Source organism: Euprymna scolopes, chromosome 7, assembly GCF_053919585.1.
Source record: "Euprymna scolopes isolate OS-2025 chromosome 7, ASM5391958v1, whole genome shotgun sequence".
NCBI classification, from domain to species: domain Eukaryota; kingdom Metazoa; phylum Mollusca; class Cephalopoda; order Sepiida; family Sepiolidae; genus Euprymna; species Euprymna scolopes.
In genome coordinates this window covers 22,191,514-22,335,692 of record NC_136488.1, presented here as the reverse complement: position 1 = coordinate 22,335,692, position 144,179 = coordinate 22,191,514, and the positions used below count along the sequence as shown (strand labels likewise).

At 35.1% G+C, this 144,179-nt stretch overlaps 2 protein-coding genes across 5 annotated transcripts in view; one reads left to right on the top strand and one right to left on the bottom strand.

Moving 5' to 3' along the window:
* The window catches only part of LOC145279631 (uncharacterized), a 61,119-nt gene extending 57,169 nt beyond the window's left edge, over window positions 1-3,950 (bottom strand). The window contains exon 1 of the mRNA XM_080130848.1: window positions 3,144-3,950. Within this exon, the coding sequence (XP_079986974.1) occupies window positions 3,144-3,529 (386 nt within the window). The 5' untranslated portion in view covers window positions 3,530-3,950. The remainder of the gene's footprint in view (window positions 1-3,143) is intronic.
* A 43,710-nt stretch (window positions 3,951-47,660) lies between these two features.
* On the top strand, window positions 47,661-137,241 carry LOC145279632 (uncharacterized). 4 transcript variants are annotated; one of them, XM_080130851.1, is made up of 8 exons: window positions 47,661-47,936; window positions 79,936-80,067; window positions 82,695-82,809; window positions 85,385-85,464; window positions 90,908-91,024; window positions 128,280-128,366; window positions 130,082-130,150; window positions 136,992-137,241. In XM_080130851.1, the coding sequence occupies exons 1-8, from the start codon at window positions 47,769-47,771 to the stop codon at window positions 137,004-137,006; spliced, it is 783 nt and encodes a 260-aa protein (XP_079986977.1). In that variant the 5' UTR covers window positions 47,661-47,768; the 3' UTR covers window positions 137,007-137,241. The 4 variants fall into 4 exon arrangements, with proteins under 4 accessions (XP_079986977.1, XP_079986979.1, XP_079986978.1 ...); XM_080130853.1 differs by lacking the exon at window positions 128,280-128,366; XM_080130852.1 differs by lacking the exon at window positions 130,082-130,150.
* Window positions 137,242-144,179: the final 6,938 nt, after the last annotated feature.

Sequence of the window (144,179 nt, the reverse complement as noted above, 5' to 3'; positions counted from 1 at the left end):
AAATAGCGCCGGAGCTGCCGGACTGTTAAACACGGCAAGTTTGGGAAAATTAGTAAAAATAAAAAACTATACAGAATACCGTTAGAAAATCGCTCAATATATGTTACCGTAACATAGGCGGACATATATTCGGTGTGTTTTTAACAGTATTCTGTGTATATATATTTTTTTAAACTCATTTTCCCAAACATACCGTGTTCAGAGAGTCCGGCAGTCCGGCAGTCCGGCACCATTTTAACTTTTCCAATACATCGGTAAACACTGTTTTTCGAGCTGAAACACTAAAAAATCCAGTTGGGTAGAACAGTAACCGATCTTGCTTTTGATAACATTTGTTATATTTCTTTTTCGACAACTTTTTCGAATCTATGTGTATAGTAATACAAACCCATAATTTCTGTTGGCAATTTGTCGTTACTTGATTGATTTGATTCACCTATGGTAGACCAAGCGTGAAAATGCACGGCGCCTAACATTCCCAAAATGGTCACCCATTTAGTACCGGCCACCCTAATCGTTTCTTAGCTTCGGAGATTAAGCAACACTTATCGAAGAAAAGAATTAAACTTTTCACTTAATCGCCAAATAAAACGTTAAAAATACATGGAAATTTATATGGCTGAATGAAGTTTAATCCCATCAAATCCAGTCTCCTTGCAGCCATTTAGAACCTTGATAATCGCTTAATAGAAAATCAAACTAAATATTGATAGAAACACATACAATAACTTATCAACCGTGCACAAATCTTGTGTTACTATCAGTATTTAGTTTTTTTTTTTTTTTTTTTTTTTTTAGCGATTATCGAGGGCCCAAATGGCAATAACAAACTCAAACTTGACGCTACTTTCGTTTCAAAGTAAATAAATGCTTTAAAATAAGTTAAAACAAACGACTTGTTCAGATATGTAACTTATCTTGCTTTTGGTAACATTTGTATATATTTTTTTCAGTTTTTGTTTTGTTGGCGATCTTAAGAAAATACGCAATAATTAATAAAATGCCCTTCAGTATGACGTAAAATAAAATAACGTGACATTTAACGTCAGTAAGAAAAAAAAAAGGCAGTCACTGAATTACAGCGTGTGAGTGGGTTACGAAAAAAAAAAAATCTGTGTCGCCATCAGGGTTTTTTTTTTTTTTATTATTGTGTTAAATATTACATGAGGAATTATTTAAAATCTATTGAAAAATGCACTCTAAATATGTAAACATTAGTTAAAGAATTACAAATTATCCAAATGAGACGACCATACTTGTTATTCTTTACGTAATGTTAATGTTTACATGTTTGTGTATTTCTCAATACAAAATGTGTATTTCTCAGTTTTTCTTAATTAGAAATAATCAAAATGCAGAGGTGTATCAACTAAACACTACTCTTTCAAAAGGGGGTTTTAACGGGTATTCGGGTCGGTTTTGAACGAATCACATTTAAAATTGTTACCGACAAGTAGCTATCACATGATATTAAGACCTTTATTATCCAATGTTTTGCCTAATTGTTTTAAGGTTTCAGATTGCCATTTTAATTTTGTTTTTTTCGCTTGTGCATGTAACATGCATGTTCGCTTCGGTTTGTACCGGTCAGCAGCAGTGGAAACAAAAATGGCGACCACTGAAAACCATAAAGAACACATTGGATAATAAAAGTCTTAATATAAAACTACTTGTCGGCGACAATTTTAAATGTGATATCCGTTTTAAAACAGACCCGAATATTCCTAAAATTCAACTTTTGAAAGGTGATGGTTATTTGGTAAACATCGACATTTTGACCTTTGAAATAATTCGCCGTGTAATAATAATAATAATAATAATAATAATAATAATAAAATGTGTAGTTTAGCGGTTTTATTTCAGCCTTTGGGTCTAATGATGTGACAGATTTGCCGTTTAGTTGTACAAATATTCTCAAACCAGGTAATCACTAAAAGGGACTCTTTAAAGGTCGACACTGGTATCTTAGCAGAAGCTTTTTTTTTTTTTTTTTTTTTTAAACATGTTTCACAAACTTTAAAATTGAAAATGTAATCATGTGATTAAATTTAATTAAAATTAACCACTTTGTTTAACAAATTAAAAAAATAATGCAAGATGAAGTTTTAAAATGATTAAATATATTTTATTTTATAATTTAAAATTAAAAACATTGACCAATAAAAATGAAATTTTGGGTACTTATGTATTTTTGGTGCCGTGCTGAAATAACATTATTTTTACAAACATTCTCAGTGAGGAAGTGAGGGTGTTTTGTAACTATTCTGTACTTCCACCTTAGAATTAAAAAAAAAAAAAAAAAAGGTATTGTGAAACTTGAATTTAAACTGGAAAGAAAAAAAAAATAAATAAATAAATAAAGAAAAAAATAGCGCGCTACCATCTGCCATCGTATGCATCCGAGAATAATATCTACTGTAAAATTAAACAAAAATTTGGTGCTTATGCATTTTCGATACCACGCTATTTTTAAATATTTTTTCAGGTTAAATTAAGTTTCACGATATTTTTTTAATCGTAAGATGGAAGAGCTCCCCATGTTAAGAATGGCTTTCAAAATATTTTAGCACAGTACCAAAAAAAATACATAAGTACTCAAAATTTTATTTTTATTGTTCAATGTTTTTAATGTTAAATTATAAAATAAAATATATTTAATCATTTTAAAACTTCATCTCGCATTATTTGTTAAACAACGTGGTTAATTTAAATTAATTTTTTATAAGATGATGATCGATCACATTTTCAATAATTATGTGATTATATTTTACCCATTAAAGTTTGTGAAACATGTAAAAAAAAAAAAAAAAAAAGCTTCTGCTAAGATACCGGTGTCGACCTTAAAGGGTCTCTTTTAGGGATTCTCTGCTTTGAGGATATTTGTACAACGGCAAATCTGCACTGGCACGGATTGTTCAACCTGCAACGGGTGTTTATTCCGAAAGCCGTTCTTAACATGGGAGGTTGACGGTGTTAATTCCGAAAGGCATTTTCTTATTTTCAACCTCTCCCTAACTTATAATTTTCTGTCTGTTAAATAATTTACTTTGCTAAACTATACATTTACCAAAAAATAAATAAATACAAAAATAATAAATATTAGGAAAAAAATAAAACTTTGGTAATTTTTTTTTTTTTTTTACCTATTTTTCCAATTAGTTGTTGATGAAGCCGCGTGCCTTTCAGATCGTGTTCGGAACTGAGTCGGACATTCCTTGGCCGTTAGACTAGCCATTTCGGCATCTGTCGGAATTGCAAACGTTTCCGGATCTGCGGGCAAATTAACATCCTGAAAATGTTGAATTGTTTGTTCGTAGATGGGATATTCTAGAGGTTTCCAAGTTAATGGCTTCGTCGAAGACGACGATGATGAGGAAGAAGCTGCCCGATTATTCCCACATTCTTCCCCATCATTTCCAACAACATGAAAATTTGCATCTTTTTCTGAATGTTGGACCGGAGAAGTTGTCGAGGGTAATTCTAAAGATCTTTTCGAGGAGTCGGTTCCATTTTCTATATCATCTGACATATTGTTGTGTTTATTTATTTATTTATTTTTTTTTATCCAAACAGGTCAGTTTGGAGACACTTTTTTTTGGTTTCCTGACAAATTAAACAGAAACAGCACTTTACTTTTTTTGTTGGTTTTATACCAAGAAATAATTTTAAAAAACAAAAACAAAAAAAAAAACGTCACTGTTATGAATGTTGCAAAAACAAAAATACGCCGCGGTGTTTGATAAAATTGACAACTTATGTCGGTCAGTTCGACAAGTGCCGCATTAAAACAGATTTTCTTTTTAAGACATTTTTTTGCTGCATCCAACTATTTCTATGCTGTTAAATTATTTAATTAAACGGAATTCTTTCCTCCCTTCAAAGTTTTTGTATCCATTCAACAAGTTAGTGTGTAAACACCCTCTCCTCCCACTCTTTCGAACTCTTTACTCACACTACTACTTTAGTTGAACGCGTGCTCAAAACGGTTGAGTCTATTTTTAACCCTGGGGACAACCTGCTTATCCCGGATAAGCCTTATCCGGTGCTTATTCAGAATTACATCTATGGCAGCAATTAAAAGTAAAGAAATCACAGAAAAGTCTGTATGATGTACGTATTCTTTACAGAACGAACATGTCATATTCCAAAAATTACGTAATTTGATTTTTTTCTTTTCAAGAAAATCAAATTTTACGACTAAGCGAGTTGTTGTCGGCAAGAATGAAATCCGATTAAATAAATAAGGGAGCGCGGGCCGCGGGACAACTCAAATCGAAGTGTTGAGGTAAAAAATTAGCCTTATGTTCATTAGAGTTCAGTAGTAAAATCGCTGAAAATTGTAAATTTTGATTTTCTTAAATATTACGATATACGTTACAACAGAACACCGCGACCACTTTAATTTATTTATTTATTTTTTTTTTTAGAGGTCGATGTCGCTGACAACGAATCTGATAATCAAACCCGTCGCAAATTTACCGTTTGCATGGTATTAACCTCTGAATCCAGGGACTATTTCCCGCCATTCTACAGCTTCCGTTTACACTACGCGCGAGTACGCGGTAACATAAACGACGGCTGTTGAATGTGCCTTCACGTAGCAAACTGCCTTTCACATGGCGTACGAATCTTTTGAAGAACATTAAAAATTATATGTAAAAGAAGAAAAGCAAAGCACTCCAAGTGGGGGAGGGGGGGTAATGTCGGAAGGACTTTTTTTTTCAGAGCATAGAATTTTCAAAATTTTTTTTTCATTGGCGGAAGATTTAAAATTTGAAGAAAAAGTTGTCTAAAAAAAAATACATTATAGTACTTTGGAAGGGGTGGAGATTTTTTTCTTTTTGTCTTATGTAGTTTATAATGCATTTTAAACAAAGTTTTCACGAGCGATTTACAAAAACATAAGCAACAAACATTTTTATGTTTTTCGTTCTTTTCTAGAATTCTAGAACTTGTGTGGCTTAACAGGTATCTCTGCAGTTTAATTAACCGTTATTACGTAAGTAACGCGCCGGCATTTACCGATTAGAATACCATTTAACATTTTTAGGGGATTTTACTGTTTTCTGTTGACATTGGGGGAAGAGGCGGGGGTGTTGGGGCACGCAACTGACTTTCTTTTTTTTTTTTTTTCCATTTGTTGGTTTCTCTGGTAAATCCCTCAATGTTTTTACAGTGTTTCAAGTTTCATTTATATCACTAGATTTTAAACATATTATAAATTTATAAATAAAACTTTTTATTTTAAATAAAATCAGGATTTTTTTTTACAAATTTGCACTCTAAAATAATGCTGTATCTTTTTTTTTAATGAATTGTTTTGAGCGAGACACGTGTTTTGTTTGATAAAAAAAAACAAAAACATTTCAACAAAGAAAAACAAGTGAACTACTACCGACAAGAATCTCAACAAACAACAATGACGAAACCCCTCGTCAGACTCGGCAGAAAAATAAACACGGAGCTGTCGACTTCATACCGAATTTTAAAAAAATCGAGCTCGACAAACATTTTTCACGGTTTCCTGACATTACCCTACAACAAACATGAGGAGCAAAATCACACAGGCCTATACACACTCTCTCCCGCACAGCAGAGGCAACAACAAAGTAACAATAGCAGGACATCCTTATTAACACATAGGGAGAAGTTGAATCAAAAATACGAGTTGAGATGCACCACGCACACGGATAAACTCACAACTTGAAGTTTCATTGACAGCCGGCAACTGGACACCCACTGTTCAACACGAACGAATGCGCAACAAGTGCCTGTACAGGCAATATACACACTACCACAGACTCACTTGCGAAGACTCATGTCAACACGAACAAAATTTTCCTTCCAAACGAACAATTCATTTCACTGTCCAAGCAAATTGTTGCACATGTCAGCACAAAAAAAAACCCAAACAAATGTCACCCTAAAAATAGAGTAAACACCTTTTCCACGCGTAAGTAAATCCTTTTTTTATGAACACACTCCGTTTTTTAAACAACCACACCAACAGCAAAAAAACAGGACGAAAAGTCAATTCCCCAAAACATTACTTATTTAAAGAAAAAAAAAATATACACTGCATATTTTTTTTCCTGGGAAGGGGAGTATTGTGCAAGCCTGTTCTAGTCTCGCACAAAACACGCGTTCACATTTCAAACCACTTTTCTTGTCATACACATACATACACACAAACATACGTGCGCACGTACACACACGTACATATATTCACATTCACGTACATACACTCACATTCATGTTCATACACAGATACGCTAAGGTACACACACATACGCGCACATGTACGCACACATGGGCAACGTCACTTCCCCCTAAAGGAAATCCATACATGCGTGAAGGACACCGGAAACAACTACAAAAGCAAGAGACCTAAGCTGTTTCCGCCCTTTTCGATTCAGCTCCCGACCTAAGCGGTCGAAGGACCCACCGCTCCCTTTCGGGACGTGCGCCTGTTCGCATCACGTCCCCTGCTACTATGTGTGGGGCAAGAGTCAACAGATAGTACGTACACCTTACACGCTTTCTCTCTTCATGGCCTGGATTGACTGTCTCTCTCTCTCTCTCTCTCTCTCTCTCTCTCTCTACAACAATAGACTTTTCCTCTCACCAGCTAACAGCGAAAGACACACGCCAAACTAAACACGTGCTGTATCCTTTCTTTCATTTGTTTTTTCACGAAATAAATTCTAGTTCGTTTATTTCAATAAACGCATTGTTCGTTTCTTTCTCAACTCAATTCATTTTTCCTATTTTGTATGACTGGGGAATATATATATATATAATATACCACCAGTCCGCCACACTCTTTTCAGAATGACAAGATATCTACTTACCAAATCGAAATTAGCCCATAGTTTATGAATGTACGCTTTAATAACGGTGGCATATATCAAAAATAGATTGTTCAATAACAATAGCAAAACTCCATATAAAGCGTTTTGTGGTGTAAAACCCAAATTGAACCGAATGCATATATTTGATCCAAATTGCTTTGCATTCAGAGAAAATACCCGTAAACTAAATATTAAAAACGAAAAAGTTATTTTCATATGTTATGATAAAAGCAGTCCAGCTTATTTAATCTACTTTCCGGACCAAAATGCCATGAAAAAAGTTAGATGTGTAAAATTCAATGATACATTTAATTAAAAAAATGACGAACCAGTGGACAAAAATCATGAGAAAATATTACCTAGTATTTTCATCAATCACAATGAAAATATCAATAATGATGACAATTGCAGTCAAACTACTAACGTAAATATTAACCTGACATGTCGATACCCAATAAGGGATCGAAAAAGGCCAGACTTTTTAAAAATTGAAAAGCTACAAGACTATGCAATGGATTACTGTTACTCGTTGAAAAGCACACCAGAAAATTATAATGAGGTGATTAATTCAAAAAATCACCAAGAATGGGAAAAAGCTATGAAATCCGAATTGAAAGCTTTATTTGAAAATAATACATATGAAATGGTGGCAACTCGGCTTCTAGCAGTGAAACTTTTAAAGCAAGATTTGTTGCAAAATGTTTTTCACAAATTTCTGGAGTCAAATATTTTGCCACATTTTCATCAATGACAAATTTAACGACAATTAGAACTTTATTGTTACTTGCCGCTCAATACAACTTAAAAATGCATCAAATGGATGTAAAAAAAATGCTTATTTAAATGCTCCGATTGACTGTGAGATTTATATTTACCCACCACAGGGTTTTAAAATGAAAAATAAAAATTTTGTATGGAAAATGAATAAATCATTGTACGGTCTAAAACAAAGCGCTCACAATTGGAATTTAACACTTCGCAATTATTTAATAGAACAAGAATTCAGGCAATGTCCCATAGATGCATGCATGTACAACAAATATATAGGTAATAAATTGTTGATTTGGGTTTTTTGGGTTGACGATATATTACTCGTCTCAAATTTTGACAATCTTTTAAAAGATGTTAAAAATAAATTAAATAAAAAATTTAAAATGGCCGATCTTGGACAATTGTCATGGTTCCTCGGTATAAAGTTTATTTGTGAAAATGAGACTATAATCATGGTACATTGCAAAAATCCTGCTGAAGTTTAGAATGCAAGATTGCAAACCACGTATAACTCCTGTTGAGATTGATATAAATAAGAATATAGAGACCAAAACTAAATCAATAGATGATCGATTATAGAGAAATTATTGGAAGTCTAATCTATTTGATGACCGCCACTAGGCCTGATATATGTTGCACTGTAACAAAGCTGTCTCAAAACTTATCAAAACTGACAATTAAGGACTTAACTCACACAAAACAAGTCCTTCATTGTCTAAAAGGAACCAAGAACAATCTTTAGTATTTAAAACTCAACATATCCCCTAAATTTAGAAGGATTTTCAGATTCAGATGAGGGTAACTCTGAGGATAGAAAAAGTATAATGGGATACTGTTTTAGACTGTCAAAGACTGAACCTATGATCTCCTGGAAAACTAAAAATCAACAAATTGTTGCTCTTTCTACATGTGAAACAGAGTTTGTTGCACATGCACTCAACACAGGAGGCAATTTTTTCTAAACACCCTTCTAAAGTCTATTTTAAAACCAGATCTAAGTAAAAAAAAAAACTAGTAGTAATCCATTGTGACAACCAGAGAATTATCTTATTAGTAAATAATTCTATGATTCATCAAAGGTCGAAGCATATTGATATCAAATATCATTTCATAAGTGGTGAAATCAGTAAAAAATATATTACTGTAACATCTGAGAGTAATATAGCCGACATTTTCACTAAACCTATAAAAAAAGATAAGATTAAAACATTTTATCGCTGATCTTTTTGGAATTTAATCATGAATAAACCTATTTTTAGAAACTCAAAATGAGAAGTCGAAACCAAAAAAAAAAACCAACTAATAGTAATAATAATTATAATAGGTTGTAAATTGTCCTTGTTACGACTCTAAACTATGACTATTTTTTCTTGTCTTCCTAACCAAATTAACAAACTAAAAAACAGAATGTTTCTAGTTTTTGTTTAACAATAACAAAAAAAAAATGTATCTATATTTAAAACAAGGCCGATAGCCATTAGTCACGTGCTCTTGTGTAATGAATGAATGCGTGAATGTAGGATTGACATGAAATTCTTAAAGATAAACTAAAATGACTGAAAAATGGGCTGAAATGACTTAAATAAATAAAAAGTAAATGACTTAGAATGACTTTAATGAACTTAAGAATGACTTGAATGCTTAAAAAATAACTGGAATCTTTCAAAAACAACTTGAATGATCTGAAGAATGACTTGAATGGCTTTGAGACTGACTGGTTGTAAAGTGGGTGATCATTTTACATTAAATTAATACAGAAAAGTGATCCCCCACTTTATATCACAAAGTTTCAAACATAAGTACAGCATATAGTAAGAACAGATACTACACTTTGGTCTTGGCCAAAACGCAAAGAAAAGGGTATTTATTTGCTCCCCCACCGAGCCAATTAGGCACAAGGACGATTTTTAATGTGAGGAGTGAAGGGGAAATGGGGACCAACTCCCTGGGGAGTAGGGGAGTTGGATCATGGCTACCATAATATGATGGCCTAGCGACGACTATAATTTAGTCTGGTGACGTCATGAGCATCGGTCTGTTGAAATTTGGTCACATGTCTCATGACTAAACCGAAAGTTGGTTTAAAGTTTTGGAGGGTTAAATAAATTTAAACATGCCGTCGAGATGTATAGTTCCAAAATGCCGAGGTAACTACGAAAATGGACCAAAAGTTACCGTGTTTTCATTTCCCCAAAAAAAGAAAATAATTTACCAGTGGATTAATGCAATAAAAAGAAAGGATTTTACTCCATCTTAATATAGCAAAATAAGTGTTAAAATGTTTGAGATATTAAAAAAAAACAAAAAAACGCCTTTTTTTATTTTTATTTATTTTTTAGAACGTATTTTAAAATAAAAATGAAAGTATGTATATAAAAAATTAATTTTACATGTAATTTAAGTTATGTGCTGAAATAATAAATTATTACTTAGAAACTTATTTAAAATGGGGAGTATGGTTAAGATATTATGTACTTTTACCTAACAATTTAATAAAAGCGATATCGTAAAAACGGAATTTCTTGTTTAAATAATTCTAAATAAGAAAAATCATTTATCTTTTTAGTTCAACTGTTTTACTGTGCAATATTTATATCAGTGTGAAATAGATTTTTAAGTTTATGACCGTTTTTGTTATCCCAAAAGCTTATTAATAATTATTTGTGGTAAATGTCGTGGCCCTTTAGGTGTCAGAATTTTGGAAAATATACTTCCAAAATAAACTATTAAAATTGTTTAAAAAAATAATAGAAATAGTATTTTTTATTTAAAAAAAAGTGTTTACAAAATGCCGGCAATAAAAAAATAATATTTCTATTATTTTTTTAAACAATTTTAATAGTTTATTTTGGAAGTATATTCCATAAAGAAAATAAACAACCCACTTTAAACGGAGAAATTGCGAGTTTTGTATATGTTATTCGCAGTTTTGTGTTGGGGTTGTCAAAAATTCCCCCAAAATTCTGATACTGCTAGTGGCGCTGTAAACGAAAATAACGTTTAAAAGTACGGCAAACGAGTAATTTCCAAGATATGAAGAAATATTAGTTTTAAAAAAAGGAGAATCACTTTTCTATAAAAATTTAACGTAAAATGAGCACCCACTTTATGATCATCGTTTTTTTTTTTTTAAGGCGCTTTCTTTTTAACAAATAAAAGCAAAGAAAAATGAGTATGGCCACCTTTATGGTGGGGGTTGGGAGTCAATGTACAATGAACACAGCTTAACGTAAAATGAGCACCCCCTTTCAAAAAGTGTAAACAGAATTTTTGTCAAGGAGAGAGGGTCAACTGTAGGTGCTCATTTTACGTTTAGTTGTGTTCATTTCTACATCAAAGAGGCACTTTGCCTTGTTTGAGGCGAAAAGGTAATTTAAAAAAAAATTGCTTGTTGCCCATGAAAAAAAAAAAAATTGGCCATAAAGTGGGTGGTCGTTTTAGGTTAAATTACCCACCCCCTTTTTTTTTAACTAACATCTCTTTATATCTTGGAAACTACTAGTTTGCCATAATTTTAAATGTAATTTTTGTTTTCAGCACCCCCGAAAACCTATTAAAGTGGTAATTTAAAAGGATTTTTCGAGGGTGGACTGATTCTGCACATTTACCTTGTTTTTTTATTTTAGCGTTTTTTGTCATGTAATTTTCTTTTCTTTTTTTTTTGTATTAAGTCAAACATGGTACGATTTTCTTTTAAATTATTTCTTTAGGTATGTGAACTTCATTTTCGACCTGAAAACATACAGCGAGAGACATCAGCATTTGATGAAAGGACTGGAAAGACAATTAGTGTTAAATTAAAAAATCTCTATCTTAAGAATGGTGCTATTCCTCGAATATTACCAAACTGTCCCTTCTTTTTATCATCATCAACTACTTTTAGAGAGTCTCCAAACGCGAAGAAAATGCGTTTAGAAAGTTCTGCTCTTAAGCGTGCATTATGTGAAAGTGTTGCTGACGAGTTAGAGTTACGGAAACATAAAACTTTCCATATTATTGATGATTTAGAAAAAAAGTTAACGTTTATAGATAAAAAATTATTGGACTTCTATTAGGCAAGACAATACCACCATTATATGCCATATAAAGAGATGCCCATGCCCCAAAATAAAAATATCTATGGTGCTTGAACCGGACTTGGCCGTTAGAGTATTCTGTAGTGATGTGGAAATGAGTACTATAGGGGAGTATAGAATTCCTAAACATGTAACAGAGGAAAATACTCAGCAGATTTTTATAGAAAACATGAAAAACATGGACATCAAAGAACAGGAAATGAAAACTTCTAATATAAGTTCTTTATTAAAATTAATCTTATCATTTTTGCTATTAGTGCAAGATGAATCATTTAAATATTTTAATGCCATTATGTTCATATGTGAACAAATTAACATAATGACAATGAATAAGGTTAATTATTCGAGTGAAATGATGGTATTTTCTTCCTTATTATAAAACTGCTCCCCTAGAGGGTACAGACTGTTAAGAGACACTAAAAATGTAATTTTACTATGCTATTCAACCATTCGAAGATCAACCTTATCAACTTCTATGAATCCTGTCATTGAACAACATGATAACAATTTTCTTATGTATATTAAAAGTAAGTTCAAGTTACTAATGTAGAATGATATCACAGTATCTTTACTTGTTGATGAAATACATCTCAAACCTTATCTTGATTATAAAGGTGGTAATATTGTTGGCTTAGCTAATAACAGCAATGAATCTGCCACAAATGCATTTGCTTTTATGCTTAGCAGTGTATTCTCACAATATAAGGATGTTGTGCATGTTATGCCAACTAAATGTCTTCTAGTTGAGAACTTATTTGACATAATTAAACGTGTAATAATTGGCTTAGAGGATATAGGGTTTATGGTATTATCTGTTATAACAGATAATAATGCAACAAATAAAAAAGCTATGTCTTTCTTTTGTAGCACATCAAAGCTTTCAATTGTATATCCCCATCCAGTTAGAACGTCTAGCCCTCTTTTCTTCTTAATCGACCCAGTGCATATATTAAAATGCATTAGAAACAATTGGCTTGGCCAAAAAGATGAACGTAAATGCATGATGTTCCCAAAGTTTTGTTATAATGGAAATCATGAATTAGATAACATCCAAAATGTTCTATTTTCTAGTTTACATAAATTTTATGCCCTAGAATCTCAATCACTTGTGAAATGTTGCTATAAGTTGACTTCCAAAGCTCTTTCTCCGACTACTTTCGAAAGGCAAAATGTTAATTTGGTTTTGCAAATTTTCATCGAATATACTATTCAAGGTTTGCTAACCTTAGGAAAACAGGAATGCTTGCCAAATTATGCAGAAATCGCAGAATACATTCAAATATTTTATATTTGGTGGACAATACTGAATGTGAAAGCACCATATAAAGGTTGTTGACTTCGTAATAAATATGCTAATCCACTTACATTAAATAGTGATAATTATAGCTTCCTAAATGTGTTCTGTGACTGGTTAGAAACTTGGAATAGCATTCCTGCAAGAGCTGGTAAGTTAACAAAGGAAACATATACTGCTTTGCACCATACTACTTACGCAATTTTAGAATTGACTAAATATTGTATAAATGTACTGAACATGGTGTATATATTACCAGGAAAGTTTCAGACAGATAACCTTGAGGCAAGGTTTGGCCAGTATCGACAACTTAGTGGAGATCAGTATAATATATCGATATGTCAGGTGCATGAATGTGAAAAAAAAAACTGTTGTCAGTTTTAAAATTGAGCTTACTAATTAATAATCGAACTATTGAATTGAAAAAATTGAAAGAAACTAACTGGGATGAAATGACAAGGGAGCAAGAGTTACATGTTTATAAATTTAACATAGATGTAACAGAAGATGATGTTAATCAATGAAAGGAAGTACTTCCTGTTATATTATACTTAGCAGGTTATTGCTGTCATGCAGTTTTCAAAAAACTGAAATGCAATAGCTGCAAAAATTTAATATCCGGAAGAAATAGCTGAATTAAACAGCTAATTTTAGGGTATTAACAGAGGTTCTCTGCTATACCAAAATGATATAACTAATAATTTTTTCTGATATAATTATATAGTTATAAACAAACTTACAAAATGCGATTTTTTTTTTACATTCGATTCATCAGAGAAAATTAGCCATGTACATAACTTTAAATATTTTGGCTGATCAAAATCGATTATTTCATGTTGACTCTTGTGATGAGGGTCACACTATTCAGCAAATTGAAAAAATGCTGATATAGAGTTCATCGAATTCCCTTATAAACAATTTTTGTTGCAAAGAGAATGACAATATTAGTAAAAAAAAAAATATCAGAAAAAGAAAAATTCCAACTTTTAATTAAATTCTACAACAGATTTTTGAAAAGTTTTAATATTCAATGTTTGAAATATTTCTGCCTTAGCAATTTTGTTTATACTAACATTTGATTGAATTTGATTTTTAACTTATTGTTTGTTATTCAGTTAAACTAATTGTTCGTTATTCAGTTAAACTAATTTATTGTTCGTTTTTCAGTTAAACTAATTTATTGTTCGTTTTTCAGTTAAACTAATTTATTGTTCGTTTTTCAGTTAAACTAATTTATTGTTCGTATTTCAGTTAAACTAATTTATCGTTTGTTTTTCAGTTTTGATTTTTAAAATATTGGTTTTTGGATTTAAAAAATATTTATTGTTCATTTTTATTTATTTCTATTGAATAAACTTCAGTTTCATACAAATCAAATTGTATTCCTTTTCTTTTTAAACTTTTTAACAACTTTTCTCCCTTGCAATTCGTTTTTTATTATTAATATTTTTATTATTAATATTCGATGAGTTTCAGTACGAAGTATCATGTTTATCTTTTTTAATCCAATTTTGAAGTTTTCTAATGCTTTCTGTAAAAAATGTCTGCTCATTATCAGTCTGTGTTCCACTTATCTTGCTTGCTAGGCCCTATGGCGATGACGTCATTTTTCAGCTGACAGGCCATCTATGACGATGGTCACGGCTGGATAGTGACAATTGGTATGAAGGGTGGCCCTTACATTGACCAAGGTCTTATACGTGGAGTTGGTATTTATTTGCTCCCCCACCGAGCAAATTAGGCACAAGGCCGATTTTTAATGTGAGGAGTGAAGGGGAAATGGGGACCAACTCCCCGGGGAGTAGGGGAGCTGGATAGTGACAATTGGTATGAAGGGTTGGCCCTACATTGACCAAGGTCTTATATGTGGAGTTGACCCCACATATGGCCTTTGCATGTAGTATCTGCCGGAACAGATACTACACTTTGATCTTCGTATTTAATTTATTCCGTTTAAAGAAAAAATTACAATTAAAAAAATATCAATATAAAATTAAAAAATTTAAAAAGTAAAATCTCCAAAAGACAAAACAAATTTAGGCACAAACCAATGGTTGAACACATCCTTCAGAATTGGGACCAACATGGGCAACAGCCTCAAGTAGAATTCGTAGGGTAGACCATCAAGCCCCAGGGACTTGTTGCAGCCGACCTGCTTCAACACAGTAATGATCTCATGTTCCGTGACAAGACCATCACAGCTAGCTGCTCGGTCCGCCATGAGGTGGGGCAAGTCTGCCAAATAGCTGCCAAACTCTTCGACCCTGAGTCTGGGTAGTTGGGTGAAGCGCTCCGATAGATGCTTTTGAAACCCCTCGAAAATCTCCCGCGTTGACATGATGGCGTGCCCTTCCAGGTCGTTTACTTTTCAAATGTACCCATCTGAGCCGTGCCTTAGAGCCGCCTTACGCTCAACAGCGTCTACATTAACAGCCTCGTTCGAGACTTTCATTAAGCTAGCCCTAACTATCTGGCCCTCGTACTGTCCGCTAGCCAAGTGGTTGAGGTCTTGTTTAGCTAGCGCTATCTCTAGGGAGTCCTCCCCTTCCACCGCCCAGGTCAGCCTATTCTCTATACGCTTCTTGGCCTTAGCCTTATCTAGCATGAGGCGTTGGCTGTACTGGACCAAGAAGCGTCTAATCTTAGCTTTGAGACTAACCCACCACTTACTCCCAGTAACCGCCTCCACTAATGCCCGCTGGATTAACTCTGTAACCTTCAACCGGTAGTCCTCCAGCTCCAACAAGGTGCTGGTGAACTTCCAGTATCCGGCCAGTTTAGGCCTAGAGCTCAAATTCAAATGGGCCATAACAAGTTTATGGTCCAAGTGTCCTAAAAAGTGGAATGTTAGGAAAGATATGAAGTCTACATCGCCTCTTCTGACTAACATCCGATCCATGAATGGGAAGACACATTAGGATGCCACGTTCACATCTCCCGCACCGGGTGATCCATGCGAAATCTGTCGACCAGGTTGCATGAAGCTATCAGGTCAGACAGACTGCTGTCACACCACACCGACCCCCTAGTCCTGCCCGACCTTATCTATCTTGGGATCAAGGATGGCATTCCAACCACCCATTAAGACTATCCTCTCTGGATCATCTATAAAATCCTCCACCCATCGAAAGAAGGAAGCCCTCTCCACAGCGGAATTAGGCACGTAAACTGTGACTATCCGAAACACACTGCTATTAACGACAACATTGACAATAATCGCCCGCCCGTCCTCGTCTGTGTGAACAACATTCACCGACACTGATAGGGTGCGATTTACTAACAAGAAGATTCCACGACTATAGGTATTGCCATATGCTAAGTAAACATCGTAATCGTTCACCAGCACCTGACAATCCCCATCACAAATAAAGTGGGTCTCCTGTATAGCAGCAATATCTACCTTGAGGGACACCAGATCTCTCAGCACCCGTGCGGCCTTGAGACCCCTCACATTATAAGGAGCCAAGTTTAAAGCCATGGTCACCTACCTTATTCAGTGTCACACACGGGCCTGAACTCCACGGGGGTGAGGACGTGGCAGGCCTGTCCAAGGCTTCCGGTCAGTAAGTCTGCAGAGGGTACTCCATTCTTGGCCACGCCTCCCACGTCCAGGGGGAAAATTAATTTTAAAGTCCTGTAGAAGGAGGGTTGAATATATACAGGGACTCTGCCCTCACTCTGCCCTCACATTTAAAAACTAAATTGTTTAGTGAAGGATGCACCGTGTCCACCAGCTGCTGGCCTGGGATTGCATCCTTCGCGGCATCTATCCACGCCCAGAGGGCCTCAGTCCTGGAATCCCTCCCTTCTTTTATTCTTTCGAATGAACCGGGGAGAGGTGAGGTTGAGTTCTTTTCCCTCTCACTTGCAGATTCATCCTCAGAGGAGTAGTCTTTTCTCCGCTTGATCCTCGTCTCGATTGGTGTAGGGACCATTGGTTGTGTCTGCTCCTCTAATTGTTGCTATGGCTGTTTTTATTGCTGCTGGTGTCATTGCTGCTGCTGCTTCTGTTACACTTTCTGCTTTTGCTGCTGCAGTAGTTGTTGTTGCTACAGCTGTTTCCATGGCATCGGCTGCAATGTCTGTTGTTGTTGCTGCATTTGCAGAGGCTGTTGCCACGATTTTTGGGCTGGTGGTGGGACGGTGGCGGAAGGGATTATGGGCTTCCATTTCCTGGGTGGTTTGGGTTTTCCTTGGAGTTGGGGTTGGTGCTGCGGTTGCAGGGGTTGTTGCCGCCTGTTTTTGCGTGGGTGCTGTCTCAGGGGTTGTGACCACTTTTTGGGTCGTTTGATTAGGGGTTACCCTTTGGGGGCAGCTCCTATCCATGTGGCCCTGCTTTTGGCAGAACCAGCAGTATGGACGACGGCCCTCCACCACTACTATTATGCTGGCATCTTTGTATGTCAGCAGCACTGGTATCGCCCGAACACCCTCCCTCTTCAGCCTCATTGCTATTGTGTAGCAGCCCAGGTGAGTCCCAGTTTTGGACCGTACTGGGGTCACCTGTTCCACCTCACCATACTGGCTGAAGAGGCATCCTAACAGTTCCGCAGGTATTTGGGTTGGCACATTAAATACCTGCACCCGAATCCTTCTCTTGCCCTGGTATTCGGGTATTAGTTTAACTCTCCCATGCTTTATTTCTTGGAGGGAGAGTCTCTTCGCATCGTCCTTGGTGGGTAGGAGGATGTCCCACATGGCGAAGCTCCTCTGGTACAGGTATAGTACCAGGATGTTTAGTTTGTGGAGGAGCCCTGCCATGTCTTCCTTCTTCATCCTCAGGAGGTGGTTTTCCAGTATATCGGAAATGGCGAAGGACAGGACTCTGCCCTCAATCGCCTCCTAGGCACCCGGTACGGGTTTTATATCTGCCCCCTCTATGTATTGTCTGTACTTTGTCAGGTACAGGTCTCTATACTCTTGAGGGGACAGTTGTTTTTCTACGGTCTTCCCCCACGTAGACCCTCTTGGTGGTGTTGGTGTTGGTATGGGGTCTTTGGTGGGGTTAGACCGTTTTTGGTCTTTTATGGAGGTCGCCCCTGCCTGTTTATTGGCGATGCTTCCTGCCTCCCCAGATTTCTTAGTCTGTCCTTTTGTGGCAGTGTCACTTATTTGGGGGGCGGTTCCCTTTTCAGTGTCTTTTGGGCCTGACTCTCCTTGGTTAGCCTTTTTCGGGAGCAGCTTCCCGTTTTGGGGAGTCGGCCTCTTGGGAGCATGATCTTTTTTGTTTACTTTGAGGCCATCTGCCCCTTCCTCGTTTGTGAGGTCCAGGCAGTATGCCCCTCATTTTCTTGATCTGCTCCCCTTCTGGGGGAGCAGTCCTCCTGGGGAGCGCTGTCCCGTTTATTGTCCTTTTGGCCTGGCACCTCCTCCTTTTTGTGGTCGGAGTGAGATGCTACGACCGATTTTGGTTTTGCTCTCCTTTGGGGGAGTCGCCTTCGGGGGGAGCTGTTGGTAAATTTCCCCCCTCCTGGGGAGCATCCAATGCTGTCATATTCGGGCGGTACGCCCCGTCAGTGGTTGTTTTTGCTCCTCCTGTGTGGGAATTGTCCTCTTGGGGAGCAGTAGTCCCCTGGCTGAGGGTATCCATATTGGTGGCCCCCTGGCTGAGGGTATCCATATTGGTGGCCCCTGGGCTGGGGGTGTTCGTTTTGGTTCCCTCTTCTTTTTAAAATCATCGAAAAGAGTGAGTGGGGAGCCCACTTTGGCGCCAAAAAGAAGTGGCGCCAAAAGGCGGAAAGAAGGGGAGATAGAACTGAGAGAGAGAGTGGGAAGTTAGTGGAGGGAAGGTCGTAAATTATCAGCTCGGATCCCCCTGTGAGGGAGGAGAGCAGAGAAAGACAGACAAAGTGGAGGTACGGACAAAACGCTACCCAACAAGCTCGTCAGGTGCTCCGGGCACGAGAATGTGTCGCCAGAACAGCACTGCCTCACGCAGTGTATGTATCAGAGAACAGATACTACACTTTGAGATATTAAATCCTTTATTCATGTTAAAAATACATTGAGAATCAACAATGAACAAAAAACTTAGGCACATGGCCAACTCAAAAAGGGGGATTGTGGGGGTCGTTGGTCATCCTTGTCACTCCAGAACTAAAACAAAATCAAAAGTTTTCTTCTTTCACCATAATACCGCATTCACCCTTCTATACTGGGGGACGTCCCACTTAACTCCCAATTTTTAAAACATTTTTTATTGACGTGTAAAAACAAAAAAAAAGATAACAATGAAAATGGTACAATAATTCCTTTGTGTCGAGGGCGGGGAAAAAAAATAAATGGCCAAAAGGCCAAGAAAAACTTAAAAATCTAAGAACAGCATCTATTAACAACAGACCTTTGATCTTAACCAAAAAGGCCAAGCACAAAAGTGTTATGGACAGACTGACCGACAGACCGACGGAGTGACTTATAGAATCGCTTGCACGCGACTAAAAATATGTATATCTGTATTTCAATGTATGTATTTGTGTACATATATATATATTTGAAAGTATGTATATCTGTTTGTATTTATGTGTGTGTGTGTGTGTGTGTGTATATATATATATATATATATATTTGAAAAGTGTGTATATTTGTATTTTTATACGTATTAAAAAAAACTTAATGTAATTAAAAATGGCTTCTTTTTACACACATTATACCAATATATTGATATTTTTCTGACTAATGAGAATAAAGACAAATTCCAAAAAATAAATAAAACAAAAAAAAGAAGAAAAATTTGTTATTTTTTATTTTTACACTATGAAACCAAATTGAGTCAGAAAGAACTTTTTCATTATATCCAAAAAGAGGGGTGGTGGTGTTAAAATGTTTTTGAGTAATGAGGGTATGATCCCAATGTTATGGATGATCCTATTTATAACTACGGTAAGCACAATCAACCAATGAGAAGTCTCCGACCTCATTATAAAAGTATGGAATTTTGGATTCAAGACATTTCGCTGTCAACCTCCATCTTGAATGATTGAACCACTGCTGATCATGACTGCATTGATTCTTCACCGATCTAATGCTGCCACCTTTATTCTGAAAAATTACTCAATACTCGAGATCGTGACTGCATTGATTCTTCACTGATTTGATTTACTACCGCCACCTTTGTTCAACATAATGGCTCAACATTTAACAACAATACTCCATACATGGGCGAATGGTGGCCTTGTAGAGGTACAGGATACTTTCAGGCGTATTAACTTTCTAGCACAGTAGAGAGAGCCCACCTTCCTTGCAGCGGCCCTGGCAATGCTCTCAATGTATCTGTTTCAACTCATGTTCCCTGTGAACGTTAAGCCGAGGAGTTTGAATGAAGTACTTTCAGGTAATGTATCTTTAGCCATAGCTATTGGTGGTTGAGAAGATTTCTTGCAATTATTAAAGGAAACGAGTTTAGTCTTGGCAGCATTGAATGTGACCATCCATTTATGTCCCCATTCCACTACAGACTGGCGGTCTTCCTCTAGTGTTTCTTCCATTTTCTTAGATATGTGTTCATTTGTTTTCCCTCATGCCTGTTATAGAGCATGGTATCGTCAGCAAATATACCCATCTCAGAGACAATTTTATCAGGGAGGGCATTTATGAATATTAGGAATAATAAAGATCCAAGTATAGACCCCTAAAGTACACCCACATTTATATCATATTGTTTAGATGTATGACCGTCGAGGACAACCTGGATTTTTCTCTTATTTAAGAAGGATATTATTATGTATTTGTCCACTGATACCGTATGATCTGATTTTCCTGAGAAGAGAAAGTCTGGCATCAATGTTCCTATTTACAATGCCTCTCCACTGGACAGAGTTAGACACCAGGGTCGTTTTTTAACGTGGAGAAAAGGAACAAAAATAAAAATTGTCTCAGTCGTGAAGGATTTCTCCTCCACTGACAGAGAACAAGAAATTGAAGTGCAGCATCTGAAGAACAGATACTACACTTTGATCTTGTCCTGATGAATGTTTTATCATAAAAATTCATTCATATGGTATTTCTCAACGAATATTTAATATAATTAGATCCTTCCTAGTTATTGTGAGTGTACTACAGGAATTAATTCTTGGACATTTATCGTTTCTGATTTTCATAAATGACTCCTCTGATGAAATTATGTCACACTAAAATTAGTAGCTAAGCTTCAACATGTGTCAAACCTTGCCAGTTTTATCCCACTTTTTCTACATGGAGATGCGCTCGCCCTCTATCTTAAGATGAGTGATGAAGAATAAGAAAATGCAGAAAAGATAAAAATGAGAATCTACAACTATTCAAGTGGACAGGTGAATCAGTTGATGTTTATGTCAATGCAATCAAAAGATTGGCTGGACTTGCACGAAACCTAGGGAGAGGACTGGATCATACAGTCAAACTTGCTTTTATAACGGGATTCCAAGACGATGTATCTATGGCACTACAACAGCTAACTCATGTAGAGAGAATGGACATTAGCAAACTGATACCAACTGCATGGCTTTTAGTCAGAAAAAAAGTTTGAGAGTCTGGGACATTGGCAGCGAGTGTACAAAGTAATATGCTGAGGGATAAGACTAAAAAAGAATCATCAAGCCTTCAGCGCTTTAAATGTCAAGGACCACACCTGAAAAAAGATTGCACAGAGATACCTAGAAGCAGAGTAATGTGCTACAATTGTGGAAAGTTTGGCCAGACTGCTAGGTATTGTCCTCAGATTCAGGGAAACAAGCAAGATGGGAGCTTCTGTACCACAAACTACCCCGACAAAAGAATGAGCGTGCAATATGGGCCTCTTCCTATAATAGAAATGGTGGTGGATGATTCAGTAATGAGTGCATTTGTCGATATTGGGTGCATCACCATTTTAATCAACTCAAAACTCATGAGTGGATATAGTGGGAGTGGCACAGTGAAAGCAGTTGATGGAAGAGACATAGAATGTAAAGGAATCTGGCAAGTCGAGATAAAAGTATGTGGAGTACGAGTAAAAGTGGGGGCGATCTTGATGAATCCAATCATTGATGGGATCGACGTCATAATTGGAATGGACGTAATCAATGAGATGGGAAGTGTAACGATAAAGAAAGCTGAGGTAAAGTTTGAAAATGTACAAAATGTGCCGTAGCTGCCCGTCAGCTGAATGTTTGCAAAATTGAGGATAAAGACTTTGAAGCAAATTTCGATGGAGAGAAATGGACAGTAAGATGAAAATAGAAGGGAGAGCCTCCAGTGTTACAGAATAGAGTGCAGTATTATAATTCCCTGGAAAGTGAGAAAAATTTAGAATTTGAGAAAGAGGTGGAAAGATGGATATCGGATGGTATTCTTTTACCACGGAAGAGAGAAAGAAAAGGCACATGACTGTCGATGGAATTGTTTCAGGCTACAAAAGGGAAAGTCAGGCCAGTGTTAGACTTTTATGAGTTGAATTGTTTTGTGGAGTGTCATACAGGGAGCGACATAATAGATCTGTGTGATGGAAAGATGAGAAAATGAAGATGGTTGATAGGAGTAACTGCCAGTATGGACCTTAAGTTTGCCTGCCTGCAGCTACATGTGGCGAAGGAGCTATGGCAGTATCAACTGGTCTGTTATAGGTGAAATACATATTACCTAACACGGTTAAGATTTGGACTTAATGTTGCACGGAAGATTATGGCAGCCATTTTAAAAATGGTGTTAAATAAAGGAAGCAAAACGAAAGAAGCCACCGATTCATACATCGATGATATAATGGTGGATGTAACGAAGATATCGACAAAAGAATTGTGCAACATTTGAAAGGGTTTGGGCTAGCAGCTAAATTGCCAGAATCCATGGACAGAGAAGCAGAACTAGGCCTTAAGCTTATAAAAAATAGGATGGGAGCGCTGATGTTCAGAAGAGGCAATAAGATCTCAGAGATAGGAGGAGAAATTAGTTATTTTTTATTTGTGGAGATTGTTGAGGCACTATCCAATTGTTGGATGGCTGTGATTGGCATGCAGTTATGTGAATGAGTTTGTGGATTAGACTGGAAGGGCAAAGTTGATTGCGAAACCATCAGAGTAATGCAGAAGATTCTAGCTGAGGTAAAAAAAAAAAGAGGACTCTGTTATTGGAGCTTGGTACATACCTAAAATGAACATAGGAGTGGTGTGGTGTGATGCGAGCACTATTACAATAGGCGTGGTCGTGGAGATTGGTGGTATGGTGGTGGAAGGTGCAATATGGTTGAGGAAAAATAATGATTATAATCATATTAACGTGACTGAATTAGATGCTGTACTAAAGGCCATCAATTTTACTATAAAATGAGGACTGAGAGATATCGAAATAATAATCGATTCAGCCACTGTACTCAGTTGGGTGAATTCTACAGTCGATGAGAGTGGAAGAATACGAACAAAAGGTGCTATAGAAATGATTGTAAAGCAGAGATTAGGGATGCTTGAAGAGTTAATAAAAAAAAAAAATGTAAGATAAAAACTTATTACAGGGCAGCCTATAGACCTGAAGGAAATGGAATAGTGAAGCGACATCATTGGACAGTGAAAGCAATAGCCGAGAGAGAAAGGATATCACCTGAAGAAGCCACATTCTGGTACAATATGGCTCTAAGGTCAGGCAGAGAGCGCACACAGTGCCACACAGATCAATTTTTAATTATGAATGGAGACATTCAAGAGATATGTCCCCAGAAATTAATGAGCAAAGACCAGCCAGAATCCAAATAGGAGAAGAGGTTTGAGTGAAAGTTCCTAATGCATGATGCACGACGCAATGGGGAAAAGGGGTGCAATTCTCTAATAACTTGAATGTCGATGGAATGCTATAACATATTTTAGACTTAAGGCGAATGGTCCATGTAGATGATGAGGATGTCAGTGCTGCGCCAGAGAGTAATGAAGGTGAACAGGTGCTGACGCAAAAACCTCAGAGAGAATGCAATGTGCTTATCTGGGCACGAGATTATGTAATGTGAAATGATCTTTAATGATCATGGGGGCGTGTAGTCTAAAATGTAATTATGAAAAAAATATTAATGCAACCCTGCAGCAAGGAGCGAACTTGAGACCTTTTGATTGCAGATCGGGAGTCTGCCAATGGGCTAAATCCATCCGGCCCACAGCGACGGTTGGGTTTCGCCTGACAACTATAAAAAACGGGCCGTTCAGCGTCAGTGGAGGAGGACAGCTCTGGTTGCGTGTTGCTGTGTTTGTGCTCAGGATCTTGTTCTATCAATTCAACGGTGTAACTCAGAATCTTGTTCAGTCAATTCGATGACATCTCTTTGGCAGACATGAATTCTATCGGATGTGCGTTAGATCTTCATAATACCAACGTATTTAACTACATTTGTTTACATGGTACTTGAAAACGGTCATGTAATAATTTCAGTAATATTGGAAATTAGACAGTATTTGATTATTTAAGAGGATGGCTCAACAAGAACTTGTTTACATGAGACTTGAAAACGGCCATGTAATAATATTGGTAATATTGGAAATCGGGCAGAATTTGATTATGTTTGTATTAGACTTAAAAAGGACCATGTAATAGTCAGCCAGTAAGCAGCCTTATGGTATCGTGTTCTATAGACGAGTAGTTTTAGGAAAGAAACTTTGCCCATGTAATCTTCATTTACTTTTAGACAAAGATAGAGATCAGGGGAAATTATTGACAGTGGTTGTAGTTAGACGTTTGTTTGTTGTGAATGCTTTGCAAGAAGGAGCCATAAATTGAAGCTCAGTCAAGCAGCTACCATGAAATTTATGGTAGCACAGAGAAAGATTTGCAATGTCTCTTCTGTGAGAAAAAGTTAGTAGTGAAGCTACTAGATTGCAATGACGGTTTTGTACCCTGCCAAGACACAAAAAGCTGCTCTGAGTAGCTCCTCCCCAGGTGTGGCAACAGTACCCTATCTTAGGATGTGTTTGGCTCTAAAATAGGTATGATTGAGATACTTTCTAGAGCAGTAGAATGATCCAATCATTTTTCTAGTGACCTTGGCAACAAATTTGATGCAAGTCTTCCATTTCAGGTCTAGAGTGAAAATCAGTCCCAGAAGCTTGACAATTTTAATTCGGGTCAAGTGGAGATCAGAGTGCTTTTAGTGAAAAGAGAGAAGGTTTTGGATGCATTAAAACAAATCAGCTACCTTTTTCCTCCCATTGCACTATGTGCTCAAGGTTGAATTGAAAGAGACACACAGAAATATTTGGATCATTGTTAACCTATGAAGTGTTGCTTTAGCTGGTAGTGTCGTCTGCATAAATGTCTACAAATGAATGTGATTTGTGAGATTATTGATTAAAATCAAGAAGAGAGTAAAGCCAGAATGGATCCTTGAATCATGCCAAGATTGATACTATGAATACTTTTATAAATCTATCAGAGAGAAAGAATTTAATGGCTGAGAGAACATTTCCAAATATTTCATATAACTAGATATCTTGTGAAGTAGCCCTTTAGGCCAAACACTATTAATATGTCAAGAGTTATTGCTCTAGAAACGGTGCCCATTTAGTGAATTCGCTGATTCCGTATGATATCAGCTATTGACCTCATACAATGGAAACCATATTTTTGAGTAGTTAACAAGCAATATGGTTTCTATTCTGAAATATCAATCACTGATGTGCTGACGGTAATATCCCATAGGATCAGTGAATCTATTAACGACAGCTTTGTTTCAAAGGATATCCGGTTGGAAAAAGGTTTTGCTTTTCAATGGAAAGTATTTTAAAAAAAATGTTCGTTTTTCTTTTTATATTTTTTGAAAAAGGGAAAATATTATGGCGAAATTAAGTTTTAACGACCCTGAAAGTTTGTGTGTGTTTGAAAGGTTAAAAAGAACAAAAAAGACCTAAACAGTTGACAGAAAGCTGTATGCTCTAGGGGTCACCAAAATGTATTATAGTGACAACGAACGTTCATTACATATATGAAAAGCTACTTTATTGTTCGATAACATGTAATTAAAAAAAAATGTGAGAGAAAGATGTTAATAAAGAAATATGTCCATGAGTGGATGAAGCCAAAAGGTTAGAAAGTTCACGTGTTGATATATATATATATATATATATATATATATATATATATATATATATATATATATATATATTAGGAATGTTCATATATAAAGGATAGAATGACTGTCCTGTTTGAAATGAAAGAAAAAGAGTTCATATATGAGAGATATTTATTCGTACATAAAGTACTGAAGTCATGCAGTGTGTAACTAGTTATGTGTGTTTTCGTGTGTTACATTATGTAGGCCATGAGTGTTGGTGGTCGTCATTTTGAATTCTAGAGTTTTATTGTCAAATTTGAACTGGAATCCTGAGATCTGGGAAGGTTTCTGTTACATATCAAAAGAGGAGTGTGGGGGTTGATCCGAACAATGTAGATAATGTTGTCAGTCCTATAGTGTAACAGATCCTCTTTTTTATCAACTTCGGTTGTGCACTCAGCTTGCTTGAGAGATGGCGTCTGATTGGGTCAGCCAGAAAGGAAGCTAAATACTTGCAGCAAATCAGCATCAAGCTTAGAATTTAAGCATAGATTCAAAATCGATAATGGTGATTTGTTCTAGATGTGGTGTTGTTGTCGAATATAATAGTTTTACTACACATTTTAATTGGTTAATTAAATTCAGGTATTGTATTCTTGTATTAAATATTTTTATTATTAAAATTGCTCTGTAATAATATTCTGTTGCTTGATTGACTATTTGTAAAAATTATTAATTTTGTCTTTATGAAAATTACAGTCTAACAAGTTCGAACTCGTTTTAAGTCGACAACTGCAGCCTTATAAGTTGTGTACAATTACAGTATCCCAAATTGTCCCTTCAAATCACTTAGTCAAACGGAGTTACCTCCCTTGCACTTAACACCCTTTTCATACAAGCGTCCTCAATTGAACTCTACTTTTATCACACATAACTAAGTAAGGCATTGAAAACTGAAGTCACAAACGAAAGAAAGTTAAACATGAATAACTTGTGGCATGGTTCCTGACATTGGTAGGGCCATTCTGGACGACTATAGCATTTTTAGGTATCACCTCAAACTTACGCCAGCAACTTGTGGCATGGTCCCTGACATTGGTAGGGCCATTCTGGACGACTATAGCATTTTTAGGTATCACCTCAAACTTACGCCAGCAATTAATATAAATTATATATAATAGTTACCTATTGTAAAGGAAGTAAATAACACATATTAAACGGTTGTGCATGCATATTAAAGTGGAAATAAATGAAACATTGAGGAATATTAGGGTCACCAGCTAGCAAGTGCTAACTTAACACATAAATAGTTTTGTAAATGAAAAATCAATAAAACATGATTAAATAACAAAACATGTATGCAACTATAATTTTACAAGAAAATAAAAGTCTTTTCCAGTCAGAAATGTTCATCTGAGAAAATTTACGTAAACTCGTGTTTTGAAAGAAAAATGTTTTGTGAATAAGCAAACATGAGAGATAAAAGTGTGTATGTCTATATATTTGTTAGTGTGAATAAATATGTGGGAAGAATATGTGTGTATGAATATTATGGAGCATAGCATTCTGTGTGTGTGTGTGTGTGTGTGTGTGTGTGTGTGTGTGTGTGTGTGTGTGTGTGTGTGTGTGTGTGTGAAACCCTGCCCCCTTCTGTTAATGTGTGTTTATTTCTGTTTGCCTGACCTCTTGTTAGTGTTTGCGCAAGAGGTAATGGAGCATATATGTGAATTTTAGAATTGTTCTTTTTCATTCTACCTTCTCCAGAAAAAAGGCACTAGGGAAGAAGGCATTTTTTAGACTTTTGAGGTACGCAAAGTTTGATCTTTGGTGAACTCTGATTTTCTTAATCAGGTCACTGGTTTGTATAAGGTTTGTTAATTTGGTGTAGGGTTGTTAGAGTTGTTTTTTTAAGAAGATTTTCTTTTAAAAATATTCAATTAACCAATTCATGTGAAAACTCTGACTTGCTTTTGATAGTGAAGAGATAAGTTTATCCCAAAGAAACGAAAAAAAGAAAGAGGGTGGCTATTCAAGTCAGTCGCCTTTTTGCGTTTGTTCAAATCACATATCCATAAATTTACTCGCGTCCATAAGAATTTTAAAGGGAAATAATTTCTATCGGTTCTTTGAGAGTTGCCTCCCTTGTATCATTTCGCTAGTGCACTTTTTATTTTAATTTTGTCAATTTTCTTTTGTCTTGTACTCGTTCGAACAATTTCATGATGAAAGAGATTGTCTTAGTTGAAAGAGAAGAATTATTCCTTCTTCATAATAAACAAAATGTAGAGTATTTGTTTATTTTTTCCTTTTTCATTCACCTGTAGACATCATGCCTGTTTTTGTTAAAACAAATCTTTCTTATCATCAAAGGTATGCTTTTAGAAGAAATTGAGTTCTCACAATAAACTTACCTTGTGTCCAACGTTGTCACTGTGGAAGTCAATAAATAAATGAAACGGAAAAAATGTCGCTTGGAACTATTTCTATTATCGTATAAAAACTTGATCTGCAATTTCCTTTTTTTTCTTATTTCTTTCCTTTTTTGCACTATTGGAGCAATTTCATTTCGATTATTCCCTGTTTTGCATTATCTCCCCTTACTGGTGTTAAGTAAATTTTGTACCTGGTATTTTAAAAACTCTTTCCTTGGGGATAAAATCATAAAGACAAGAACACGTTCGATCAAAGTTGCAATGATATAGCTACATCTCATCTTCCATCATTTTTTTTCTATTTTTCTTTTTTTTTTTTTTAATTTTTTTTAAATAAATATTTCTGTTTAATAGTTTTAAAAAATATTTTAATAAATTATTTTTTGTCAATAAATTATTTTTTAAAACATCTTTTACAATCTTTTAATCCGAAACTTAACCCTAACCTAACCATTACTGGAAGCATTAACAAACTCGAACTGCCTTAAAATGCTAGAATGATGCAAAATAGATCCTTTTTCATTAAACTTATATACTAAACGAATATCTCACTAAATTTTAAAATAATTTTTTTTGTTCTGTTTTCTTTATCTTTCTGCTATTTTTTTTTTTCAAGATGTTCACACATAATCACCTAAAAAAATTAGAATCTTATTTGGGGTGGGGAGTATATTAATCTACCATTTTCGCCCCTAAAATATATTTATCATTACAGTCTTATTTTCTAAGGTAGAGAAAATAACATAGCATCATAACACCGTAGGAATAGATTATACAAACCCCCAAAATAGCCCAAACGAAATTTATCCAGTCAAGAAAGTTCAACAAATAATATATGCAATTTAATTTAATAGCATAAATTATTATTATTGTTTCTCTTCGTTAAGTCAAGGTTAGTTTGAAAGTGCCTGAGATATTTCAAGATGGCTGTTCTAAGATGAGTGATGTCAAGCAGTTCTTCAATCACAATACATCAACACTTTGGCCATCATCATTAGAGAAGCAAAGGCAGCCAGACACTTTACATCAATATTGCTGTGATTCTGCTGTTCAAAGTGTCAGCGACAGTGAATGTTGTTATGATGTCTCAACTCTTGATTGGACCAGATTTCAAAGCAGCAGTTACTTTGCACTAATCACAATGCAGGAGATATTCAAACTCCAGCACATATTATAAATGCCTAAAGAAACAGTTTCCTTACTTTTTTTCAAACACACGTCCATACGATACACTTAACACAAACGGCCCTTGACAAATACTACATACATGATAAAAAAAAATTCGCAAACTTCCATCGCCCGGTGAAACACACACACTCCAATGAACGAACGCACATGTATTGTACAAAAGCACATAAAACTATACATTTGCTTAATAACAAAAACGGCATGCTAATATACAAACACATCTTTGTATGTCCATTTTTTTAATTTGATTTGATACACGTAAATGAACACGACACCAGCTGAAATGAACGTACATTTTTTTCACAAATACCTTCTTTTCTACAAAACATTTTTAGACTCTAGGAACTCTTGTGCCATACAAATATTTTATTTTGTATTCTTCTAATTATTATTATTATTATTATTATTATTATTATTATTAATAATAATAATAATAATAATAATAATAATAATAATAATAATAATAATAAAAGTTAATTTGTATGCATAGATTCGGTCATTTTTCATTTTATAATATCCAATCATTTCTGCTTATGGTTAAACTAACCATTCAAAAATGTATTTGTGTTTCTCATCCAATCACAATTCAAACACATATTTGTCCACTGTGGACAATCTTTATACCAATGTAATTTTCCACAACTAAGACATCATTTAGGAAGTCAATTAATTTGTTTTTGATTGATCAAATTTAGTTGGTGAGTCAATTTTTTTTTGTTAGATATTTAAAAATATATGTAACACTCCACTTTGCTCAATTTTTGTTATTAGGTTGAGAAGAAAGTTCTTGTGGTAATTTTAATTTTGGTTTCAAATAAGTTTTCGTTGCAATACCTTTATTTTTTATATCATTTAAATTTATAATTTTAAAGACCGTTTTTCACCCTATGTAATCATTTAAATTACAATCGTTTTAAAATAATTATGTTTTCTTTTCAGAACGTTGAATACAAGATGGAAAAAAGCAAATTCGCACAATTTCCTTATTTCAATTCAAGCTAGGCTAAAAACGCTGCTAAAATAGCTTGTGATATCGACAAAGCATTTGGCCCAGGAACAGCTACTGAATTCCCAGTACAATGGTGGTTTAAGAAATTTTGTGGAAGTGACGAGATTCTTGAAGATGAGTGTAGTGGTCGGCCATCGGATGTTGACAACGGTCAATTAAAAGCCTTAGTCAAAGCCAATCCATGCACAACTGTTCAAAAACTTTCTTCTGAATTAGACGTAATTTCCAACCACTCAAGATATTGGAAAGACAAAAACCTTGATAAATAGGTGCCTCACAAATTGAACGACAACCAAAAGAAACACTGTTATAAAATGTCATCTTCCCTTCTTTTACGCAACAAGAATGACCCGTTTCTCAACTGGCTTGTGACTTGTGCTGAAAAGTGGGTTCATTACGACAATCAGCGATGCTCAGCTCAATGATTAGACACTGACGAAGCTCTACAATACTTCTTGAAGCCAGAGTTGCATAAAAAAAAATCATGCTGGCTGTTTGGTGGTCTGCGATCGGTCTCATCCATTCCAGTTTTTGAATGCAGGTGGAACCATTATGGCGAAGAAGTACTGTCAACAAATCGATGAAATGCATCAGAAACTTCAACAACAACATCCAGCATTAGTCAACAGAAAAGGCGCAATTCTCCTCCACAAGAATGTCTGGCTGCAAGTTGCTAAACGGACCCTGCAAAAGTTAAACAAATTGGGATATGAAACTCTGCCTCATCTGCCACACTCTCCAGACCTTAAATATTATTTGACCATTAATCCTGTATATACTGCATATGGCCTCAACAAATGTCGACACGACCTACAGTAAATGAGAAAAACAATAAAAATCTTTTAATGTTGAAATGGTTCTTTTAAACATTTATTTGAATCTTTTAATTTTATTAATTTTTTTTTAAACTATTTTGTTTCATAGTTTAGTTTTAGAAACACACGCACGCACGCACGCACGCACGCACACACGCACGCACGCACACACACACACACACACACACACACACACACACACACACACACACACACACACACACACACACACACACACACACACACACACACACACACACACACACACAAATACAGAGTGTCCAAAAAGTCACTGAAGGATTTTGAACTTAAATAGATTATTTACTTTTGATGTTATTTTTCCATAATTTTAATACAATCTAAGACATTGAGAAATGTAAAAAAAATGCAAAGTTCAAACAATCTTTATTTATGAAAAAAAAATGTCTTTTAAATTTTGCTCATTTTCAGCTTCGCATATTTGTGCTCTTTCCAAAACATTAATGACAGATTGCAGAATCTCTGGAATGCAATTTAACTCCCTTATTTCGTTCCTGATGCTTTCCTTCAGTTTTTGTAGTGTTTGGGGTTTGTTAACATAGACTCTTTCTTCGAGATATGCTCACAAGAAAAAGTCGGGGCTAGTCCAATCTGGGGAACGTGGTGGCCATTTGACATTGCCATAGCAAGAGATAATGTTGCCGCCAAATTGACCCCTGATTTTGGTAAAACAATTTCACAACTTGCGTACTTATTCATAATTAATTTCCGAAATATTATCTGTGAAAAAAATCATTAATGGTAAAATGATAAAGATTTCGCTGAATTATTTTTGGACACCATGTATATATATATATATATATATATATATATATATATATATATATATATATATATATATATATATATATACATATATATATATATATATATATATATATAAATATAGGTGTATGCATATATATATGTCTACGTATGTTGTTAGAATTAGATACTTTTACAAGAAAGATGATCCATTATGAAATTTTCAAGTTATTATTTCATTTTATGAAAATTAAATATTTTATTAGAAAAAACGTCACCAACAATTAAAATGTTGAACTTTGATAATAACGCATTTTCTAAAACTAAACTAAGAAACTAAATAGTTTAAAAGAAAATGAATAAAATTAAAAGATTCAAATAAATGTTTAAAAGAACCATTTCAACAATTTTTATTGTTTTTCTCATTTACTGCGAGTCATGTCGACATTAGCTACGGCAATGTGCAGTATGTATATACAGGATTAATAGTCAATTAATATTAAATACTACTTGACTTGCCAGGTCATAAAATATGCTTAAATATGTTTTAGTTTGTATTATTATTCATCGGACTACTGTTCTCATCTTGAGTGTGATTCACAACGTTTCGGTTGATATAATCTCCGACATTCTTCAGGTGTATCTTGTCGAACTCAGGAATGTTTCTGTCGAACTCGGAAATTTGGACGAAATTTTCTTACTTCACGTGGGTAGCATGCTCTTGTTCCATCAGCCATGACAGGATAGAGGTCCTAAGTAATTTGCAAATGTATATTTCGGTCGCCCACACTGAGGATTGAACCTTCAACCTTCAGGAGAATATCGCTTTTATAATTGATTTTTCCCAGTACTTTAACCACTGCACCATGGATCCTTGCAGACAATTCTAGTACGAATTTTAGGAGCCTTAAACCTACTTTTTATTTCTAGTCATAAATATCACCATTTATTACTAATTATTAATATATATTAATGTATATCTATCTCCATACTTATTACTTGTATATATTAATGTTTTTTTTTTTTTTTTTTTTACTTGTATATATTATTTATTGTTTATAATTACTGGTTCCCATATCGTATTGAATTCTATACTAGGTCTAATAAGCAGTTGGTTATTCCCTAGCATATGTGCTGCTTCTTTAAGTCGTCTTATTCTCCACCATTCTTCTCTGTCTATAATTTTTACTTCGCCCCATAGTGGTAGATGGTTTCCCTTTTCTTTCCAGATATGATCAGCTATACGTGACTTTTCGGTCTCTCCACGTACTACAGCTTTTTGATGTTCTTCTAACCGTGCTTTCAACGGATGATACGTTTCACCTCTGTATAGTTTTCCACATTTACATGGGATTTCATATACACAGTTCTTAATCATGATTTTTTCTGTAGGGGGCTTGACTCTCACAAGCTGTTTCCAGAGAGTTGAATCACTCCTGAATACTGTCCTGATGTCATATGGATTACATATTCCATTCGTACTAGAATTGTCCGCAAGGACCCGTGGCGCAGTGGTTAGAGTACTGGGAAAAATCAACCGTAAAAGTGATATTCTCCTGAAGGTTGAAGGTTCAATCCTCAGTGTGGGCGACCAAAATATACATTTGCGAATTACTTAGGACCTCTATCCAGTCATGGCTGACGGAACAAGAGCACGCTACCCCTGCAAAGTAAATAAATAAATAAATTTCATCCAAATTTCTGAGTTCGACAGAAACATTCAGATACACCTGAAAAAGCATTGTGAAAATCACACTGAAGATGAGAACAGTAGTCCGATGAATAATAATACATATAACCAATCCTCATCTCAAAAATTCAGAAAAGTAATGTTTTAGTTTATGCAGATTTCGTATTTATTATTCAATATTTATATTATGATATATATATATATATCGCTTAGAAGTGTTCATATACCCCCTAGATAATAATATCTAGGATTTGGGAACGCGCGTTGCATGTAGATTTATTTACAGCGACTTTTACAAAATTATTGCTATTTTGGCTTCTTACGTCTTTATTCAGCTTTTTCGTATAAAAAGCGAAACTAATTGAAAGCTAAGACGCTGTTCTCAGCAGTCGCGCCGCGAACGTAAGCAATCAGCTTTAATGTGAGGAAAATTCCTTATATCAGACGATTGCTATTCAATTTGGACAATCCCTTTTTTATGCGGAGCTGGTTTCTCCCCAACATCTTGGGGAAACAAAACCTGCCAAAGTTGAGTAAACAAGCAAAAAAAAAAAAACCCTGGCCCGCAGTAAATGTTAACTCCGTTACTTCTATTTGATCTTATTAATGAGGTCAAATAAAAGTAACGGAGTTAACTTTATCGCGGACATCTGTCAATTCAAATATCTTTCCGTTACTATTTCTTGGTCGGCGAACGGTTAACGTCGTACGTTTTTTTTTTTTACCTACGCCTCAAGGCTTCGACTTTGATTCTTCCTACTTACCTACCAAAACGATTTTTTTTTTATTATTCTTTTGTTTTGATTTACCCAAAACCACACACAACTACAAATACCCGGGTAACGCCAAGTACCCACCGCTAGTATATATATATATATATATATATATATATATATATATATATATATATATACATTTACATAATACAATTACAATTACAAGTGTATGTGTATACATTTATATATGTTTGTATGCATGTATGTGTATATATGCATATATGTGTGTATGTATGCATGTGTGTGTATGTGTATGTATGCATGTATATGTATGTGTATATGTGCATGTATATGTGTATGTGTATATGTGTATGCGTATGAATGCATATATATGTATGTGTATGCATATGTAGGTAAGTGTATGTATATATATGTGCATATGTGTACATATATGTATATGTATGCGCAAGTATATGTGCGTATGTGTTTGTATATGTGTGTGTATATGTGGATATATATGTATGTATATGTGTATGTATGCATGTAGGTATGTACATGCATGTATGTATGTGCATTATGCATTGCGTATGTATATAGGTATATATGTATATAGGTATATATGTGCGTATGTTTATAGATGTATGTATGCATGTATATATTTATATGTATGTATGCCAATGACCGTCTTGTGTATGTTTGCACGTGTGTATGTATGTATATGTATGTGTACATATTATGTATTTTGTATGTATGTATGTATGTATATATGTGTGTGATATGTGTGCATGTGTATGTATGTGTACATATGTATGTGTGCGTGCGTGTTTATATATGCATGTATAACAATGACCGTCTTCAATGTCATGTCTGCTTGAGCATGTGAATTCGCCGGCAGGACTAAATAAGTCATTTTCAGGCTCATGAACTTTCAGTGTCTGAGGAGTGGTACTCGTCTGACAAGACGTTGCAATCATCATCATCATCATTTATATATATGTATGCCTGTGATTATTTGTGTATCTATACATATAGTTGTGTATTCTTGCGTGTGCATATTTTCTTATATGTATATATTTACGTGTGTATGTGTGTGTTGCTTTTGTACATGTATGTATGTATTTGTATATTTGGTATGTATATATAAAGATATATGCCTCGGTTTGAATAAGTCTGCATTAGTCAATCCCCCCACCCCTAACTTAACATATAACGACACGTAACTCCTGATGTCAGATAATACACATGCAAGCTCTTTTTTCCCTGACACGTTCAATAAACACAACCCCTCCACATCCACTTTCCTATACAATTTACAGTTCCAGTAAAATTATCACCCACTTTAATTATTTCAAATTTATATCCTGCTGTTAAAAGTATTGAATAATCTTCCAATAGGTTCTATTGTGATGTTTCCCTTTTTTATCCTCGTTTTTTTTTTATCCCTTTTCTATCCTCTTTTTTATAGAGCTCGCAACTTTTTATGAACTTTTTATGATGTTTTTATACTTTTTTTTAAGAGCTCCATTTTTCCTTTTCAATTTCTCTTTAATCTTTCCCATTTTTCTTTTTGGCATCGAGAGGTTCTAGGTCGCTTGAGGAAGTCTCTTTGACTGAAATAGATGGCTATTTGTAGTGACCATATGTAACTGTTTACCCTCAAATAATAAAAAAAATATTTTGCTCTTTTTATTGAGCACTATTTAACAACCTCGTTGTCTTCATTAGTCCCGACTTTTGAACACCTCAAACCTGAACCTATATATATATATATATATTACAATTACAGATGCTTTGTCCAATAATGGGTATCATTGGATATCAATATGGTAGATGTAATTGGATATCATTGGATATCAATATGGTAGATGTAATTGAAACCACCATTAAAAGGAAAAGAGCAGATTTTTTATGAACAAAACTCAATATGGTGGATAAATGTCCGGTTTATATTCGTTTGCCGTGGTTGGGGAAAGTAAGTCAAAAAATCACCAAGCAAATTAGTTCAACTGTTGAAGGATGTTATTTTGCTTCAAATGTTTGTGTTGTATATAATACAAAACCATTAATGGCTTCCAATAAAAAAGATGTTCTACCCCCTCATCATATTAGTAATGTCATTTATTCATTTAAATGTGGTTGTGGGGCCGACTACGTAGGTCGAATGTCTTTAAAATTGGTAAGTCGCATACAACAACATGTACCGAGCAAACTCAGGAATGGAACATTCCTACCTACCAACACTGTAAACAACACATATGGATCCGCTATAACGGAACACTTTATTAAATACTGGGATTGTGCAATGAACTTCAGCATCGACTCTTTCTCCGCATTGAGTTGAGCTCACTTCGTATATCATCTAAAAGTCTTGGAGACTGTTCACGTTCACCTTAGGAAGCCTTCCCTTTGTAAGTAAAAGGACTGCTTGTTGGGTTTGAACGTGATCAGCCTCTAAAATTCATCCCCATACGATTGCTCTTGCTCCCATCTCTTTTTTAGATTTCATCATTAAGGAAAACAAATTACTAAAAAATAGATCCCTCGATTCCAATTTTGATGAGTGAGGGCGAAACATGTCAATTGACTCGTTTTGATTTTTTTTTTCTATTTCCCTACTTTTATTTCTTAGTCGCTATCCATTTTCCTTTTCTCCTCGGTCTTTTTTTTTTCAATATAAAATGAATTCCGAAGGAATACGTCTTCCCTTCATGATTGCCTTAATAAAGTTTTGTGCCCCCAAGAAAATCATGAAATATACATACATATATATATATATATATATATACACACACACACGCACACACATATATCAGCAAATACATCTATATGTACACCTATATATATACGTATGTATACAATAAAACTACGTACAGAGATATTATTATACAGACATAAATATATATTTATTAAATAGTATTAGAATGTTAAAGATTAAAATGAATTATATTAATATTTAAGATAAAATTTACGATTAAAGACTATTATGGAATTATTGAGAAATTATTAAGAAAATTAAAATTTAATTGTAAATATGAAAATATGTACATATTATTAATAAATGTACAAAATGCAATTAATAAAAATACTTGTCCCCCCCAGTAAGATAGTAATAAATTAAAACTTACGTGTGATGATGATGATGATGATGATGATGATGATGATGATGATGATGATGATCCACATACACTGTGAACACTAATCACTAATTTTAATACTGCAAGAGAAATAAAACAAAACAGAAAACATGTGACCATAGGGAACCAAGAAAACCAAAATCGAAAAACGTGAAGTAAACTACACTCCTCCTAAATGGTGGCATCTACATCAAATGGCACCATAGTGATGAGTCTTGAAGGGTCCGGTAGGACCGAGGAGAAAGAGCACTAACTAGACTTTCACTTGAAAAGTGCAGATAGCACTGAGGTATTAAGAGGCTTTTATGCTACTGAAACCCCAGAGAATACCGTTGTCCATTATCAGCGCGAAATCAAACAATATCAGGGAAATGAATGCTAACAATAATCATCTGATTTATATGAAAATGTATGATTGATACTCAGCAACAACAACAACAACAACAACAACAACATAGTAATTTAAAAAGATGCTTTTTCATAGCATCTCCAATGATTGGGTGATCCCATCATTTAATGCATACTACTACTACTACTACTACTACTACTACTACTACTACTACTACTACTACTACTACTGTTGCTGCTGCTAGTATTTATATTAGTACAAAGAAAAACCAGTAGCAGTACTTAAAAACACAAATCATAAAATCCTATGAGACATGGCGGTAGAAATAAACCCATTCAAGTGTTGTATGTCAATAACGTGGTTAATGCAGTATTGAGTTGAACCCAACTTACTTGTGTCAGGTAGATGCAGAAAGGTCAAAGAGTTACAAGTGACACATATCAGACTCAGTTACTTTCATTGACAGAACGTGCACCTGCATGCTAGAAAGTGGGTCAGTCTGTTTTAGGTGCAGGCTGGTTAACGGGGATGGGGTTACCACCTCCACACATATACTCTGATATAAATAGTCACATGAGTTTCATTGAATTTACATCTAGTAAACCAATGAGGATTTGGGGAGAGAGTAGACAGTCAATTGGAGTTGAAGCTTGGTAAACAGTCGGACTTAAGTTAGTTTCGAGACCAGAATGGTCAGAGAAAAGATATGTTGACGGAAATACAAGAAAGCTTGAATCAACAATGGGTTCACTCATACACGAAATAAAGAGATCCTTGCTAAAAAATCGACGTTGTGTTTCCGTTTTGAATGCTATTTACAAATCATCGACCAGTGACAGGAAGAACCGCATTCCCAAAGACACAAGATAGCAAAAAGAAGGTATGGTCAACTTTTAATGCATATATATGCACACACACACACACACACACACACACACACACACACACACACACACACACACACACACACACACACACACACACACACACACATAGAGTTAAGAACTACAGTCAGTTAAGAACTACAGTCAGTTAAGAACTACAGTCAGTAGATACACAACTTAAGAGTCCTTAAAGGAGCTTGACCATGTATATGCACAACTGATTGTATAAATGTATATAAACTGTATGTAAAACTTGTATATAATTAAACAGGGAAGATGCATGGGACGATCACATAAAGGCCATTAGACCACACCCATACACACGTTAGAGCAAGATGCATACAAGCACATTATATATAAAAAGGCAATACAGAACATATCACAAGCAAGCAGACAGAATGTCATAATAGTTAACAAGAAAAAGTCATAAGGTGAACATGAAAGAGATGGAGAAGCAAAGCAAATGCATGTAACCAGCTCTAGAACTGAAAGGGATCTGGAACATGAAGAGAATCAAGATAACATCAATAATCATAGGAGCACTAGGAACGATCCCTAACAACTTCGCAAAAACAATGGGAGAAATTGAAATTAGGGGGTGGTGGTTGCTAAGAAGATACAATGTATAGTAATAATGAAAACAGCTGAAAATCCTAGAATGCAGAAACAAACCCACATTCACTTTGAATACTAACCAGTAATTGAATACTGTGACAGAAATAAACAAAAACAAAAAAAATATGACCACAAGAAAATCGAAACCGCAAAATGTTAAGTTAACTTTCTTAGAACTGCACGCCTGTGGAACTCTGTTCGGTCTGCCTGCTTCTCACCGGACTACAACTTGGATGTCTTCAAGTCCAACGTTAACAAATTCCTAATGAACCGCCCCCTTAAGTAAACACGTCATCAAATCTCCACACTTACGTAATGTACTTACAATAACCCTTATCCCTGAGTGGCTTCCGGGCCTTGATAAGTGGTGATCACTGTGTAAAAAAAAAAAAAAAAAAAAAAAAAATGGTGGCGTCTACATCTGATGACTCTACATCAAAGAGTCGTAAAGCGTCCAAGAGGATGAAGGAGGGCGATTACTACTCAGACTTCTATTGGAAAATGATGGAGAACACTGGAATGAGGAGGATGCTACGATAACATGAAGTCATTTGCAATTGTTATCGAGAGAGGTGGAAAGCACTGGTAATCTGGGAGAACTTGTCACTCAGACTCCAGGGAACACCAGAAATTATTGCTAGTGATGAAGACGACCATCACCACAATGACGATGATGATGGTGATGATGATGATGATGGTGATGATGATGATGATGAGGAGGAGGATATGATTAACAAAATGTTGGTGGTTATCTCCCCTTAGTAAAGTTTGAAAATTTTTATGGTTGTTATCTCCCCTTACTAAAGTTTTAAAATAAATTGCTAATTAAATTTTGAATTTTAATAATTTAATAAAATCAAATTAACGCATTAAATTATTGAAAAATAAGTATATCCATATAATGTTAGAAATAAATATAACAAGAATCATTTCCACCCACTTTATTTAACGTAACAAGGAAAAAAGTGACAATAATTAATTTAATGTAGCAAAGTTTTTTTAACATTAATAATAAAAAATATAAGCTTTAACATTACAAGAAAGGACATTATTTTTTTTTTATAATTCCCCTGCAATTATCGTCGCATTTTACTTCTCTTTTGTAATGTTAAAGTTTATATTTTTATATTAATGTTATAATTTTTTTGTACTTCTACAGTTTATCGCCGAAAATGGAAACGCCATTTTATTTCGAGTACCTGTCGATTAGAGTCAGAGCGAGAAATCAGTATTTAAAACTATGACCGAAGTAGTAAATAACAATGAATTACAAAATTGTTTTATTAAAATTATATTTTCTAGTGCAGACTTTTCAATAAATGCCTTTACAATTATATTTTGATACAATTTTATACAATAAATGTTTTGGTTTTCAAATGGCGCTCGCGCAGTTTAAACAGTTATGAATATGTCATTTTCATTTCCTGCTTTTGATAATAATGTCTTTTTTATTTTCTGTTTTTAATAAAAAAAAAAAAATATGTTTCATGAAAAGCTTTCCCGTTTTCATTAATTAAATCGAAACATTTCCAATTAAACAATTACGGATATATGTTCTCTTTCAGTTTCTTTATTTTTTTTTCATAGTTCTTTCCAGGAGTAATTAATATCTAGTTTAATTTTTTTGTTATTTATTTTCTACTTAGGCCAAAGTTTAAAATACTGATTTCTCCCTCTGATTATAATCAGCAGGTGCCCGAATTAAAATGACCTCTCCATTTTCAGCATAGAAGTACCTTTTTTTTTTTTTTTTTTTTTAACATTAAATAAAGTAGTTGAAAAAAAAAATCATTTTTGGTTTGAAAAAAAAAGAAAAAAAGTCACATCTTTCGTTTCTAACAATTCCTCGAATGTTTTGTTCAATAAAAATAAAACTTTCTCTGCAGTTATTGTTGCCTTTTCCTTGTTACGTTAAATAAAATTTTAGCGTCCCAAATTCTCATATCAAAAACTGAACGAACTTCTTAGTAAAATAGAGTTACCTCACTTAGAGCAATCATATAATATGCCGGATTAGGCTTTTTGGGCGCTTATGTAAACGGATCATTAAATCTAAGGGAGATAACCAGCATAAACATAGCAAAAATAAGCATATTTTGCAAGATATAATTTGGGACACTGAATAATGAATAATCAGTAGAACAATAAAAGAATCTTAAATGAAAAAAAAAAAAAGATTACACAATTACTGTAGCCGAGTTCCGGAAGTTGCTGAAGCAGTTTATGAAAAGGAAACAAGTTAGAGAAGTTAATCAACGAACTTGAAATATAAAAATAACAAAATAAACTTATTAATTAACGTATTACACAAAACAAAAGTAAACAGTCTGTTACAATGAAACGATGTTAATTAATCAAGAAAAATTAAATAAACTTAATTAATCAAGAAGTTGTTGTCCAATTAGGCAAAGAAAAAATGCTTGTGCAGGATCTTTGAACGTTGTAATTTTCCCCTCTTTCGTTTTTAATACATTTGTACATAATAGTAAAAAAAAAACAAAAAATAAATAAAATAAACTTTAATCATAGACAGAAATGACTGATTACCTAAAATAAGGAAAAACAAATTTCTCATTTTTTAATTTTTTACTTTCGTTTAAAAAAATTGCATTGATCGTTTAAATACGTCAAAATCTCCTTCAAAAGCGTTTTCTATTTTCGTTGTTTTGTGTACGTTAATTATTATGCGCCTCAAATTATACATTGAAAAATGAAACTACAGAATAGTAAAATAAATAAATAAAATAAAATATATAAATAAAAATAAAAATAAATAAATAAATAAAATTAAACTTTAAGCATAGCCAGAAACTGATAGTTTAAATACTTCAAAATCTTAAAAAAAGTTTTTATCATCCTGACTGATTACTTAAAATAAGGAAAAACAAAATTTTTTTTTTTCGTGTAATCATTTTTTTTTTGTTTCATTTAACATTCTTTCGTTGTTCTACTGATTATTTCAGCGTCCCAAATCATCTTGCAAAAAATGCTTATTTTTGCTATATTTATGCTGGTTATCTCCCTTAGATTTAATGATCCGTTGACATAAGCGCCGCTTTTTGTCTTACATAAATATACGTATTGTATACAAAAATGACAAATGAACGAATCTTTCTAAAATAGAGTTACCTCCCTTATAACATACATACAGCATTGCTGCTTTTTGTCTTATATGAATGGTATATTTAATTAGTATCACCAGAATTATTTCCCTTATATAATCTGAACCAAACATTTACTACAGTTTTTTTCTTTTACACAAATAGAAAATTGAATTAGGATTATTTGAATTGTGTCTCTTTTATTTGCTGAAAATACACGCTTATGTATAATGGGATTTTCTTGTTACATAAATAGTACATTGAACGAGGATTATTAGTTATTCCCCTTGTCTAGTCTCAATTATTTGGAATGTGTGGAAATGAGGCTAGTTAATTTAATGTCGTAATTATCATTGACTAAAAAATAAACGTATTTTGCAAGAGAACGTGAGGGATGCTGAAAAAAAAAAAAAAAATCAGCTTAAACACCGTGAAGAAAAAATGAATAAATTTATATACAAATTATGAATTTAAATAAAAAAAAAAAAAATGATTACACTAATATTACGACAATGCTAATTAATCAATCGAAAACTAAAACAAGTTAGTTAATGAATGTTTCTTTAATATTTTAAAATAATAAAAAAGATGAATCCTTAATTAAAAGTTAAAATAACTTTATTTACCCTCCTAAAAAAATATAAAAAATAAAATAAAATAGAATAAAAATACCCCCCCCCCCAACGTCTCAACTATCGGAATTTACAAGTGTTAAAAAATAATGAATCAGTTTATAAGGTGAAATGTATTTCAACTTGTTTATTATTTTGGGCCAGTAAATTCTTTTATAGAATTTGAATCGAACATTTTTTTTGCTTTGCTTTTTATTTTTTTTTATTTTTTGTTTTGTACCTATAACTAAGTTTTCGGTTAAGTTCAATTAAAGTCGGTTTCGTTTCCTAAAAAAAGTAGCCCCCCCCCCTTACAATTGATAAACTGCTCTCTTTAAAAATACGATAAATAGTATAATTTTTTAAAGTCGGGTACAGAGAGCAATATGTGATATACTTTTTTTCTTAATTGCTGTAGTAGTAGTAGTAGTAGTAGTAACTAGTGAAACCGCGGAAATTCCATGGTAGTTGAAAATTTAAAAAACAAATTACAACGAGGTGGACCATGTACCATTAAAGACAAGCCTAAACCAGGAAGCTCTGGATCTTCAGGCCCTGGTATCTCTGCTGACACAATTGTGTCAAATTGATGAACTGATCCTGATCTCGCAGCATTATGATCACGTGGCAGTGTGGTAGCCTTCTTTTTTTGAAATTCAATAACATAAACATTTGCAAATGGATTTCCCAGTACATGTCTGCCTTTAATGTCTTTCAAGAGTTCAGCTAGATGTGTATGATACACACGTGATATTGAGTCTGACATTTAAGTAGGTAATAATGTTTCATCTGAAATGCGTTGGAATTTGTACTTATTTCAACATGACATGCAAGTGGCCTCTGGGCCTTGATAATGTGGTGATACCTTTGTAAAAAAAAAAAAAAAAGTAGGTAATAATGTTTTCACTTGAAATCCGTTGAGACATTTTAATTGATAAAGAGCGACTATAAAGGGGGTAATTCGTTTTTCATTAATTAATGTTTGAGATTATGAAGGTTTTTTGTGACACCGGATGCACCGACAAGTAAATTAATAATAATAATAATAATAATAATAATAATAATAATAATAATAATAATAATATGTGTAATATCGGCATCAACTGGCACCACGCCAAATAGTCGTGAAGGGTCAAGGAGGATGAAAAGACCGAAGAGAGAAATCACTAACCTGACCTCAACTGGAGGAATGCATATTGAACTCGGACTTTGAGGAGACTTCGGGTCACCTAAAATCGAATCCAATGATCATCGCCAGCTAGAAATCAATGGTAAACAGCTGTTGCGATAACTCAAATTTATTTGCAAACGTTATCGAAAGAGGTGGAAGGTACTGGAAATCTAAGGAGGCTTGTTGTCATTTAGACTCCAGGGAATACAGCAGATTGTTGACAGATAAATCTATGATGATGGCCTGTGTGAAAACTCCTAGTGACTACTACTACTACTACTACTACTACTACTACTACTACTACTACTACTACTATGACAATAATAATAATAATAATAATAATAATAATAATAATAATAATAATGTTACAGTTTATTTACTTAGTATTTTTTTTATAATTAAAACTGGTTCAAAAGTCGTAAGCAATTTGGAAAACAATTCACCTTCTAAACTGATCCGTTAGTTTCTCATGCGTGTAAATTTTATTTTATATTCTTTCATTTGTTTTTATTCGTTTTTATCTTTTTGAGTTAAGGTATTTAAATTGTTAATGAAGAATGTGTTGTTTGTATTTTAAAATATGAAAAAAAAAAAGCATTTGATTATTTATTTATTCAATAGAGAGGTAGAGAAGAAAGAAATGTCTGAAGCCATCATCCTCATTGATGTTAAGAAATCAAATAAACAAAAACAATGCAGAAATTGTTCAAGTATGCATTCATATTTTCTTTCGAAATTATTTGCCGATTTAATTTTATTTTGCCATATCAACAAATAAAAATTAATTAAGCAAAATAAAATTTCAACTTCGCATTTTATTTGCGCCGTCTATACACAAAATATTAACACACAGAGAGAGAGAGAGAGAGAGAGAGAGAGAGAGAGAGAGAGAGAGAGAGAGAGAGAGAGCAAAAACAAAAGCATTTCAGCAGCATATTCAAAAAGATCTTTAAAGAAAACAAGGTACTTGTAAAAAATAGGCACTTAAAGAATTTCAGTTGTTCAAATCGTAAATTCCAAAGAAACCCAGCAGCCACAGCAGAAATAATGGACGAATCCAGAAGCTGTCCCTTACGTGGAACGACATTTGGCATATGGCATCGTTTATATTCATCTTCATAATACGCTCAACTTACATCGTATTCATATCAATGACCAACTTCGTCAAATGGAAGAAGGAAGACGATCAACCTGCCATTTGTGTCAGGAAAAGTCCATGACAATGGAATATGTTCTGAATTCTTGCAGAATGTCAATTGCTAATGTCCGACACATTTGGCGGAACAACAGGGATGAACTAACCACAACAATAAGCAATCATCATACGAAGTCTGAAGCAGCTAACGTAAACTCAGCTTTTTTTTTTTTTTTTTGTAGAGAGAGGAAATGTGGATCAAGTTTAGCATAAACCTAACCAATTATTAATACCCAGCCAAAATATTCTTGGATCAGTGTTGATAGGATAGTAGTCGCAAATCTTCATAGCTGGCGCAATAATTTCCCCGAAATTGTAAGTGAAAAATAGCAACGCCCAGACATTGTTCTATCGCCATGAATAAGCACACAGCTCATCTTTTTAGTTGAATCGATAGTACCTTACGAGAGCTGGGTAGAAAAATAACACCAATACAAAATAGAGCAATACGAAGAGATATAAATAGAGATGACTTGCGACGGTCACAGTGTAATCCTTCCAGCTGTTAAAATTGACACAAAGGGGTTTCTTGTAGACTCCATATCAACTTCTAGGCCAGCTTGGAATTAAAGACCGAAAAAAAGTCACAAAAAAACACTCGTCTAGCTGAAAATCCTATCAATAATTCCCCCCACTATTTGTCTGTGCCTAAACCTAAACGTAGATTCCATGAACAAAGCTTCTTTCTTAGAACTGCACGTCTGTGGAATTGTCTTCCGTTTTCCTGCTTTCTAGCTGTCTATAATATGGTTGTCTTCAAGTCCAACGTAAACAAGTTTCTGATAAGCCGTTCCACTTAAATTAACAAATTTACTGAACTTCAATTACTATCGATTACTATATTGCCATTTTGACTACTGTTCACTCTTTAACCCTTTTCCTTGAGTGGCCTCTCGGCCTTGATAATGTGGTGACGTATTTGTAAAAAAGAAACAAACAAAAAACAGTGAACGCCCCATAGAAATAACCGAAAAATCCAACGTGCTTCTGATCAAAAAGAAATATCACATTCTGGGCTTGACCATTACTTCTGATCTTAAATGGAACACGTATATCAAATCTGTTGCCAAGGCCGCTGGAAAAATAGTGGGATCTTTGTAGCGATCCGGTAGATATCTCACTGCTGATGCAATTCTCTATCTATATAAGAGCCAGGTACGTCCAAGGATGGAATACTGCTGCCACATCTGGACAGGAGCTGCTAGAAAGGATTTGTCCTGCCTTGATAGAGTTCAAAATAGACTTCGTAGCCTCGTAGGAGATGTCCTTTTCTCTTCCCTGCAACTTCTATCTCACAGAAGATATGTTGCGAGTTTGTCTCTGCTTTATCTTTATTTTCATGGAAAGTGTTCGACTGAGCTTCAGTCCATGGTCCCCCCTCGCCAAACTATCACAAGAAACACTCGTCTAGCTGACAAAACTATCAATAATTCCCCCACTCTTTATCTGTGCCTAAACCTAAACGTAGATTCCATGAACAAAGCTTCTTTCTTAGAACTGCACGCCTGTAGAATTGTCTTCCGTTTTCCTGCTTTCCGGCTGACTACAATAAGGTTGTGTTCAAGTCTAAAGTAAATAAGTTCTTGATGAGCCGTTCCATATAAGTTATTAAATTTACCAAATTTTCATTACTAATGATTACTATATTGACCAATTTCTACTGTACACTCTTTAACCCTTATCCTTGAGTGGCCTCTGGGCCTTGATAATGTGGTGATGCCTTTGTAAAAAAAAAAAAAAAAAAAAAGTCTAACGTAAATAAGTTCTTGATGAGCCGTTCCATATAAGTTATCAAATTTACCGAATTTTCATTACTAATGATTACTATATTGACCAATTTCTACTGTACACTCTTTAACCCTTATCCTTGAGTGGCCTCTTGGCCTTGATAATGTGGTGATGCCTGTGTAAAAAAAAAAAAGCAACAATAACAGCAATTATAACAGTTATCTCTGTGAAAGAAAAACATTTTTATACGAGCACGTTTTCATGCAACGAGGACGTGAAACGCACAGCTGTTAAACAATACGTAAGACGCTAAAAGCCGGTAAACGTTCAGTGGTTTTGATTTTTTAACAGTTCAATTCCACTGAAATATTATTCAGCAATGGAGTCTACCATCAATAAGGAAGCTGAAACACCAAAAAGTCATCGAAAGAAAAGCCCCAAACAGTGCGAATTCATTACTAATGGCCCGGGGTTATCTGGAGGCCGACATAAAATAGTCCTTAAGTTAATGCAACTGATAAGACGTGCTTATATACAAGTTTACAAGGTAAGCTGTTTTGAACACCAATACCTTCTGTTGCCCGCTTGCTTCATAACGAGTTTCTGCTATTATTCCGATAACAAGTTTTATTCCACAATTTCAATTAAACTTCTGTTAAAGTATTTTACTTTACATAAAGAGGGCATTAAAGTAGAATCATTACAGTTATTTACCTTGAAAAATCTTAAACATTCGTAAAAAGGGTATTTTCTGGTACAGAAAGAGTATATTGTTTCACCCTTGTTTTATTTAAGGGTTCCATCCGTTGTATTTTTTTAAACGTTAAAGACCATTTTTTGAAAAACCTTACCCTAACATTACTTTTTAATTAAAAAAAAAAAGTGTCGCAGCTTCTTTTTAAATGTTTTCCTTTAATGAAAATACCGTTGGTTCATTGGTTTGCTTTTAATAGTTGCGCAAAGACTAGATTTTGTATTATTAATCTTATCACCTTTTTTACATAAAAAAAAACATCGTAGCTTTTTTTTTTTATGTTTTGATTCAATAAAAAATATCGTTTCATCGAGCGTCTTAAATTATGAAATGAAAAATGAACGAATCTCTTAGTAAAAAAGAGTTGTCTCCCTTGTCACAGTTAGCTATTGCAAAACAGCGCCCTTCTGAATAACGCAATTTAGTTTTGTATATTGAATTAAGATAATTAGAGTTATTTCCGAATGAAACATCTGTTTATATTTCATCAAACAATTACAGGTCATGGAATAAAGATAATCAGAGTTATTTCCCTTGTATAATATGAGTGAAAATCTGTTTAAACGGCTGTTACGACTTAAATATATAAACTAGAATTTTTTTTTTTTTTTTTTTACATAGGCATCACCACATTATCAAGGCCCAGAGGCCACTCAAGGATAAGGGTTAAAGAGTGTACAGTAGAAATTGGTCAATATAGTAATCATTAGTAATGAAAATTTGGTAAATTTAATAACTTATATGGAACGGCTCATCAAGAACTTATTTACTTTAGACTTGAACACAACCATATTGTAGTCAGCCGGAAAGCAGGAAAACGGAAGACAATTCTACAGGCGTGCAGTTCTAAGAAAGAAGCTTTGTTCATGGAATCTACGTTTAGGTTTAGGCACAGATAAAGAGTGGGGGAAATTATTGATAGTGTTTACAGCTAGACGAGTGTTTCTTGTGAAAGTTTGGCGAGGGGGGACCATAGATTGAAGCTCAGTTGAACACTTTCCATGAAAATAACGATACATCAGAGACAAACTCGCAACATCTCTTCTGTGAGATAGAGGTTGCAAGGAGGAGAAAAGGACATCTCCTACGAGGCTACGAAGTCTATTTTGAACTCTATCAAGGCAGGACAAGTCCTTTCTAGCAGCTCCTGCCCAGATGTGGCAACAGTATTCCATCCTTGGACGTACCTGGCTCTTATATAGATATAGAATAGCATCAGCAGTGAGATATCTACCGGATCGATAGAAAGATCCCACCATTTTTCCAGCGGCCTTGGCAACAGATTTGATATACGTGTTCCATTTAAGATCAGGAGTAATGGTCAAGCCCAGAAGCTTGTCAAAACTTGAGGTCTCCTGAAGACGAGAGCCATTCATTTCAATTGATGACAAATGTGGATTAGAATGTTGATGATGTAAAGAGAGAAGCTTGGTTTTAGATGCATTAAAAGTAACCAGCCACTCCTTTCCCCATTGTACTACGTGATCAAGATCAGAGGAGAGAGAATTGGAGAGAACTTGGTCGTTTACTGTCTTAGATGTGGTACCATAAATGGTAGTGTCGTCAGCATAAATGTCTACAAATGATGTAAGGATATGATTCGGAAGATCATTAATGTAGATCAGGAAAAGAGTTGGGCCCAGGATGGATCCCTGAGGGACACCGGCATTAACACTGTGAGCTTCTGATTTTTGCCCCTCAACTACTACTCTTATGAACCTATCAGAAAGAAATGATTTAATAATTGAGAAGACTTTTCCAGCTATACCATAGCTAACGATCTTATGAAGTAAACCTTTATGCCATACCCTATCAAAGGCTTTAGATATGTCAAGAGCAATTGCCCTAGAAAGATTGCCACCGTCGAGAGATTTGCTAATCCTATGCGATATAACTGTAAGGACATCTGCTGAAGATCTAGCAGAACGGAAACCATATTGAGTGTCACTAAGAAGGTTATTTTTGTTGAGATGGTTGATTACTTCTGTATTTAACACAGATTCTAGCAACTTACTCATGACGCACAGGAGACTTATTGGCCTGTACTGAGAGGGGGATGAGCGATCACCTGAATTCTTAAATACAGGGCATACTGATGAGATTTTCCAGGGAGATGGGAAACTATTCTCCTTAAGACAACGTTTAAACAGTTTTGTAAGTATGGGCGCTAGTTCAGGTTGAAGTTTTTTGAGTACTATAATTGGAATACCGTCAGGGCCAGTTGCTTTACTCGAATCAAGGTTTTTGATTAGCTTCGCAACATCACGTACAGATATACGTATATCACATAGCGTGTTGGTAGTGTCAACATGTGGATAATACAAGGTAGGTCCGGGCAAAAATGGGTGGACAACGATAGGGGGACCTAGTTTTGAAAGCCGATTTATCATAATTTTTTTGTAGGTTTCCGACTACTTTTTGATTGTATTTGAAAGATTAAGGACTAAACTTAATTTCCAAAAGGAAAAAAAAAATATTTGTACACGTGAAAAAAAAAAAAAAAAAAAAAAAATTATGAAAAATGTTTTCACGGTGAGCTACTCAATTCAGCTAAATTTTAAAGTTAAATAAATTCATTGTAAAAATCCTTTAAAAGATAAATATTAGTTTTCTGTGTCTATTTCAAAGATAATTAGTAAAGTCCCAAGATATTGAATTAGATAATAATAATAATAATAATAATAATAATAATAATAATAATAAAAACACCTTGTTTGTACAAAACATAAATTAATTAGCCCAAAACCGAGTGGTTCTGCCGTTTGCAAAACGTAACAAACTAAAATTTTTCTAAACACGGAATATACGGAGACCCAAAATTTCAGCCAGTCGAAAGACTGTGAAAATGACGTCATGTAATTAAAAGGGAGGAAGGGATGTGATAATGTTTTCCTCAGACGTGCATCCGTATATTCCTATTCTGAACGTTTGTATAAATGCATAATTGTGCATTTAACGAACCAGACGTAACTCAGCATTTGCTCGGCTTTGTCCGGCGCATGACGTCAACAGCCGGATATAACCGAGCGTTGCCGATTAAGCAGACGAGAATTTCGCTATCAATTGGAAGAGTGTCACAACTCAAGAAATGCTTATTTGAAGAGAGTTAAAAAAATTTTTGTTTTAAAAAGATAACCGACGAAATAATAATGAATATTACAAACCTTGCGGACCAGCTCCAGACTCCAGAGGCTGCATTAAACTTTTGCCAGCAACGGAAATTGTTGGCAGAAGAGAAAAGGTGTTTACAAAATGTAAACACCTTTTCTTTCAGGATTGTGTACTTGCAAAGAGAACAAGCCTTTCCGACGGTTACGGTTGGAGGTGTAGAAGTGTAACATGTCGTCGATGGACCACCATTAGGATTGGAACCTTCTTCTCAAAATCCCGACTAACCATCGCATGTATAAGAAAAATAATATACTTATGGGCGTTCGAGATGGCATCTACAAAAAAATCTCCATCCCGAATGTGGGTTACGTTCTCGCCACACAATTGTGGATTGGAAGATTTTCCTGCGTGATATATGCAGGGACTATTTTCTTAGGAATCCCCGGCAGATTGGAGGCTCAGGCCATACGATAGAAATCGTTTTTAACCGCAGAAAACACAACGTCGGCAAACTTCTGACACCGGTTTGGGTCTTCGGTGGATACGACCCCGCCGAAAAGGAGGGTTTCTTGGTCACTGTACCAAATAGGAACGCCGAAACCCTCCTTCCACTAATAAATAAATGAAAAATCCTTGTTTCTGGCAAAAAGAAAAAGTCCTTGTTTCTGGCGAAAAAAAATGTACAAATAATCCTTGTTCCCCCCCCCCATGCTTTTTATTGCCCTTTTTTTAGGCTTTTTCCATTTATTTGACATAAAGAGTTGCAAAAAAAAAAAAATAACTTTTACGTGTTTAAGACATAGACAATATGGTTTTTACGTTAAAAAATGAAAAAAAAAAGTTTAGACAAAAAAAAGTTTCCTATTACTTAACAAAAAAACTTGTTTTATATGTATTTATTTTGAAAACGGAAAACAATTTCAAACAATAATAATAAAAAAAACGGGTTTGTATTACTGTACACATAGATTCGAAAAAGTTGTCAAAAAACAAATATAGAACAAATAAATGTTATCAAAGGCAAGATAAGTTACTTTTCTACCTAATTGGATATGTTTTTTGTGTTTTTATTCAATGTAACATGTTTATTCAGCTCGAAAAACATGCAGTGTTTACCGATGTATTGGAAAATTCAAAATGGCGCCCGACTCTCTCTCGGAAAGGGTAAGTTTAGGAAAAGGTATTATAAATAATAAACTAGACAAAATACTGTTAGAAATTCGCTCAATATATGTTACCGTGACATAAGTTGACATATATTCGGTTGATTTTTAATAGTATTTGGTCTAGTTTATTATTTATAACATCTTTTCTCAATCTTACCGTGTTAAAGAGACAGTCGGGCGCCATTTTGAATTTTCCAATACATCGGTAAACACTGCATGTTTTTCGAGCTGAATAAACATGTTACATTGAATAAAAACACAAAAAATGTATCCAGTTAGGTAGAAAAGTAACTTATCTTGCCTTTGATAACATTTATTTGTTATATATTTGTTTTTTTGACAACTTTTTCGAATCTATGTGTACAGTAATACAAACCCAAAAAAACATAAATGAACGGTAGGTTTTTGCTTTTTACTTATTTAATTTTTTTATGTTTCTACATTTTACAATTTCATTGTACAGATATTTTGTTGTAGCGTTGTTTTTATTTTATCGCCAACGCTCGGTTTTATTCGGCTGTTGACGTCATGCGCCGGACAAAGCCGAGCAAATGCTGAGTTACGTCTGGTTCGTTAAATGCACAAGTACCCCATTTTTTAATTTAGTTATTTTTCGGTGTTCCTGTTTTTAAATTAATTTTTTTTTAATTATTGTTCAATATTATATAATAAATATGTTACGCCGAAAGTTTCACATTCTTGCGAGCAAGGAAGTTATTAAAATCTTGGTACTTATGCAGAGAGTGATCCGGACGTAACTCACCGGACGCTCGGCTAGCCCCGTAACACGACGTCAACAGCCGGAGTTAGCCGAGCGTCGGCGATGTAGTTCGACGGTTTTCAACGAGCGTCGCCGATGTAGTTCGACGGTTGTCAACGCTACGCGCGTGCGCGACGCAAGAAAAAAAATTCAAAGCAGCAGACGACAATAAGGAAAAAGAAGAAAAGAAAGTAAAACAGTACAGAATCAGATTTATTTAACAACAACCGTTACAATTTCAGATTTATTTAACAACCCTTAAAATTGCGTACCTATGGAAGGAAATATGAACTTAACATATTTGTCGGAAAAAATTGCAGCGGGTGTCCTGGAATTTTGTCAGGAAAGGAGTTTGCTTGCAAAAAAGAAAGCCTAGCCTGTCCCTCATAGTCGTGTGATGCCCTCCAACAGTCTGAGGAAATACCAACAGTAAATATTCCTCGCATTTTTCTTTTACCAGGTTTTTTCCTTAAAACCACCCAACAAAAAAAAAAACAACATGTTTTGTACAAAAAAAAACAAACAGTTTGCTTGTTACCTTTCTTTTTCGCTGTTTATTCTAAAAAAAAAAAAAAAATAACCCTAACCCTAACCCTAAAAAAAAACACCCCCCCAAAAAAACATGTTTTGTAAAAAAACAAATGTTGCTTGTTACCTTTTTTTCGCTGTTTCTTCTTCTTCTTCTTCTTCTTCTTCTTCTTCTTCTTCAAAAAAAAAAAAAAAAAAAAAAAAAAAAAAAAAAAACACATAACTTTCTTGTATATAAAAAACACTTTACATTTACAAAAAAAAAAAAAAAAAAAATACAAAAAATATTTGTTTTCCGTTACAGTAAATAAAAGTTTTAACAAATTTTATATTAAGGTAGGTTTCTCTTTTCTTGTTATGTTTTCAGCGCCGACGCTCGGCTTGCTTTTCCTCGCCGACGCTCGGCTAACTCCGGCTGTTGACGTCGTTTTACGGGGTAAGCCGAGCGTCCGGTGAGTTACGTCCGGATCACTCTCTGCATAAGTACCAAAATCTTGCATATAAAAATTATGCGAAACCTGTAATTTAAAAAAAAAGTAGAAATATTTTTTGCAATTATAACATTTTTGTGTGAAAATGTTAAATAAACAATGCTTAATTCAATGGTAATATTGGTAGTTCGAGAGATCCATTTTTCTTCGAGTTATATCAAATTCGGTACTCTTGCATAATTTGATCCGAATTCTCGTGAATTCCCGTCAAGCATGGATCAGGCGAGACCGGCAATTATCGGTGTCATCCAAGCGTCGTAACAGACGCAGACTAATGAAAAAAAAAAAAAAAAAAAAAAGACGGAAAAAATACAAATGCGAATAATCAAAAAATAATACAAAAAAAAAAAAAACAACCCTACCCTGATAATGAAAATATGTTCATTTCATTTTAGTACTTAATTTTTTTTTTTTTTTTTTTTGCAAAATATTTATCAACAGAAATTTTGTTTTTTTTTCACCAAGAAAAGATTTTTTAAACTGTATAATTGTTAGGTGTAAGTACAAGCCTTTTTTTTTCTTTTTTGTAACTGTATTTTTTCTTGTTTTTTTTTTATTTTCAAGACTTGTTGTTCAGTCAAGTTCTTTTGGTGGCACTGTCCATTTGCACATCTCCAAAAGAAACCATCCTTTACACATTGATATTTTTTAAGTAACATTTGTTTTTGCACCTCATATTTTGGGGACAGCAATTTCTTATCTTGACAATATGAGCTTTTTCTAATATGTATAGACTTATTTTCTTGCCTGTCATTTTTCTGTGTGGTGAGTTTGAAAATATATTTGTTTGTTAGCTTTTCTTTTTTTGTTGTTGGTTTAGTCGCTTTCTTCCAATTCGAATGTCGTCTGCTTCCATTTTGATAGCGCTTTTTCATTGGCTAATCAAACTCCCAAAAATTCAATTAAAAAAAAAAAATAATAAATAACTAATCAGAAAATAAAAAGTCACCCTGCCCCCTTAACATCACCTTAAAAATTACTAAAGACATAACAGAAAAAAAATTAAATAAATAAAATAAAAAGTCGAGGTAGTGTTTCAACATTTGAACCATGCTCGGCTGACACCGACGATTGCCGGTCTCGCCCGATCCATGCTTGACGGGAATTCACGAGAATTCGGATCAAATTATGCAAGAGTACCAGAAAAAAAAAAAAAAATTGAATACTAAAATGAAATAAACATATTTTTATTTTTCAATGTAGGTTTTGTTGTTGTTGTTATTTTTGATTATTTGAATTTGTATTTTTCCCCGGTTTGTTTTGTTTTTCATTAGTCTGCGTCTGTTACAACACGCTCGGCTTACACCGATAATTGCCGGTCTTGCCCGATCCATGCTTGCCGGGAATTCACGAGAATTCGGGTCAAATTATGCAAGTGTACCTTTTTTCTTGCAAAATATTTATCAACAGAAAGTTTGTTCTTTTCTTCAAGAAAATATTTTTTTAACTGTATAATTGTTTGGTGTAAGTACAAGTTTGTTTTTGTTTTGTTTTGTTTTTGTAACCGTATTTTTTTCTTGTTTTTTTTTTTTTTTTCAAGACTTGTTTTTCAGTCAAGTTCTTTTGGTGGCACTGTGTATTTATACATCTCCAAGAGAAACCATCCTTTACACGCGACATTTTTTAAAGTAAACATTTGTGTTTGCAATTGTTGCAATGTTGTGTTGCAGTAGGTGTATCAGAAATTTGGAGGAATTTTTGACACCCCTAACAGAAAACTGCGAATAAAATATAAAAAAACTCGTAAGTTCTCTCTTTAAAGTGGGTTGTTTATTTTCTGTATGGAATATACTAAAAAAATAAACTGTTAAAGTTGTTTAAAAATAATTGAAATATTATTTTTTATTTAAAAAAATAACAGTGTTTACAAAATGTTTACAAAATGCCGGCGTGCCTTCATGCAGCCATTTTTTTACGTAGTAAAATCAATAGAATTTTACAAGTGAAATATTTTTACAATTTACGCTCTTTCCAATAGACCAAATATAATATTTTAGAGAAAGTTTTCTTTTCAAATTCACCCCCCCATTTTGAAATGTCTATTAAAATTTTAATAATTAATTTATATGCCAAAGTTTTATATATCACAAATTGAAGATAAAAGCTCAATAAAGAAAATATTCCCATTAAAAAAAAAAAAAAAGAATGGTTTTTTGGAAATTTACCTGTAAAGTCCAAAGTGTAAAACCTTTTTTTTTTTTTAAAAAACCACGTTGATTTTTTTAATGAAAGCTCATGTTATGCTTACATCGTCAAGTAAATACCAAACGCTGACGGTAAATATTTCTATTTCATTGAATGTTTTCTTTTTTTTTTTTTTAGATATTAAACAAACAAAAAAAAATTAGTCGATAAAGAAGTATTAAAATATATCAATCAAAAACTCGTGTATTTCATTAAAAAATTAAAAAAAGATCGACGACGTGGATTTTTTGTTCTAGGGGAAAAACTTATAAGTGAATGTTCATTTACTTTTTAACTACGGAGGATAAAAATACTAATTTTGGTTAACACACTCAAGAAAAAAGAGACATTATTTATGTCCTTTGGACGAATCCGTACTTCATAAATTTCATTTTAGCAGCAGCTGCTATTTACAGCTTCGCGTAAAACACGTTGCGAAAATGCGATTTTCTACGACCCTCTCTTTAAAAAATCATTTTATTTAAAAAATACATGGAATTTAAAATATAAATATGGATAAATTCTTAACAATGAAGGATGGAACTACCCATTTAATAGCATATTTTTTAAAGTAATTTTTTGACATTTATATATATATACATATATTTATAAGCAAGTCAAAATATGTTGATTTTCTTTATATTTTTTTAAAAGAAAACCGCTTAAAAAAACAAAAACAAATATTGCATAATTTGCTATTAAAGCTGTTATTTTTTTAAAAGAAATTGATCTTTGCTCCTTTAGTTGAAAAAAAAAAATTAGGGTTTGAATTACATTTTTCAAGTAGTTATAAGCTTCGAAAAATAGTAAGTTGAATTATTAAAGTTCTGATCGTCATTTTTAATGGCAACTTTCTGATACACCTAGACTGTTGCACCTCATTTTTGGGGAATAGCAATTTCTTCTCTTGACAATATGAGATTGTTTCCATCGATGTTTTCATTTCTTTTTCTAGCATGTATAGATTTATTTCCTTGCCTGTAATTTTTCTGTTTGGCGAGTTTGAGAAAATATGTCAGTTTTTCTTTTTTTTTTTGTTGTTGTTGGTTTAGTCGCTTTCTTCCAATTCGAATGTCGTCTGCTTCCATTTAGATAGCGCTTTTTTATTGGCTAATCAAACTCCCAAAAATTCAATTAAAAAAAATAAATAAGTAACTAATCAGAAAAATAAAAAGTCACCCTGCCCCCTTAATATCACCTTAAAAATTACTAAAAACATAACAGAAAAAAAATTTAAAACAATAAAATAAAATGTCGAGGTAGCGTTTCAACATTTGAACCATGCTCGGCTGACACCGATGATTGCCGGTCTCGCTCGATCCATGCTTGACGGGAATTCACGAGAATTCGGGTCAAATTGCAAGAGTACCAAAACACATTTTCATTTTTCGAGGTATTTTTTTTTTTTTTTTGCTATTTTTGATTATTTGTATTTGTATTCTTTTTTTCCGGAGTTGTTTTGTTTTTTTCATTAGTCTGTGCCTGTTACAACGCTCGGCTGAAACCGATGACTGCCGGTCTCCTCGATCCATGCTTGACGGGAATTCACGAGAATTCGGGTCAAATTATGCGGTACTCTTGCATAATTTGACCCGGATCCTCGTGATTTTCCGTCTAGCCTGGATCGGGCGAGACCGGCAATCATTGGTGACAGCCGATCGATGTAACACTAACAGATGCAGGATAAGGAAAAATAGAAAAACAAAACGAAAAAACAAAAAAACCCTGAAATTTTTCAAATAATAACAAGAAACCTACCTTAAAAAAAAAACAAATATGTTTATTTAATTTATTGTAGTATTTTTTTTATAATTATCAACAAGAAGTTGTTTTTTTTTAATTTATCTGCAAAAAAAGGTTGATTACCCGTATAACTGTTAGGTGTAAGTACAATTTTTTGTTTCATTTTATTTTATTTTTTATTTTGCATTATATTTATCAACAACAAGTTTTTTAAAAAAAATTTATCTGCAAAAACAAAGGTTGTTTACCCATATAATTGTTAGGTGTAAGTACAATTTTTTGTTTAATTATTAGTATTATCTTTTTTTTTTTATCAAAAATATTGAAAATTTTTTTATTTTAAACGGTTGTTATTTGCTGGCCGAAGAACTTTCTGGAGAGGAGGATATTTCCTTAGGAATCTTTTACTTCGTTTGACTGTTGATCGGCCATCAACAGCAAAGAGAGAGGTGATGGGGCAGAGGAAATGGGAGGAAGCTCTCCAACCGGGTAACTTTCGGAAATATGATTTATGATGGGGGCAAAAGGATCGTTTCCAAATTTTGTCTCCACATAAATTCTAGTAAATATGTATTCAGAAGCTCCCGGCTGGTCCCGCATTCTTGCTTGTTACGCTGCTTCGCTTCCTTCCACATCCTCTCGACGTGGTTCGTTGTTGCCTTCATCGTAGGGTCTACAAAGTGAATACTATGATTCATAGTAAGGTGTTGGAACCCTTCTCCAACTTTGTTATAGGCCTTCCAACAGTCGGAAACGACTGTTGTACCCGGCAGAATATATTTTTTTTATTATTGGAAGGAGGGTTTCGGCGTTTCGATTTGGGACGGTGACCAAAAAACCCTCCTTGTCGGTGATGTCATAGCCATCGAAGACCCAGAGTGGTTCGAGGATTCTCCCAACGTTATGTTTCCTCCGGTTGAATAAAGATTCGTCTATTTCTACAGTGTGCCCTGGGTCTCCTATCTGCCGGAGATTCCTTAGGAAATACTCCTGACAAATTTCCCCCAGAAAGTTCTTCCAATCCGTGTACGTGTGTTCGGATATAACACCGCATTCTCTCTTAATATTTTTTAGTGTCGCCATTTCGAAGGCCCATAAATAGATAATTTTCACTATAGTTGCAATATCCAAATTGGAACATGTAAAAAACGATCCTGTGCGCAATGACACCCACTGTCTACACTGACCACTGGTACACCACCAGGAGAAGCCATCCTTTATGCAATTAATTTTTTTAGTAAACATTTGTTGCATCTCATTCTTTGGGAAAGCAATTTCTGGTACTTGTGCATTTAACGAACCAGACGTAACTCAGCATTTGCTCGGCTTTGTCCGGCGCATGACGTCAACAGCCGAATAAAACCGAGCGTTGGCGATAAAATAAAAACAACGCTACAACAAAATATCTGTACAATGAAATTGTAAAATGTAGAAACATAAAAAAGCAAAAACCTACCGTTCATTTGTTTTTTTTTTTAATTAATATTGTTTGAAATTGTTTTCCGTTTTCAAAATAAATACATATAAAACAAGTTTTTTTGTTAAGTAATAGGAAACTTTTTTTTGTCTAAACTTTTTTTTTTTTTCATTTTTTAACATAAAAACCATATTGTCTTTGTCTTAAACACGTAAAAGTTATTATTTTTTTTTTGCAACTCTTTATGTCAAATAAATGGAAAAAGCCTAAAAAAAGGGCAATAAAAAGCATGGGGGGGGGGGAACAAGGATTATTTGTACATTTTTTTTCGCCAGAAACAAGGACTTTTTCTTTTTGCCAGAAACAAGGATTTTTTCATTTATTTATTAGTGGAAGGAGGGTTTCGGCGTTCCTATTTGGTACAGTGACCAAGAAACCCTCCTTTTCGGCGGGGTCGTATCCACCGAAGACCCAAACCGGTGTCAGAAGTTTGCCGACGTTGTGTTTTCTGCGGTTAAAAACGATTTCTATCGTATGGCCTGAGCCTCCAATCTGCCGGGGATTCCTAAGAAAATAGTCCCTGCATATATCACGCAGGAAAATCTTCCAATCCACAATTGTGTGGCGAGAACGTAACCCACATTCGGGATGGAGATTTTTTTGTAGATGCCATCTCGAACGCCCATAAGTATATTATTTTTCTTATACATGCGATGGTTAGTCGGGATTTTGAGAAGAAGGTTCCAATCCTAATGGTGGTCCATCGACGACATGTTACACTTCTACACCTCCAACCGTAACCGTCGGAAAGGCTTGTTCTCTTTGCAAGTACACAATCCTGGCCAAAATGTAAACACCTTTTCTCTTCTACCAACAATTTCCGTTGCTGACAAAAGTTTAATGCAGCCTCTGGGGTCTGGAGCTGGTCCGCAAGGTTTGTAATATTCATTATTATTTCGTCGGTTATCTTTTTAAAACAAAAATTTTTTTAACTCTCTTCAAATAAGCATTTCTTGAGTTGTGACACTCTTCCAATTGATAGCGAAATTCTTGTCTGCTTAATCGGCAACGCTCGGTTATATCCGGCTGTTGACGTCATGCGCCGGACAAAGCCGAGCAAATGCTGAGTTACGTCTGGTTCGTTAAATGCACAAGTACCCAATTCCTTTTACTGACAAAAGGAAATTGTCTGCATTGGCGTTTCCATTTGTTTTTTAATCATGCACAGATTTATTTCGATGGCTGTCATTTTTTTCAGTAGTTACTTTCTTCCAATTCGATTGTCGTCTGCTTACTGTTACAAACTAAAGTCAGATTAGCGTTTCAACATTTGAACAACGCTCGGCAGACGCTGATGATTGCTGGTCTTGCCTGATCCGGGCTTGACGGAAAATCACGAGGATACGGGTCAAATTATGCAAGAATACCGTTTTGAAATTAGTCTGCGTCTGTTACGACGCTCGGCTGAAACCGATGATTGCCAGTCTCCTCGATTCATGTTTGACGGGAATTTCTGAGAATCCGTGTTAAATTATGCGAGAGTACCTATGATTCTTTACTTTCTTGAAATAAATATGCTCCCGACATTAAAAGCCGATCTTGTCTCTAATTCTGTCCTCGTAGGGAGACAAGTAAATTGGGACAATATTTCTCTAATGTTGGCTTTTTAAAAAAAATATTTGTTTCCTTTGTTTATTAAATTATTTTGTAAATAAAACTATTTTTAAGATTTTATTTTATGTTTTAAATTAAACATCTAATATACCGCCTTCTTAAAATAAATCTTTCCTCACGTTAAATACCGATATTGTGTCTAACTATATGGAAAAGTTATAAACATGGAACACTTGGAAAAGGTGTTTTGTTTATATAATGATTCAACCAAAAGTAGAAGTTAAAATATCCGGTGTTACTGAAAAGTATCCTTTTGTTTGGTGCTCATTTTGGAGTGCTTGAAATTCATATAATCCAAAAAGATAAATTAAATAGATTAATTATGTTAAACAAAATCAACAACTATCATCTCATAAGTTGTGTAGCAAGATACGTTCATTAACTTATTTTCTTCATTGGTGAAAATAATTTTAACGATCATGATTTATTTAAAAAATAATTTTACTCAGAGCAAGCTAAATGTCGCTTAATTGCATTAAAATATCTTTAATTAATTTGAAATCTATTAGTTTTGTTGTCTTACTATTGAAACAAACTCAACAGTCGCAACAGCTACCGTGTAATAAGGGCTCTAAATTATCTTTTCATTTTATGCTTATTTTCTTAGCGAAACGTAATATCCTTTTTGCAGTATTCACCCTTTTGAACGCAAGCGCCGACAAGAGTTATTTCCCTTGTATCTTACGAATACATCTTCTCTCAAATAGGATGTTCCTCTAACAAAAGAGAGTATATTGAATTAGGTCCGTTTAAATTAATTTTCTTGTATAATCTAAGTTAAATATAATGGCCTTTTTCTGATATAAATAGTTAAACTATTTAAGATAATTACAGTAATTTCTATCTTAGTTAAAGGTCTTTTCAATTAAAAGTCTTTTCTCTTACATAAATGACAGATTGAATTACCATTAGTGTTATTTCCCTTTTACAATTTTATTTAAACATCTGTTAAAATGTCTTTTTTTTTTGTCTTACATCAATGCCACATTAAATCATGATATTTAGAGTTATCTCCCTTGAGTTATAATCTGTAAATGTTAAAACCTTGTTTTAAACTTACCCAAGTACTGTAGAATGGAAAAAACAGTCTCATTATGAGAGAGAGAGATAGAGAGAATTTGGTGAATTTATTTAAAAGTTGATGACGTCACAATTGTGGTATACTATATTAACCGACTGATTAGTGGGATAAAGATAACGATTCAATTGTGGAATCTGATATCAATCTCCTCACCGCAGCTCAGTCTGCTAAATCCAGAAAAATGGCGAGCACAGTTTCTCAATTGAAACGTCAAGTGTTCTTGGTTCCGATTCTCCACGATTCACATGAGACATTTGGCAAACTATAGCCACTTATAGGAACCAGCCACAAGAGATCATGTTCCAGCGTATTTCACAAGCTCTCATCAAAGACAACACCATATCTATTATGACATCATCCTGCACAACTTAGCCTTGCTGAAGAAAACCAAAATATTTTTTCCTTTTTCTACCATTTTTTTTTTTTTTAAATTGGGGCTTGTTTTTAAAAAAAGTTTTTAATATTAGCAAAATTAATTTCTTTGTAAAAACACTAGACATTTCAGTCCGTTAAAAATGAGTGCTTGACACCAAATTGATTATTTAATATGGTTAAATTTGTGCTTATTTTCACATCAAATATTAATCTCTGTTATTTTGTTTGTTTTGGAATCCTTTAAGATGAAGGTTTATAATTTGTGTATTTATGCTTTTGCGGACTGTTATCCTTATCTTTATAGTTGTTGTTACCCATCTCATTCGAAACGTGGTGAAACAACAGCAACAGCTACGAAGATGAGGATAACAGCCCACAAAAGAATAAATACACTAATCGCTGTTGACCCTAACTAAGCATCGAACGGATACCATAATACTTATTTCCCTGTACCTTATCATAACAAAGGTCTAGAGAAAATTTCAGCCGGATCGGCCCAGCAATTTCTGAGAAAATATGGAATGGACAGACAGACAGACAGACAGACAAACAGACGAATAATATATATATATATATATATATTAGGAAGTGATATACAAATCACCATTAGCGTATGAAGCGATGCTTTAAACAAATTAAGCTTAGGTATTTGAACAATGTCAAAACATTGTTAATTCACTGACCGCATAGCAGCAACGGTTAGAAGAAGCTCCGACTGTCATTTGGGCGTTCGGGTTTCGATTCTGGCTTAAGGTAGTTGCTTGTCTAGCCGCACTGATGAGATGTGAAATAGCGAAACAGTACTGTATGTGGATGACTATATATATATATATATATATATATATATATATATATATATATATATATATATATACTCATGAGTTAAAAAAAAAAAAAAAAAATGGGCCAAGAGTGAAAGAAGGAACGAATCGATTTTTCAATATTTTCCCATGAATTTTTGTTAATTTTAATTGAAAACTTCTATTTAGCAGATCTTTATTACTATAGCATATAATAATAAGTGGAAAAATGAATCCCAAAAATGGTAAGACCGCATCTTGGCGAGGATATAAACAACCGAATTGCAGGATTAAGTCAGTCCAAAATGAATTACAAGCATATTTTTGATATTTTAAGAAAAGAAAATGTGAAAACATCTCTTTCTGTAGTGAATCGAATTGGTCAAAGGTTTGAAGTCGAACGCTTAGTAAAAGGGAAATCTGGATCTATTCGCCCCAGAGCATCCACTTTGAAGGACAACCACAGGCTTAAATTAACTTCGAAGGATCGAAAGAAAACTTATGTTGACCATAGCAAAGAATTCAAAACAGGGGCTGGAAATTCTCTTTCTAGATATACAATATCTAGACGAATGGAAGAAATGGGATTTTCCTCTAAAAGGTGTGCAAAGAAGCCATTTTTATCTAAGAAGAACATCAATGATAGAAAGAGATTTTTCTCGTGTTATGGCAAGAAAGATACGGACTGGTTCAGGAATGTTTTCTGGGTAGATTAATCAAGATTTTGTCTTGTTATTGATGCTCCCGATGCTCCCGAACAGTGCAATCGAAGAACTGGAGAAAGATTTTCGCCAAGTTGCATAAAAACGATAGTTAAACACGGGAATGGAGGGATAATGGTATGGGGAACTTTTACTGCAGCAGGAGTTGGGGAACTTATTAGATGTGAGAATTCAATCAATGCAAAGGAATACATTCGAATATTAGAAACAGAACTGTTACTAAGTATCCAGAAGTTGGAAATAGCCCAGAACATTATTTTTCAACATGATTATGCCCCTGCACACATTGCTAAAGTCACAAAATAATGGTTTTCTGATAATTCAATTGATGTGATATTTTGGCCAGATCAAAGTCCCGATTGAAACTCAATCGAGAATATTTGGTCCATAATATCTCGTGCATTGGTCGAAAGAACTTCTGAGAACAATGACAAACTGTGGGAAGTTGTGCAAAGCGAATAGAATAGCATCTCCTCTTCACAGTGTTCCACTTTGATTGAGAGCATGTCTAAAAGGATTGATATTTTAAAGAAATCAAAACGGAATGCGATTCCATCCTAAGCATTTATTAAAGTAAATGTCTTATTCTGTGTTATTAGTCTCGTTTAAGTTTCCTTGTTTAATTGTTCTTTGTTCAATATTACTTTTAGTGCAATAAAATGTATAAAATTTGTTTGGCCCATGTTTTTTGCGCACGAGTGTATATACATACGCGCACACACACACACACACACACACACACACACACACACACACATATAATACTTACATCAATGTGTATTTATCAATACATGCGAATGGATAAATAAATAGGATCATTTAAAGTTTAACAGTTTCGGGAGTTGTTGGAATAATTTTAGCGAATTTATAAATAAAATATCCGTAAATGGCGGTGTAATCTTACTATTTCCTTGCATCAGCCAAATAATGCTGACCTTACACTATTTTGTTTCCACATGTGTTTCGGGCTAATATCTCTAACATTGATTGATTTGACGTCGCCGACCTTTGACTGGTTTCATGATAAACCAGTGCAGATGAAGTTCTACTCCATTGAAAAAAATAAAAATGGCGTGGTCGAAATGTCTCCGTTGACCAAGCGATATAGGGCGAGATCATTCCTCGCATGGATTATCAGATCAGAGATGGACATTTAACACCCCCCCCCACACATACACACAAGGTATCGTAAACTCACCAAATATTCTTGATTAAAAATAAATATAAAAAAATATATGTCCTTGAAAGTAACAATAACAAAAAGTCTTTCGCTAGTTAGAAGTTTAATATCTCTGATTTTCTTCAGCGCTTAGAGTTCCAACTGAAACTTTCTACGTTAATGAGCAGTGGATTTATAAAACGTTTCTTCTGTGGACGAAAAAAAACCCCCACTATTCTTTCAAAGAAGACGGGGGTGTGAACGGTAATTTCCCAATCTTAACTTTAACTTTACTCAATTTAGCTCAGCTCAACTTTACTGAATAAATTTGCGATTGTCGGCCCTTATATAATCAAGGAAAATAACTTGGCGTTGTCCGATTCTACTTGTCTACACCAGTAAGCGATTCCAATGAATGCTAACACACAGAAGATCGTCTCCAAGGGTAATTTTTTCTTATCACTTATCTGCCTTCCTGACTCAAGGGGTCGAACGTAACTCAAACTGTTTGTATAGGACGTAATTCAAGCTGTCTTCTGTCAGGGGCATATCTTACCGCTTTCTCACCATATTTTGCCACAGATCAGCTGTGTATGAATTCACATTAGTTTGAAATATTTTAAATTATGTCAGCTCACAAACGTTGACCTTTGACTTCCTCTTGGTAAGCTTAGCTGTGCGATAAAAGCATGTGTTACCTTGTTTGATAATCGCCGACTCCAACGTTATTTACGTGGTCATCTTCTCTTTCATCCTCTCTTCTGACCGTGTCTAACTGGCAACTCTCTCCCCTGTACAAGTCGTCAACTATCGAAAACCCAACATCGTCCGCAAACCACTCCTAACTGTTGTGAACTGTCGTAAGACCCACGGCCACAAATAAAACTGCCCATAATAAATACATATCTACCTTTGTTCGGCCCTTTGTCCTAAAATAACCGTTACACCTTGCTTAACAATCCAATTTCAGCTTCCTTTTGTGTACCTTTGTGAACAACTTTCTATCTATTGCTTTGCTGATAAGTCAATTCCCCATTCTTTTGTCATATTTCAGTCTATTTCTCATTCCACTTCCCAACACTTGGGGGACGCTGATAGTATTATAGCTGCAAAACTAGATAACCTTATCTCAAATCACTATTTTCACCGGTGTGACTTTACAACTCGTAAATACAAAACAGTAATTCGATATAGAAAAGAACATAAATCCTCAAATATATATGAAGTATATTAATTGCTAATATTCTCCGCGGGGTCCAGTTACTTTGTTATAACGAGTAAGGTGTGGGAGGTGACCAATGCTCTTCATGGTCAACTTTGGCGTTTCAAAATATTATGAAAAGACCCGTTAGCATTCCTTAGAAGGGATAATCGGCAATAATCACTCTCAAAACGTGGAAATAATGCCTGGGAGAGTGTATACGCTAGGACTAAACCAGATAATACCTCACTCCAACAGGACAGCCGGAATTCAATATGGCAATCTCTGATCTATTGGACTGAGCACTGAAAACGATATTTTCATTTTTCGGTCATAATTGCTGATGTCATAATGGGAAAATTAGTTGGCCTTCGGGACAAGATCAAAGTGTAGTATCTTTTCTTCAGATGCTGCACTTCAACTTCTTGTTCTCTGTCAGTGGAGGAGAAATCCTTCACGACTGAGACAATTTTTATTTTTGTTCCTTTTCTCCACGTTAAAAAACGACCCTAGTGTCTAACTCTGTCCTGTGGGGAGGCATTGTAAATAGGAACAAATCAACTGTGCGTTTTCATCTATGTGTTTTCACGGTGCACATTTCCAGCAGTAAAGATCATTTTGAAATGGCTAGCAGAGAATTAGGAAGAACAATCAGTTCAGAACAAACTTATACTTCGTCTAAACGTTATGACAGACTAAAAGTAAGCAAATTCATTTAAATGACGGTCATACTATAACATCATTACATTGCCATGCGATTAAAGAAAAAGAGGAGTTATATTATTTTTCTGTCATTCTCTAATTTTAAAAAAATCATTAAACAATATGGTAAATCCATTGAGTGCGTACAGTGGTTATATGAGAAAATAAAGCTGTGTACGCATTATAAATGTTTCTTTTCTGTGTCTTATGTTATACATTAGTACATTAGGGATCATTGCGAGTTAAACGTTTATTTACTGCACCCATCTGAACTAGAGAAAATCATGATTTAAATGTGTATGTCTCGTCTAAATAACTAACGATGAATATCTAATATGGCCGACCAGACGGGTGATCAAAAAGTCAGATCGAAAAAAAGTACCAGAAAACGAAATGAGACTGGGAATATGATGAGAATTAGCAGCGAACCGGATGTTAACGCATCCATCATGAGAGACAAAATGAAAAATCGTCTTTTGCACATGGCTCCACGCATCGCTTCCACTTGGGAAGAAAAAAATAAGATAACCACAAAAATGGCAGAGCTCCGGACCTAAAATAAACACCTCAAATATCACAGTCACTGGGAGCCGGTGTGCCACTATAAAACGAGGGATTTGAGGGAACCGAGAGGAGGGAAGAAGAGATTCGCCCTGCTGCGTCAGTGAACGCACGGACAGATTCTCCCACCCGACCTAAAGAGATGAAGAGAAGAGAACTCGCCCCATTGCGTCAGTGAACGTATGGACGGATTCTGTCACCAAACCTGAAGAGTCATAATGAAGAAGAAAAAGAAATAAGGCACCAGTGAACTGAAGCCGATTACGCTCTCATATTATGGGCCAAACGCCTTCAATTCTAAACACGGCCTAATTCATACAAACCAAAGAAGAGAGGAGGAAAAAGAAGAGGAAGACGCCGGGCTGCTAGCTGCTGATGAAAAAGTCACCCGCTTTCCAGTTACAAGCCAGGACACGCATCATCGACAGCAGGATGACCGGCCTACCCTAACCATCTCCATCGTCCAAAAGATAAGTTACATTTTACGAACATTCATTCCTCGTCAATTCATACATACCTACAACCATTTTACGAACATCCATTCCTTGTCAATTCATACATACCTACAAACATTTTACGAACATTCATCTCCTTTGTTAAATCACATTCCATCCTACGAACACTTTGCCTCTTCTAATACAAGTTGTTAGTAGTAAACAAAATCGGTTCTCAACCTTCAATATTCGTCTGTCTTTAATTATATGGAGTCAGAATCTACACACTTCCAACGTTGTTCATTTAATGTATTCTTTGTTGTGACCTCTATGGCATCCTTTCCTACTCCTAATTCCTCTTATAAATCCGAGGCTATAAGACCAAATTAACAACTGACCTTTTTTGTTCTTGCTTGAAGTTTGCGCTTTTCGGATTGTTTTGTTATGTTTTATTTTCTTGGTGGAAATTTTTTGGCCGTTTTTTTTTTTTTATGGGGGGATGGAGAGGAGGCTTTTTTTGCCAGAGATTATAGTTATAGGTAAAAACATTAGAAACACTTCAAACATTTGAGAAGGCATTTAAACCATAAAAAATAACGGTAACATAAGTGCATAAGCACCAAAATTGTTTTTGTTTTGTTTTATTTGTTATTTAAATCCGGCTAAAAACCAATAATAAAAATAAAAAAATAATCCGAAAATCGCAAAGTTCAAGCCAAATTGAAATTTTTATTTGTTACGTTTAAATAAAAAATAATTATTAAAGAAAAAACAGTCGCGTTCTCGTCGAGTAAGTTTTTTTTTATTCAAGAAAATAAAAGGTACTCCTTTTTGTTTAGAAGTTGTCAATTTCATTTCGTTTATTAAATAAATATTATGATTAGCCGGCATTGAAAACCGTGCTCCCTACCGAATCAGCCGAATCAGCCATTAGATTGCCCGTACCTACTTATTTCAAACAATGAAATGAAACAAATTTTAAAAATCCTATTTCCAAAAGTAATTACGAAATCAAGTCCACCAGAATACATTTTTGTTTCTTCGTAAAGAAGTCCGCCTTTAATCTTTTTTGAGTAAAAAACAAACAAACAAACAAACGGAATCAATTAATTTCTCCGAAATTTGAAAAACAGAATTTAAATTGCCGAATAGAAAATTATTCATGACTTTCTAATTCTTAATAAATTCTCATTTAATTAAAAGATTGAAAGTTTTTTCTAAGTTTGACATTAAATAATAGAAAAGATTAAATTATTACTTAGGTATTCATATAGTTTGGTTGGAGTAGTAATGAGAAAATACTATAGCAATAAAAAATAAAAAATACGGCATAATCGTGTTGACACACCGGTTCTCGTCAGATCTCCTTAGTTAAACAACGTTGAACCTGGTTACTAATAGATGGGTGACTATTTGCGAATTCTAGGCACTGTATGTGCTCTCCGCTTATCTCGACATTTGTTTCCAGTCATCCTGGACTATATATATATATATATATATATATACACACACTTACCACTGGTATTAAACAATATCGACCCAAAAGAGGTGTGGTTGGCTTTGCGCAACTCTTGCCACAAAATTTTCACGCGCAAGTACCTCTACTGTGGGTATCCAGTCTGCCAAGACTGAACGAGCCTTTACCTTTACCTTTAATAAAATTTAACTTTCAATAAATTTATAACAAAACTGATAAACAGCATAGTTTAAAAGAAAGATTGAAGCAGTACAAGTAACACGTTATCTCTAAGTTCTAATCATGACATATAGATGGACCACTAATAAAAATTCGTATGATTTTTTTTTATAAAGTACTAACCTGCAAATAGCTCGTGTGTCAAAATGTGAACCTAATCAGACGATTAGTTTACAAATTATTGTTAAGTGAAGCTACTCTTGCAGATGTTTAAAATAATGAAAAAAAAATCCTATATTGATAAAGCATTGCTTTCTGATGGAAAAATACATAACAATAGCTTGAGAAGTTTTATTTGGATGCTGCTTCACCCCCACAAAATGATGGTTGAGGTGATATGCTGCTTTAAACGCGATGCATTTGTATAAATTATGCTGAATGCCAAGTATGCATAAATTAGGCAGTTGTTCCGGAAAACATAATTAAAGAAAAAAAAAAATCGTTTTAAACGATGGCAAACTGAATGTGTGTGAGATAGCAGAAACGTTGAATATATCAGAAACAAGTGTATTTACCATTTCGTATGAATATCTGTCAACGAGAAAACGGTGTTCAAAATGAGTGTAGCGTTTGCTCACAGTCATTCAAACAGAACAACGCGTCGACGATTCATAATGTTTGCCATCGTTTTGTATTGATCAGCTAAATCAAGCCACTCCTCACGTTATCAGCAGATTCTATTCGACCGGAATTTATTCATTTCAGGAACAAACAGTTCTGTCGGCGCATAGAGTCGTGGTTGTGATATGATCTTTTTGCACACAAATTCATGGGACTATATATTTTTTATTCGCGTATGTAGACTGTGAATGGGCCGGAACATTCTAGAATGCCAATCTAATAGGGCCAACGTGGCAAAAACAAATCAGTCCAGAAAAAAAGAAGATATCTCACTGCTGATGCAATTCTATATCTATATAAGAGCCAGGTACACCCAAGGATGGAGTACTGTTGCGATGGAGTGTTGGATGGAGTACTGTTGCGATGTTGTTGATGGAGTACTGGACATCTGGGCAGGAGCTGCTAGAAAGGACTTATCCTGCCTTGATAGAGTGCAAAATAGACTTCGTAGCCTTGTAAGAGATGTCATTTTCTCTTCTCTGCAACCTCTATCTCACAGAAGAGATGTTGTGAGTTTGCTTTATCGTTATTTTCATTGCAAATGCTCGACTGAGCTTCAATCTATGGTCACTCCCTCGCCAAACTTCCACAAGAAACACTTGTCTAGCTGAAAACACTATCAATAATTCCCCCTACTCTTTATCTGTGCCTAAGTCTAAACGTAGATTCCATGAACAAAGCTTCTTTCTTAGAACTGCACGCCTGTGGAACTGTTTTCTGTTTTCCTGCTTTCCAGCTGACTACAATCTGATTGTCTTCAAGTCCAAAGTAAACAAGTTCTAGATGAGTCGTTCCACTAAAGTTAACAAATTTACCAAATTTTCATTACTAACGATTACTATATTGGCAATTGACTACTGTACACTCTTAACCCTTATCCTTGAGTGGTCACTGGGCCTTGATAAGTGGTGATGCATATGTAAAAAAAAACAAAACAAAAAACAACGTTTCCAGATAGATTTTCGCAGGTTTCTTCGCCGCTGCTCGAAATTATCACACGTGTTGTGCTCGGTTACAGGACGCAAAAACTGTTAAGAATGTCAAGTTCAAAATGTTAAGAATGTCAAGTTCAAAATGTTAAGAATGTCAAGTTCAAAATGTTAAGAATGTCAAGTTCAAAATGTTAAGAATGTCAAGTTCAAAATGTTAAGAATGTCAAGTTCAAAATGTTAAGAATGTCAAGTTCAAAATGTTAAGAATGTCAAGTTCAAAATGTTAAGAATATCAAGTTCAAAATGTTAAGAATGTCAAGTTTAAAATGTTAAGAATGTCAAGTTCAAAATGTTAAGAATGTCAAGTTCAAAATGTTAAGAATGTCAAGTTCAAAATGTTAAGAATGTCAAGTTCAAAATGTTAAGAATGTCAAGTTCAAAATGTTAAGAATGTCAAGTTCAAAATGTTAAGAATGTCAAGTTCAAAATGTTAAGAATGTCAAGTTCAAAATGTTAAGAATGTCAAGTTCAAAATGTTAAGAATATCAAGTTCAAAATGTTAAGAATGTCAAGTTTAAAATGTTAAGAATGTCAAGTTCAAAATGTTAAGAATGTCAAGTTCAAAATGTTAAGAATGTCAAGTTCAAAATGTTAAGAATGTCAAGTTCAAAATGTTAAGAATGTCAAGTTCAAAATGTTAAGAATGTCAAGTTCAAAATGTTAAGAATATCAAGTTCAAAATGTTAAGAATGTCAAGTTTAAAATGTTAAGAATGTCAAGTTCAAAATGTTAAGAATGTCAAGTTCAAAATGTTAAGAATGTCAAGTTCAAAATGTTAAGAATGTCAAGTTCAAAATGTTAAGAATGTCAAGTTCAAAATGTTAAGAATGTCAAGTTCAAAATGTTAAGAATGTCAAGTTCAAAATGCAAACGGACAAATTACTCAATCCTTTACTAATGAAGCTCGCGAAAACAACAATGAATGAATATTTTTTTTTTGCTCACAAAACTTTTATCCTCTTCATTTGTGGGGGTTTCTTCATAAAATATGTTAGTCATAACGATTTCTTCAGTCGAGAAGGATTTCCTATGTCACGAAAGATTCCCAGTTATTTTATTTTATTTTTTTTTTTTTATTACATTTTCACCCCAAACAAGGCAAATTGCCACTTTGGTGTAGGGGGCTACTATCAGGGGCAACAACTACTGGGGTACTATGTAGGGATTTGGGCAGCAAGGTGTCGGTTCACGTTACACTTGAACTTCTGCACGTCAGTACTGTTGGGGAAGCAGGGACCTGGAATGGAATTCCAGAGTCTTGCGGTTCTGGGGAAGAAACTATTGGAGTAAAAAGATCTTTTACATCTAGGGACCTCTACAGTGTGGGGGTGGGATCTAGTAGCCTGTCGGGTTTGTCGAGGGTGCTCGCGTCGTGGGGGCACAAGTGATTGCAGTTCATCAGAGCATTCACCACTAAAATACTTGTAGAACAGGCAGAGGGATGCAACATTTCGTCGATGGGACAGAGGCTGAAGCTTAGATGCCAGTTCAGGGCCTATCAGATTTGCGACTCTCTTTTGAACCTTGTCAAGGAGCGAGAGACTAGTAGCAGATGCACCAGCCCAGATGTGGCAGCAATACTCCATACATGGGCGAATGGTGGCCTTATAGAGGTACAGGATACTTTCGGGTGTTAGTAGTTTTCTAGCACGGTAGAGAGAGCCTACCTTTCTTGCAGCGGCCCTGGCAATGCCTTCAATGTAATTGTTCCAACTCATGTTTCCTGTGAACGTTAGGCCAAGGAGTTTGAAAGATGGACTCTCAGATAAAGGGTCGTTGGCCATTGCTATTGGTGGTAGAGAGGGTTTCTTGTAATTATTGAATGAAACTAGTTTAGTCTTGGCAGCATTGAACGCGACCAACCACTTTTGTCCCCATTCCACTACAGATTGGAGGTCTTCCTCTAGTGTTTCTGCCATTTCTTTAGAAATGTGTTCATTCGTCTTCCTGTCGTGTCTGCCATAGAGTGTAGTGTCATCAGCATATATACCCATCTCAGAGGCAATGTTGTCGGGGAGGTCATTTATGAATATCAGGAACAATAGAGGTCCAAGGATAGAACCCTGGGGCACTCCCGCATTTATATCATATTGTTTAGATGTGCGACCGTCGAGGACTACCTGGATTTTTCTCTTATCTAAGAAGGATTTAATTATGTTAAGTATTCTACCAGTGATACCGTAAGATCTAATCTTCCTGAGGAGACCCTCATGCCATACCCTGTCAAAAGCCTTAGATATATCTAGAGCTACCGCTCTGCCTTCCCCCGCTTTGTCCAGTGATTGGTATATACGTTCAGAGATCACGGTGAGGATGTCTGCTGTGGAACGGGCTTGTCTAAATCCATATTGTTTGTCAGTCAGTAGTTTAGCATCTGTAAGATGATGGACTAGAGCATGGTTAATTATGGTCTCAAATATTTTGGCAAAAAGTGGGAGGAGGCTAATGGGGCGATAATTTGATGGGTCTGTCCTTTCGCCAGAATTCTTGAATACTGGTACAACAGAAGCAGTTTTCCAACAGCCCGGAAAGCAAGCTTCATTAAGACATTTGTTGTAGAGTTTGGAGAGAACTGGAGCTACTTCGGCTGAGCACTTTTTTAATAGCACAGCTGGGATAAGATCGGGTCCACATGCTTTTGAGGTGTCAAGGTTTTTTATGATAGCATGCACCTGAGCAGGGGTGGTTTTCAGATCGTCTAGTGTGGCGTCTGTCCGCATAGGAAAGTCAGGTAGGGGGTGGTTGGAAGGGTCCAGTGTGGAGTTTGAGGCAAACCGACTGGCAAGCATGTTAGCCTTGTCGGTTGCTGAGGAGACAACCTCGTGATTGTTGGTTAGTGGGGGAATTGTTGATTGCCCATTATTTACTACACTGTTGTAGATTTTCCAGAAGTCTCGAGTTCCTAGTTTTTGTGCTTCGATGCGCTTTTTAGTGGTTTCCGTAAATTCTCTCTTAGCTGTCGCTATTTCTTTCTTAACGTTATTTCTAGCTTCTATATACTTCAGTCTGTTTGAACTGGACTTATGTCGGTTAAACCTACGGTATGCATGCTGCTTTTGAGTAATGGCAGTTGCACAAGTCGACGTAAACCATTGGGGAGAGTGGGGCTTGCTATAAAATTTCCGCATGGGAACATGCGCTTCGATTGCAGTTTTGAACCAGTCAGTGGTCTCGTTTGCACACTGTTCAGCAGGGAGAGAGAAAATATTTTTCCATAGAGCATCTCTAATTAGTTCCCTGATGGCTTCCCAGTCAGCCTTATTATAATATCTCGTTGTTTTGAGCACTGGCTCTTCAGTTTTGGGACTAGAGTTTAGGGCGATTTCAACCATTATTACTGCATGATCAGCGTTCCCGAGTGGGCTGTGGGCCTTCGCTATGCAGTCATCGGGAACTGTGGTCAAAAACAGATCTAGAAGTGATGCGTGTTGTTCTTCCTGGTCAGGGAAACGGGTTGGAAACGTAACAATTTGTGATAGGGAGTGAGATATAGCGAAGCTATGGGTTGTGCTGCCCGCTGCATCTGTGTGAGTAGAGAATCCAAGCCAGTTTTTGTGGTGGACATTAAAGTCACCAAACACATGTATTTGTGCGCTAGTGTCGAGGGACAGTGCCGTGTCTATGCTGTCAGATACTTTGTTTATTATGGAGCAGTCCTGAGTCGAGGGAGAGCGGTAGAGAAAATAATAGTAGCTAATACTGTGTTGCACGTTTAGTCTAAAGCACATAAAGGCTTGATCATCTGTTTCTAGGTTTGTTTCTCTAGTCAAGGGAAGGGTATTACGAATGTAAACTCCAAGTCCGTGCATATGTCTGTCAGAGTCCTTACGGCAGAGTGGGAGATATCCAGGCGTGTTAAAGTGGTTAGAGGGAATGGAGGAGTGTAGGTTAGTCTCACTTAGTGCTAAGATATCCGGGGTATTTGTTAAGAGAAATGCTTCAACATCAGCTAAGTTAGTTCTAAGCCCACGGATATTTGTGAATGAGAGCCTCAAGGGAGGAGGCAAGTTGAATTTGTTTGTCCCTAATCCTGGTTTAAGCTTATTTTTAGATTGTACTGTCGTCATATTTTTTTTTTAAGAGTTTCGGTAAGGGGGAGCTAAACAAGAGGTTATGCGGAGCTTCAGACATGCATCACAAGTAGACCATCAGCTGACCTTTCTCCAATTAGGATTGTGGCCTCAGGAAAGCCCACCGGGGATGAGTGCAGGGTCCCTTTCCATGCGCGTCATGGCACTGCAAACAACCCGATATTATTCAACTGTTGATGGAGCAGCCGCTCTAAGCGCTACCAAAGAGTTAGGGCTCCTGTACTACCAGTCGGGAACAGCAGCCAGGAACTGTCAATCCGGTACCCTCAACCCTTTAGAAGAAGGTCAACCCAATCTAACCGCTCAGGCATATCTTATACTCAAGCACTCCCAAATGTTCAGTTATAGGGGTGGGGCATGCTGGGAATGGGGAAGAACGGCGTTCATTGCCCTAGCCAGGAAACAAGATCTACCGCTGGGTGTTTCTGTCGAATCACTGAGATAGTGTCTCTGCGCTTGACTAATAGGCAAAGAAGGAGTATGGAAGCCGGGCGATAGACAGAGCCTATCTACTCCTTAAGCAATTTAGGTTTGCAAACCGGTGAATTTGTTTGAGTCACCAGCTCTAGGAAGGTTGTCATCCAAGACTGAAGAGGCCTCTCTCCCCTTTGGTTTAGTTTCAGAGTTTTCCTTCTCCTAGACGGATGATCTGGGAAGACCTACTGGGTCCGTCAGCCCTGAGAGGGTTTTCTCCGCGCCTAGGTTCTAATCCAGGTATTTCTGCGACCCTGCGTTGTTAGTGTTACTGGGTTAGTTTGTTGGGGATTATATCTACTGATTAGTTACACTCCTCAAAGTGATTTAGGGACATGCTATTTACTTGTTAATGGATAAAGGGGGTGGGTGAAGTTCATGCAGTGTAAGCGTCTATGTTTGTAAGAGGGCTTGTTAGGGAGGAGATAATGTGATTTTAGTCGTACCCTTTTTTTTTTTTTATTTTATTAATGTTAGCTTAGGTCTAGTATAGTGTTACAGTATGAGTAGGTATTAAGAATTGAGCTACGAGTTGTGCCCGAGCTATTTTAGATGATAGGAGGGTTAAGATGTAAGTGCAATATAGCATGGATAAGACAGCAAGTATTGAGTCATGCGTAATTAGGTGAATAGATATATATGGGCAGGTTTTCAGTAGGTGCGAATAGAGTTGGAGTTGTAGGTATTTTTTAGTAAGAGTCATGGGGCGTTTTGCATAACAAGGAGTGTCGTTTCAATAACGTAATTAATCGTTGCAAAACTCGAGACAGTTGTGTAGTGCATATCGCTTTGTTTCTGGGTACTTTGGCTGTTAAGTACCTGCCTTTGTGTGCATAGGCTGTTAAGTCCCTTACTGGATAGGAATGAGCTGTAATGCATGCCTTAGAGGTAGAAATGTATAGATGTTTAGTGATGGTTATTAAAACAGTTTGCATGTGAGGGATTAGGGGCTGGAAGTTAGCGATTCAACTACAGATGCGGAGCAATGTGGGAGTTTAGTGGCGGATAGGTTGGCGTTCAAGAGAAGAGGGGTTATTTATTTACAGATGGATTTCCATTAGGATTTTTGAGTTACAGGTAAGGTTTAGTCTGAAGAAGGGAGGAGTTATGCTCTTACAATTACGCAAATATTCTTTTTTCACCTAGATGATAATTTTGAACTTTCGTCTTATAAAAATGCACATTTCTCTGCGTTATTAATGGACTTTAATCTTTTTAATTTCGTGCTCATGGGGAGCTATCGAATATTAAAGAATGACCACAACATGCACATCTCCCGTATAGAAAAATAAACAATTTCTGGTTAAATAAAATTTATTATTTTAAATTTTATAATTTGTTCCCGAGTGGTTGTTATTTACTGATGCTTTTTTTGTTTTTCTTGTTAGGGAAAGAAGTTTCGACCTATGCTCCAGTTACCTTCATGAATTCAAAGGCCGATCGATGCCTCTTCTCTCTACGGTTTTAACGCAAATAAGAGTTTTTTTTACATTGATATCTGACAATGGAAACATCGATATATCATTTTAGCCCCGAGCCTAATCGACAACCAGCTGAGTGTACGGCAGCTGGCAAAAGCCGCCTAAAGCTGCCAAAGAAGTAAATATTAGTAGACAAGGTTTAAGTTTATATATTTTGGAATACGAATGTGTCTTTTTCATCGATTACTTTGAGAATGCAGGAAACCTAAATAGCGAATATTATTTAGCATTATCGGTTCGTTTGAGGGAACACCAAGAAGAAAAAAGGCAATTTCTTTGCGTCACAAACACTTCGCATTACTATTGCACCCAACCTCCAGGTATGGCTAAACGACTACTGGCTGTTTGCAAACCTGATAAAATACTGTGGAGAAAGAAGTTTGGCTTTAATGACAAAGTGATATATGTACTTGAGGCATATTATGAGAGCAAAGACAAATCGTCCAACAAAAAAGGCATCGAATCATTCGAAAACTACTGGAATCAATGCATTACTTTAGAAAGAAATAATGTTGATGAATGAAGTCGAATTTTGCCTAAAAGGTGTTTTATTAGTTAGGCCGTAGAGCTAGTTAGTGATGTGTTACAACTACTTTTGCAATAAATCCATTAGATTTAAATCTTCGCACTCATTATACAACGGCGATGGCCGTGGGTTTATTCTTGCAACGCATTGCCATCCAATAATGCTTCCATAGAGCAAATATCACAATGTAGTATCTGTATACGTGTTTTTATTCCGTTTCTTCTGGCACCCCCCAAAGTGGAGAGCAAGATAAAGACGGAGAGGGAGTATATTTTAAGTGAATCAACAAATGCTTTATATGTAAATATACTCCTTCCCGCTCCACGTCACGTGCATATCTGTCAAATAAAAGCGACTGTTATAAAAAGAATTTGTCATTTATTTGATAAAAACAGTAATACTTAACGGACGCGATTTGATGTCATCAATAACACAGAGGTGGAAGGAAAAACAGAGGAGTATCGAATACATATACACCCTTATGAACAAAGAGACTAATAATGTTACCACAATTAATGTGCTGATTATGCAAAAGAAGCTTCTGAATTTTTGTATGATACTTGGCATCGAAACTATTAAAGCACGTTGTCGGCATATGTATGACGCATTCTGGAAATGTAGTCTGAGGAGCACAATACATCTGTGAAATGCTTCGTGTTAATGAAGCTGATTTTATTACATAATTTGACGATCAGAAGGTAGTGGTAGTTGCGTCATCGAAATAATTAGAATGCTATCATTGAACTTTCGAATATCTTATGTCCAATAAATTAAATGCGTATTATAAATGGGATGTGCAAACCTACATAAACAACAGTTGTTGTATAATAAGCTTATGTACTAACCAACAAAGAAAAATATTGTTTACTAGCAAACCACCCGGCGTTGCCCAGTCGTAAAATACGCATAAATATCATTTTTTAACTCATACAGAAACTGAGACATGTGTATGTGAGTATTATTTTTTCTGTAAAACGTTCATTTCTAAAGTAAAAAAAATACTCGAACTGAGATCGAAAATAAAACCTAGAGACAGTGAATCAAGTACGATAACCATTATACCAACCTGACACGATGTTTAAAAAGTCTTTTAAAACCTACTTATTCCTTACATAAAGAATCTATCATGTTTCACGACCTTGCATGCGTATTTGTGAAACATGTTGACGAGCAGATAAAAATCCGATCACCTTCAAGGACCAATTTTTCAATTTTGACCTCTTAGTGGCCCTTTTGTCTGGATTAAAAACCGATTTAAAAGTTTTCCATATGTTTGAAACTTCATATATAAAATTTCAAGCCTGTAAATCAAAAGTTCGTTGAGTATATAGGTTGAGAAGTGTCCTCTCACACACATTCTCACTTTTATAGATATATAGATTTCATTATTCTGAAAACTAAATATTTAGTAATGCACTTTCTTTGATATTCTCTTTGAATATCACAGAAAATACTGCTTTGATAACAATTTTTAACAGCTTATAAAAGTGATGTGGTATCCTAATTACATATTTAGACCCATATTCAGTGTCATACTTTCAAAGAACATATTAAAATCTGTATCTCACAAAATTCAATTTTACTATTGCATTTACCGTGTTAATAAAAATGAAGTCCTAAGTTCGTAATTAAATGAAGTTGTTCTAAATGCAACTAAAATGAAAACCAGTTATTTCACTTTGACGATTCCAAAATTCAAAATTTGTATAGGTAGACTCATTTTTATATAAAAAAAAAAAAAAAAAAAAAAAATCCAGTGTCATATCTTCTAAGAACATTTTGAAATGTGTGTCTTTTTTCAGGTATTACTTTCCTGGTTATCATGTTTCATTAGAAAGAAGCCACCAAAAACTGCTATTTGTCGAAGGTGCCAAAGAAGGAATTGGAATTCTTCGAGTTGTCGGAAGTGTCGAAAAAAGATTAGCTTTTTTACGGTAAGCAATTGAGAGAATTTATATAAACTTCTTTTTGTTCACTGAATATGAAACACTTTTAAAGAAATTTATATAAACTTTTTCCATTTTTACTAAATATAAAAAATTATTATGAAATTCCTTTTATCGGAGGTATTCGTTTCATTATTAAAATAATATTCTCAATTCTTTAATTTAAATAAACAAAAAGTATTATTTGGACTACTGTTCTCATCTTAAATGTTATTTTTTTTACAATATTTTATTATTTTTTTTACAATATTTAATTTTTACAATATTTATTTTTTTACAATATTTCATTTTTTTTATAATAATTCGGTCGATGTAACCTCTGACCTTTTCAGGCGCATCTTGCAGGGCTTTAAAACCTTTCAGTCGAACTCAGAAATCTTTCTGTTGACCTCGGGAATCTACGCACAATTTCGAAGAGAACCCTTTATTTAATTTTGTAGGGTTCTTTCAATCCGTCAAACATAGCTAGGGTGAAGTTTGAAGTAATTCGCAATTGTATTTTAAGTGTCAGCTGCACTGTTTTGTTCGAAATTTAATGCAGATTACCGAGTTCAACAGAAAGATTCTCGAGTTCGACTGAACAAGATACACTTGATGAAGGTCAGGATTACACAAATTGAGTCGTTGTGAAAATAACACTCGAGAATAGTAGCCTGAAAAATCCAAATACGAATATTCAATCCTCATCTAAAAAATTCTGACATAAAAATATCAACAGAAAAACAAATTTATAAATATTTTTTTCTTTGTGAATAAAATAAAACAAAAGAAAAAACTTAACGCTGTTTTTCAATTTCAATATATTTGTCTGATCTGTTTTTCAATTTCAATATATTTGTCTGATCTGTTTTTCAATTTCAATATATTTGTCTGATCTGTTTTTCAATTTCAATATATTTGTCTGATCTGTTTTTCAATTTCAATATATTTGTCTGATCTGTTTTTCAATTTCAATATATTTGTCTGATCTGTTTTTCAATTTCAATATATTTGTTTGATCTGTTTTAAAATAATGGAAAATGGAGTGTTTCAGATTTCGAGATTTTAGCAAAAATATCGGCATCCTCAAAGTTTCATCATTTTTTTTTTGCTGAATAAGAAAATCCAGAGTAAAAGTTTCGATGAAATGGCGAAGATGAAGAAGTGATAAAAAAACAGGTGATCATGAGGTGGTGCGACATTGATAAACCTAAGTGGCTGAAGAAGTCCCATGTGTCGATATTAATTGTTTCATCGTGATTAGATTGAATACGAAACTATCAAGATATCCGCCATATTTTGATCATTTGCGGTCCTTCGCGAATGCTGTCACATGATCAGGTTTTGTCAATAATTTCATTATTGAAAACAGCGCAAGCATTTCGGCGTGAATTACATTCAATACAAATGACTGTTTGAAAAGGAAATACTATAAGGCCGACAGCTCATTTGTCATCTATTCTGTAGAGACTGACCACTTCAAAAATTGAGGTAAAGACAGTGATGTATAAGCCAGTCGGATGACATTATTGAGAACATGGCGCTGAGGGAATCTATTAGCAATCGTCCTACATGATTGTATGTGGAATTCTTACACGTCAACCAAGTAAGGACATCTGCACTTATGGTTGCCTCACAGTCTATAACTTGTGTGCAGGACGAATTTGAAGGTATCGTCATCGAAAAGGTTATCGACGGCGGATTGTGGCAAGATCATGTACCACGGATACTGTGTGGCGAGAATCTCGCATGAAAACATGGCAAACGGTGTTCGTTATAGAGATTCAATTTTAGTCTTCATCCTGATCGTGTTCCAAGTCTTTTGTTCTTGTTTTTGTCATTGAATGATAACAAAGAACATTATCGACGCATTCTATGAGTGTCACTTGAGGATAGCATGATGAGCTTATTAATGTAAATAGAAATGTATGCATTGCTAAACAGTTTTGCAAAAGGAATAAGGTCTGGTGAGCGTCGATCATGTTGAGGCACTCTCTCATGGATTCCAGTTTAGTGTATTATACTCTGATTGGAGCTGAAACTACTCCATGTAAGCTGATTGGAGAACTGAGAATAATAGTATGTTGTGAGACGGAAACTTACCTTCCAGTACTATATTACAATGTCAGATAACACTCACAGGGGACACTGTCGTAATAGGGGACACTGTCGTAATACGATAGAATCAGCAATAATACTAGTAGTGCACAGCGTGTACGACTACCCATAATGGACACCACCAGATAGTAAGCTCCACTTACCCTTTATCTTATCCTTGTAACCTTTTCGGTTAATATATCTTTCGTACACCTAATCCCTGTTTCGTCTTTTCGTTCCAACCTTGGGTCTACATCATAGTGTTGTCCAGCTTCGTTATGAAGATGACCCCAGAGTAGATTACATGCTATTTATACCACGCTGAAACTCTTACGCAGAACAGTTCATGTTGATAATTTCAGATTTGTTAGAGTTGTTTATCAAACTGATAGCTTGAAATATCCATTCGATGTCGAGGAACAGTAGTCGATAGGGAGGCATTTAGTGTGGCATTGTAACATTGGTACTTAGTTATTTCTTTTTTCTATATTTTCCTGATATCTTTTTTTTTTAAATGTGATTTTGCTTCATTTTCTTAGAACTTGGAATCAAGCTATTTTCGATCAGAACAACTGTGTATCCATGAAGTTCAATACCAGCCAAACACCTTCGGAAAACAATGCTTGAGCATTAACGAGAGTTTTATGTCTAATGGTAACTGTTTTATTCTCTTTAATTGAAAATATACTTTCTTTCTTGTGTTTTTTTTTATATTTCTACTAACCTGCCTGCGTTCTTTACATTAGATTGTATTTTATAATATATATATATATATATATATATATATATATATATATATATATAATATAAAATCATATATAATTAGTTTAACGCTAAATGATACAAAATATAATGCATTAATTAGTAGTCATTTTGAATATAGGAGAATTAATAAGGACGAACTCTGTGTACTCCCTCTGCACCCAGCCCTGAACTCTATATATTCAAATTTATTATTTGCACTTATATATAATTTTCATGTTGCAAAATGGCTTCTTGGCTCTTTATAGATGGTCAAGATCTCATAGTATTATAAACTATATTTACTACAGAATATATGCAATCATTGGATTCATCATAAAATTGTTTTTGATCTTGGTATAGGACTCCTTTTTCATTTTCACCCTCAAACAAATAGATAGCTTAAATATCATACAGAATTGACATGATGTATTCTATCAAATGTTTTGGTGCAAACATCTGCAAATCTGGTCTTTCAAACATAGAAAATATAGAAAATATAGAAGTGTTCTCATCACCTTCGATGGCAAAATGCAATTCATATTAATTGAATTCTTCAAACATGTTTCGGTTAATGTAACTTTCAGCCTTCTTAAGGTGTATCTTCTTGAAATCTCTTTGTCAAACTCAGGAATTTGCACGGAATTTCAAACAAAACCCATTATTTAATATACGAGGGTAACAGGTTCTCATTCCGTCAGCTATGACTAAATACAAACCCCAAGTAATTCGCAGTTGTATTTTGAGTGTCGCCTGCATTGAACCTTCAACCTACAGAAGAGTGTAACTTTACAACTGAATTTTGTCAAGTACTTTATCCACCACACCACGGAACCTTGCAGATATGTTGCGAAAATTTAACTTAAAATCAGATCAATAGTTCGAAGAATCGAAATAATCTAAATAATTAATCCTCATCTAAAAAATTCAGACACGTAACACAATTCATTTATCCCAGTCTGAAAGAGATCAACTGTACAACCAACTGCAATGGTTGCGTAGTTGATGTAGCGTTAGCTGTAAATTCTATTTCATCTGAAAGGCGTCACATGACCTATTTATCAATGAATGGCTTATTAGGTTTCTTTATTTACAATTTATGTCTATTTTTATTTCAATATCATTACATACTTAACGTTTTATCACAAGAATGAGATTAAAAAGAATCGATCTAACTAATATTTGTTTTCGTACAAAAAGCAAGCGAAAATCTTCAATCGAAAAAAATAAAGTCTTGCACGTGGGCGCGTAAATATCAGTGTTAGATTGATACGCATTGTGTGACCCTATGTAGCAAATGTGTTCATATCTGCCAGGGGCGTCAATCTACATTAAATATCGTCCGATGCCACAGGGATCGTCTGCATTGCGACTTGTTTATTTATTAATCAGTCTATATCCAGATTGTGTTTTGTGAATCGTTCTCTACTCACATAATGTTTAAATAATTCACAAAACTTTGGTGTTGTTGCAACTTCATCATAAACCTAAGTGAAAATTTGGCTTTGGTTTAAAAAAAGAATGTTAATCTATAGGAAACCTGTTTCCATGTACTGTGTCCGACAAGTTATGAACAAGCAAGCTGGAACAAATCTTTGTATACACATACGACAAAGATATTTTTTATTAAAAAGAATATATTTTACTATAACTTAACTCCTCTTGATGGTCCATTCGCTAGTTATTATATAAGATAACAGCACCTTTACGGTGAACTGTCCAAAGGAAAAGGACCCACAGGAGGATAGCGGAAACAGTTCAAGGACAATTTGAAAATCTCCATCAAACAGTTCGGTTTATATTCTAACTCATGTGAAAAAATAACCCAAGACATATGTTCCTGGCGTGCTGCAACTGACAAAGGGGATACAATTGCTGAATTCGAACACAATGAAGAACGCAAGAAGAAAATATAACATTAGAAAGACAGAGCAGTCAGCACCTCTGATACAGAATTATCCCATCGGTGTCCAAGATGCGGGAAATACTTCAGAGCTCTAATCGATCAAAGAAGCCATCTTCGAACGCACAGAACAATTGCATGATTACGGTCATCTTCGCAAGCGATGGGCGAACATCATATAAGATAGAATAAGAGTCATGAAACTTAGGTCACATTTAGTGGGGCAGATTGCTGAATAAATCTTTCACTTTCACAAGCACCAAAAATTTAAATTTGCCAGGTTTGCTTCTGCATCCATCTTGAAAATTGGCAACCATCTTGAATTTTCTGATGGCTAACATTCTTTTCTTAAAATGTATGTACTGAACGTCATTTATGCCAATTTTGGTGCTTGTATCATTAAATGAAAGATTCTTATGGAATATTGAGATAACCTGCCCCACTAATTATCAATTCAAACGAATTAACGACGTCGTGCTGATTCACACCTGACCGGTGAAAATTGATATATTAAATACGACATTTAAACATAGTTTTCTTTACGTTAACTTTGGTGTAACTTTTCCCCTACGCTCATATTTTCAGCTGACCTTAATCAATACGGGGACTCAAGCAATTTTCGGAATCTGCACCGCACAGAAATCTATTCTTTTGGATCTCCGACGGTAAGCAGATTAACTCATTCTGATTGATGGATTTGTTCTTTACAAGTGAGGATGGGCGTTGTCAACTGATTACGATGAGCTTTTTCCAATAAATAATTGAATCATTCGTTAAGACTTTAAGAATTTTAATAATAATTATTCATTGGCAAAATTCCTTTATCAACATAATTAACACTAACATATTTAGTGCAAAATAAAAAGGTGAAATGTAACGTAATTCTATGATTTAATAGGAATAATTTAGTAATATACCTAAATAGATAGCGAGTGCGAACAGTAGCCGAGCATATTTCTTCCTTCATTTTAGTATCAAATATTCCATAATTATTAAACTTGATGTCAAAGACAAGCACGGATAATTGTAAAAATGTACAAAAATAATAGGCTTGGTCAGTCTGTCACACATAAGTTTAAAATTTCGTTTTCATTGCTAAGCGCGCTGAGTTAATAGACGCATTTTACTTTAAATGCGTCCAAGCATCAATCTCAGATGTCTGCGCGCTTGAACTATCCTTTTTATCAGTCTCCCAAGCTCAAGCTTTGAACAACGTTTTCATGGCCAAATGTAGAAATAAATGATGGGACGATTTCAACATTTTCCCGATTCCGACACAATAACCATTTTGGTATAAATTTCTGATTTCGATGAAAGCACTAATTCCGATTCCTAAAACCCTCAAAATATTTAGCGAAAGAGTTGTATTTTATTTTTTATATACGACTAGCCTGGATTCCCGGTGTTGCCCGGGTGTTTGGAGATGTGTGTTGAGCAAAAAAAAAAAAAAATGTGGTAGTAAGCAGGTAGGCTCGAACCTGTACTGCAAAGGAGGAGAAGAACGTAAAAAAAAACAAAAAAACAAAAACGTGACGACCTTTGCTGTTGCGCCAATCGCCAAACCGGAAGTGACGTAGGCTTACATTAAGGTTAATCAATCGAAAAGAGGCGATGACTTTCGAAAATATCGGCGAAAAAAGCGACCCCTCCCTGTAGATAAGTGCCCAGTTGAGGGTGGAGGAATTAATGTTTATAGCAAATTGTTCGATATTTGTTGTTCGAAGGGTCGAGCTTTAAAACGATACCGATCTCATGAAAATCCGTCGCCTCTGTCGAACGTTTTAGGCAGACATAATGATTTCAACGTTTTGTCGGACGAGTGCAACTCCCTCAGTCACTGAAAGTTCTTGTGCACGAAGATGACTTTTTAGTCCTGCCAGCGACTTGCATACCCTCTAGCAGACATGACACTGAAGACAGTCATTGGTATACATACATACATACATACATACATACATACATACATATATATATATATATGTACATGCATACATACATACACGCATACATACACATATACACATACATACGCCATACACATATATGCATACACACATATATACATATATACATACACAATACATACATACATACACATACATACATAGACATACACATATACACATACATACATATACATACGTACATACATACATAGATACACACATACATATATACATACACATACATACACATATATATACACATACATACACACACATACATATACGTACACATATATACATACACACATACATATACACATACATATACAAACACATAAATATATATATATATACATGCATATATACACACACATACATACATGTACACACACAAACATATGCATATACAGATAGACATGCATACATACATATACATATATATACACATACAAACAAAAACATATATATATACATACACATATATATACATATACATATATATACACACATATACATATATAAATATACATACACATACATACATACATGATGATGATTGCAACGTCTTGTCAGACGAGTGCCACTCCCTCAGACATTTAAAATCCATGAGCCCAAATGCCTGAGGGAGTATCTATACAAAGATGATGTTACAGAGTCTTAGCTTTGTACGACAGCTAAGTCTCTCTCTCGGTTCAAATTATGAGATCCAGCAACAACCAAGAGCAAGATAGCCAGCAACAAATTAAACTGCAGACCAGCTTAATGCGGGTACTGGTCTCCCGCTTTATGGTTTTTTAAATCAGAAATTTGCTTCTCCTAGAAAGGTTGCCTTCACCACAGCTTACGGGAGCCCTCTCCACCCCAATACACATATACACACACACACACAAATATACACGGTGCTAGTTGGCCGTTGACCCAGAAAAAGAGTTCATTCGCCCTTTGGAAGGTCTTGTTTTTAATCCTCCAGGGAGACTAGCCGCCCTCCTCACCAAACAAGTCTGGTGGGGGAACCAGTTTAGTCGCCGGTGACCCGACCATGAGGCAGGTAGTACTGGGTTACATGGTACCAGTAGCATATGACATGACCTGACACATACATACATACATACATACATACATACATACAATGATGGCATATCATTTAGTAAATGCTTCCAGCCTGTCAGGCCTACACGCGTCACAACTTTTCCATCGCCACATGACTTTTTTTTATAAACAAATATCTGAGAGAATATCTGTACAAAGATGTTATTGCAAAGTTTTAGCTTTGTACGACAGCTAAGCCTCTCTCTCGGTTCAAAATGTTGAGACCCAGCAATAAGCAAGTGCAAGATAGCCAGCAACAAGTCAACCTGCAGAGGAGCTTAATGCGGGTACTAGTCTTCTGCTTTATGTTTTTTTTAATCAGGAGATTTGCTTCTCCTAGAGGGGTTGCTGTCACCACGGCTTACAGGAGCCCTCTCCACCCCAATGCTATTCGATCCATATCTGGGAGTTAGGTTGCTGGGCACCAGAGAATATTCCACACACCGGTGGGTCGTGCATGCCGCAGCTGACAGGGCCTAAGCTTCTCTTGAAGTTTGTGTTAGGGTTACCTCACCCTTAGCCTTTGGTTAAAGAACCTTAGCCCACAAGGAAGTGGGGGTCTAGTTATACAGCGCCGGAAACATGCTGTTCATCAGAGGCCCAACAATAAATAAATGAAAACATATACATACATACATACATACATACATACATACATTTAAACAGACAGGTGAGATTTATATTATAGATTAGCGTGGGTGCCCGGCTTTGCCCGAGTGTTTGGAAGTGTGTGTTGAGCAAAAAAAAAAGTGGTAGTAGGCAGGCAGGCTTGAACCTGTACCGTGAAGGAGGAAAAGAAAGTGGTCAAAACAACAACAAAAAAAGTGACGCGTTAGCTGTTTCGCCAATCGCCAAACCGGAAGTGACGTAGGTTTAAATTAAGGCTAGACAATCGACAAGAGGCGATAACTTTCGAAAATATCGGCGAAAAAAGCGACCCCTCCTTATAGAAAAGTGCCCAGTTGAGGGTGAAGGAATTAATTTTTTAGCCAATCTTTCGATGTTTGTCGTCCGAAGAGACGAGCTTCAAAACGATACCGCGCTCGTGAAAACCCGTCGTCTCTGTCGAACGTTTTAGGCAGATACACACACATACATACATACATACATACATACATACATACATACATACATTTGGTGAGATTTATATAATAGATTATTTTTTTTCCTATTTATTATTTTTCCTATGTTTAGTTCAGTGTTTTGTGACTAGTAGTTTAAGAGTTTATTGGTTAAATATTTTCACACGCACATACATATATCTTCTGTTTTTTTATATAAACTGTTTTAATACCAATGAACCAGTATCTTGAGTATACTCGATTGTTGAGTATACTCGATCTCCCATGAATATTTACGCTTAATATCCAATCTTCAGAAATTATTTCTGATCAATCATTCGCCATTATTAAAATAATGAGAAGTTTAATAATTTTGGAAAAAAAGCAAAGACTAAAAGAAGTTGTTTAATTGTGCATTACATGAAACCATCAACTGAATCTTCATTTTTTCCCCACTTCTTTAAACTCGGTATTACAATTAATATTTATTTCATTTAGTAAATGTGCCACTTAAACGATAATAGAATTTTTTATTGCATTTTCACTCCAAACAAGGCACAATGCCACTTTGATGTAAGGAGCTACTATTTAGGACATTAATTTGCAAGGGTAGTATGGAGGGAGTTGAAGCAGAGAGCTGGAAGGGAATTCCAATGTCTAGCAGTCCGAGGGAAGAAACTATTTAAGTAGAAAGTTTTCTGACATCTGAGGATCTCTACTGTGGAGTTTTGCTGCTTGTCGGGTTTGTCAAGGATATTTATGTCGAATGGGGCGGGGAAAAGGGCTCGTAATTCGTTGAAATTCGTCGGAGCACTTATCATTACAATGCTATGTTCGAATCAGAAATCGAATTTTCCCAGGGCTTTATCAAATTTCAAAACGATAAACTATCTCCAAGGTAAATACGATGTAGTTTTGTTGTAACTCTAATATTTTCCATATATATATATATAACTCACTATGTGTATCTACCTCTCTGTCTGTCGACATTTGCATGAATGGAAGACTTACATCAAATCTGTTTAGAAGGTCGCCGGAAAAATGATTGCGTCATTTTTATATATGGACCTTTGTTTTATATATATATATATATATATATATATATATATATATATATATATATATATATATATATATATATATATATATATATATAAAAGCTGGTACAATAGCTTCTAAGGGGTCAAAATTAAAAAGGAAAGGAATTTAGTAGACGCAAGTTAGCTTAAAGTGCTCTTGCACACATGCACAAATATACGTTTGACTATTTCTTATCCGGCTGACAATAGCTCAAATGATAACGACTAAAGATGGAGAGCTAAATGTTTTAGTTTCGATGGCAATCAAGTTATATATATATATATTTTACTTTTGAAATCACTACTATATATTGGGTACAATATAATAATCAATAGAGAATTGGTTCTATAATAATAAATATGAAATGTGCATAAGTGAAAATATCATATTTTAGCGTACTTTACAACCAGACAACACCGGGCGGCCTACTAGTAGTAAATAAATTTTTCTTAAAAAAAAAACAAACAAAAAAAAAAAACAAACAAAAAAAAACAGAATTTTGAAGTTCACTTCATAAGAACATGAGATTTCAAAGAAAATGTTAATCTTTGAAGAATTTTCAATTGGTTTAAAATCAAATCACCTTTTCATTAGGGTTTGAAACTCTTATTTGTGGACAATGGACACAAATAGCTGATATTAATAACATTACGTGTGCGTATGGAAAAAAAACTATTTGCGTTCATGACCAGGTAAGTACACCGAAAAACTAATTAGTTGATAAAATCTTTGTTTTAGCAACATGGTTCCAAAAGTAAAGATTTACCGAAAAGTTTTCATCTCATCTACTCCTCCAGTTTTTGTTGAAAAAAAGTAAAAGGCGTAACAGCTATACGTTTTAATGTTCTGAAAATTTTTTTTAGAGATTTATGAATTTTAATTAAGTTTTTTTTTTTAAATTTTGTTTTTATCTCTTTTTCATTTTTTGTCAGATTCTAAAGGAGCGAAACACGCACGAGTGCTTTTGGCTACGAGAGGCAGATAGAATAGTTGCTGAAAGGTATAATCCGAGGATGATTGCCAAAAGGATAAATGCCCAAAGTGATACCGTAAGTAATCGATCATATTACCTATTTCACGTATCTTCTTTGCTCGATCTTTTCTCACACATTTATGTTCTGTTAAATCAAGAGAACGCTGGGTAGTACTTATATGGCTAGACCTTTAATAAGGCAAATAATTGTTAGCATAAAAAAGATAATATTCCTTTAAAATACTTCCATCCTAAATTATCTTAAAACTCTTATTTATATTTTTATTTATAGTAGTGCTAATCATTTGTTTAATATGATTACCCCAAGCATTTTAACTAACATTATTCTTATTGTTTTTTTTTTTTAATTTTTTATCTTCATAATATATAGTTTATAAATATGACATTTTTCAGCCTACCCTAATTAGTTCAGCAGTAATTTATACATTTCAGATTTTATAAAATATTTTTGGTACTTCGTAGGTTATCAAATTATATAGTTTTATTTCTGAAAAATGTGTACTCTTATAAACAGTTATATATTTTTATATATAAAAGTTTTTAAAAATTTTATTAGCGTTGGTCCAGCCGATAATTTTAAATAATTTAATTTTTAGTCACATCTATCTTTATTGACAACTCCTACCCCTTCCACTTACGCTTTCTATAACCCCCTCCCATATACACTTGCCCCCACTCTCACCTTTGACCGATGTATTTTAGCTGCAAGTTGTCTGTCGCGCTTAATTCAATTCTATACTACTCTCACTCGCTCGCTATGGCAAGTGCTCGACTGAGCGTCAATCTATGCCCCCCCCCTCGCTAAACTTTCACAAGAAACACCCGTCTAGCTGAAACCACTATCAATAATTCCCCCATTCTTTATCTGTGCCTAAACCTAAACGTAGATTTCATGAACAAAACTTCTTTCTTAGAACTGCACGCCTGTGGAACTGTTTTCCATTTTCCTGTTTTCCAGCTGACTACAATATGGTTGTCTTCAAGTCCAACGTAAACAAGTTCTTGATGAGCCATTCCACTTCAGTTAACAAATTTACCGAATGTCCATTACTAAAGATTAATATATTGTCCAATTGACTACTGTACAATCTTTAACCCTTATCTTCGAGTGGCCTCTGGATCTTGATAAGTGGTGATGCCTATGTAAAAAATCTTCCGTTATGGCTTTGTTTCTTTCTTTTCTCTTTCTGTCTCCCCCTCTTATTTAAACACTTATTGATATAAATAAAATTTTACTTTTTCTACTCATTTTTTCCTCCTCATTTAATTAGAGATACAGAAAAATATACCTGAACGGTGTAAAAAACATACCGTTTATTTAAAGTCTCTAAATTGTTTTTATTTAATTTTAATATTTTTGTAGCTTTTTACTTTTATTTTTATCTTTAATCTAAATCCACCCTTAAGATACTGGATTTGAATTTTTTTTATATTCCAACTATCTTGATTTATCAAGAATATTTCGCTAATTGGAATATTCATTTTAAACGATTGGATTTTACTTTATAAAAGCGAATTCTTTCTAGGGATACTTTTACGGTTCTTGCACCACCAAAAAAACGAAGTAGAATATATATATATATATATATATATATATATATATATATATATATATATATATATATATATATATATATATATATATATATATATATATATAATTCTCAATTCCCACAGGATTATTACCAATTACTCTGAATGCTATATCGAAAATAATTGGAATTTACCTTCGATGTGGATTTCTTCTATCAATTTGGAATCTAATAACATCATCCCATTCTATTCAAGAAGTACTATTGAATTCGGATATCAAAGTTGCATATCTTTTTTTTAATTTCAACCCTTATTTTTTTCTATGCACCTTAAAAGAGTTAATCTTTAATATATTTTCAATGTATGTACTGAATAGCAAAATTATATCAAACTAGATTTAATGTTTTGCTAATGACTTTCCTCTGGGGAGATGAGCTATCATCGAAAATCATTGGATTTAAGAAATTACTTTGAATTGTATTCTTCGTTCAAATAATATTTTTTGTTTCGAAAAATGATATTTTTTTTAATGAAATTTAAATATAAAAAACTGTACTTTTTATTTTTTCTATCTATCTATCTATATATATATATATATATATATATATATATATATATATATATATATATATATATATATAGTCTTTGAAGTTTTTAACCTTTAAAACTATACAAAAAATATTTTTATCATTCGTTAGAAAACCATCTAGTCTAGTCAGTAAGTTATTTAATCACCTGCAATCACTGCATGAACTCGCTCTCGAATCTACTATAGTACCAATAATTTATTTTTCAAGGGATCATCAGTTGTTTACCATGAAACACTGTTATATACATATATATATAAAATAATAAATGAATAAAAATGTTATATACGTCCAAATTAAAAAGGGCGACTTTCTAAGTAAATAAAAAAATGAGCTCCGAGGCGGAGCCAATATTAACCATATGTATCGCTTGAAAAATAACAACAATAACAAAATCTCTCTCTCTCTCTCTCTCTCTCTCTCTCTCTCTCTATATATATATATATATATATATATATATATATATATATATATATATATATATTCTTAAACAAGATATCTCGAGTCATGCTAAGTTGGGCAAACAATCACATTAAAACAATATTTTTTTAGATTTGAGGGGAAGTGAAAAACCCATTGATAAAAGCTATTTAAGAGTAAATTGATATATTAATGATAAAAAACTATTAAAATAAGCTTCGAGACGTCTCGTAAACCTTCGACCGTTACATAATCAAGAAAAACCATCGGCGAATACGATTAAAAACGAAAATATTAGTAATTATCATTTAAAATTAATTATTACAAACGTGGAGTGGGAAGATGGAAAAACAGAAAATATGTCGCCAATATCAGGGTATTAAAAAAAACAAAAACAGGCATAATATCGACAATATAGGGAGATAATTCATATATATATATATATATATATATATATATATATATATATATACACACACAAATTCATATAAAAAATTATATATATATAGAGAGCTCCTTAAATATCTCTAATTTGTGGGAGAGCTCTTTCTGCCTACAGAGCATAACACACAAGGACTCCAAAATATTCAGTAAGTGTTTAGTTCACCGTCCCCTTATGATTTGCAGAACTAAAAAAATATAACCCATGTACTCATTAAGAATATGTTCCCCGAGGATATAATTTTCAAATTTATTTATAAAAAAACTTGCGCAATCGAATACTGACATTTTCTTTGGGCCACCTAAATGTAAGGTTTATTTAAAGCTTCCCTTTATTGGTCTCATCAGTAAAGGTTTCTCTGATAAGATTAGATCTGTGGTGTACTGCTGTTACTATGCGATGCAACCTCGTATGGTATTTGCTACCACACAGTAGGACGGCTTTCTACCCACACTGAATAAAAAATTAGTTATTTATGAATTCAAATGTCAGTGCGGTGCTGACTATATGGGCCGAACTCTTCAGCGCCTAGGGGTCAGACTGGTCCAGTATGTACCTACACGAATTTGAAAGTCGTGTATGTCCAACAAGAGTATATCGATGAGTAGATCCAGGCGTTTAAAGAATACATCCGGGCATTTACGTAGCACATCCGGGCACTCACCAATTCACGAGTGGGCGATCAGTCAGCATCTGCTCGACAATAAATTGTGTGGAGATGCCTTTCGTATCGTGCACAGGGCTCGCTCTAAATATTTACTGAATATTTTGTAAACTCCCGCTCTGTAGAGAGAAAAAGTTCTCACACAAATTAGAGTTATTCAAGGAGCTCTCTATATATAATTATTTTTTATACTTATATAAATTTGTTTCTCTCTCTCTCGCTTTCCCTCCCTCCCTCTCTCTTATATATATATATAGTTATAAAATATATATGGCGATTAAGCTACACTGAATATTCCGCGTTTCATCCACTCTAGGACTCTTCAGACTTATGCGCATAAGCCTGAAGAGTCATAGAGTGGATGAAACGCGGAATATTCAGTGTAGCTTAATCGCCATATATATTTTATAACTTACTAAGTAGCTCTACCTAGGTATTGGGCACCTTTGAAGTAAATACTTAAAGTTTACGCATAAATTTATACTTTCGTATATTAATTTTATGTGAGTAAATTAAGTAGCTATATATATATATATATATATATATATATATATATATATATATATATATATATATATATATAAATAAAATTATCTAAATATCGGGAAAACCGTACGTTGATTAATTAACGTTTCAACGATGTTAGTAGTTTCATCCGAGGTTCAACAATGGCTTTAAAATTGTAAAATAAAAGGCTAATACATTAAATAAATAAATAAATAAATAAGGTAAAATAAAACAAGAAATTAGAAGTAAAATTAGAAAATAAAATTAGCAAAAATGTGCTGAAGGTTATTTTTTTATAAAAAAATGTTTATTTTTTAATTTTAGTTTTTAAATTTTACTTCTGTCGAGCTTCCAACCAGTTGAAAGCGCCCCAGCATTTATGTTAATTTGAGAAAATTAAATCTAAATGGCTACGTGTTGTATGTTCTATCCCTTCAATGTCTCTCTTATTACAATTCTGTTAGAGGCAGCGTGAACTGATAAAAAGATCACTATGTGGATCTTACAACTGAGTGTGTACCACTGCATGATCAAAATATCTGGTCAGTAAGGCAATATCTGCACAAATACGTTGTACCAGATTCCGAGACAATTAGAATCGGAAGAGATGAAGCGAGAGACGTGGATAGATGATAGGTAATTTCAGATAGACGTAATTAACTCGCACTAGTTAAGATAAAGTCCGAAATGAGACAGTGAGAACGAAGACGGGTTACTAAGCATCAGTGAAATTATATAAGAAGGAAGAGCCAGGGTAACTGTTAGTGTAATGTTTTCATAAGCGAGCGATCAACAAACCAAATAAACGTATTTATGCATACGAGTCTTTTTATTCTATTCATTATTGCTGTTTTCCGTCGTCGACATTTCAAGAGTTAGCGTTTCTTTTAGTGGTCGACGATCATATGCCTAACTAAAATGAATAAAACTTCTCATACGGAAAAGACACAAGGCGACGTCTGCTGAGTTTCTTCAATATGTAATCTGGAAGTATTTCAAAATATATGTTATGATATATCCCTGGGGTAGATATATATATATATATATATATATATATATATATATATATATATATATATATATATATATATAATCAGTATAAAATAATGAGACTCAACACACAGAGTAAGAGTCATAACAAATTAATTGTACAACGGTACAATGCAACAAATAGATATTGGCACTCGAACATATCTTGAATGCCATAATATTAAGACTAACCTCATAATTTTTATAGCGTCTTTTATAGACTGAGTAATCCATTCTGAAGGGGTGTTAGGATCTTCTACTATATCACCTTCCCCCTAGCTAAATTGTTCCTTTAATTTTGCTTTCAATATTTCTTTCTTTTGGGATGAGGACGTAGGTGTTTAGCTCTCTTCCTTTTTCTACTATATTTTCTCTCTCTTGTCCGTGTACTTTCACATTTAGAAGAATCAGTAAGTTTTTTTTCGTTATTTTCTCTATCGGCATTAGTTTTATTTTAAAGAAGTCATACAATACCCCCACTGATATTTCTTGATCAGTTTAGACGGTTTCTATGTATCAGGGTTTCAATGGATTAATATGTCTCTTACAGACAAACTTTGCTCATTGAATTATGTAGATATAATTCCCGATTCTTAAAGCCACAATACCGTCTCGCAACACATTTTTAAGTCTGATAGTTACTAAAGAAGATCTTATCTCATTCTTAATGATTTATAGTTCGTATTTATTTTCATATAGTTCTTCTTTCTATTTGGTAACAACCCGCGAATATGGAACATGTTTTCCTTGAATGCATGATTTACCTATTGTAATTTGGCGTTATTTTGTAAGTCATCAAAAGTTTGAATATTATTATTTTCTGTGTCGAACCTGTTGGCGTTTTAATGCTCGTTTAAATGGTTTAACCAACCTCTCTGCTTGACAGTTAGATCATGTGTTGTATATTGGTGTTGTATTATTGTTCGATCGCTAACGATTCACAATAAACTTTAAATTCACGCCTTTTGAACATCGTAGCACGTAGCATTGCCACTTACTGCGATATTAGGTACTTCCAGTCGACTAAACTCTTCGTTTAACGTTCTTATCGTGTTTGCAACTGTTGGGTGTTTATATTTGAAAACCTCTGGTCATTTAGAGTAGCTATCTACGATCACTAAATAATAACATCCGTTTAATTGTCTTGCGTATTCCATATGAATCAGTAACCAAGGGACATCCTCCGTCTTTGACCAGGGCCGAGTTCTTACTTGTGATTTGGCTACTAGTTGGCATCCTTTACACTGTCTCTCGAAATTCTCATGGTCTTGCTCCATTCTCGGCCAATACGTAAACCTTCTCATTAGTGATTTCATTCCGAATATACCCGGATGACCATAATGAAATTATTTCAATTTTTTTTTTCGTAGAACGTGTGATATTACCATTCATCCAGTGGCGGCTCGTGCCTGAGATTAGTGGGGGTGCTGCTTCAAAAATTTTACGTATTTTTTTAATATCGTGTAAAGGAATTCGAATATATAAATAAATATTTAATCAAATAATAAACATTCAAATAAATATTCAAATATATATCAAAGACAAATAATCAATCAGAAATGGATAATACTCAAAAACTTTTTTATTAAAAAGATTTTTTTTAAATTATGTACACTTTACAGAATAAAAATAATATATATATTTATTCCTTTTAAACTTTTCAGATTAAATAAAAGTTTGCGTTTTTTTTGTTTTTTTTGCAAACAAACGAAAAACATTTTAAAAAATAACTTATTTTTTATAAAAACAAAAACAAAAACAAAAAACTTTGAAATTTACCTGCCTCCCTACGAGGGTTAATTTAGGAGTTTACTATTTGAAAATAGCGTTTTATTTAATAACAGTTTTATTTACAAAATTTATTTTTAAAGATGTATTTATAACAAAACGTATTTGTAAATAAAATGCAAAATAAAAGTGGCTTCCGGGCCTTCATAAGTGGTGATCACTGTGTAAAAAAAAAAAAAGTTTACATTTTTATATAGTGAGCAAACAAACAAAAATATTTAAAGATACAAAATTTTATTTACAAATCTTTTAACAACTTGCTTTTTATATAAAAAGAACAAACTTGGCTATTTACTAACCTTCCCATGCCGGTAAAGATCGACATAAAGTGGAGATTTATTATAAGAAAATAGGATGTCATATATAAGCATTATAAAACATCGAATTTTAATGTAGCTTTCTTCCCCAAAAATCAAAAAATTAAAATTGTCTCAGTCTAGAAGGATTTCTAATTACTTTTAATGCGTATTATCTGACCCATCTACTAACAAATTCAATGTAAAGTTTAAAAATGCATAATTATAAAAAAACTGTGTTTTTTTTACTTACAAACACATTTTAATTAAACATTCTTGTGTAAAAAATCCATTTTTCAAAGTGTAAAACTTCTAACATTGTCCTTGTCGGAGGCAAATAAATGCTAGTTTTTTTTATATCTAAAACATACACGCTAAAAAGATTTCTAACTAAAATGTGTTTTCAACATAAACTGTTTCTTCGCTTTTTTGCTTCTAGGAAAAAATGTAAACAGTTTTGGTTTGTATTACTGTACACATAGATTCGAAAAAGTTGTCAAAAAACAAATATATAACAAATAAATGTTATCAAAGGCAAGATAAGTTACTTTTCTACCTAACTGGATATATTTTTGTGTTTTTATTCAATGTAACATGTTCATTCAGCTCGAAAAACATGCAGTGTTTACCGATGTATTGGAAAATTCAAAATGGCGCCCAACACTCTCTTTAACATGGTAAGTTTGGGAAAAGGTGTTATAAATAATAAACTAGACAAAATACAATTAAAAAAACACCGAATATATGCCAAATTATGTCACGGTAACATATAATCAGCGAATTTCTAACAGTATTTTGTCTAGTTTATTATTTATAACATCTTTTCCTGAACTTACCGTGTTAAAGAGAGTGTCGGCCGCCATTTTGAATTTTCCAATACATCGGTAAACACTGTATGCTTTTCGAGCTGAATAAACATGTTACATTGAATAAAAACACGAAAAACTTATCTTGCCTTTGATAACATTTATTTGTTATATATTTGTTTTTTGATAACTTTTTCGAATCTATGTGTACAGTAATACAAACCCACAGTTTTTTTTTTTGTAAAGTTTAGTTGTTGCAAAATAAATAGCATTTAAAACTACTTTAAAGAAACAAACAAAAAGGCAGGTAGATGGAAAAGTAACTTTATTTTTATGGTAAAATTTATTTATTGTATATTTGGTTTTTACCCTTGGCCGCGTGTTAGCTTCACTGCTAAATTCCCGAATACTTTTAATAAATAAAAATAAACAGTTTCTTCATATTATATATTTCCGTCTGCTACCGACTTAAATCGCAACACTAAAAGTGTGCGTATTTTAAAAAAAATAGCACAATATTTTATGTACAAGAACACGTTATGTGCAGATTTTAATAATAATTTTAAAAAATATAAGTAAACCTCCTTTTTTTTTCAATAACAATGTTATCATATCTATACAGGTGCACACTCTAAGCAAACAACGAATTTCACGACACGGAGCTGCGCCAAGCGACAGTTCCTCAAGAGGCTTTCATCGGCTGTCTAAAGCGTCTAATCCACGCATGCGTACAAAAGAATTTCATTAAGAAAGTGTAACTGTGAATTTCACAGCTCCAAGCAAGTTTTATTTTTGTTATTATATGAATTTGGAGATACCGACATTAAAGTTAATGATTTTATAATGTACACATAGAAAAAATAAAATAATAATAATAATAATAATAATAATAATAATAATAATAATAATAATAATAATAATAACAATAATAATAAACAAACGTATTATTTTTAATTTTATCATTAATATTGTGTAGAAATAACTTGGGGGTGCTGCAGTCCCACAGCTCCATGCACGAGCCGCCACTGCATTCATCACAGATTGAATATGGCGATACTCTTATTTTTTTTTATTTTTCTCGATCCCTTTTACTTGTTTCATTATGTTGGTTATGTATTCATTCGTTTTATCTGCTTTTTAAATTTCTTCCAGCGTACCTGGTAATTCGCTAATGGTGTTAATCAATACTTTCGTTAGTTCTTGTTCTTGTTTCAGTCTTGTAATCACGGTTTCTTCCAACATTTCAGCGTTGTCCGGTATTAGTTTTGAAAGACCATCCGTGTGTGCGATTTTCTTGGACGGTATATATTTTATTTTGAAGTTGTAATTTAATAAAATCACATTCGATCTTTGTAACCTACTTGAAGAATGGGTAGAACACATTTTTCGATCCAAAAAACGAAAATAATAGTTTATGGTCGGTTTGTAGAATGAATTCTCTTTCATGATAAATCAATGACATTTTTTCACGGCATATATTATTGCGAGTCCCTCCTCAATTTAACTATAGTTTCTCCCTGCAGGTTTTGTTATTTCATTTTTAAATTCGTGTAGGAGCATGGCTCCTATATTCCTATACCATAATCACTTACGTCTGAAGCTACAATTTCTTTTTCGAATCGTAGTGTGCTTAAGCTAAATCCGATAATAAGCACTTCTTTATTTTATTAAATGCATTTCGCATACTTTTGTCCAGTAAAACTTCTTAATTTTACTCAACAATATATTCGATGGCGCTCTCAACCCGTGCATATTAGGAGTATATAAATTTTAGTAGTTTGATAATCAAAGAAATGATTGTAGTTAACTTATTCAGAATATTTTTCCTTCATGATTGATTATGTGACCCAAATATTCGATTTTGTTCATAAAAAATTTGCACTTTTCAACTTAAATCTATATTTTTTCAGTTCTTCTAAAAATGTGTTGCTGACCAGGATATAAATATCCTAACTCTCTACAAAAGAAAATAATGAAACGAATGGAAAGAAGGAAACAAAACTCAATTGCTGGATAAAATAAACATGTCCTTTATTTTCTGTTGAAAAATGAATGTATTAGGTGTAACTAGTGTTTATGTCCGCACGTGGAAAGAGGAGTGAGTAATGTAGTGGAACGAGAAATGGCAATCCAGCGTGTAGACAAAGAAAAAGATAGAGTGTTGACATCAGTAAAGCTGCGCGCACATCTTGGTACTTGTCTACGTGGAAATGTCTTTAGGCCACTAGCTGTGGACGTGAACTTGACTGGTTGATGGATCAAAGCAAACGGGGGAAAAGTTCATGGAGAGAGAAAGCGTATAAAATGTACGTACTGTCTGTTAGCTCTTGCCCCACACAGTAGCAAGTGGCGTGAGGCGCGCGAACGCGCGCGCCCCGACAGGGATGCGGCTAGTCCGTCGACCTCTCAGCTCAGAAGTCGAATTAAAAAAGGGCTGAAACAGCTTAGATCTCTTGCTTTTATAATTGTTTCCGGTGGTCTTTTGCGCAAGTGTGGATTTCCTTCAAAGGGGAAATGACGTTGCCCACGTGTGCGTACGTGTGCGCGTATGTGTGCGTACATGTGTGTACGTTAGCGTGTGTGTGTATGTCCGTGAATGTGGGTGTATGTACGTGAACGTGAATATATCTACGTGTGTGTACGTGTGCGCGTATGTGTATGACAAGAAAAATGGCTTGAGATGTGAACGCGTGTTTTTGTGCAAGACTAGAAAGGGCTCGCACAAACGTCTTGGACGTGACTTGTGTTCTTCAAATTTTTTACTCTTTATTAATATGTCGTTTAAGTATGCCATTGCGTATTCCAAACCAGACAGCATCCTATCCATCATTTGTTGAAAAACAGTCTCGGTGATCATTTTCAACCGAAATACAACCGTTTTAATCGATATAAGCCTCTCTGTGAGTTAATAGTTAAATACTTTGTACATTCTTTTTATATTTTGGCTTGTATGTACGCTTCTGACAAATCAATATTCGAGAAGCCTTGCCACCATTCGAGATTGAAAATATCTCCTCCAAGTGGATATGAGTGATCCCTTAGACATTCATTCAGTCCGGTGGAATAAGCGTCTCAGACCCTTATCTAATTGTTTTTCTTCTTTTTTTACATAGACTGTAAATTATTCCCATTCAGAGTAATCGACTTTGCTAATTGCCATCTTATTCTAATCTCCGTAATTCTTTGTACATCGTTTCTAATAATAAAAATAGAACTTTTCGTTTTTAAATACTAGTTTCACATTGTCTTTTAATTTGAATCTCACTTCAGTTTTCTTCCAACAACGAGGTTCGTCAGCATTTTTTTTTTATTCAATTCGCTTTTAAATTATTAACAATTTTTACAGTCTGTTTTGATCTCCCCATGCTCGACACATTTAATCTCCTACATGACGAGTTTCTACAGTTTCTGTAAACGACATCTCTTCCAGTTTATTCGACAAATTGTATATGTCGTGTTTTTGTGAGCGCTAAACTTTTGTAGTAATAACATAATCTTTTCTTCATCGAACTATGATTGACATATTTTTGCAAAAATTGTTTCGCATATTTTGAAGTATGCAGGAAAAATAATTCCTTCCTCGGGTTTATGTCTAAATTCAGATAGTGAGTTCACTATGCGCTCTGCGGTGTTCCACCCTTGAACTCGCTTGCCTTGCTTTAATAATATTTTTTGTAAAATGTCCTGCTATATTATTTAATTGGAATTCCTCAGATGTTAACCGCGACGGGATAGGAACTCCTAATCTCCTAACTGTATCCTCAGCAATTACTGCCTTCCGTAGTTGTCGTCTCAGACGGCTTTGGGTAGAATTGAAACCGCTATCTTCAGACAATGCTCACCTGGAACGGTAGAGATTCAACATCTCTATCCACTGCGCCACGGGCCCAGAAGGTGCGATCAAGGTTGCATTTTTTGGTCTTATAAATCCACGTTTATTTATTATCTGATCTTCCATGGTCGGGTCCATACTGAATCGTATATATATTATTTAACTGGAATTCATTATTGAGATGAGTATTATTAATTAATTTATTTATTGCGGACTATTATTCTCATCTTTTTTAGTTGTTGTTTCACGATGAGGGTAATAGTCAAGTGAGAATTGTCTGAAGATAGCGGTTTCAATCCTTCCCAAAGCCGGCCAGAGGCTTACTTGGCCAAAAACGTGGATAATAGTCCGCAATAAATAAATTAATAAATTGTTGTTTCTGGTACATTTCTTGGTTCTGTACAAAATGAGGTTATAATTGTTGTACCGCGGCGCCTAGCGTTTTTGTCAATTCCATTAATTGTTCCATATTCAGCATGAAACAAAAAGATGTACATGCAACAAAAAATCCGACCAAACAGTTGCCCAATAATTAAATACTTTTGGTAAAAAATGTAGTTTTACTTTTTACCTTCAAGGCAAGGACAAAAAACTACTTACCTTAACTTTTTTTTTATTACTTTGCGCTAGTTTGAATTTCATTTTTAACAATTCAAATCCTTGTTATATTTTCGGGTGTGTTAAATTAAAAAAGTGAACTCATTTTTTTTCGCACGCCCTGTCGCCGACTAGATGATGTATTTCAAAATTATTTCTTTACTTTCTCTCTGGTTCACTTAATACGGTGACAAAAAGCCCTACGTCGTTCGTCCAAGTTTAAATTTGATACGTGCTGAAACTTCGTTCGCTATCGTCAAATCCATTGTATAGACATATCACAAGATCGCAAATGATTTCTCAGTCACTAATCTTATATAGATTGGGTGCAAGTTTTTAGTCGAACCCTCTTATGCCAATCTGTTGTAGATTATACATGATTTCGTGCTCGAATCCTTTGTTGTTCATTTGATATAGATTGGATGCAAGTTCTTTCTCGAATCTTTCATCGCTAATCTGATATAGATTCGATGATTTCTTTCTCGAATCCTTCGACACCAATTTGATATATTCCTGGCGGAATAAAATCAGTATTAAATAATGAGATTCAACACAGTAAGTCATACGTTTATTATACAACGGTATAATGTAACAAATAACTATTGACACTTGAACGCATCTTGAATGCCGCAATATCAAGACTAACTTACTTCCTGTCCGGATACCACTTTCTAACGTCTTTCAAAACTGACCAATTGATTTTTAGGCAGTTTCAGGACCTTCCACTATATTAAGTTAATATATATTTTTTCTTTCAAGCTACCACATTAAGAAGGATAGATACACAAGTATTTACTCATTTTCGGAAAGTTTCTCTTTTATTGGGTACAATATCGCGTAGAATTGTTTCATCCCACAGTGTTGGCTTATAAGAATACAATTTTCATCAAATTATAACTTGCATTGGGCTTCATCAGAGCGCTAGAAAAAAAGCAATATTTCAAAAGTTTTTTCAAAAGTTTTTCACCCCACTAATCGGACTTTTCTAGTTATTACAGTTGGCATTCATATTTTTTTTATGAATGAATGAATTCCGACTCTATTAAACGGAAACATTCTATTCGTGGGCTGAAAAACTTTTGAAATAATTTTTAAAATATTGTTTTTTTCTAACGCACTGATGAAGCCCAAGCTTGATCAAGTTATAATTTGATAAACAGTTATATCCTTACATGCCAATAATGTAGGGCGAAACAAATGTACGCGATGCTGTGACGAAAAAAAAAAAAAAGAAAAAGAAAATATTTCCAAAAATGCGTAAATACTTGTGTATCTATCCTTAATTAATGTGGTATCTTGAAAAAAAAAATAACTTGATAAAATAGAAGATTCTTAAACTCCCTAGAATGGATTACTCCGTCTATAAAGACGCTAGAAAGCAGTAACCGGACGGGGAGTAAGTTAGTATTGATACTACGGCATTCAAGGTACGTTTGGGTGTTAATAGCTATTTTTTACATTGTACCGTTGAACAATAAACTTGTTATAACTTACTCTATTGAGTCTCATTATTTTATTTTTCTTTCCCATTTAAAAGAAATAAAAAATCGTTGAGATGACATGTCGAGGTTGGCTATGATTGTTGCAGCTTTCTTCCGAATATTCCCACTCAGTTTTGTATACTGCATAAGAAAGCAGCACAATTTGTGGTAAAAGGGGCATTTGTTTCATGCTTCAAATTAAAATGACATCTTTTGTTATCACAGGATTATTGTGCCAACACTCCGCCAGTTACTCCACAGCAGACACCCGAGTTTTCAGTGGCAAACCTACTCGTGCCAAGAGACTCAAGTACTCCACCTATAAGTGACACTTACAACTGCCATCGATTTACCTCGTACAAATTTCTTTCTATCTCGCGAGTTTTTTTACCTCAACGGAAAAAAAAATTAGTTTAATTCTTTTTAAATCTCTTTATTTGTCTCCCCCTCTGTGTCGCTCACTCTGGGGATGCCAATGAACTATTCCACTTACTATAAAGACCAGAAGAATATGTTTCCTAGTGTTATGCACCAATTATGTATACTTGGCAGTAGAACTGACACATAAAAACATTTGTTATACAGAGTAGAGTGGAACGATAAATTTGTCGCCCTAAAGAAAACAACACTACAGCTTTATTTTAAAACTTTTATTGAAAAAATCAATTCAGGTAATTTGACTACGTAGTAGAGCTGACATTTATTCAATATAGCCGCATTCAGCCTCAATCATCGATTCGATAGGGCCCAGAACTAGGAGCATGCCTTTTCCACAAGCGCCGGCGGGAGCTCGACGAATACTCGGTGGATGGCGGCGAGCAGGCTGGCTTTAGTGTTGTGGGAGGTTATGTTGGTGATGCTCTCGACGTATGACCAAAACAAAGTAGTTCAGCGGGTTCAGGTCATGGAGGAGTGGGCCAGTGAGAGAAAGGTACAACGCCATAGCACTCCTTCTGAAGCCAAGCCTGGGTTTCTTTAGACTTGTGGACCACCGCCGAGTCCTTCTACCACACTCAGGATCTGCCAGTAGCCACCTGATTGCACCAGAGGATCACGACACTCATCAGCACATCCAGGTACATTTTGATATTGACTTTGAAGCCGACTTCGAAGGTGTGAGGTGGCATAATGTGGCCCTCACTCTAAACCATACCAAAGACCATAACCGTGAGTAGCAACTTTGCTTTAATCACCCTGGGAACGTCCCTGTTATCCGTGGCAACCCAGCGATGCATTTTGAGGGTCAAACGGAAATGGAATGTCTTTTCTAGGGCGACAATTTTATCATTCCACCCTGTATTTATTGTCCTTTTTAATATATTTTCTTTCTACTAAATATCGACTTGTGTCTTTCTTTCGGACCTTTGCCGGTCAACAGCACTCTGATTAGTTTCTCTCTCTCTCTCTCTCTCTCTCTCTCTCTCTCTCGTTAGTGCCTTTTTATTTGTTAATTCCTAGCGCACTTATGTTGTATATCGGGATTATATTGGAGGAGATGATATATTAAAACGTGTCATGTGTTATCTAGTGGATGTAAGATATTGTTCTTTTAACAGACAGATAATAAACGTATAAATCGTATGTATGTTGTTTAGCCAGGAGGATATGATATTGACATGTAAACTGAGTCATGTTGTATCAGACTTATCACACGGGATATTTTTACAGTTCATATGTAAGAAGAATAATATATGCTTCATACCTTTTTTCTTGAAGAGTTCTTCTATCTTCCTGCTGCTCCATGACGAACCATGAAACGACCAGCACCATCCAATTGAGACCTCTGTTCTTACTTGTGAAACCACAAAACAACTCTTTATGTTTTTATAATATAAATTTATTACAGTTGTCTCAAATGGTTTTCACAGGATCTGCAGTTCGTCTACATTTTCTATTCTTACAGGCCGCTTCTAGCAGTCTGTCCACCCCTGTCTAGACGTCTATGCGCTTTGGTGGTCAAATCTCAACTCTCTGAATCTCTCCAAAACTAACTACATCACGTGTTCTCTTACGTCACCTCATTACGTGTCTCAGACCAACCTAATGTCCACAACTAGTTATTTGTTTATTCAAACCCCAAAATAATGTTTACATCTATTTTCTATTTTCACATTCCTTTTGCGATTCACACGTCAATCATCTCTTCCCAAATTTAATTGTTTATTCTTCTAATCATAATAACTGATCCGGCGACCATTCATTGCTTAAATCAATTAATAATAATAACAATAACAATAAAAATAATATTTTGACCCTTGACTCCGCTTGCTACAGTTAACACAGATACTACTACTATGGTCACAGCCTAAAAGGGTAATAACATTACACTTATCTCTCTCTCTCTTTCACTCACTCGCTTATTTCTCTCTTATACGTTTCTCCTTCTTTTGTTGGTGGTTTCCCTTTCGCTCACTAATTTTTGTGAAGCCATAAGTTGTCATTTTGTGTGTGGAAACATTATTTCAGTTTTAGAATATTTTGTTTAATTTTTTTCACAAAGGGATACCACTTATCGGGGCCTGAAGTTCACTCGAGGATAAATTTAATGAGTGTAAGGTGGTCATTGATACAATAGCATTGTTATCTCCAGCGATGTAAATTGTGTAGAATTTAATTATTTAAGGAGCAGATCAACAAGAACTTGTTTACCTTGAACTTGAAAGCAGCCATACTGTAGTCAGATGTAAATCAGGCACACCCTGTATTCACGCGAAAAAGTAGTCATTTACCTCTAATCATACATGTGTTCAACAGTACAGATTAACCTCTAATCTAGCACGTATACATCAGGAGACTAGCTATTCCTGCATGTGTACAAGTACAGACTGACCTCTACTACATGTGTACAACATAACAGACTGATCTTATCCATACTAGCAACAGTGCGCAATAATATGCGTTAGCTGCTTCAACCATCTTTAACCTACTCTCCCATAACCACGTTTATTCAGTTGCTCGACTGCAGCTACATCCTTACATCGAATTTACAGATCTTGTGCGTGACTTTCCTTAACCCAATTTGCTCATACGTTCTCAAAATTCATCGTAAAAAAACTGTCTATTTTTTTGCACGAGTTTTTTTAATACATTTTCGCCCCAAACAGGTCTGTTGGAAGGAGTTAATATGGCTTAATGTTTTTTTTTCCCTTTAAATTTATAATTGAGAAAATAAATAAATAAATAAATAAGTAAAAAATAAAAGTAAAATAAAATTTTCTTCCTTTTATTTTTATGTTGGCTTAGGAATAGGATAATGCGTTACAGAATGGCTTAATATTACGAATTAACTAAAAATTGTTGTACAAGCTCTGGATATTTTAGATGGCAGAAGGTTATGTATATTCAATAGATACAAGTAACGTCATTTTTATTAGGTAAAATACAGTACAGGTGGAAGTAAATTATACGCTATGGCGTCTACATTATGTATAATACAGTAAATAGATATAAGGGGAGATTTCCAGTAGATGCGAATGTATGGGGGTTATGGGTATTAAGTAGGTTTCCATTTCTAATAAGGATATCTTCAGCTTTCATTTATAAATTAAGAAATTGTATTTTGCGTTAAAGAGTATCGATTCAGTTTTTGTATTTAACATTGTAAGGCTAAGGAAGAGACAGCTATTGCTATTGCTATAGCTGTAAATCCTGAGCCAAATCTTTCCAAATATAACCCTAAAGAAAACTTTCAACAAACGTATCCTTGTGTTTTCTTTCGCTATGAAACGAAGAGAAAAGTTTGTAAGAGACTAGTACATAGAAACACTCTGCATGTATGTATAAAAACGTTTATTTCTTACTGAACATGTTACAATCGTGGGGGATGGCTATTATACGACCCAACATAATGCAGTGTGTAAAAACTCTACTGGACGGTCTGTGGAAAGTTAGATATTGAATGCAGCAGCAAATCCAAGGATTATATACCAGAAGGAACAGTCGGAAATAAGTCATACACCATCCACTATGACTATCCAATTACTACAGCTATGTAACTAGAGAACAGAGCCATAAAATCATATAGTTGTATGGGACAAGAAGAAGAAGAAGAAGAAGAAGAAGAAGAAGAAGAAGAAGAAGAAAGAAGCAACCTTAGTAGAAGTCAGTGTCCCCAATGATGCTGTATTAAACAGAGCTGAAAAGGAAAAGATAACGAAATACCAAGGTCTTATGTATAAGATGAAAAGAAACCGGAATCTTAGGAAGATTTTTATAATTCCAGGAGCAACTGAACTTATGAAACATAATTTCAAAAAATACCTGGCAAATATACCCGGTGAACCAAGTGCAAGAGAGATTCAGACAATTGCACTAAAAGAGACGGACAAAATCTTTAAAAAATCTCGCGGTTGGAATATCTGAGCAGGTGAATGTTTGACATCCGGTAGAATGCTTCACCCCCAGCTTGAACAAACTAATAAGAAAAATAAAAAAAAATGAGTCGAACAAATATTTATACTCTTTTTTTCAACCTTGCATATCATTTAAATTAATTCCCATGTGCGGCTGAAACGAATAAATAATCCTTTGTTTTTTTATCAACTAAAAAGTTGTTTTTTTATCAGCTAAACAGCTAAGTTGTTGTTTTTATCAACTAAAAACCTAAGTTGTTTTTATCATCTTAAAACTTACGTTGTTTTTTATCAGCTAAAAACCTAAGCTGTGTTTTTTATCAGTTAAAAACCTAAGTTGTTTATTTATCAGCTAAAAACCTTAGTTGTTGTTTTTTATCAGCTAAAAACCTAAAAAAAATTTTATCAGCTAACGACCTAAGTTGTTTTATCAGCTAAAACCCTAATTTCTTTTATTATCAACTAAAAACCAAAATTCTTTTTTTTATCAGCACAAAGCCTTAGTTGTTTTTTTATCAACTAAAAACCTAAGTTGTTTTTTATTATCTAAAACCTAAGTTTTTTATTAATTAAAAACCTAAGTTGTTTTTATCAACTAAAAACCTAAGTGGTTTTTTTTTCAAATGAAAAGCTAAGTTGTTTATTATCAGCTAAAAACCTAAGTTGTTTTTTAGTAACTAAAAACCTAAGTTTTTTATCAGCTAAAAAGCTAAGCTGTTTTTTTATCAGCTAAAAACCTAAGTTGCTTTTTATTAACTAAAAACCTGTTTTTTTTATCAGCTAACAACCTAAACGATTTTATTAGCTAAAAACCTAAGTTGTTGTTTTTTTATCAGCTAAAAACCTAAGTTGTTTTTTTATCAACTAAAAACCTACGGTTTTTTTTATCAACAAAAATTTTAAGTTGTTTTTTTTTTCAATTAAAAACCTAATTTTTTTTAACAACTAAAAACCAAAGTTGTTTTTTTATAAGCTAAAAACTTAAGTTGTTTATTTTCAACTAAATCCTAAGTTGTTTTTTATCAGATGAAAACCCAATTTTTTTTTATCAACTGAAATCCTAAGTTTTTTTATCAGCTAAAAACCTAAGTTGTTGTTTTTTTTTCAACTAAAAACATAAGTTGTTTGTTTTATCAGCTAAAACCTATGTTTATTTTATCAATAAAAAACCTTTGTTGTTTTTTATCAGATGAAAACCGTAGTTGTTTTTTTTATCAACTAAAAACCTAGGTTGTTTTTTATCAGCTAAAACCCTAAGCAGTTTTTCAATCAGCTTAAAACCTTCGTTGTGGTTTTTATCAGCTAAAAACCTAACTTTCTTTTATTTCCTAAAAACCTAAGTTGTTTTTCTCAACTAAAAAACTAAGTTGTTTTTTTGATCAGCTAAAAACCAAATTGTTTTTTTGATCAGTAAAACCCTAAGTGTTTTTTGTCAACTAAAAACCTGAGTTGTCTTTTTTTCAACGAAAATCCAAGTTGTTTTTTATTTCAACTAAAAACCTTATTTGTTTTTTTATCAGCTAAAAACCTAAGTTGTTGTTTTTTATCATCTAGAAATATAAGTTGTTTATTTCTCCGCTAAAAACCTAAGTTGTTTTTTATCAACAAAAACCTGAGTTGTTTTTTATCAACTAAAATCCTAAGTGCTTTTATCAGCTAAAAACCTATGTTGTTTATTAGCTAAAAACCCAAGTTGTTTTTTTTTCAGCTTAAAACCTAAGTTGTTTTTATCAGCTAAAAACCTAAGTTGTTTTTATCAGCTAAAAACCAAAGTTGCCTTTTTTTATCAACTAAAATCCTCAGTTTTTTTATCAGCTAAAAACCTTATTTGTTTTTTTATCAGCTAAAAACCTAAGTTGTTTTTATCAACTAAAAACCTAAGTTGTTTTTTATCAGTTAAAAACCTAAGTTGTTTTTATCAACTAAAAACCTAAGTTGTTTTTTATCAACTAAAAACCTAAGTTGTTTTTTATTTCAACTAAAATTCTCAGTTTTTTTTATCAGCTAAACAACCTTATTTGTTTTTTATCAACTAAAAACCCAAGTTGTTTTTTATCAGCTAAAAACCTTATTTGTTTTTTATCAACTAAAAACCTAAGTTGTTTTTTTATCAACTAAAATCCTCAGTTTTTTTTATCAGCTAAAAACCTTATTTGTTTTTTTTATCAGCTAAAAACCTAAGTTGTTTTTTATCAACTAAAAACCTAAGTTGTTTTTTATCAACTAAAAACCTAAGCTGTTTTTTATCAGCTAAAAACTTAATTGTTTTTATCAACTAAAACCCTGAGTTGTCTTTTTTTTCAACGAAAAACCTATTTGTTTTTTATCAACTAAAAACCTTATTTGTTTTTTTATCAACTAAAAACCTGAGTTGTCTTTACTTCAACGAAAAACTTACGTGGTTTTTTATCAACTAAAAACCTTATTTGTTTTTTATCAGCTAAAAACCCAAGTTTTTTTTATTAGCTAAAAACGTAAGTCTTTTTTTATCAACTAAAAACCTAAGTTTTTTTTTTATTTCAACTAAAAACCTAATTTGGATGTAAAGTAGTAGTTAAATTACGAAGATATACGTTCCTTGTTCTATGCTCTTCAATTCGTACCTTGTTGTCACTAGTACCGTTCATCACAGTGTTCACCTGAACCTCTATCCTCGAGGGATCTCTGGATCTTAATAAGCGGTGAGGTTTGGAATTAGCGTCGTTTTGAAAGAATAGTGATTTATCATAAGCTTAAGAATTTTTCCACAGAAACAATCTCACACCTGTTACATTTCTATGTTGCTTTTAATTGTCATATAATCTCAATAAAAGGAAATCAAAGTTTATATTTGTGTTGTTATTGTGTTGCAATACGTTTTGATTCGATTGGCGAAGAGAAAAGGACATCTAAACTTACGTAATGATACACAGGCGACCAGCGCTTCAATGTATACGCGCATTTGCACATATTTCTAATTTCCACCCAAAACTTGATTCGATCCAAATATAACACAACTCCATTCGAGATAGCAAATGAAATAGACGTGATTCGCCTCTCGTTGGCGAGTTAAAAGAACTGGAAATCAACATGTTATATATTCTAGTTTCTACAACTGTACTCCTTACGAATTTCTCTCGCATACATTTCAAATATGATTATTAAATTAGAGGAGACCCTAAATAATACGTGTCTACCAAGTCAACTTGTCTACATTTCTGATAAATAAAATTTAATTCTCTTGTAGAGTAGACGTTGGTTGTTTTATGTTGAACTCTGATGACCTTTTTTTTCTCTTCTTCAATTCATGGACGACTCCTCTTCTGACGATCAACATACATCAACCACTTTTTACCACTTCTCTCTCTAAATTTTCTTTTGCTAGTTTCAACCCCCTTCTCTCCTTCCCCCTCTCTGGATAGTTTTGCTTTATATATTTTACTTATTAAAACTGCATGAGTTTTATTTTGATAATAATTTTCAGCTTCGATAGAGTCAGGTGAAACGTATTTACTAGAAATGTCATTGAGAAGTCAAACTCTCAGTTCTTCGAGTACAACTTCAACACCAGTGGGATCTATCGAAACAGCTTTATGCAATTATGTTAAGGAAAAATTTACTGCTTTATCTCATATTTCAGTACATGTTCTATTTCTAAACGCATGTTCTTTGGTCTTCTTTTTACCTGGTTTCTCCTGGGTTTCTCATGTTCCAAAGAACGTATCTCGAAAGCGTTATCGTTGTCTCTTCTATACTATATCTACTCAACCTAACATAAAGCAATCACATTCTAATTACTCATGCCAAGTCAAATAAATTTGAGCTTAATTTTAATGCTATGCTTGTATAACATTCATAACTTACGTTTTACAAGGTGAAGATTCATTCTGCTTGTGTTAAGAGCATTGCCAATATGTAGCCGAGTTTCAAATAGTTGCTTCTAGTTGTTTCGAGGGGTTTATCATTTTTTATCCGAGTTACGTATTCTACCAATGCATTTCTTACAAGATACTCAATACTCGTGAATTCTGCTCTAACAAGAATAAGTAATCGAATGAAAAACATTAAATACGAATATTTTACTTCACTAGAGAAGAGAGAAAATAATTGTTATCAAACGCGGTAGCACGGTTCGAAACAATTTTGTCTACGCGATCCAGCACGATCCTGAACAACTCCGTTAATTCGAACCTGAATACTTCCGACGATTTGACACGATCCTGAACAAATCCGTTGATTCGAACCTGAGCACCTCCGACGATTCGACACGATTCTGAACATCTCCATCGATTCGAACCTGAACACCTCCGACGATTCAATACGACACGATCCTGAACAACTCTGTTGATTACAACCTGAACACCCCCGACGATTCGACACGACACTATCCCGAACAACTCCGTCGATTCCAACTCGAACACCTCCGACGATTCGACACGATCCCGAACACAATGACTCAACATGACACGTTATTCGAGCCCTTGGACCAACTCATTTTTGCTGTAGGTAAGACCAAGTTAGACAATTTCTGAGCGCTTCTGCGCATGCTCGTCACACACTTCACATTAAAAATGTATGCTGGGTCATACAATCAAACTCATAATCTTACAAACTATTTCTCATGAAATTCGAAATATTTAGGGTGCATTTGAATGTAGCAAAATATTTGTATAGTTTTTTCTATGAGATTATGATAATTGATATTCATTTTGAAGTAGAATGAGTTTATTGTTATTAGATTTTCATCCCAAAGAAGGCACAGTGTTACTTTGATGTAGGGGGCTACTATCAGGGACATACATTGCAGGGATACTATGTAGGGAGTTATTGTTATTGAAGTGCAATGGTTTATCCAGACTGATTGACGGAGAGGGAGGGTCATCCACGGGTTGTCAGCTAGAACCCCATAGTTTTTTTTAATTGTACCCTGATACTGATGAGGACAAATGTTTTCAATAGCAATAAATGCTTTTGAAATTGATATTTTATGCGGCATTATCTTCTGAGGATTTTTTTATGAATCAAAAACGGTGAAACTAGAAAATAAATGATAAAAGAAATTCAAATAATAAATATCCATAAATTATACGAAAATTTCCTTCTTTTGTCTGGTTTTTGTTTTAGTAATAAAAGTCTTTTTCACGATATATATGCCTATTCAGATAATATCATAGGAGTTCATATATACATGCACATACACAAGCATACAGATAATTTAAATATATCAATTATTTACTTATTAAATTGTCACATGCAATTATGAAATAACTTTCGTTTTCAATTGCAAATTCGCAATTATTTTATTATACCTGTGATAACTGTTTTGAAATTAAATTCTGACTTTTTAAGGCATCATTGGATATTAAGATGATTTTATAGCGAAATGAAATGTGTTCATTTCAGAAAATGTCATGGTTTTCTTTACTATTGGATATAGTTACACGAGGACGCTGAAAAAAAGTGAATAATATCTAGTTTTTCACAATTGTTTCATTTCTATTTGTGTTTTCTCTAATAAAAGATTTTGATAAAGAGCAGAGGACCGTTGGATATATTAACATGCAAATTATTCATAGACCTGTCTAGTACATGCTTTTAAGGCATTTTTTATCTGTTTTTTTTTCCTAGATTCAGATTCGTGTAAGTTGGTTTTTATTTTAATTTTATGCACTATCTAGTCAATGTATTTGTTACTTCTGAAGTTGATTTCATATATCTTATTTTATTTGTTTCATACTATATAACTAAATGGCAAGGATTCTAAATAAAAAGCCATTTTTAGTTAATTTTGCATTTATTTGCGTATGTCTGTGTTGTTTTTATTACCATATAATCACAATAAAAGGAAATCAAATTTTTATCATTTATGCCATTTAATGATAAAACTATTATAAATTACCGAGTATACATAATTTTCCAAGCTGCAAGTTTTATCTGTTTGTGTTAATATGTAGCTCACTTAAAATGAGTTGCTTCATGAGTTATTCATTATTCTTCATGCGAACCATGTGTCATGTAAACGCATTTATTACATTTACGCATTTAAACGTAATACTGTAGAATTCGAGTAGAAAATATCGGAGCACAAAGATTCATACTCTTCACATTCCAAGAAATGAAACCGGTGCATTACTAAAAAGAAAACGTATTTAAAATGTCCGTTGGATTTAATTACACTGTCCTTACTATCTGTACCAAAAACTAAACGAAAATTCAATAAGCAATTTTTTTTTCTGGAGTTGGCCCTCTATAGAACGGGTTTCTTCCCAGCTAACTATGACATGGTCGTTTTCAAGTTCAACGTAATAAAACATTTTGCTGAGCCGTCCCCGTAAATAATTCCATTCCTACCTAATTGCCATAAGTACAGTTTATCACGGTATTCACCTTAACCCCTATCTTTAAGTAATCTCCGGATTTTGATAGGCGGTTCTGTTTTGAATAAGCGTTGTTTTGAAAGAATGGTGATTTATCACAAGCTTAAGAAAATTTCCACAGAAACAATCTCACATCTGTTAAATTTCTATGTAACTTTTTATTCACATGTAATCGCAAAACAAAGTTTATATTCAATGCTATTGCGTTAGTAATATATACGACATAATCACGTTAGATCACCGAAGTTAAGCGACGTTGAGCCTGGTCAGTACTAAATTGGAGACTATTTGGGAATACTAGGTGCTGGCTGTATGTGCTCTTCGCTTGTCTTGGCATTGCTTCCAGTCGTACTGGATTTCACTATGACACTGGAATAAAATAGTGTCAATTTAAAAGAAGTATAGTTGGAAATTGCGCAACTCTTGCTTCACACTTACACGCGCATGTGTTACATTGTCAGGGATAGGAGGATGATATATATTGTTCTCCAAACTGCATCAGATAAACATATGAAATGTATGTATTGTTGGTTAGCCAGAGGATATGATATCGACGTAAAATGAGTCATATTGTATCAGAGAGTTATCACACGGGTATATATTACAGGTCATATTTACGTAAAGGTATCATTTTTTATAAAAAGAATAATATATACTTCATACTTTTTCTTTCTCCAAGAATACTTTTATCTTCACTGATCAGTTCCGTGATGAAACATGAAATGCCCAACACCATAACCAATTGAGACCTCTGTTCTTCCTTCTTTTGTGAAACCACAGAACATCACTTTATATTTTTAAAATATGAATTTATTTCAGGTGTCTCAAATGGTCTTCACATGAATCTGCATTTCGTGTCTACATGCTTGTTCTTCATAGCCTCGTCTCACGGCCCGAAGCACATTTGTTCAATTCTGTGACGAAACTCAAACTCTCTCCGTTCCCAACCTCTTGACCTCAGTTCCGTTACGTCATCATTCAAAAAGCACACGTATCTCAGCATGAGACCTTTCCACGCTCAAGGTTATTTTGTTTATTTAACCTAGTTAATTTATGTAAACATCCTCAGTTAAAACCCATTGCTACACTTTATTCTAGAAACAATAAATAAGTCCCAATATAAACTATTTTAACAATATCACTGGATAGGTAGATAAATAGAGAAATAGACAGATAGATCAATAATATTTATTTTTACTTTTAATCATGTTATTTTCTAACACATGGACAATTACAGGGAGTAGCCATTGTTTCTCAAGAAAGGAAACAACGACGATGAGTAAGTGATAAAACCACTATTAATCACGAAGTATACACATTCTCTCATTAAATCGTTGTGCTTAATGTACCATTTTACTCCTCCTGGTGACGTTTCCGACTTTAGCCAATTCTGGGTTTTGCCAATTCTGGGTTTTGGGTAGTCACTTGGTATCTCCCCACAAAAAGGTTGCCGCTTTGATGAAGACGTGGATGTCTAAGAGTTCAAATTATTACTTACCCTACGTTGTTTAGATCATGAGAGAAATAGTCCGGCATTGGTCATCAGAGTTTTATCGCTGAGGAGCAGAGGTCATTTTTAGCAAGCAAAATAAATAACAATTAAACACTTGTTATTTGAGTAAAAGTAAAAGTTGAGTTTGTGTAGGAAAAAGAAAAGAAACTTCTAAATCGACTTTCTACATAATGTTTTTGGACTGGCCCGGTTATCAAGCCTAGGCGATTTTAGTTTGGCGTTTTCAACCCATAACTTCGGAATCTGTTTTAAAACGGCATGGAGACCAGTGTCAAGCAAAATGGAGTATCTTTGCTACAAAATGGTTCTGCCTTTTCACTGTATCAGATATTACATCATGTCTCTTTCTCTTACTACCACCCCAGGAGGGGAAGACTATCCTCACTGATGTCATCATCATCATCATCATCATCATCATCATCATCATCATCATCATCTCTCACTGAAATGGAATTTATTCTAGATTTTCATAAATTCTGGGAAAAATTTCAATCATCGCTGTCTACTCATTCTAGGTGACCGGCGCCGGTCATAAAGCTAACACTTAATAAAAAACATCATAGTTTTCCTTTTTTATTATCTCACTTGATTTTGCATTTTACTAATTAAATGTCAAGTTACATTTTTTCTTTCAGAAAATCAAAATTTTCCAGCAATCGTTTTTCGATCGAATAATATTGCAAGAGAAAGTTATATCCAATCTTCAGGGATTTTTTTGTTGTTGTTATTTTCAAACATTTTTTTCACAGTAAATTTGGATGCATTATTATTGGGTAATGAAAAAATGATTAATAATATTTATTTTATATGTACAACAGAAAATGAAATGAACTTTGGTTTTAATAAGTAAACTAGCACCCCTTAGCAGCTATTTTTACCTGATAAAAAATTGAATTTTTTCCAGAGTTCCGAATCCCCTATATATCAATTTTTAAGTCTGTAGACCAAAAAATTAACAGAATAGCTTGGTAGAGATCGTTCCACGCACGCACGCACGCACGCACGCGCACACACACACACACACACACACACACACACACACACACACACACACACACACACACACACACACACACACACACAGATAAGGTTACTTATATATATATTTTCTTTAAAGATTTTATCTTTATTGCTATTTTCATCTGTTTTATCTTTAGTTTTATGATAATAGTTAATAGTACTATTATCTTTAATTCTTTTAATTCTTTTTTTCTTTAATTTTATCAATAACAATGGTACTCTAAAATTTTAATTTTAATTTATAGCATAAATACCAATATTATCTCCATATTTCATTTTCATTAATCATCTTACTTTAATCTTTACTACAGTATTTACCATAATTTTATTATTATTATTATTATTATTATTATTATTATTATTATTGTTATCATTAATAATAATAATAATATTGTCGCTATCATTCATATTTTTATAATTATGCTTATATCATAGTTAAATTAAATTTAGCCTTCTCAACTTTTAATTTTAGGATTGTATAACTTTTTAAAACATCTAGCACGCATTGAATCATGCCGATCATGCTGTCTAGCCGATTTGACACCTACACATTTGCAACTCTAATTTGAACTAACTTCATTTTCAAATATAAGGTCTGCTCTTACCATTTGACGCCAAACCAACAATGGAAGCGGTTCTGTTGGTTATGTGTAACTGACTGAAAATCAAATTTGCGATTTTGGGGATTTTTCACCAACTACAAGATTTTATATTTATTAAAGCTGCATTGAACTTCTTTTCTAACCGGGTTATTTCTCGCTCTGAAATTACTTCATCATTTGGATTACTTTTTCACTCTACAACGCACTTGCGTGTTCCACTGACTTCTAAATTCTGACTATTCGTTTTCTTTTTATTTCCTTCGCTTGTCGGATGTACCATGGAGTAAGTCTTTATCCACGCTGGAAGATTTACTCCCAGTTTATTTTTGTTGTTTTCTCCCATTTCCTCCATATTTTCACATGTTTTTAACTGACATGAACACATTTTTTTTTTTGCAATTTATGACTAACCATCATTAATTGATATTTCATTCAATGCTTTAACCAGTAAATTTTAGCTCTACTATAATCATAATTTGCCAATTTCTTTCTTTCCTCTGATGAGAAAAATAGCAAGAATAGCATTCTTTGAAACTCTGTGGAATAAGAATTTTTGAAAATTGCTTTTGGAGTATTCTGTCGAACAATAAATTTAATTGTAAATTCACTTATATATATATATATATATATATATATATATATATATATATATATATATATATATATATATGGTAAAACTGGTAATTAGTAAAAACTTGAAGAGAGTGCTCAATACTATTGCAAAGCAAATATATGTTTTATTTTTTTATTACCGTTTTATCTGTTTGGCTACATATGTTTCAGATGTTGGATCATGTTTACGATCCGACAGCTTCGTCAGGCCTCGTAGAAGTGGTTGTTAATCAATGGAAAAAAGGTGTTTTTAAGAAAGAAAAAAAAAAGGAAGAAAGAAAAAGGGAGAGGGGAGAGACGGGTGTTGAAAATATTTCAGTTTTGAAGGTTCAAGATACATTCGATTATATTGTGTGTGTGGGGGTAGCAGATTCAGGTAGGTGTGGGTGGAGATATATGGATGTAGTGAGGAGGAGATGGAGAGAGGATGATAAAGATAAGAGTTAGGGAGGTAAGGAGAGGAGGGAAAAAAAGTTTCAATATTTTGGTTTTAAATTTTTGGTGATGGACGCAGCGGCAAAAACGTCACGTTTTTTTTTTTTTTCACATTCCTTCCCTCCTTCGCAGTATGGATTCGAGCATTACCACGTTTTTTTTTTCTCAACACACACCTCCAAACACCCGGTAAACGCCGGGCATCCAGGCTAGTTTTATATAAAGGATATTTAGACATGCAGTAAGTTTTTTAATCAGATTTTAGGCGAAAATTTAGCTGCTAAGAGGTCAAAGTTGAAAGAGTTAATCTTTGCAGACTCTACCAAACTCCACTGCCACTTTTTTTTTTTTTTTTTTTTTTTTTTAATGGAGAGTAGAAAACGCATTGTGGATGCGTTATCGGCAGCTCCTGTTACTCTCGCTTCTTCTTATTTGTCCCTCAGTCCTCATTTTTTAAATGAGTGATTTTTCGGACAAAGGGAGAAAAAAAAGCTGTTTTCTAGGTTGGCAGTATTTTTGCGAACAGTTGGCTGAGATGGCGGAAATTTTCTGTTTCTATGTCTATCCTTGTAGCCATGTCACTAGTAAGGGTGCTGGAGGTAAACGTTTTGTCTGGGCTGACGTTATCCGCCTGATAGTCAGGGACCCGAACCTTGGATTAACCACTAAGGAGGCTGTCCTATCAGCAGGTGCAAAGTACTGGGGCTGCTGTATTGCCATTTGGTGAATGGATTCTGGACCATGCAGTAGCTTCTGGTGGGGCCTCTCGATGCCATACTAGTGGGTAATTGTTACGGCTTTACCTTATCATTAGCTACAAATAAAAAAAAAAATTCTTCATTTCTTTTTCTCTCTTAGTTTCCCCTCTCTGTCCTGCTCTAAGTAAATCTGTCGACCTAGTCCACAAATTCCAAAATTTCATCATGACAAGTTTCAAGAAAAATTACACAATTAAACCCGGTTCTCCAACTTCCAACGTAGACCCCTACTACCATGTCTCCTTCTCCAACATCAGGGGTCTTCGTTCTAACCTTCCAGAGGTTGAAACCCAATTACAGGAGACTAAACCAGACCTTTTATTTTTAAGTGAAACTGGCATTGGACAGGCTATTTCCCTAGATGAGTTTGCAATTTCAGGATACTCTAACTTAACTTCTAAATCTGACCCCCAAGATCGCCATGGGCATGGAATATGTGCCTATATTAAAGATAGCTTTCCATGTGGGAGGGACATCTCCAGGGAAGATCCTAACTTACCCTATATGTGCTTCCGGGTTGCTTTAGCTCACACTACTGCATTTATATTTACTCTCTATCGCCCCCACAACAGCGGAGTTACTATCTTTCAAAGCATATCTGAGAAAATTGACCAAGTCCTTTCTACTTATCCTTCAGCTAACATTCACGTATGTGGAGACTTCAATGTTCACAACGTCGAATGGTTGACCAACTCAAACAAGACCGATGATGAGGGGAGGTTCTGTCATGATTTCTCCATTGCCTATGACCTCACTCAGATTGTTCAGGAACCTACCCGTGTGCCTGATAATGACGGCCAGTATGCGAGCCTACTAGACCTTTTTCTCACAACTTGCCCTGAACTATGTTCAGTTTCTGTTCTGTCGCCTCTTGGATCTTCCGACCACTCTGTTGTATCAATTAAGATAAAAATGAAATGTAATAAGTCCCCAGACGTACCTCTTCATCGTACAGTATATCGATACACTAAGGCTGACTGGGATAGCTTCCGTACATTTATATCTGATCTACCTCTGCATTCCATGTTTAAAAAGGATGTGTCCTCTATAGTATTAGACCTAACTGAATGGTTAATTGTAGGTATTGACCATTTCATACCCTCTAAAAAGTTTCAGCAAAAACCTAACAGCCAGCCATGGTTCTCTCCAGAATGTGCTGCTGCCATTGCGCACAGAAATCACTTTTTCCACTGCTTCAAACGTAATAGATGTATGGAAACTAAAGCCGTTTTCAGGACTGCCAGCAACCATTGTAAGAAAGTAATAAGGAACGCAAGAGTGTTGTATGCTCAATTTGTTAAGTCCAAAGTAGCTGAGCAGCGGCTTGGTTCCCACCAGTTTTGGCAAATAGCAAACAGAATCCTGAACAGAAGCGTGTGCTCCATCCCAACTATTATCAATGGACCTGAGGTAATCTCGTCAGCATCAGACAAAGCCAAACTCTTTGTCAAGAACTTTGCAGCTAATTCTACCCTTTGCGACCAAGACCGCTAACCCCCAATATTTCCTCCTGTATCAGAAAACACGCTATGTGATATACGTATATCTGTACATGATGTTGCAAAGCTAATCAAAAACCTTGATTCGAGTAAAGCAACTGGCCCTGATGGTATTCCAATTATAGTACTCAAAAAACTTCAACCTGAATTAGCGCCCATACTTACAAAACTGTTTAAACGTTGTCTTAAGGAGAATAGTTTCCCATCTCCATGGAAAATCTCATCAGTATGCCCTGTATTTAAGAATTCAGGTGATCGCTCATCCCCCTCTCAGTACAGGCCAATAAGTCTCCTGTGCGTCATGAGTAAGTTGCTAGAATCTGTGTTAAATACAGAAGTAATCAAACATCTCAACAAAAATAACCTTCTTAGTGACACTCAATATGGTTTCCGTTCTGCTAGATCTACAGCAGATGTCCTTACAGTTATATCGCATAGGATTAGCAAATCTCTCGACGGTGGCAATCTTTCTAGGGCAATTGCTCTTGACATATCTAAGGCCTTTGATAGGGTATGGCATAAAGGTTTACTTCATAAGATCGCTAGCTATGGTATAGCTGGAAAAGTCTTCTCAATTATTAAATCATTTCTTTCTGATAGGTTCATAAGAGTAGTAGTTGAGGGGCAAAAATCAGAAGCTCACAGTATTAATGCCGGTGTCCCTCAGGGATCCATCCTGGGCCCAACTCTTTTCCTGATCTACATTAATGATCTTCCAAATCATATCCTTACATCATTTGTAGACATTTATGCTGACGACACTACCATTTATGGTAGCACATCTAAGACAGTAAACGACCAAGTTCTCTCCAATTCTCTCTCCTCTGATCTTGAGCACGTAGTACAATGGGGAAAGGAGTGGCTGGTTACTTTTAATGCATCTAAAACCAAGCTTCTCTCTTTACATCATCAACATTCTAATTCACATTTGTCATCAATTGAAATGAATGGCTCTCGTCTTAAGGAGGCCTCAAGTTTTGACAAGCTTCTGGGCTTGACCATTACTCATGATCTTAAATGGAACACGTATATCAAATCTGTGGCCAAGGCCGCTGGAAAAATGGTGGGATCTTTCTATCGATCCAGTAGATATCTCACTGCTGATGCTATTCTCTACCTATATAAGAGCCAGGTTCGTCCAAGGATGGAATACTGTTGCCATATCTGGGCAGGAGCTGCTAGAAAGGACTTGTCCTGCCTTGATAGAGTTCAAAATAGACTTCATAGCCTCGTAGGAGATGTCCTTTTCTCCTCCTTGCAACCTCTATCTCACAGAAGAGATGTTGCGAGTTTGTCTCTGATGTATCGTTATTTTCATGGAAAGTGTTCAACTGAGCTTCAATCTATGGTCCCCCCTCGCCAAACTTTCACAAGAAATACTCGTCTAGCTGTAAACACTATCAATAATTTTCCCCACTCTTTATCTGTGCCTAAACCTAAACGTAGATTCCATGAACAAAGCTTCTTTCTTAGAACTGCACGCCTGTGGAATTGTCTTCCGTTTTCCTGCTTTCCGGCTGACTACAATATGGTTGTGTTCAAGTCTAAAGTAAATAAGTTCTTGATGAGCCGTTCCATATAAGTTATTAAATTTACCAAATTTTCATTACTAATGATTACTATATTGACCAATTTCTACTGTACACTCTTTAACCCTTATCCTTGAGTGGCCTCTTGGCCTTGATAATGTGGTGATGCCTTTGTAAAAAAAAAAAAAAAAAAAAAAAAAGTTTGGGTCTAAACACTTGAAATTTTAGATGTAGGTTACGTGGACATGAGTAAACTTTTTAATATCTATATACATATGCACATAAAGTTATGAACAGTACATAGGGTCTGAACACAGCCGGGCTGAACTTCTAGTATAATAATAAATACGAAATCTGTATTGATCAAAATATCATATTTAAGCGTATTTTACGATCGGGCAATGCTGGGCCGCCTGCTAGTATATATATAAAAGTGAGGATGTGTTCATGTGTGTGTGTGTGTGTGAGAGAGAGGGTAACAAATTTTTGATCTACACATTTGAAATTTGGTATATAAGTATTCAGACACGTAGAAAACCCTTTACACGATTTTCATCCAGATTAAAGAGCGGCTGAGGGGTCAACATTGAAAAATTGGTATGTGGGGATAATCGGATTTTTATCTGTTTTCAAAAGTTTCACGGCTGCGCATGCGTGATCGTGAGGCATGACAGTTTCCTTATGTTAAGTATAAGCTCGTTTGAAAACACTTTTTAAAGATCATATCAAGCTAATCAAATGGTTACCGTACTTGACTCATTGTCTTTAGGTTTTACTTTCGAGCTCAGCTTGAGTATTTTTCTTTTCTTATAAGAAGTAAACTGTTTAGAAAAAATATAATACTCGCATGCACATGTCTCAGTTTCTTTCCGTTTTTTAATTCATTTTTTTCTTTAAAAGGAATTTAAGATTACGCTTAATACCTTAAGTATTTCTGTTTATAATAAATACAAATTCTACATTAATTAAAATATAATATTTATGCGATTTTACGACTGGTCAACACCGGGTGGCCTGCCAGTATATATATATATATATATATATATATATATATAGTGGACTCTCCAGTCGATTTAGACGGATGAGCTTCTGCTGCAACAGCTTTGCAACAAAAGTTGCTCGGAAATCCACACAGATGATTTGTTTATAGTGGTGAAGGCTTTGTGTAGAACCAACCACACTTTTTGGTGTTACTGCTTACCTTTGTCAGTGCAGATGACTTCCACAGGACAGAGTATACAGTAGACCGCAGGTTTTTACATCAGAGTTACCTTTTCCTAGATGCATGTCTTAACAAAGACTGCGGGTGCATCTCTATCGCCCCCACAACAGCGGAGTTACTATCTTTAAGAGTATATCTGAGAAAATAGACCACATCCTGTCTGCACATCCCTCGGCTAACATTCACATTTGTGGTGACTTCAATGTCCATAACGTGGAATGGCTGACCTACTCAAATAAGACAGATGATGAGGGGAGGTTCTGTCATGACTTTGCCATTGCCTATGACCTCACTCAGATTGTTCGCGAGCCCACCCGAGTGCCAGATACTACCGGTCAGTATGCAAGCCTTCTAGACCTTTTTCTCTCAACCTCCCCTGAGCTATGTTCATGCACTGTTCTTTCTCCTCTAGGATCCTCCGACCACTCCGTTGTATCAGTTAAGATAAAAATGAAATGTAATAAGTCCCTAGACGTACCCCTCCACCGTACTGCATACTGATACTCCATGGCTGACTGGGATAGTTTCCATACATTCATATCTGATCTACCTCTGCATTCCATGTTTAAAAAGGATGTGTCCTCTATAGTATCAGACCTAACCGAATGGTTAATTCTAGGCATAGACCAATTCATACCATCTAAAAAATTCCAACAAATATCTAACAGCCAGCCATGGTTTTCCTCAGAATGTGCTGCTACCATTGTGCATAGAAATCATTTTTTCCATAGCTACAAACGTAATAGATGCACTGAGACTAAAGCTGCTTTCAGGAATGCCAGCAACCACTGTAAAAGAGTAATAAAAAATGCAAGAGAGCTATATGCCCAGTCTGTTAAATCCAAAGTAGCTGATCAGCGGCTTGGTTCCCACCAGTTTTGGCAAATAACAAATAGGATCCTGAACAGAAGTGTGCGTTCTATCCCAACCATTATCAACGGACCAGAGGTCATCTCGTCAGCCTCAGACAAGGCCAAACTATTTGCCAAGAACTCTGCAGCTAATTCTACCCTATATGACGAAGGCCATCAACTCCCCATATTTCCTCCTATAACACAAAACACGCTAGGTAATATACAAATATCTGTGCGTGAGGTCGCCAAGCTAATCAAGAACCTAGATTCCAGTGAAGCAACTGGCCCTGACGGCATTCCAATTATAGTGTTAAAAAAGCTTCAACCTGAAATTGCTCTCATACCTACAAAACTGTTTAAGCGTTGCCTTAAGGAGAAGTGCTTTCCAACAACCTGGAAAACCTCATCAGTATGCGCTGTATTTAAGAATTCAGGTGATAAGTTCTCTCCCTCTCAGTACAGACCTATAAGCCTCCTGTGTGTCATGAGTAAGTTGCTGGAATCCATACTAAATAGAGAAATAGTCAACCACCTCAGCAGAAATAACCTCCTTAGTGACACGCAATATGGTTTCCGTTCTGCCAGATCTACCACAGATGTGCTAACGGTTATCATAGGATTAGCGAATCTCTTGATAAAGGTTACCTTTCTAGGACAATTGCTCTTGACATATCAAAGGCCTTCGACAAGGTATGGCATAAAGGCCTACTTCACAAGATCTCCAGTTACGGTATAACTGGAAATGTTTTCTCAATCATTAAATTATTTCTCTCTAATAGGCTCATAAGAGTAGTGGTCGATGGACAAAAATCAGAGGCCTGCAGTATTAATGCTGGAGTCCCTCAGGGGTCCATCCTGGGCCCAACTCTCTTCCTGATCTACATCAATGATCTCCCTAAACACATACTTAAATCATTCGTTGACATCTATGCTGATGACACGACTATCTACGGCAACACATCAAAGGCTGTAAATGACAAAGTTCTCTCTGATTCTCTCTCCTCTGATCGCGAGCGTGTAGTTCAGTGGGGGAGTACGTGGCTGGTTACCTTTAATGCATCTAAAACCAAGCTCCTATCTTTACACCATCAACGCTCTGATCCCCATCTGGCATCAATTGTGATGAATGGCTCTCGCCTAGGAGAAGCTCAATGTTTTGACAAGCTTCTGGGCTTGACCTTTACTCCTGATATGAAATGGAACATGTACATCAAGTCTGTTGCCAGGGTCGCTGGAAAGATGGTGGGTTCCTTCTACCGCTCCAGAAGATATCTCACTACTGATGCAATTCTCTATCTATATAAAAGCCAAGTACGTCCAAGGATGGAATACTGTTGCCATATCTGGGCAGGAGCTGCTAAAATCAGCCTATCCTGCCTTGACAGAGTACAAAATAGACTTCGTGGCTTAGTGGGGGATGCCCTTTTCTCTACCCTGCAACCTCTCTCCCACAGAAGAGACTTTGCGAGCCTGTCTTTGTTTTACCGTTATTTCCATGGCAAGTGCTCGTCTGAGCTCCAATCTCTGGTCCCCCCTCGCCAATCTTTTACAAAGAACACCCATCTAGCTGAAGCGACTGTGAAAAGTTTTCTCCACTCTCTATCTGTGCCTAAATAAAAAAGTAGATTCCATGAACACAGCTTCTTTCTTAGAACAGCACGCCAGTGGAACTCTGTTCCATCTGCCTGTTTCCCACCTGACTACAACTTGGATGTCTTCAAATCCAACGTAAACAAATTCCTGATGAACCGCCCCCTTAAGTAGACACTTTATGAAATCTCAATACTAACGTACAACGTACTGTACATGCAATAACCCTTATCCCTGAGTGGCTTCCGGGCCTTGATAAGTGGTGATCTCCTTGTAAAAATAAAAAAGAAAAAAAAGTGAATTAATGCGCCCCCAGATACCAACCTGAAAATTTCTACGACTCAGCACAGGACATACTGTTTAGGATCGTGTTTAACAAGGAACTGTGGGGAGTTAAGTAGAAAGATGTCTGCTCATATTACATTTAAACTTCTGTAGGTTAGTAGTCAAGAAAGCAGGAAATAGGGAGTGAATTCTAAAGTCTATCCGTCGGAAAGAAAAAGCTATTAGAGCAGAAGGCTTTCCAGTATTTACGGACCTCCACAGTGAAGGGGTAAGATTTTGCTGTTTGTCCGGTTAGTAGGGAGTATGTATGTCGAGAAGCACAAGTACTATGACTTTATCAGAGCATACCCCATTAAAGTACTTGTAAAACAGACACTGGGATGCAGCATTACGGCAATGGGACAGAGGTTGGAGCTTGGACGATGGTGTGGGATCTATCAGATTTGGGTCTCTTTTTAAATCCTGTCTAAAAGTTAGAGACTAGTGATAGATAAACCAACAAAGATGTAGCAACAACACTCCATGCATCGGCGAATTGTGGCTTTGTAATTATATAGGGTGCTCTCTGGTGTGAGTAATTTTCTAGCCCGATGGAGGGAGCCCAGAGATACTTTTAAAAATAATCTCCATAAAATGTAGAAAATTTAAGAATTTAATCAATTGCTATGAAGTTTTTTTTTTCTCTTTTTAACGTTTATCAGGTTCTATTATTTGGTGAAAAGCGAAAGTACCCAGGGACGTTTTGGGAACGGGAAATGAGGATAATACGTTCTCATAGGTTAGATCCCGTAAGTATTAACGATATATTTCTATATTTTATTTCAAACTTAGTAAATTGTAATATCATTTCTATTGATAATTTTAGATATAGGATAATTTCTTAAGAAATATATCTATTATCTCACAAAATATCTGGCACGTGTTTTTTGCTTTTACTTCCCTATTATAATGTGGATGAAATCAAATTATATTTTGTTTATTTTTATTCAATAAATTTTTGAAAATTTTAATTTAAATATATATCGTTGAAGATGTACAGAGTGGAACAAAAAAATGGCCGCCCTAAAGAGAACAACACTACAGCTTTATTTCAAAAATGTTATTGAAACAATCAATTCAGGTAATTGATTATCTAGTCGAGCGATGATCAGAATAACGAGTTTGAAGGTAGGGAAGGAGGAAGATTCATGAAATGCATGACAAAAACTTCTTTAATTCAAATCACTCCAGACAAGGCAGGAAACCACTTCATGTAAGGGGCTAAAATATAAAATAAAAATAATTCTTCATGGCCAAAAACTAGCTAACGATAACTTTTAAATGGATAGGTTCCGACAGAGAAAACAGTAATTCTTTCCCCTTCGCCAGAAACAACGTCCATAGAATGTGAGAACTAAATGAAAGAATAAGTGAAACGGATTACTAAACATTTCTTTGTTTGATACTTGTTTATGCACGAAAAGAATAAAAAGAATTTCTTATGATTCGATATGTTATTAAGTCTAAAAATTTCATAGAATATCCTCTACACTCAGTAATTTTTTTTTTCATCGGGGGAGGGGGGGCACCACTTATCAAGGCTGAGATGCCACTCGAGGATAAGGGTTAATGGATGTACATTAGTCATTAGAATGCGTAGTAAACATTAGTGTGAATTTTATAACTTGGGGGGAGGGCGGTTCAAGAAGAACTTTTTCATGTTGGACTTGAAGACAATCAGATTGTAGTAAGCTGGAAAGCAGGCAAACAGAATAGAGTTCCTCAGGCGAGCAGTTCTAAGAAAGAAGCTTTGTTCATGGAATCTACGTTTGGGTGTAAGCACAGATAAAGAGTGTGAGAAATTGTTGATAGTTGTTTTGGCTAGACGAGTGTTTTTCGTGAAAGTCTGGCAAGAGGGGACTATAGATTGAAATTCAAATGAGCACTTTCCATGAAAATAACGATAAAGCAGAGACAGACTGGCAACATCTCCTCTGTGGGAAAGAGGTTGCAGGGAAGAGAAAAGGGCATCCCCCACTAAGCTATGAAGTCTATTTTGAACTCTGTCAAGACAGGATAAGCTACTTCTAGCGGCTCCTGCCCAGATATGGCAACAGTACTCCATCGTTGGCCGAACCTGGATTTTATATAGGTAGAGAATTGCATCAGGAGTGAGATATCTACTGGAGCGGTAGAAGGATCCCACCATTTTTCCAGCGACTTTTGCAATGGATTTGATATACGTGTTCCATTTCAGATCGAGTGTAAAGGTCAAGCCCAGAAGCTTTTTAATTTTAATTAATCTTAACAACATTCTACTTTTAGTGCATGGAACGTTTGTTTTCCTTTTATTATGATTATATGACAGTTTAAAGCAATATAAATCTTATGGAGACTTGACCATTCATATATAATTTATGTATATACTTTTAAAGATAATCTCCGTCAAAAATGTTAAATGTTTAAATTTAAGAAAATTGCAACTTTCCTTTTTGTCTTTTCTTCTTTTTTCCACGTTCGTCAGATTCCAAAAAGGCAAATATTCATAGATTTCTCTGATGATTCGGACACTGTTTCCGAACAATTGAATCCTGTAAGTAATTGATCATATCAGAATCTCGTGTTTCACACATACTTACTTGAACGTTTATCAAACCTTCATGAGAACTTTTAATAATGTGTCAGTTTCTTTTATTTAACTTATATCTTATATGTAATGCAAACTCGATTACTTCCCCCTTTTCACTTAACTTGCTCTCTTAATAAAATGCATATAATAAAACCTTTTTTGTGGTGATTTCTGCATAATATTGCTTTGTTGTTTAAAATAATGTCTTGTCTAAAACATTACATACTTGTTTCCACATTGCTATGAAATGAATAGAAGCGATGCATTTAAAACATAATATCTGTGAAAATAAGTATTATTGGTATTTCTCAGACATTTTCCGTGAAAATGCTACTCAAAATGAGAACTGTAGTGTAAAGTATCCAAATAATATGCATAACCAATTCTCATTTAAAACATTCAGAAACGTAAAATCTTTAAAAAAATACGTTACAGTTAATTATCAGTCTTATTAAGATATCTTACATAGATCGCTACACTTTGTAGGGCTCATTCTTTCAGTTTTCCTCAATCTTGTAATATTCAGATAGTTTTGATCGCCACACCCTTGTTGATGAATTATTTTACTAGCTACTTATGACAGTCTGCTTAAGTCATCTCTCTCTCTTTGACAGAATGGTTATTACTTACCAGCCGTGACACTCTTCACGAATCGTCGCTATTGACTCCAGTTCTGCGCTATTCTGAGCAACTCAGCCATGCTTATTTCTATAATGTCCTTCACATTGTCTGGCATTCCTGTTTTTGGTCTTTCACGTCTTCTTTTGCCAAAGTTGTACTAAGGAGCCTATCTTTCGTGAGGCCGTCTGTTCTGACCACATGCCCCCTTCCCAATCGCAATTTCCTGATATTTATGTGTCCAGCAGTCCTAAGCCGTTTAATCTTCTCCAGACCCATTCGTTTGTACGTTTGTCCACCCGGCTTACACGAAGAAGTCTACAGTAGCATCACAATTCAAAAGCAGCAATTTTCCGCTTTCTTCAATGGATCTGTCTTTCCAGATATTGGTTAGCGCAATCATTGCTGTCTTTGCCATTGCAATACGCAATCTTACTTCTTTGGTGTTATCTAATTTGTTACAATTGCAACCAGGTAGCTGAAATATTCTACATTTCAACATTTTGATTGTCTACAATTACGGTTTCATCATTTGGTAGCTGTGTTACTTTCACTACCTTTTTTTTTTTTTGCTGACATTGAGAAAGAATACTGCTGCTTCACTGGCAACGTTTACCTTGTTGGTTAAGTCTTGTAGTTCTTGCATATATGTTAAAATCAGAACTACATTGTCAGCGTATCTTAGGTTGTTGATTTTTCTTCCACCAATTCTAATTTCTGCTGAGTGATGTTCAAGTACTTCTCGCATTACTTGTTTGGTATATATATTAAAAAGGTGGGGTGACATTAAGTCATACAAAGCTTAAAATAAATTTCGAGGTTGATCATATAGCCCGTTCATAGGCAATAGGTGTATAGGTAAAAGAGTCATCTGCTCCCGATAACAGGAAATGCCTGTAGAGTTATCTCCCCTCACAACACGAACTAACTAGTGAGTCATATTCCCTGATAGGTATATATAGAGGAGACATAGGGGAAGCCATTTGTCTTTTTGTGTGAATCTTAATAACGCAATAGAAAGACACATTTTCCCACTTTACATGGCGCTACGAACAGGATCATTGTAAAACGTGGAAAATTGTAAAACGACATTGCACATTGAATATTCTGATCACCAAATATCATGAACAAGAAAGCGTGTATCTATTAAAACAGCTTATTGTTTTAGAAAGAAAACGTTGGGTTAAGAAAATAGATGCTTTGCAGCTGTGGATGAAAAAACCAGGACGACCCTCGATAGGACTAGATACCACTGACCGAGAATAGACATTGTTTTTGGATACATAGGCCCGATACAAAGATGTATGCGGGTTGGAAGACTCAGTCGCAATCTGGAATGAATTACAGGAGACATGTACACCGGAAACAAACAGGCTAAGGCTACTCTTTAAACTGGTAGGGTCAGAGAGGCTCAACTTTGCCACAGACCAGTACCTTCTATGGTGTCAGTGAAAGGATTACACAAAGAAGTCTACCAACATAAATTTTACTTTATAAGGCAAAACACATTTCTTATCTAGACTGCGTGGCCAAATTTTGTTAATTTTGAATTCAATGATTAAACGAACAAACCTATTGATAACAAGTGCAAGTCGACTATTCAGACCATATGGTTGCCAGACAGATTATAGCTGGATTAAGAAACACAGAACACCAAAGGAGGGTATTGGCACAGGTAGCTTTGCTAACTGCATTGGAGCAGAAGTTTATATGGTTGGTCTGCCTTAAGAGAACAGACAAATCCACTCACACTTTAACGATGCCACACACCCTCTTGCGCTATTCAGTATACAAAGATTGAACCAAGAATACCACAAGCAGGAGACCAAGATTCATTCGACTCCACGATACACCAAAGATTGCAACGGATGCAGAAAGAGGTCACACACTAGAGGGTTGATGAGTCAAGAGAACTGTCTAGCAGCCTGACTCAACTACCACTTTTTCACAGTAGTGAAGCACCCTAAAAAGGTTTGCCATAAATTTGAGCGGTCCAAAAAGCCACAAGAAGTCGGGAGTCATTCATAATCACTAATAATACCACAGATAATTTTTCTGCTCGCAATCACAATCGGTGAACGTGACTCACATTGAGTTGAAATGGGGGAACAATTTCATGTGTGCTACTCAACTCAGTTACAGTGGAGGTGACCATGATGCTTGAAACTCATGCAAGGTTCAGACATGTACTGAAAAATAAAAGAGAAGCCAGAGCAGTCATCGCATCCTTGCCTATGCAGACACAGGGCAACATATGTCTACATCAACCATTACAAACAATGGAGAGTAAATTCTTAGAAATAAAATTTATTCTAGGAGTTACACAAACAACAATTCACATACCGATACCCGTTCCCCATTACTAGAAGAAGGTGAAACGGGACATAGACAGAGACGTTGCACTAGGGATAATAGAACTGGTACCCATAGTCACACCTACTGCTTGGTGTTCAATGATGGTGGTCACACTAAAAAAGTATGGGTTTCTAGGCGCATGATGGATGTACAGAAGTTGAATGATGCCACTATGAGAGAATCTCATCACATTCAATCAGGCTTCGGTGATACCAGGATACACTAGAAAAAACAGTACTGGATGCACGGAACCGATAGCATAGTCTATTGCTGTCCTCAGCTGCATGGAATTTTACTGCGTTCAGTACTGAGTGGGGCCGATATAGCTAACGTTGGATCCTTTAAGGATTCAATGGATCAGGAATGAATATACTCATCGGTTTGATGACATTACCGTGGATATGGTTCGTAAAACCCGATGCATAGAAGACCGTCTTCTATGGAAAGACTCAATAGAGTTTTCATATTGGCACACGATTGACAATACCAGTCATTGCGCAAACAAGGCAATTGCATTTAATTCAGACAAATTTCACTTTACCGAAATGAAGGTGGAGTTGGCAGGATTTCTGGTTACCACGAATAGTGTTAAACTCAAAAAAAGAATGACAGAAATTATATATCTCCACAAATATTACTGTAGCTAGATCCTGGTTGGGACTCATGAATCAAATGTCATATACTTTTTCACAAGCAGAAGTCATGACTCCCTTCCGAGAACTATTGAGGACAAAGAAAAGAAAGTTTTATTGTGATGAAACACTTGAGCATCTATTTCAAGAATCAAAGAGAGTAGTAGCAAAGAAGATTGAGAAATATATCTTAACGTTCGAAATAAACAGAGTAACAGGACTGGCAACAGATTATAATAAAACAGGAATATCGTACTTCCTATTTCAGAAACACTGCAGATATGATATAGTAGTAATTCTAAAAACAGTCGCACCTCAAAGAAGCTACCAGCATGGAGAAACTAGGAGAAAACCAAGATGCAAAAAGTGTGACATGTTTTATGGAGGAGAATCTGATAAGCCACATAAAGTGGCGAGAGTTACTGAACATAAAGGGCTAAACTCTAAAGGAAAAGAGTCAATATTTTACTCAAGCTTGATAAGTAAACTTCTGTCAGCAAAAGACTACACACAACCTCACCTCAAAGAAGCAAAAGGTATGTTTTGTCTGCTACCAGCGCGTGGAAGCGATTATAAATCGTAAGAGTTGTAGTAAGTTTTATAAAGAACTGTGAGATAAGCCACGTGAACTGGCAAGAGTTGCTGAACATAAACGGCAATACTCTAAGGGAAAGGAGTCAGCATTTCGCTTACACTTGATGATTAAACCTCCATCAGTAAAAGACGCACAGACATATGGAACACAACAATGATCAAGGAAAATGTCCCCCTTGCAAAGATTTCAATTGCTGTGAGCCATAATTCTCCAAACTTTGCACAACTGTGAATTGAATATGAGTTGAGGGGATGGTCAGTGGAAGCTCATTTTGGCTGGATCCCGTTTTATAAATGACTCATAATCGTGATATGCACTAGAAGAAAAGCTTTAGCCTTGGTCTACCGGTTGGAATCCTGTCGCATGTTCATACTCAGATTTGCCGATAACAGTGGATCACCTGCCTCTGATAAAAATATTACCAAACAAAATCAGAAAATATTAAAAACCCCGCCTGTTAAATTTCAAGGAAAGGACACTGATGTACAGATTCGAGATAAAATACCGTCCTGAAAAACTTAACTTAACCTCTGATTGTGTGTTACGATATTCAGCAGATACCCCACCAAAAGTCATAACCAAATGATCAACACTGTAGTGAGAACTGTTTTCATGTCGATATCCGGAAGTGATCATAAATTAAAAACTATGGGAAAGGATCGTGGCCACGGCAGCCATAGATTAAGAATAAGAGAACTAATTCAAAATTGCTTTCTTCAGTCACGTAACGACCTTCCACCCATAACTCAAGTTTTCTGGTCAATGCATGAAGAATTATATTGGTAACAAAATTCTGATACCATGACAACTTCGAGCAGGTGTATTGGAATCTCTTCATTCTTCACATAAAGGCGTAAATGGTATGATACAAATGCAAGAGAGTTGTTCTGATCAGGTTTAAATGGTAACATCAGGCAAACCAGATTTCAGTGCCGCATTTGCAACACGATCGCATCATCTCGGCCAGGAGTGCCATGATATCACCAGCAGACCCGGATTTTCTATTCCAACAAGTTGTGTTTGACTTTGTCGATATACAGATTAGGAACTTTATGGTTTATGCTGATCGATATATTGAATAGGTGGAAGTAGCTCTAATGACGCCGGGGAGAGCAAAACTGTATGCAATACATTGAGAACTTAGTTTTGTACTTACGGTTCAACTGTCCACCGTTTGAAGCTCCAGGAGTACGACTCCTTTTTTTGACGAACTGAGGTATACACAAACGTACTTCACCAGCATATTACGCTTAAAGCAACAGTCACGCAGAATTAGCCGTTAAGATCGCAAAATGCATACTAATAAACAATGTAGACAGCTATGGACGCATGTGGTATGATTGGGCTGCTCGGGCATTACTAACTTCTCGCAATACCCCATCCAAGACCTTTACATGTCTTCGGCATTGAGGTATTAAAGAACACCTTTCTGTCCTATGAAATAAATACCAAACGCGGAAACTGGTAAAAAAAAAAAAATAGGTGAACTAAGGGAGTTGACAATGAGCAAGAAGCATATACGGAACGAACAGTTCTACAACCATCATTGTCGTCCACTCAGGCAAGCCCAAGTCAATCACTTTGTCCAGATCCACAACTAGGATGAGCGAAGATAGGGAGGATCGTAAAGACACATAGAAACTGACACTACCAAGTGAGTAGATGAGAGCAATCGAGTAACACTGCATAATCGTCAGTTTCTCGATAAAATATACCCAGTTGTGGATGGCCCACATTACACCACAGCAGGAACCTCAAATTCGTCCACAACCCCTGAGTCTCTACAGGAACAACCCCTAAGAAAGCAATGAAGGTAGAACGACACATCAATGTGGGATATCCCAGCGAGCATGATGAATAAAAAATGGCAGTTAATGATACCACAGGAAGATGTACACATTCCATCAGTTCCTACCATTAAGACAATCTTCATATCGCAAAACAAAAACACCAAGAAACTTACTTATCGCCACAAATACATGGAAAATCACACGAGTTTTCTGGGGCACATAAAGATGACCACAACAATTCATCCGTAGTCACGGGAGGCATTCTCAGCTAAAGGAGTCATTTGCTCCTGATAACAGGAAATGCACGTGGAATTATCTTTGATAACAGGAAGCAATCAGGGAGTGATCTCTCCTGATAGCTATATATAGAGAAGGCATGGAGGCAGCTATTTACTTTTTGTTTAGATCTTAGCAGGCTTAAAGTACACATTTCCCTACGACATAATAGGGCAACGTCAAGGTCTTTCAGACCGTAAAAATTACACCCCTTTTTAAATGACAGCCATTTCTTTGGATTCCTAAGTATTAGTAGCAACCTTAGTTCCCTGATTCCCTTGTAGATTCTTCTATGCTACATACTGCTTGCATAGTCTACAACTCGTTATAATTCATCATAAAATTCCGTATTTCGTTTTTCTCCTATTTTCTTACTCACAGGCAACCCCTTTTCTCTCCGAAAACAATTCTATAACAAATTTTTATGACTCTGTGCAACGCTAAGCTAACATAACTCCTACTGCATACACTGTTAAAATAATTCTCAATTCATGTATTATAACCGTGACAGTCCTTTTTTTTCTATTTTTCTATTTTAGAGGTCACCTGAGTGAAAAATAAACGCATACAAAAGGAAGCCAGAGCAGATAATATTCCTGTTATTAATCGTTCATTCTTTTTCGTGTTCGATTTTCATCTTCTTTGTTGAACTTTCACATATCGATTAGTCAATCGACTAAAATTTTGTTTTGGTCTTTTTTTTCTTCCATTTTTTATGTTTTTTTTTCCAATTAAAATCTCTTACGTTTTTCCGTTGTTTTATTTCAATTAAAATCACTTGCATTCTGTTGTATGGTTTAAAAAAATCACTTGCATTCTGTTGTACGGTAGTAAAAAAAAAAAAAAAAAAAAAAAAAAATCGTGCAAACCTTTTACCACTGGCAACGCCCGCTTCAGAGAGTGAAAGAAGAAGAAGAAGAAGAAGAGAATGGCCACTGCGTCTATTTATAGACTAGAGATCATGGGAAGAGTATGCAAATAACTTTGGACAGTTTTGTCCTATAAAAAGCCTGTATTTGGGAGAGAGGGTGTCTTTTTTGTTTGGCAGACGCAATTGCTGTCAGAAGTGCATTGGACTGCAGGATTGAAGAGTGAAGATTGAGTTGTGGAGTCATTGTATTTAACCACGAGCTATTCCGGCCAAGAACAGATCATGGAATCTGGGATGTTGAGATTGGGAAAAGATGTGATACCACCTTTTAGTGGAGAAGGTGATGTAGTCGGATGGATAAAGAAAGTAAAACTGGTGGCTAAGCTTCAACATGTGCCAGACCTTGCCAGTTTTATTCCACTTTTTTTGCAGGGAGATGCACTCGCTCTCTATCTTGAGATGAATAATGCAGAACAAGAAGATGCAGAACTGATAGAGATGAGACCCGTGACCGCCTTCACTGAGGGGCCTTTTGAGGCATACGAAAAACTGCAACGATTCAAGTGGACAGGAGAATCGGTGGATGTTTATGCTAATAAAATCAAAAGATTGGCTGGACTGGCGGGATATCTGGGAAGAGGGCTGGAACATACAGCCAAACTGGCATTCATAACTGGATTCCCAGACGATGTATCTGTGGCATTACAGCAGCTACCGAACATAGAGAGAATGGATGTCAGCAAACTGATACCGACTGCACGGCTTTTAGTCAGCAGAAGAGTCGTAGAAACTCGGACATTGGCCGCAAGTGCGCAAACTAATGAGACTAATAAGGGAAAGAAAGAATCAAGCCTTCAGTGCTTTAGATGTCAAGGACCGCACCTAAAAAAAGATTGCACAGAGATCCCTAGGGCCAGGGCAACATGCTACAATTGTGGAAAATTTGGCCACATTGCGAGATATTGTCCTCAGATTCAGGGAAACGGGCAAGGGGGAGCTTCTGCGCCGCAAGCTACCCTAGCAATGAAATGAAGGTGCGATACTGGCCTCTTCCTATAATAGAAGTAGAGGTGAATGATTCTGTAATGACTGCACTTGTCGATACTGGGTGCACCACTACTTTAATCAATTCCAAACTTTTGAAGGGATATGGAAGGAGCGGTACAGTGAAAGCAGTTGATGGGAGGAATATAGAATGTAAAGAAGCCAGACAAGTGGAGATAAAAGTCTGTGGAATGCACGTAAAGGTGAGGGCAATCTTGATGAATCACATCGTTGATGGGATCGACGTCATAATTGGAATGGACGTGATTAATGAGCTGGGAGGTGTAACTATAAAGAAAGCCAAAGTGAAGTTTGGAGATATACAATGTGCCGTGGCTGCCCATCAGCTGAATGTTTGCAAAATCGAGGATAAAGACTTTGAAGCAAACTTCGATGGAGATAAATGGACAGTAAGATGGACATGGAAGGGAGAGCCTCCAGTATTGCAGAACAAAGTCCAATATTATAAAAACTCTCTGGAAGGCGATAAGAAATTAGAATTCGAGAAAGAGGTGGAAAGATGGATATCGGATGGTATTCTGTTACCATGGAAAGGAGAAAGAAAAGGCGTGTTGCCATTGATGGCAGTATTTCAGGCCACAAAAGGGAAAGTTAGGCCAGTGTTCGACTTTCGTGAGTTGAACCGTTTTGTGGCGTGTCATACAGGGAGCGACATAATAGATGTATGTGATGAAAAGATAAGAAAGTGGAGACAGTTGGTAGGAGGGACCGCAATAGTGGACCTTAAGTCTGCCTACCTGCAACTACATGTGGCAAAGGAACTATGGCAGTACCAGCTGGTCTGTTATAAAGGAAAAACCTATTGCCTAACACGATTAGGATTCGGACTTAATGTCGCACCAAAGATTATGGCAGCCATTTTAAAAACAGTATTAAAGAAAGGAAGTAGGACGAAAGAGGCCACTGATTCATACATTGATGATATAATGGTAGACGTAACGAAAATATCGACACAGGAAGTTATGGAACATTTGAAGGGGTTTGGGTTAGCAGCAAAATCTCCGGAATCCCTGGACGGAGGAGCGGCACTGGGCCTTAAGCTTATGAAAAATAAGATGGGTGCACTAATGTTCAGGAGAGGCAACGAGATCCCAGAGATGGGAGGAGAAATTAGTAGGCGGGAGCTATTTTCGTCCTGTGGTAAATTATTGGGGCATTATCCAATTGCTGGATGGCTGCGATTAGCATGCAGTTATGTGAAAAGAAGAGCAAATGGAGTGGATTGGGAAGAAAAAGTTGATTGCAGAACCATGAAAGTGATGCAGGAGGTTCTAGCTGAGGTGAAAAAAGAAGACCCTGTTAATGGCGCTTGGCACATACCTGAAGTGAGCACAGGAGTCGTGTGGTGTGATGTAAGGAATGTTGCAACTGGCGTGGTTGTCGAGATTGGCGGTGTGGTGGCGGAAGATGCAACTTGGCTGAGGAAAAGTGATGACTTTAATCACATTAACATAGCTGAATTAGATGCTGTTCTAAAGGGTGTCAATTTGGCTATCAAATGGAGACTGACAAATATTGAAATAAGAAATGATTCAGCCACTGTACTCAGTTGGGTGAACTCTACTGTGGAGGAGAGTGGCAGAATACGAACAAAGGGTGCTGGAGAAGTGATAATAAAGCGGAGATTAGGGATGCTTAGAGAGTTGATGTCTGAATTGAAACTGAAGATAAAAGCAGTGTTTGTGCCTTCTGAAAGAAACAAGGCAGATGCGCTAACACGGATAAAAAAACAGTGGTTAATTGAGAAAGAGGAGGCGCCGATATGCTGTCTTGGAATTGGAGAAATTAAAGAGTTGCATGACATGCATCACATGGGAGTGGAGAGAACATTATATTTGGTGAGGCAAGTGGATCCGAATGTAAAACGGGAAGAAATTCAGATGATAGTAAAGAACTGTGTTCGGTGTCAATCGATCGATCCTGCCCCAAATATACATAATCCTGGGGAAATTGGAGTTTTAACGAATTGGACGAGACTAGCTATTGACATAGCACACTACCGAGGGGGAGCGTACTTATCAATAATTGATTGTGGGCCAAGTAGACTAGCGATATGGAAGGAACTGCGAGTGGAAGCCGCATCTGCAGTTGCAACTGAATTAGAAAAGGTGATGCTTGAACGAGGTCTAGTAAGGGAGGTGATAATGGACAACGGCACTGTTTTTCGCTCAGAAATCTTTCAGACGATGCTAAAAAAATGGAAGATTAAAAGTTATTACAGGGCAGCCTACAGACCTGGAGGAAATGGCATTGTGGAGCGACATCATCGGACCGTGAAAGCAATAGCTGAGAGAGGAAGAATATCGCCTGAAGAGGCCACATTTTGGTACAACATGTCCCCTAAGGTCGGGCAAAGAGATGACACAGTGCCACATAGAGCAATCTTTAATTACGAATGGAGACATCCAAGAGACATGTCACCGGAAATTAATGATCAAGGACCAGCCAGAATCCAAATAGGAGAAGAAGTTTGGGTAAAACCGCCTAATGCCCGATGCACAACGCAGTGGGGAAGAGGAGTGATAACAGGAGTGCAATCTCCAAACAACTTAAGTGTCAATGGAATGCCACGACATGTTTTAGATTTAAGGCGTGTGGTCCATTTAGGTGATGAGGATGGTGGTACTGAGGCAGGGAGTGATGAAGATGAACCGGTGCCGATGCAGAGACCGCAAAGAGAACGCAATGCGCCGATCTGGACACGGGATTATGAGATGTGAATGATCTTTAATGATCATGGGGGCGTGTAGTAAAAAAAAAAAAAAAAAAAAAAAAAAAATCGTGCAAACCTTTTACCACTGGCAACGCCCGCTTCAGAGAGTGAAAGAAGAAGAAGAGAATGGCCACTGCGTCTATTTATAGACTAGAGATCATGGGAAGAGTATGCAAATAACTTTGGACAGTTTTGTCCTATAAAAAGCCTGTATTTGGGAGAGAGGGTGTCTTTTTTATTTGGCAGAAGCAATTGCTGTCAGAAGTGCATTGGACTGCAGGATTGAAGAGTGAAGATTGAGTTGTGGAGTCATTGTATTTAACCACAGTTTTCTTTTAATTAAAATCACTAACGTTTTTCTCTTCAGCAACCCCGAACAGCAAACACACTTTACTGCACTTTTTTTTCGAAAAAATAAAAAGTTTTTATTGATGAAACATGTTAGCTATTTGTTCTTGTTTTACGTTTTAACTACGAGCTATTAAAAACTCAAATAGAATAAGGTTACGTGCAGTGACGTGTAGAAAACTTTTAAAAGGTAGGTGCTTAAGTGAAATAATAAAAAAAGAAAATGGCAAAAATATAGTAATTGTGGGTACATCTATAATACATTCCTCTGAAAAGGGCACCTTTTTTTTAAAACAGGAGTAAAAGGTTGCGTGTATTGTCTTGTGATTGTCCTCTTCTGCTTAACTAGGCGAATAACTACTAATGCATGAATAATACGAGAAGACTTTACTGAATCCTTAGAAGAGAATTTACTTACGGAAAGAGAGACTAACTAATGATTTACTACTTAAACTTACCTTCTAGTTAACAAAATAAGTGTACGTGCAGACGGACAAATATCGGTAACATTCAGCTTAGACTATTCCTACATGATTTGCGCGTCTATTTGCTTGACTTTCAGCGGAGAGATTGATTAAATATCTTACCTTTCTCTCGTTCTGAAAGGTGATAATCACGTTCCACTATGATTTGTCTTGGAAGTTCTACCTGTTTACCCCCGCTTCCTCACGTCTTCCGAATCTAGGTACAATTCTGTTTGCAGCTAGGTCATCCTGACATGTACTAATGTTACCCTTATAAAAATTCACACTAGCTAACTTAATCGCTGCTTACTGGTGTACAATGTATAACACTTTGCTATGGCACCAGATATGTATGACACAACCTTTTAAATTATCTCTGCTAATTACAAAGAGTCGCTACGGAAGCACGACACCACACATGTGACGTATTCATAATTGCTTCGGGAATCATTGTTAATCCGGAAGACAATATCATAACATAAACTTTTAAATCAATCAAATGAAAGCTCCAGCGTTTACTGCAACCCCAATATGTAAGATGACCCTATAAAACTAAATCGGAATATTTTGCGTTCCTATTCTAAAATCATTTCAATCAGATTTTTGAAATTCCATTTTCACCCAAACAAGGCCCAGTGCCACTGATGTAGGTGGCTACTATCGGGAACACAAATTGCAGGAATACTATGCAGGGAGTTGAGCAGCAAGATGTCTGTTCACATTACACTTGAACTTTTGCATGTCAGTACAGTTGGAAAAGTAGAAACCCGTAAGATCTGGGCAAGAAACTATTAGAGTAGAAGGCTTTCTTACATCTAGTTATCTCTACTGTGTAGAAGTGAGATTTTGCTGCTTCTTGAGTTTGTCGGGCGTATTTATGGCGAGAGTGTACAAGGGCTTGTAGTTCGTCAAAGCATCCGCCATAAAAATACATGTAGAACAGGCAGAGGGATGCAATATTTTGTCGGTGGGACAGAGACTGAAGCCTAGATGAAAGTTCAGAACCTATCAGGTTGGCGACTCCCTTTTGAACCCTGTCCAGGAGCGAGAAACTAGTAGCAGATGTACCAGCCTAAATGTGACAACAATACTCCATACATGCACAAATGGTGACCTTGTAAAAATACAGGATTCTCTCAGGCGTAGGTAACTTTCTAGCATGGTAGAGAGAGCTCACCTTCCTCACAGCGGCCATGGCAATGCTCTCAATGTATCTGTTCTAACTCATGTTCCTTGTGAACATTAAACCGAGCAGTTTGAAAGAAATACTTTCAGGTAATATATCTTTAGCCATATCTATTGGTGGTTGAGAATGTTCCTTGTAATTATTGAAGGAAACAAGGTTAGTCTTGGCAACATTGAATATGACCATCCATTTTTGTCCCCATTCTACTACAGATTGGAGATCCTCCTCTAGTGTTTCTGCCATTTCCTTATATATGTGCTCATTTGTTTTCCCCTCATGCCTGTTATAGAGCGTGAGGTCATCAGAAAACATACTTATCTCAGAGACAATTTTATCAAGAGGTCGTTTATGAATATCAAAATTAATAAAGGTCCAAGAAGACAACCTGGATTGTTCTCTTCTTTAAAAAGGATTTAATTATGTGAAGTATTCGACCAGTGATACTGTATGATCTGATTTTTCTGAGAAGACACTCGTGCCACACCCTGTCAAAAGCCTTAGATATATTTAGAGCTACCGCTCTACACTTCCCTGCTTTGTCCAGTGAATGGTATATACGTTCAGAGATTAGGATATTTACTGTAGAACCGGCTTACCTAAATCCATATTGTTAGTCGGTCAGAAGTTTAGCAGTTGTAAGGTGATGGACTAGAGCTTGGTTAATTATGGACTCAGATATGCTAACGAAAAGCAGAAGGAGGCTAATGGGGGCGATAATTTAATGGGTCAGTTCTTTCGCCAGAATTCTTGTAAACTGGTACCACAGAAGCAGTTTTCAGCAGTCAGGTAAGCAAGATTCGTTCAGGCATTTGTTGTAAAGTTTGGAGAGGACTGGAAAAAACCCAGCAAAGCATTTTTTAATAGCACAGCCGGGATGAGATCGGGTCCACACGCTTTTGATGTGTCTATATTTTTTATGATATCATGCACCTGAGAAGGGGTAATTTTCAGATCATCCACTGTGTCATTTGTCTGTAAAGGAAAGTCAGTGATGGATTGGTTTGCTGGGTCCAATGTGGAGTTTGAGGCAAAACGTGTTAGCCTTCTCAGTTGCTGTGCAAACAACTTCATGATTATTTG

What these genes read in the sequence shown, in the direction of transcription:
- LOC145279632 (XM_080130851.1), top strand. Translation starts at nt 47,769, where the DNA reads ATGGAGTCTACCATCAATAAGGAAGCTGAAACACCAAAAAGTCATCGA. An exon ending in AAAAGATTAGCTTTTTTACG is followed by an intron (nt 80,068 to 82,694) that starts GTAAGCAATTGA and finishes TCATTTTCTTAG; the next exon opens with AACTTGGAATCAAGCTATTT. An exon ending in CGAGAGTTTTATGTCTAATG is followed by an intron (nt 82,810 to 85,384) that starts GTAACTGTTTTA and finishes TCATATTTTCAG; the next exon opens with CTGACCTTAATCAATACGGG.